This window comes from Acinonyx jubatus, chromosome A3 (assembly GCF_027475565.1).
Source record: "Acinonyx jubatus isolate Ajub_Pintada_27869175 chromosome A3, VMU_Ajub_asm_v1.0, whole genome shotgun sequence".
Classification (NCBI taxonomy): domain Eukaryota; kingdom Metazoa; phylum Chordata; class Mammalia; order Carnivora; family Felidae; genus Acinonyx; species Acinonyx jubatus.
In genome coordinates this window covers 16,232,963-16,348,007 of record NC_069388.1, presented here as the reverse complement: position 1 = coordinate 16,348,007, position 115,045 = coordinate 16,232,963, and the positions used below count along the sequence as shown (strand labels likewise).

General features: G+C 46.2%; 2 protein-coding genes, 1 long non-coding RNA gene and 1 other non-coding gene across 8 annotated transcripts; 3 read left to right on the top strand and 1 right to left on the bottom strand.

The window, feature by feature from the left end:
* The first annotated feature begins 7,611 nt into the window (after positions 1-7,611).
* Positions 7,612-43,724, top strand: MYBL2 (MYB proto-oncogene like 2). 3 transcript variants are annotated; one of them, XM_027070142.2, is made up of 14 exons: positions 7,612-7,839; positions 11,275-11,368; positions 15,616-15,687; positions 16,536-16,628; positions 16,831-17,051; positions 19,887-20,049; positions 26,945-27,232; positions 30,405-30,824; positions 33,039-33,178; positions 37,941-38,040; positions 39,437-39,550; positions 40,957-41,049; positions 42,429-42,578; positions 43,194-43,724. In XM_027070142.2, exons 1-14 carry the CDS (start codon positions 7,820-7,822, stop codon positions 43,320-43,322), a joined length of 2,097 nt encoding a protein of 698 aa, XP_026925943.1. In that variant the 5' UTR covers positions 7,612-7,819; the 3' UTR covers positions 43,323-43,724. The 3 variants fall into 3 exon arrangements, with proteins under 3 accessions (XP_026925943.1, XP_026925942.1, XP_026925944.1); XM_027070141.2 differs by having other exon boundaries at positions 7,613-7,839; positions 40,957-41,061; XM_027070143.2 differs by lacking the exons at positions 7,612-7,839; positions 11,275-11,368 and having other exon boundaries at positions 15,673-15,687; positions 16,817-17,051; positions 40,957-41,061.
* Positions 43,725-43,999: 275 nt separating this feature from the next.
* Positions 44,000-114,501, top strand: LOC113602601 (uncharacterized). Of its 3 annotated transcripts, XR_008289088.1 has the most exons (7): positions 44,000-45,972; positions 61,798-61,919; positions 83,080-83,259; positions 87,448-87,657; positions 102,586-102,642; positions 111,065-111,148; positions 113,506-114,501. It is a non-coding gene; the product is annotated as an uncharacterized LOC113602601 (long non-coding RNA). The 3 variants fall into 3 exon arrangements; XR_008289087.1 differs by lacking the exon at positions 102,586-102,642; XR_003424087.2 differs by lacking the exons at positions 83,080-83,259; positions 102,586-102,642.
* On the top strand, positions 55,500-55,624 carry LOC113602633 (small nucleolar RNA SNORA28). Its single transcript, XR_003424113.1, has one exon. It is a non-coding gene; the product is annotated as a small nucleolar RNA SNORA28 (small nucleolar RNA).
* Positions 57,144-58,345, bottom strand: GTSF1L (gametocyte specific factor 1 like). Its single transcript, XM_015065504.3, has one exon. It carries the CDS (start codon positions 58,003-58,005, stop codon positions 57,535-57,537), a length of 471 nt encoding a protein of 156 aa, XP_014920990.1. The 5' UTR covers positions 58,006-58,345; the 3' UTR covers positions 57,144-57,534.
* Positions 114,502-115,045: the final 544 nt, after the last annotated feature.

The window sequence follows — 115,045 nt, the reverse complement described above, 5'->3', positions numbered from 1 at the left end:
TTGTTATGTAGAAATAGATGATTAGAACATATACCTACAATTTTAGCAAGAACTTTTTGGATCTATCTGAATTTAATCCAACTTTACTTCCCAAAGGGGACACAGAGGCCTAGAGAGACCTAGGGGCAGAGGAGCACTGACAGCCTGCCTACTAACCTAGAGCTGTTCCCATTACATGGACTTGAAAAGGTGCCTTGGAGGGGGCAAGGCCTGTCCTGTCATGGGTCATGTGGCTTTTTCCCTTGTGGCAAGGATGTTTTTTCCCAACTTTTTGAAAAATTTGAAACATCTAGAAAAGTGGAAAGAATAGTAAACACCAATACCTACCACCTTTTAAAAATTAACACATTACCATATATACTTTATATATGTGTGTATATTTTTCTGAATGCTTAATATTAAACTTCAGACATTATATACTTCATTATATAACTACAGTATACCATTATCATTTCTGATATTCATGCTTAGTCAGATGTTCCCCAGTTGTCCCCAAAATGTTTTATAGATGTTTTTTCAAGCCAGAATCCAGTCAAGTTTCACACATTGGATTTGATCGTCTCTGATCTGTTTTAAGTCCAAAACACAGTTCCCTGTGTTTCTTTCCCTCCTCCTCCTTCCCTTCCTCCTCCTCCTCCTCCCCCCCACCCCCTCTTCCTTCTTCTTCTTCTTTCTTTTTTTTTAATGATATTGATTTTTTTTGAGGAGACTAAATTATATGTCCCACATTCTGGATTTTTCTGATGGTGTGTATTGTCCCATTATCTCCTTTACTGCAAAGTGGAAGTTAAGTTTAAAGGCTTGACTATCTTTGAATTAAACATTTTTGGCAAGAATAGCTCATAGCTGATGCTGTGTATATCACAGTCCTCTATTAGAGAAATTAAGTTCAATCCACTGGTTAAGGTAGTGAGCAGGGGTGCTTTTAAATTCAAACATGAGCTACAAGAATGCTTTTATCCCAGTTGCTGTTCACCTATATTCTCGAACTTCTGGTATGCAAGCCTCTCGAAATGAAAAAGTTAATGGAACTGAACAAGTATTTCAACTTCACTCTTAAAACATACATGCAAACTGGGGCACTTGGGTGGCTCATTTGCTCAGGTCATGATCTCGCGGTTTGTCAATTTGAGCCCCATGTCTGTGCTGACAGACAGCCTGCTTCAGATCCTCTGTCCGTCTCCCTCCCTCCCTCTCTCTCTCTCTCTCTCTCATGCATGCACAAAAATAAACGTTTAAAAACTCCTTAAAAAAATGCAAACACAAAAACAACAAAAAGTGATAGTATCAGTCTTAGTGGGTAACAGCATAAAAATAACTGTTGGAGATCTTATTTGTTGAACTCAAATACATCTCTGCTCAGAGAAACTTGAGTGTCAAAAGAAGAGGAGATATAATGAGAAAGGGGAGATAACATGTTGGGGACAAAGGTCTCTCCTCTCCCCAAGAGCAGGAAGGAAAATTTGGAGTATCTTATTCACAGATCTACCTACAGTCTGGCTTTTGCTAACTTATTTATTTATAAAACCAAATATGAGAGGTTTTATTCAAACTGTACCCTAAAAGGTTCTAGAGTGTTACGTGTGCCCTAATGAAACTTAATTTAAAAAATTAGGTAATACCTATGCATGGAACTGGAGGATTTGAAGAGAAAGAATTTCAACCTCCTCAGCCATTCAGTTCCCTATTCTGCAACTAATGTCATCAATTTCTTCCCCTGCCTTCAAGAGACAGAAATATTTATTAAAAAAAATTTTTTTTAACATTTATTTATTTTTGAGAGACAAAAAGAGACAGAGCATGAGCAGGGGAGGGGAGGGGGAGAGAGGGGGAGGCACAGAATCCGAACCAGTCTCCAGGCTCTGAGCTATTCATTAGCACAGAGCCCGATATGGGGCTCGAACTCAGGAAGTGAGAGACCATGACCTGTGCTAAAGTCTGACACTCAACCGACTGAGCCACCCAGGTGCCCCAAGAAGTATTTACTTTAAAAAGAATAAGAAATTTTGCGTATACCAAATTTTACCACGAAGCCTACCACCGTTTACACTAGCGTTCTGCTTCTGCAGCTCACAATCTAACTGGGGAGAGAAATTAACTTCGTAGAGTCGCAAATGGTTACGCGCAATGGTAGCATGAAGGAAACTGCAGTGTCAGGAGCCTGTGCCGGGTTGCTGAAATACACGGGGAGTCAGGGCCGGGTGGAGGCAGAGCGGTCAACAGGGCTCTGGGCCCGAGCGACCACTGGACGCCAATTCCCGTGACCGCCACGAGGTCGGAGCCGACCACCTCCATAACCCCTGGTCCTTTTTTTCACCCGTCCTCCGCACGACCCGAAATGGCAGGCGTCGGGAGAAGCCTCCCAGCTACTACAGCTTCGAGGGATCACGCGCCAGGCAGCAGCCGGAAGAGGCAAAGCTGTCAGGGCTCCACACCTCGCAGCCCGGCTCCCAGGGGACCCCGAGCGCAGGCGCCCCCGAGTGACGTCAGGAGGCGCGACTCCCGCGATGCTTCGCGCCGCGCCTGAGACAGAACGCGCGCCCGGCAGTCCGACTGCTCGGGCCTTCGTGTGTCCCCGTTTACCAGAGGGGCGATTTGAAACAGGTCACGTCACTCCCTCCGGAGCACAGCGGGCGGCGACAGACTGCCACGTGGACTTCAAAACCCGATTTTCCTTTTATCTTCCCAGGTGTGGGTGGTGATGCGGCCCTGGGCCATGGGTGGCCCCGGGGCATGGCCAGGCTGTGGAAGTGGTTTCCACCGCCGCCAGAGGAGGCTTTGGTGTCCCTCGACGGTTCCATCCCTGACTTTGTGCCGGAACTCCCTAACCTGTGAATCCTTCCCTGCTTGGTTGCTGGACAAGTGGACACATTGCAAAAGAAAGAACTCAGTTTGCGAAAGCCGATGCCCAGAAAGCCCAGGGTAGAGGTCGGGGCTGTAGGCTGAACATTGTGTATAAAGCAGCCCAGGGCCCTGGCAGCTGTATCGGAGTCTCCTCTTCCTTACAAGAACGCCAGAAGTTTGGGTTAAATGGTTTCTAAAAGACCAAATTCTCATTCTGTGCAGTTGTGAAAATCAGGACACAGCAGGGGCCGGCATGATCTGGACAAACCCAGCAGAGTTGTTTCCCTTGTTCTGTGGTCAGTGACCCCACACTTCTCCCAGTGATTGAATAGGCACCCCTAGAGTTATGCAAATGGAACATATAAGTCACTGCCCCAAATTCCTTCTGTCCCTTTGTAATCCCTTCTCTGCAACCATGGTCACTTTGATTGGTTCTGTTATGCAATTTCTACAGTTGTATGTAAATGATATACAATATCCACTTTCTGGCTTTTTCAGCATAATTATTTTTGAGATTCATATTGTATCAATAATTCCTTTTTATTATTGGATAGCATTTTACTGTATGGATATATTTATTTTAACGTTTATTTATTTATTTTTTTTTGATAGAACATAAGTGGGGTCGGGGCAGAGAGAGAGGGAGACACAGAATCCGAAGCAGGCTCCAGGCTCTGAGCTGTCAGCACAGAGCCTGATGCGGGGCTCGAACCCACGAACCATGAGATCATGACCTGAGCTGAAGTTGGACACTTACCCGACTGAGCCACCCAGGCACCCCTGGATATATTTATTTTATATCTATTATTTGTTTACCCAGTCATCTGTTGATGGACATTTGGGTTGTTTCCAGTTTGGGGCTGTTGCAAACAAAGCTATGTAAAAATCTCTGTGTGGACATACGCACTCTTTTTTCTTGTCTCCATATGGCTGGGTGGTTTTAATTCGCATTTCCCATATATTTTGAAGGTAGAGTTTGAGGGTAGAGCCAATAGGATTTGCAAATGAATCAGATAAGTAATGTGAGAGAAGAGTCAAAAATGACTTCAACTCTGGCCAATCCCTGAGTACTTTTTAATATTTCTTCTCCCTGGCATGCACTGGCTGCTCCCTCTGCCTGAAGTGCTATTCCCCACATTAGCTACCTTGCAAATTCCTAAACCACCAAGGTCTGAAGAGCCTTCAGTGACCCTTTTGGGTGGCACCCACAGCCCCTGAAGTTTATCTTCACCCTTACAGTTCTACTTTTCTGTTTACTCATTGTCTATCCTATTAGCTGATGAGTTTCTGGAGAGTATGGATGGTTAGATTACCTCACAATGACTAGCCCCTGCCTGCAGCCCAGTCTCAATCATTTCAGTGTATTTTCACAAACAGTATCCATTATATTTACATTTCAAATTATGGGTGCTTTATGTCAAGCTACGAGCCCTCTAGCAGTATGATTATGGCAACTTTTCTAACTTGAATATTTTGCCTTTTTTTTTTCCTGGAACTCACAGATAGGTGCTTTACAAATAGTTACTCATAAAATCTCAATCTTTTGAGAAGTGAGTAGGAAAATTTTTCTGTAGAGGTCAGATTCCCTGCAGCAGGTAATTGAATTGCTTTCCCTGCATTGGGGAATCCACCCTGTTGTAGTAACTGTGCCATTTCCAGTCCTGGTGCTGGCCTCTCAGGTCTGTCTTCACCCTTCACCACTTACCTGCTACCATGACTGTCCTCTACACTGAGACCCTTGAGCGTGGGGCAAAAGTATCTGAAAAACTTGCCTTTGTTTCAAAATCTCTTGATGTCCCATATCTTACTAAATACAATTCAGACTCTAGCGTGGCACGTCCTCTCAGTTTTGGTCTATGCCTTACTAATCCTCTAGCCCAAATATTAGTGTTATATTTCATTCATTCAATTTAAAAAAGTGTAAAATCCCTTCTGTGAGTACCTACTAGGAGCCAAACATTATGGTAGAGATCTGAAGCTAAAAATGTGAATGTGGAACTGTCCGGGCTCTTGAGAGAACAATGAAATTGTGGGCGCAGGAGGTATGATAGGAGAATGATGTTAAGGAAGGTGTTCTGTAGGTGGAGAGGAAGCCAGGCAGAAGGGCCATGTGATCCTACTTATCATTTACCTGTCTTCAATCTGTTTGTTTTGTGTCCAGCCTGGTGCTGGGCCCCGAGCATTTAATAAGTAGATTTCATTCTGTGTTCCCAAGACCGAGGCAGGCCCTGAGTTTGGAGCCTGGGGTGGGGAATATTGTGGAATAACCAAATGACTGCAGCTTCCCTGTCCAAGATGGGCATGTCCAGGAAAGTTTTCCCAGACAGCAGTGTGTAATCAATCCTGGCCCCAGGGACCACTCCCAGGTGTGGCTGTACTCAGTATACTTGGAGTCCTGTCTCCAGAGGGTATCTGTTGATATGATGGTAGCTGGAGGAAACACAGTCATGGAGATTACCAGATTCCATCCCGCACCAGGGTGATCTCCCTGCTCCCTGACTCACTGCACTGACCCTAGGCTTCTTAGGCTCTAGTGTATTGGTCAGGTCAGCCCCAGTTCCAGGTTCCTCGTGGGCTCTCCAGCTGCTCCCTGTCTCTTGCCTTGGACAAATACCTTGCCTGAGCTGCCAGGTTCTCTTTCTCCTGAAACACAACTAGTAATCCGTGTGAGAACGTGTGCAAAGCAGCTTCCTGGACTTCAAAGAACAAGCATGAGGGCAGCTGAAGAGTCATCATCATCATCACCATCATCATCATCACCATCACAATAACAATAACAAAAACTAAAAGTGAAGTAATATTTACTAAGGGCCAAGGATTATTCTCAGTGGTTTGTACATATTAATTTGTTTAGTCCTACAACCTTCCTACAAAGTAGGTACCGGTGTGGTGATTAAAAGCATAGACTCTAGGGACGCCTGGGTGGCTCAGTGGGTTAAGTGTTTGACTCTTTGTTTTGGCTCAGGTCACAATCTTGCAGTTCTGTGGGACTGAGCTCCGGGTTGGGCTCTGCACTGGCAGTGAGGCATCTGCTTGGGATTCTCTGTCTCCCTCTCTCTCTCCCCCTCTCCTGCTCTCTCTCTCTCTCTCTCTCTCAAAATAAATAAATAAACATTGGGGAAAAAAAAGAGCATAGACTCTAGACTAGATAACCCAAGTTTGAATCCCTGCTTTGCCATTTACCAACAGTATGGGGATGAGGGGGACAGCCGTGTTTCAGTTTCCCCATCTGCCAAAAGAGGATCATTCTAATACTATCTCATAGCATTGTTATGAGGATTAAATGAATTAAAATTTATAAAGCATACAGAACAGTGGCTGGCACATTGTAAAAGCTAAGTTTTTGATAAATCTAATTATTACATATGAGAAAACAGGCATAAAGGAGTTAAGTAATTTGCCTAAGATCACACAACTAGTAAATGATGGGGCTGGGAATCAAACCCCAGGAAGTCTGGCTTCAGAGCCTGCCCTCTTAAATATCATTCGCTAGCAATGAAGAGGGATGTCCGCATGAATTACTTTATGAAGGAAGTGGGTGGGGAAGACCTGAATTAATTGATGTGGAAGCTTCTGGTACTTAAGATGTCAGTGTTCCTTCTGCTGTGGTAAATGAAGTTTGCAGCAGCTGGCTAGTTTGGCCTCAGGTGCCCAGTAAGGTGGCCTTTTCCTCAGATTTCAGGAAGAGGAACCTGAGACATAGCAGGAGCTAAGAGCTGGGGTTCAGCCAGATTTCCCCAGTCTCCCGTCGCATAGTTCATTTACCTTGCTCTCAGCATTCCTCCCAGGGAGCCCGGTGTGACGTGCCTCTTGGGAGGTACTTGGCATAAATGGCAACTTAAAATGGAAAATCCTTGCTAAGCCTCTTAGTAGTTTAAGCACTTGTACAATTCTGGGCCCTGGGGATACTGCGGTGAATTGAGAGGCCACTTGGACCTCAGCGTGCGCATAGTTCGGAGGGAAAAATGCACTAGTCGACGAGCAGATGGTGGGCAGGGAACCCAAAGCATAGATTGGAATTCGGTGCGAGCCGCGGGAAGTGTTCCCGGCCAGACAATGGCCCCACGCAAAGGCAAAAGGCCAGGAGGCTAGCTAGTTTTCCTTTGACTAGGGGCAGGGTGGTGATTTGGCAGAATCCTATAAACCTGATTAGGGAATATTTTACCCTGAGGGAGGGGAGAGAGGTTTTCTGTTCCGGAGAGGAAAGATCGATTTTGCATTTTAGGAAGCTCACTCAGACTGCCGGGAGTTGGACCGAGCGAGAGCCATCGAATTCGAGGCTGGAGAGGAAGCAGGGAGACAATTCGAAGGCACAGACCCTGCCTAGGTAGGGGTGAGGGGACGGAGGAGCGCCCTGGGAGTAGCGCTTAGGGTTCTGCACAGGCTGTCTCCCTAGCCTGACTCTCCCATCCTTATGCCTCACTACTTTTCCTCAGTCTCCTGGATGGGCAACTTCTGGGCCGCCCGGGACCCACCACATTTGGCCTGGGTCCGGCCTCAGTCAAATGGCGGCCGGTTCGGGACCGCAAATCCCAAGACCCGCGGCACTCAAACCCGGCCTTCCCGGCCCCACCCCGACGCTCGCGGGACGCTCCCCGACCCGCGCTCCGGGCCTTGAGGCTTCAGAGCTCTGGGAGGGTGCGGCGCTCCCCTGTCCGCAGGCCCCGCCCCTGCGTCCGCCCCTCCGGTTCCACCCCCGCGCAGCCCTCAGACTCCGCCCCGCGCACGCCGCCCGCCCGCGCGCCAGGCCCGGGCGGCGCCGACGCGCTTGGCGGGAGATAGAAAAGTGCTTCTGTGCGCGCCGGCGGCGGCCGAAGTGCCTGCGAGCGGCGGCGGGACCTGCGTACAGGCTGACGGCTCCCAGCACGGCCCGGGGGCCCGGAGCGGCCCGAACAGCCGCGCCTGACCCCGGCCCGGCTCCCGCTCCGGGCTCAGCCGGCGGGCGGGCGAGCGCGGCGCGGCCCGGGCCGGGGGGATGTCTCGGCGGACGCGCGGGTGAGCGGAGCCGGGCGGCAGAGGGCTCCCCCCACCTTCCCTTCCACCCCGACTCTTGCCCCCACCCCCCACCCTCGCTGTGGCCCCTCCGGGCGGGGCGGGGCTTCCCCGGGAATTGCCGCGTACCCGGTAGCCCGAGGCAGGGGGGCCCGCGGGAAGCCGGGGGGCTCTTGGGGGCCCCTCGCTCTGCTCCCCGGGCGTGCTGGGCCTCGGAGCCGGGGCGGGCGGGGCTCATGGGACCCGGGCCAAGCCCTGCATGATGTCATTTTGTCTCCCGCCTAATTGCGGGGTGGGGGTGGGACGGCGGTGTCAGCTGCTAGGGCCTTTATCGGGGAGGGAGGCGACCCCTGGGGTGGGAATGTGTTTCTCCCTCCAAGTCGCAGCGAGGGGGAAGCCCAAGCCTGGAGGACTTTTGGTTCAAGCCTATTTGGATTCGTTTCTGGCGGAGGGCGTTTCTTAACATTAGGGGAAGTACAGAGCACCCCCAACTCTCTCTCCGGCCTGAGAAGGGGGCCGGGGGGAGGGGACTCTTGTGTGTCCCCCACTCCCGCCCGTCCCAACCTGGGTGTCGAGCTGGAGCTCGGTTTAGTTTCAGAGATCTGTGCTCCTTTTCCACATGAGGAGTTTGGAGCAGCTGGGGTAGAAGGTGAGGGGAAGAGAGACCGATGCGTATCACGACCGCTCTGGGGCCAAGCAGGAACTGCGGTCTCCATTTTACTTATTCCCCCAGAGAATAAGTGGCAGCGCGGGGCCTGGAACCTCGTGTGTGGGTTCCAGGTCTCTGTCTACACCTGTGTGCCTGGGGCCTGACTTCTGGGCTTTTCATCAGTCTGGGAAGTCCGAGGACAAAGGGGGCCTGCCTGCCCTGTTCCCTCCGTGGAATGGCGCAGCCCCCTTGACCTTAACCCCCTCTTCCCATGGTGTTTGCCCCCTCCCGAGGAGGGTGTAGACTTGAGAAACACTCACTGCTGGCCTTCCCCAGAGTTCCTCTCAGCGGGGAAGCCTCTGATCCCTGGGCAGTGGTGAGGGTGCCAGCACGGGTTCTGTCTCTCAGGCCACCATTTCCCAGGGCAGCTCCAGTTCCCAGGAGTTTTCTGGTCAGGCACCTGTGGGACCCTGTCCTGATAGGTGGTGCTGGAACTGTTACTCCGGGGAATGACCGAAGCCCCAGAAAACCCCCAGGTCCTCTGCCACTGCTCCCTTAGGGCTCAGTGGAGGACTCCTGTCCCATGTGAGGGGTGATTTCTGCGTCCTGGCACCCCACAGCCCCTCAGTTCGATTCTTGGCCGATTGATGTAACTCTCCTCTGCACCAGTGCCCCCACTTCCTGCTCAGCTTCTGACTCACCTGGCCTGGAGCAGAGCCCAGAACATCGAAGGGCATAGAAAGGGTGTGTTGGACCTACAGGTGGTTGCCACCACCGGCTTGGTGTCTGCTTTTTCAGCTGGCATTGCAGGGTGAGGGCTTGAAGATGCAGGTGTGCAGTCTGGCTCCGTGGACTTGGCAAGTGGCATAATCCCCATCAGCCTTGATTTCCACATCTGTTAAATGGAGATACTGGGAATGCTAGTGAAGTAGTCGGTTAGCTTCATGTTGATGATAGAAGCAAATTTTGTATACTATCTCACAGAATTCTCCCAGCTGAGTTGCTTGTCTCCATTAAAGTATTGGAGCACCAGGGAGTGTCCACACGTTTCATCCTTGAGGGAACGTTTACTGAGCTGCTATTAGAAGCTGGGTGCTGGAGAACCAAAGATGGTTTCTGTTAGAAGTCTGGATGCAGTTGATTTTAAAGACAGCTTTATTCTGTTAGTATCTTGTGGAGTTTTTGCCTCCTACTTTGTGTTGGAGGAAGACACCATAAATGGGGTCAGGGAAGACCGGACAAGGCTCAATTCTAGCTCCTTCTGTGACCGATGTATTCCTGGGTTTAGACATTGTCCATTCCTTCTTTTTCTACTTTGAAAAGATTTACTTTAACATTTCTTGTCAACGAGTAGACTTCATGTTTAGTTATTAATTTGAGGACCTGGTCATTCCCTTAGCAAACATTTCTTAAGGTCTTTGGTGGCAACCCCCAAAGGGAGTCTCATTCTGAGACAGGAGGATTTCCAGGGTGTGGGAGCACAAGAGTGACTCTAGGAAGATGCTGAGCTCTTCCTAGAAGGGGAAGGAAGATGGACATGCAAGGAAGTCCTTGTCCTTTTGGAACAAGGCTTGTGCTGTCTTGCTTGTTTGGAAATGGCTTTTCCCACCTACAGACACCTGACTTAGGAATGTGCCTAACAGATGACCTGAGGCAGTCCCACTGACCGGAGTTGGGAGCTTACTAACCTTACCCTGCCTTCACCCCCAGCACCAACATTCCTGGAGGTGGATAGTGTGATTTCCACTTTTGTAATCATTAAACCAGATAAATATGAAGACTTTAGAGGAACTTGAAAAACTACCTCTTAGAACATAAGAACATCCAGAAGTCCAGGTTGCTTGTACTTTGATTTTCTTTTCCATAAACCATGCCTGTGTGTAGGCAAGGATTGGAAAATGGACATAGTCACTGAGGATATGTATTTAAAACGTTATTCTCAGATAACCAATATTTCTTGAAATCCTGGTACTTGGTGATTGCATATATCATCGGATTTAATACTTAAAATAATCCATAAAATTTTAAAAAGTTCTGTCCAAAAGAAAATATTAAAAAATTTTTTTTAATGTTTAATGTTTAAATTTTTTTTGAATGTTTATTTAGTTTTGAGAGAGAAGAGACAGAGCATGAGCGGGGGAGGGGCAGAGAGAGAGGGAGGCACAGAATCCGAAGCAGGCTCCAGGCTCTGAGCTGTCAGCACAGAGCCCCATGCGGGGCTCCAACTCACGAACCATGAGATCATGACCCAAGCCAAAGCCGGACACTCAACCGACTGAGCCACCCAGGCACCCCAAATGTTTATTTTTGAGAGAGGGAGACACGGAGTGCGAGCAGGGGAGGGACAGAGAGAGAGGGAGACACAGAATCCAAAGCAGGTTCCAGGCTCTGAGCTGTAAGCACAGCGCCCTACGTGGGGCTCACAAACTGTGAGATCATGACTTGAGCTGAAGTCGGACACTTAACCGACTGAGCCACCCAGGTGCCCCTGTGCAAAAGAAAATATTAAATGGGTGTCTGGTTTCAAATATTACAATATTCTTGGTGAAATCTTTTTTTCTTGAAGCTTTTTAGATCATTAGGGTGTTTGTGAAAATAGAAAAACAAAGAAGAAAATAAAAATTGCCCATAACGCTAATTCATTAAAGAATTAAAAAAAGAGGAGGTGGACATATCAAAAGTAGAGCCTAAAAGGCTGCCTCCCCCAAGCCTTTACCTAGAGATCACTGTCCATCCATCACACAGCAGTGTGACACATGGCCTTGACCCTTAGCTTGCTCTCCCTGCAGCGAGGAGCTGGATGAGCTGCACTACCAGGATACAGATTCAGACGTGCCAGAGCAGAGGGACAGCAAGTGCAAGGTCAAATGGACCCACGAGGAGGTGAGTGACACTGAGGGACATTTTAGGGAGGGAGGCTGATGGCAGCTGAGGGGCTGGTCAGAGAACTGAGCCTGGGGTGTGTCTGCCTGATGCCCCGTTGGGTATGATGAAGAGCCAGCGGAAGAGGTGGAGGGGTCCTCTGGTTCTCCACAATGCCTCTTCTCAGCCCTCCACATGGAGGACTCTCGGGAGAATGTCTCTCAGACCTCAGGGCCAGCAGTTGCTGTTCTTTCTCTTGGAAGCCGGCCTGTACTGCATCATGGGCGTTAATTGTGCTTCTTGTCCTTTAACTGCTAAATCTGCAACCTCCTCTTTATTATTTTTGAAAATTGTCTTCAGACATCCAGCTCTGAATTGATTCTCTTTTTAATCAGCTTCCCAGAAGTATAATTTATATATAATCGAATGCACCTTTTAATGGTGAATAGTTCAGCAGTTCTGACAAGTATGTATAAGTTAAGTACTTACTTACATAAGTAAGCACCACCTCCATTATCCCAGAAAGTCCCCTTTGAGGTCCATCTTCCCTGGCTCCAGGCAATGGCTAATGTGATGTCTCTTAGTTTGAGTTGTTTTGCCTGTTCTTGAATGTCCTATAAGTGAAATCATAAGGCTGTATTCTTTTCTATCTGGCTTCTTTTGCTTAACAAAATAGTTGCTTGATTCAGCAATTTTTTCGTTTTTGTTACTGAATAGCATTCCACTGTATGGGTCTACCACAATATGTTTCACTTGTTGATGGGCATTTGGGCTGGTTCCAGTTTTTGGCTATTGTGGATAGAGCTCCTGGGAGGATTCTTGCCTAAATCTTTTTTGAGGATTGTATTTTCATTTCTTTAGGGGAGATAACTTAAGTATGGTCCTGGGGTAGATATAGGTTTAGTTTCATAGAAACTGCCAGACCTTTTCTAAGGTCTAGTCTCCTGTTCCATCCTAGACTCCTGCTGGCCTTATCTTTTTATTCTGCCTCCTTTTTCCTAGGTATGTTTAATTTAGGGCTCCCCACTCCTCCCCAGCTTTGTGTATGAGTTGTAAAACCTTTTAAAATCATGTTTCTTCAGAGGAGCGCTAAGCCAGCCTTTTCTGTTCATCCCACTGTGGGTCAGGAACTATATTCAGCTCTTGTAGGCCTAGAAGAACAAATAAATTGGGGCCCCCAGCCCAGAACCGCTCTCCGCTTGAGGTGGAGAGAGAAGACTGCATGGGCCTGTGGATGTGCTTTGGTGATCCCTGGTGCTGGCAGGATCAGTGTGTGCTCAGCGTTGTATCTCTCCTTCCCGTGCTAAGGCTCCTAGCACGTAGGAGGGGTAATTGTTGAAATACCTTTAGGAGAGGTTAATGTTGCCCGAAGAGCTCAGGGAAAGTTTCATGGATAAGGATTTGGAAATCCAGTCAGGGAAGAGTGCAAAGCAGTGGGTATGTAAGAATAGGAAATGGGCAATAGGTGGAGAAAGGCAAGAAGAGGGGCCCTGGTTTGGCTAAAGGGAAGAGTCCTTGAATGGAATGGATTGAATGGATGAAAGATAAGGACGAAAAGATTGACTGAGGCCAAATCCTGAAAGGCCTTGAATGTCAGGCTCAGTGTGTAGGATTGTTGAGCTAGCAGGGTGGAGCCATTGAAGGTTTTTAAAGCAGAGGAGTGACCTGAACATAGCTGGGCTTAAGGGGAACTAATCTGTGTGTAGGATGGATAAGAGATTGGGGGGGCAATCTGGGGCCTGGAGACTGGTGCCCAGCTGTGGAGACACTAGGACACTAGGATGGAAGTGATAGCGGGAGGAGGTCCCTGGATCCGGGAGGAGATGGAGGTGAAACAGCAAAGTGTCCTTGCCAGTTGTCGGGACAGCAGTGCTAGAGATGGATATGAGGACATGGGAAGAAGGGGAGTGTTGGCCTGACCAGGCCAGGTGGCAGAGGAGGGCAGGGTGTTTGGGGCTGGCTCAGCTACAGGATTTTTGGGGACTTTGCCCAGGTGGTGCTGGATTGCACTTGAGGGTCTGGATTTCTGTAGTGGCTTTTTTTTTCTGTCCAGGAGTATGTGTGTGTTAAACATGGAACGTTAACTTTATCATCATAGCCATTTTTAAGTATACAGGTCAGTAGTGTTAAATATATTCCCATTGTGCAACAGATCTTTAGAACTTCTTTATCTTGCAAAATTGAATTTCTTCTTTTTTTTTAAATTTTTTTAATGTTTTTATTTATTTTTGAAGGAGAGAGAGAGAGCAGTAGCAGGGGAGGAGCAGAGAGAGAGAGGGAGACGCAGAATCAGAAGCAGGCTCCAGGCTCTAAGCTGTCAGCACAGAGCCCAATGCGGGGCTCAAACCCACAAACTGTGAGATCATGACCTGAGCTGAAGCCAGACGCTCAACCGACTGAGCCACCCAGGCACCCCGCAAAATTGAATTTCTATACCCATGGAACACAAATTCCTTTCACCCTTTCCCCAACTCTTGGCAACCATTTTTCTACTTTTTGTTTCTATGATTTTGACTTATTTTATTTACTTAAAATATTTATTTATTTAAGTGATCTCTATACCCAGTGTGGGGCTTGAACTTACTACCCTGATATCAAGAATTGCATGGTCCTCCAACTGATCCAGCTAGGCACCCCAATTTTGATTACTTTAAATATATATTTTTTTTAGTGTTTATTTATTTTTGAGAGAGAGAGAGAGAGAGAGAGAGAGAGAGGAGAGGGATCAGGGGAGGGGCAGAGAGAGAGAGAGAGAGAGGGGACACCGAATCTGAAGCAGGCTTCAGGCTCTGAGCTGTCAGCACAGAGCCTGACACGGGGCTCGAACCTGCAAGCTGTGAGATCTTGCCCTGAGCCGAAGTTGGACGCTTAAGCGACTGAGCCACCCAGGTGCCCCAAGAATTGATTACTTTAGATACTTCACATGAGTGGAATCCTATAGTATTTGTCCTTTTCTGACTGGCTAATTTCACCTGTGTCCTCCTCGTTCATCTGTGTTGTAGCTTCTAACAGAATTTCCTTATGTTTTAAGGTTGAATAACATTCCACTGTATGGATATACACCATATTTTCCTTTTTTTGTTTTAAATTTTTTTTTAACATTTATTCATTTTTGAGAATGAAAGAGACAGAGCATGAGTCGGGGAGGGGCAGAGAGAAAGGGAGACATAGAATCTAAAGCAGGCTCCAGGCTCTGAGCGTCAGCACAGGGCTGGACACAGGGCTCGAACTCACGGACTGCGAGATCATGACCTGAGCTGAAGTTGTACACTCAGCTGACTGAGCCATCCAGGCGCCCCTACACCATATTTTCTTTATACATATGTGTATAAAATACAAAAAATAATTTGAGGAATACTTTCCATACTGAACTGCAACCATTTAAGGTACAATTCAGTGAATTTCAACAGATGTATTACTGTGAAACTGCCTGCACCATCACATTATAGGACATTTCCATTAACTTCTAAACATTCCTTGCTCCCCTCTGATCTCAGACAACCACTGACTACCTTTAGATTAGTTGACATTTTCCAAAATGTCATATGCATAGAATCATGCGGTGTGTACTCTCTTATATCTGGCTTTTCTCATGCGTCATCATGATCCTGAGATTTCATGTTGGGAGAGTCAGTAGTGTATTTTCAGGAAACTATTTTAACATCTACTGTCTGCCTTCTAACTACCTGTGGTTCTGCCCAAGATTCCCCATCTCTAGTGCTGCATTGCTGTCATCTCTGGCCTGGGGGCCTCTAATGGCCTCCCTTCCTCCATTCTGCCCTCTTACAACCCCTTTCCCTGAAGCTGCCGAGGTAAACTTCATAATAAGCACATCAGACTGCTCAAATACATCAGTGGCTTTGTGTGACACAGAGGCTCAAATCGATCTCGTGTGGGTCTGGCCCCTGTTGTGCCCCCCCAGAATCATTTTGCATGCCCCTCTCACTTGCTTCCTGCATCCTATCTGCATTAGACTTCCTTTGAGCCTGTTCCTTGGTCTCCCTCAAAAGGCAGTCACCCTGTACCTGTCCATTGGCCCCGAGCCAGCCACAGGGTGGCTTTACTTTTGTTTGTGAGAGCCTTTGATTAGCTCCCTCTGGACTGTAATTCCCACAAGGTCAGGCAGCTCTGTTGCTGCCTGTTGCTGTGTCTGTATACCTGGCACAGCGTTGGCACTCCCTACATGACTGGCCTTTGGGCTGCCTCCATCATGAACGGCTGCTTTCTGCACGTGTACAAGCTGAGCCTTCTCTTTCTGGCGTTGGCAGGATGAGCAGCTGAGGACCCTGGTAAGGCAGTTCGGACAACAAGACTGGAAGTTCCTGGCCAGCCACTTTCCTGTGAGTGCAGCCCCTCGGTGGCCCCCTCCGTCAGAGATAAGGGTTCTGGGTGACCAGACAGTGTGCCTGGGACAGACTTTCTGTCAAGGAGAAGAGGGTATTTCTTACCAAGCTACCCCTGCTCCCCCTATAAAATAAAACAAGCTTTCTAGAGCCTTTCTTCCCAAGCCAGAATTTGAGAGCCCCTGTCATAAGCATCTCCACACAGCAGCCTTTGCAGGCCCAATGGTCTTTAGGCTCTCTGTGGTCTGCAGTATGTGACCAGTGGCACATTTGCATTTCTTCATTCAAGAAGTGCAAAGTCTCAACAGTGAGACTGAAACTGAAGGGAAGTGATACTTTCGTCAGGCTTCCTGGCGAGCATCTCCCCCTGCAAACAGCTAGAACCTCGTGGGGATGCGGGTCCCCCATATCCCCACCCCTAAGACTGCAGGTGTCATAGGCAGGGGATGTGGCAGGAGCTACTGAGTGGCTTATTTCCTGAGTTACTTGGCAGCTCACGGACCAAGTCAGCAGACCCTTTCTACCCCAGTCCTCGCCTTCCCTACTTCCATGAGGTCTAAAACCTTTAGGGGACTAATGCTTTCTCAGAAGCAAAACCCCTGGCATATACCACCAGCTTCTATAGGAATTTATGGCTCATGATGGCAGCCTCCTTGTGTTGGGGGATGGGAGGTAACTTTGTACAGGGAAACCCTGTGTGTGGCATGGGGGAGTGCAGTGAATGGTGGGTGAAGGGAACAAGACAGAACCTGTCTGAGGTAGGCATGGCCCCTTAAACCCAGTGCTCAGCCAGGGTCCAAGGCTGCTGTCCTAGGAACCCTCACAGGTTCCTGTTCTCTTCCCAGAACCGCACTGACCAGCAATGCCAGTACCGGTGGCTGAGGGTCTTGAATCCAGACCTGGTCAAGGGGCCATGGACCAAAGAGGAGGACCAAAAGGTAACTATTGGGACAGTGCCTTGCACACAGTGGGCCTTCACCAGAGGATCAAGGGATGATGAGTCTGTCCTGGGGGTCGGCTGGGGTGTCTGACTGGCCCCTCTCAGGGCCGTGGTAAGGTGAGGCTCACATGGAGGGAAGGTGCTGTGGTGGGCGTGAGGGAGGGCCATGTCTCCCTGACTTCACAGGGGACTTTTCCAAGGTCATCGAGCTGGTCAAGAAGTACGGCACAAAGCAGTGGACGCTGATCGCCAAGCACCTAAAGGGCCGGCTGGGGAAGCAGTGCCGTGAGCGCTGGCACAACCACCTCAACCCTGAGGTGAAGAAGTCCTGCTGGACTGAGGAGGAGGACCGCATCATCTGTGAGGCCCACAAGGTGCTGGGCAACCGCTGGGCCGAGATCGCCAAGATGCTGCCGGGGAGGTGAGCCGCTGGGGGCCGGGGGCCAGAGCAGGCAGGGATGTTCCCGGGAAGGGAAGGCGTCCTCTGGCCTTTTGGGGGGATGTACCAAGAGCCAGTCTGATTATTCTGTGGTTGTTCACTTTTCCCAGAAATGAATGAATTCTTCAGATTCTTGCCGGGGGGTGCCCGGGCCTGGCTGTAGACAGTTCTGGAATAGGGCAGGGAGAAGGAGCCTGGGGACCTCCCATTCTGTGTACACATTTCTCATTTGGTCCCTGTTGGAGCTCTGTGCACCATCCCTGCCCTCTGCCAGGGTTTTGAGGTCTTTTTTCTAGAGAATAAACCTCTCTCTTCCTGCCTGTGTGGTCAGGACCAGGACCTAGACGTCAGAATCACTGCTCAGTTTTCTATTCCTTGCTGGACCTGATCCCTTCAAGAGGCTCTTGGGTTTCTGGGGAAGCATTGGGAAGACTTGGCTTCATTCTTGCCAGAATCTTCCTCCAGGGTCAACTCCCAGTCTCCTAAGTTGCTTATTGATCCCCTAACTGCTTTCCATCTTCTGGAAACAGAAAAATCTCTTATTTGCAGCTGTGTTCTATCCTGGTCTCTGTGTCCTTGTGCATTTCCCCCATATTCAGTTCTTAATCCTTTGTCTGTTATGGCATTGTGGTCCTGGGAAGGAGAGAAGATAAAATGCCAGATGGTGTATTTCCCCTGAAGTCTGGAATGGTCTAGTTTCAAAATTCAAACCCAGTGTGTTACTCTTCTGATGCTTCTAACACTTGGGTTGAAGACCCGGTCTCTTTCCCAGTGTGGCCTGCTTGTCCTGGCTCATGCCACCAGCCTGGCCTTGATGCACTGTCACCCTGCCTTACCTGTTGGGCTGTAGCCGCTCTGCCCTCCTCTCAGCCCTGCAGCCATGGCAAGCTCCTTCTGAGGAGCTCCTTGTGGTCCTATGTCGTCCTGGAACACACTCAGCGTGTGCCCCTTGTATAGCCAACACAGTCTTCTCCTTCAGTCCCTGGTGGGGGATGTTATTTTCTCAGAGAAGGTTTCTCTCTTTCCAGACTGTGTTCGTTTCCCCAGCGACCTCCCCTTAGCGCCCACACCCCTGTGTGGTCAGTGCTCTGTCCTGACAGCCTCAGTGGGAGTGTTTGGAGACACAGACCCTCCTCTTTTTTTAAAAAAAAAGTGTTGGTTTTTTTTGATGTTTATTTATTTTTGACAGAGAGAGACAGAACATGAGTGTGGGAGGGGCAGAGAAAGAGGGAGACACGGAATCTGAAGCAGGTTCCAGGCTCCGAGCTGTCAGCACAGAGTCCAATGCGGGGCTCGAACTCATGGACCGTGAGATCATGACCTGAGCCAAAGTCGGACGCTCAACTGACTGAGCCACCCAGGCCCCCCAGGCCCCCCTCTTTGACTGGTTGTTCAGTCCGGCTGTTTGTGTCTGTGCACAATTCAGGGGAAGAGCTAACTGTTCACAGTTAGAAGAGCACTCTGCTTGGACCTCTGAGGAAGGAAGCGCCTACTATGTGCCTGCATTTCTGTAATTCTGGTTATGATGTGCTGTACTGCTGAGCTGCTTCGTGCTGCTTAGCACTGCACTGCTGGGGGCTTCCGTGGTGCTGCTCTAGTCCGTGCTTCTGTACTGCGGCTGCACTGCAGGGGGCTTCCGTGGTGCTGTATCACCCAGTACCTCTGCATGGCGCCACCGCCGTGTGCACTTCTGTAGTGCTGTTGTATTCTGTGCTTCTGTACTGATCTACTGCCATGCACTGCTGCAGCTGTACTGCTGTGGGCTTCTCTCCTGCGATACTATTTTATACTTATGTACTGCTGTACTGCCCTGTGCTCTACTACTCTGCTGCCATGTGCTGCTTCCTGCTTTTCTGCTGGATGCTACCATAGTCCTGTGCTACTCCATACTTCTAAACTACCACATGCTTTATTACACTTTGTCTGCTGTACTGTTCTAGATTTCCGTGCCACGTGCACTTTTCTACTGCTCTGCTATTCTTTCTGTACCAATCTGCCCTTTTGTCACTGTAATTCCCATACTTCCATACTGCCCTTTTTTTTTTTCATGTTTGTATATTTCTGAGAGAGGGACAGAGTGTAAGTGGGGGAGGGGCAGAGAGAGAGGGAGACACAGACTCTGAAGCAGGCTCTAGGCTGTGAGCTGTCAGCACAGAGCCCGATGTAGGGCTAGAACCTACAAACTGTGAGATCATGACCTGAGCCAAAGTTGGACACTTAACCAACTGAGCCACCTGGGTGGCTCCGTATACTCCTGTATTACTCTGTGCTTCTGTAGCATTGTGCTGCTCTGTGCTTTCTACTATTATGTATGTGTGTCCTCGTGTAGTCTTCAGTAAGTGGTGGAGTGTGAAGTAGTCTCCTGATTCTCCAGAGAAAGTAGCTGAAATTCAGATGACCCGTGTTAGACCCTCTGTGTCATTTAGCTCTGCCCTCTGTGGCCATTTTGTAGTCTGGGAGGTGAACCAGGGCTTGTATTCAAGGTCACTGTGAGCCTCAAAGCGGAGGTCAGCAACCAGGGGTTTGTTTCTAGTTTCTACAGGTGCAAGGTGCACAGAGAAGGGAATGAGAGCTTCAGAAATATTTCAGTGGTGTGATTTTCCCATAGGCCCAATAAAACCTTTGCTTATTTTGTTGAGGTTAGTGGAAATCTGTAAATTGTTGAGGGCTAGAAACACGTGTAATTTTATCTTAGAGCTAAGAGACCTCAGAGTCATCAGGCTGAACGCTTGTTTACCGAAGTGGGAACTCAGGTTAGTGACATGCCTGGTGGCACATGGCCTGCAGAGTTCAAAGGCCCCCTGTTGGCCCCTGCAGGACAGACAATGCTGTGAAGAATCACTGGAACTCCACCATCAAAAGGAAGGTGGACACAGGTGGCTTCCTGAGTGAGTCCAAAGACTGCAAGCCCCCTGTGTACTTGCTGCTGGAGCTTGAGGACAAAGACGGCTGCCAGAGTGCCCGCCCCGTGGAAGACCAGGTGAGACAGCGGCCTGAGGCCACTCAGCCGCAGGGCTTGGCTCTGGGTTTGTCAGGTGGCATATTCCTCCAAGACCATCTCATTTAATGCCTCTTCTTTCCTTTCCATCTTACTTAGCCACAGCTGTCCATTAGCTCCTACCACGGGATCTCATGTGGGCTACGCCTCTCATCAAGACCTTCCCTTGTCTCATAATTCTGTGCATACCTGACACCTATTTGTACGCAGGTGAATTACGACAGAACAAGCTGACATATGAAATGGAGGATTGGGTTGAAGAGATCCTAAACCTCCTTCTGTCCTCCCCAGCAGCTGCCTTCCTACCTGTGCCCTTTCCAGATTTTTCATACTAAAAGCATGTTTGCAATTTAAAAAATCAGATTTATTGAGGTATAATTCTCATACAGTAAAATCTGTGTTTAGTGTACAGTTCTTTTTTTATTTTATTTTTTATTTTTAAGTTTATTTATTTATTAGAGCATGAAAGTGAGGAAGGAGCAGAGAGAGAGACTCCCAAGCAGACCTCACACCACCCGTGTAGAGACTGATGTGGGGCTCGAACCCACAAACCATGAGATATGACCTGAGCCCAAGTCAGACGCTTAACCGACTGAGCCAACCAGGCAACCCCGTGCAGTTCTTTTTTTTAAGTTTTACTTTCTCTTTCCTAATATTTTTTTCTTTTTTTTTTAATTTTATTTTTTATTTTTTAAAATTTACATCCAAATGAGTTACCATATAGTGCAACAATGATTTCAGGAGTAGATTCCTTAGTGCCCCTGACCCATTTAGCCCCCACCCCCCGCCACAACCCCTCCAGCAACCCTCAGTTTGTTTTCCATATTTATGAGTCTCTTCTGTTTTGTCCCCCTCCCTGTTTTTATATTATTTTTGTTTCCCTTCCCTTATGTTCCTCTGTTTTGTCTCTTAAAGTCCTCATATGAGTGAAGTCATATGATTTTTGTCTTTCTCTAATTTCACTTAGCATAATACCCTCTGGTTCTATCCATGCAGTTGCGAATGGCAATATTTCATTCATTTTGATTGCCAAGTAGTACTCCATTGTGTGTGTGTGTGTGTGTGTGTGTGTGTGTGTGTGTGTGTGTATGTATATATATATATATGTGTGTGTGTATATATATATATACATCATCTTTATATATACACTACATCACTTTTATATATACACTACATCATCTTTATCCACTCATCCATCGATGGACATTTGGGCTCTTTCCATACTTTGGCTATTGTTGATAGTGCTGCTATAAACATGGGGGTGCATGTGTCCCTTCGAAACAGCACACCTGTATCCTGTGGATAAATGCCTACTAGTGCAATTGCTGGGTCGTAAGGTAGTTCTATTTTTAGTTTTTTGAGGAACCTCCATACTGTTTTCCAGAGTGGCTGCACCAGCTTACATTCCCATCTTTCCTAACTTTTTTAAGTTTATTTATTTATTTTTGAGGGAGAGTGATTGGAGGAGGGACAGAGAGCAAGGGAGACAAAAAATCCCAAGCAGGCTCTATGCTGTCAGTGCACAAATATATTACATATGCAGTTGTAGAAATGTAACCAGTGTGCAGATGTTTACATCCTAAACTGCATTCTGGAGCAAACTTTATTGATGTTTTTAAGCTATGTCTCTAATGATTTGTTCTTTTTTTTCCCTTTTATTTATTTGTTTTCTCCCCTTTTAAAAATGTGTATTTATTTATTTTTGAGAGAGAGAGACAGAGAATCCCAAGCAGGCCCTGCACTGTCCATGCAGAGCCCCATTTGGGGCTCGAACTCACAAACCATGAGATCATGACCTGAACCAAAATCAAGAGTCAGATGCTTAACTGACTGAGCCACCCAGGTGTCCCTCTAATGATTTATTTATTATTTTTAAAAAATGTTTATATTTTTGAGAGAGAAAGTGCGTGTCTGTGAGGTTGGGGGAGGGTCAGAGAAGGAGGGAGACAAAAAGTCTGAAGCAGGCTCCAGGTTCTGAGCTGTCAGCACAGAGCCTGATGGCGGGGCTTGAACTCAAAAACCATGAGATCATGACCTGAGCCGAAGTTGGACACTTAACCAGCTGAGCTACCCAAGTGCCCCTCTAATGATTTATTCTTGAAAAATAAAGATTTGGGGCACCTGACTGACTCACTCTGAAGAGCATGTGACTCTTGATCTCAAGGCTGTGAGTTCAAGCCCCACGTTGTATATAGAGATTATACACATTTAGAGATTACATACACAAAAAAAATAAACTTAAAAAATTTTGAAACAAATGTGTCAAAGAATGGAGATTCGACAATGCTGAGTACATGGTAGGTAACGCTCTGTACTCTGTTCTAGTTTCTTCTGTGATGGTGAACGAGTGAATAATCCTTTTTTTTAGAGAGGAGAGCATGAGTGGTGGAGGGCCAGAGGGAGAGGGAGAGAGAATTTTAAGCAGGTGCCATGCTCAGTGTAAGGCCTGACTCAGGTCCTAACATGGGCTTGATCTCACAACTGTGAGATTGTGACCTGAATCGAAATCAAGAGTCGTACACTTAACCCACTGAGCCACCCAGGTGCCCCATGAATAATCTTCCTTTCCTTCCCTTCCCTTCCTTCTTCCTTCTTCCTTCTTCCTTCTTCCTTCTTCCTTCTTCCTTCTTCCTTCTTTCTTCTTTCCCGCTCCCCCTTCCCTTTTCCTTCCCGTTAGGTAGAACTGTGTACCGCTCCAGTTCTACAATGCCCTACTGGAGCATTACATAATGTTTTTGCTTCTGTCTCTTGATTTTTCAACTTGAGAGAGAGAATATCGCTTAATTTCCTGGTACAAATGCTCATATGGAGTAACAGTAGGGAAAGATACAGAATGAAAAGTAAATCAACTTCCAGTCTCGACTCCTCACACACCCCTAACCAGAGGAGGTTACTCACACTTTCTGGTGTATCTAAGTAATATTCACAAACTAAGTAATATGTTTTCAAGCCTTTTACTTCTTATTGGAGAGGCATATGTTCCCACAAAGAGAAAACAGGCATCAGCACACACCAGGCTGCCTTTCAGGGTAGGGAAAGTGGACAGACCTTCCTCAGTCTCTGAAAATCCTACTTGGTTGAAAGTCTGTTTATTGGCTAGGTTTTTGCCCCTGGCACTTTGTGTCTTGTTTCTGGAGCACTGGTCATGCTGGGCCAGAATGAGCCCAGATCATGACCCTGAGTACCGGAGGTCATCTCCATCATTTTCATGGTTCTGTTGTGCTATTTATTTAATTATGGTTATATCTAATTTTTAAAATTAGAAACAAAATTTTAATGACCATCCTTGTAGCTAAAATCACTGCTCATGTGCTCAATTATTTTAGAAATTCCTAGAGATGGGTTGAGACACATTCTTGAAAAACTTCTAATATATTTTGCTAGATTATCTGCCAGAAAAGGTTTGCCTATTAATGTGTGTATGGGACTATGTCCTGTTCTCCCCACTCACTAGTCAGTGCTTGCAGTGATAATTCTCGTTCTTGTCCTTTGAAAGCAATGCATGATCATTGTAAAGAGTTACAAACTTTATAGAATTCAGTATTATGGAAGGTGAGCCTGCTAATCTCAGCTGCCACAAGGAACCAATATATTGTTTAATGTGTTTGCCAACATTTTTTACTAAGGGCAATAAGGTTAAAATGAGATTATGTTCTATCTTACTGCCTTACAGGTTTCTTCTTAAATCTTTCCACATCATTGTGTATATACAGATCTCTATACCATTCTTGACTCTGTCACCTCTTATAACCTATTGATGAACATGTGTCACCATTTGTTAATATGCTGCAACGAACATCACTGTTCAAGTTCTTTGTACATTTACCTATTTATATGGGTTAATTTTACAGATGTGGCATGACTGGGTCAAGTGGTACGGACATTTGAGATTTTCATAGGCATCACCAAATTGCCATTCAAGTGGTGGCACCATTTTTCCTGTCAGCAGCACATGGCATTGCCTGTTTTCCCACACTGTGTCACCAGTGGCTGTGATTCTATAAGACTATCTTTGCCAGTTTTATGAGCAACAGTGGAGTATTTGGTTTTGATTTTACTACTGGTGAAGTTGACCGTTTTTCTTTAATGATTTGCTTTTCCCTTCTTTTTTTGTCTTTTTAATCATTCACAAACTTTTATTTCTATATCAAGAATATTACGGGGCGCCTGGGTGGCTCAGTCGGTTAAGCATCCGACTTCGGCTCAGTTCATAATCTCATAGTTTGTGTGTTCAAGCCCCGCATCGGGCTCTGTGCTTACAGCTCAGAGCCTGGAGCCTGCTTCGGGTTCTGTGTCTCCCCCTCTCTCTGCCCCTCATGCTCATGCTCTGTCTTTCTTTGTCTCTCAATAGTAAATAAACGTTAAAAAAAAAAAAAATATTACCCTTTCATCATGTAGTAGCTCCGTTTTTCCGGTTTGGGAAACTTGGAGCTTCCTCATCCCTTCACTTTATAAAAGGGTAGTTTATAGACAGTAAAATTCACCCTTTTAGTGACAGTTCTGTGAGTTTTGACAAATGTAACCAACACTACAGTGAAGGTGGAGGGCATTTCATCACCCCCTAAAATTCCCAAGTCCCCAGCCCTTGGCAACTACTTACCTGTTTTCTGTCTCGATATAGTTTTATCTTAGTAAGGATGTCATATAAATGGAATTGTACAGTCTGTACTCTTCTGTGACTGCATCTGTCAGTGATTTGTTCCTTTTTATTGCTGAGTGATAATCTGTCATATGCAGGTACCATCTACTCTTTATTTACCAGCTGAGGGACATTGTTTCTGGCTAGTGTTTATAAATAAAGCTGTTATGAACATCTGTATACAGGATTTTGTGTGAACATAAATTTTTATTTCTCTTGGGTAAATATCTAGGATTGGGATTGCTGGGTCATATGTTAAGTGTTTTCTGCATTCTATGTGTAATTGCCAAGCCATTTTCAATGTGGCTATTTTCTGAAGTGGGATGCCCACATTCGAACCTTTAAATGGTGTTTATGGCCTTCCTCCTCTTTCTACAATTGTAGCAGGTATAAGTTTTTAATCAAATCTGCTTTTTTTTTTTTAAGTTTATTTTGAGAAAGAGCACACCGCGCTTGTGAGTGGGGAGGGGCAGAGAAGGAGGGGGAGAGAATTTCAAGCAGGTTCTGTGCTGTCAGCGTGGAGCCCAACGTGGGGCTCAATGTTCCAAAATGTGAGATCATGACCTGAGCAGAATCAGGAGTCAGATGCTTAACCAACTGAGCCACCCAGACGCCCCAATCAAATTATCTCCTTTTCTTCCTTTGCTTGTATCCCAAACCATTTCCATCCTGTTCACTTGACACCAATAGTGATAATAGCCACTGTTTAGGTTGGGTGCTTTTCACATCATTGCTGATCTTTGTAATGTCCCTGCATGGTAAACCCTAGTGTCTTCATTTTACAGGCAAGAAAACTGAATCGCAGACAGGTCACACAGCTTGCCCACGGTCAGCTAGCAAAAAATGTCCAAGCTCTGGTTGAATCCAGAGCCCATGTCCTCTCCCTGACGCCATTGTGCCCCTCCCATTGACACAGGATCCCACTCCTTGCCCTCTAGAAGGCCTTGTTAATCACATGTGCTGTTTTCAAGGCTACACTGTGATCTGTTAGGTTAACGTGTCAGCCTTAGTTCCAAGGTTCTTCCAGGAAAGCTATTGCCACAAATGATTTTCCTCTATTTCTTTTCTTTTTTTGGTCACAAAATTAGTATACACCCATTTTCCAAACACTTATTTCAAAGTAATATTAAGCATACAGAAAAGTTACAAGAATAGTACAAGGAACTCCCATAATACTCTTTACTAGATTCATTAGTTGTAGTTTTATTTTTTTAAGAATTTTTTTTTTTAAAGTAATCTCTAGACCCAACGTGGGGCTCAAACTTACAACTGCGAGGTCAAGAGTCACATGCTCCACTGATTGATCCAGCCAGGCGCCCCTAGATTCAATTAGTTTTTAGCATTTGCCAGACTTGCTTTATCTTTCTGTATACACATACTGCTTTGTTGTCTGAGCCATTTGAGAACCCATTACATGCATTTGCCTCTCTATCCCCTAATATACTGAATCTTACATGCATTTGCCCCTTTATCCCTTAATATACTGAATCTTAGAATAAGGGCATTTGCTTACATACTCACAGTAGGCTTCTATTTAGTTGGGGGATTTTAACACTGAGTCAGGATATTAACTGATCTACAGTCTATATTCCATTTTCCTGTCCATAATCCAGTCCAGGATGAGACTTTAATTAGTTGTCGTAAATGTTTTGTCTACTTTTTTTTTTTTAATTTTTTTTTTTTTAACATTTATTTATTTTTGAGACAGAGAGACAGAGCATGAACGGGGGAGGGGCAGAGAGAGAGGGAGACACAGAATCCGAAGCAGGCTCCAGGCTCTGAGCCATCAGCCCAGAGCCTGACGCGGGGCTCGAACTCACGGACTGCGAGATCGTGACCTGGCTGAAGTCAGACGCTTAACCGACTGAGCCACCCAGGCGCCCCTGTTTTGTCTACTTTTATCTGGAATAGTTCATCAGCCTTTCTTAACCTTTCGTGATGTTGATACCTTTGAAGTGTATGATGTAATTTTGTAGGCTATGTCTCAATTTAGATTCCTGTGAGTTTCCTTGTTAGATTCAGATTGTATGTTTTTTTAAAAATGTTGTTAAAAACTTTTTTTCATAAGTAACCTCTACACCCAATGAGGGGCTCAAACTCGACCCCAAGATCAAGAGTCCCACACTCTACCGACTGAGCCAGCCAGGTGCCCCGAGTTGTGTGATTTTAGGTGGAATGCTACATGGTGTATATCTCATAACCAGAAGTCCACGAACAGTGTGCCCTTGTGTCCAACAGGGAAGTCTTGTGACCAACTGGCCCCCAGCGCTTCCTGCCATGAAGGAAGAGGAAAGCAGTGAGGAGGAGGCCACGGCAGCCACCACTTCTAAGGAGCAGGGAGCTGTGCCTGCGGACCTGGATGGAGTGCGAACACCAGAGCCCTTGGAGGACTTCCCCAAGCGTGAAGACCAGGAGGGCTCCTTGCCAGAAACCAGCCTGCCCTACAAGTGGGTGGTGGAGGCCGCAAACCTCCTCATCCCTGCTGTGGGGTCCAGCTTCTCGGAAGCCCTGGACTTGATCGAGTCGGTAATGTTGGTCACAGCACTTCACAGTGGGCCTAGAGCACCTGCCAGCTGGGAGTGCTTCTCTCGTGGGCAGGCATCCTTCTTTCTGTTCACTCCATCATCCTGCCAACATTTCCTGAGTTGATGCTGAGTGCCTGGCTGGGAGCCAGAGCTTGGGGACACAGATAGTTGCTGTGCAGTCCCTGCCTTCAGGGAGCTCCTGACTCATGCTATATATGGTGCAGGTGGGGTGGGAGGGCTCCCCGGTGGAGGTGGCACTGCACTGAGACCTCTAGGATGAAAAGGGGTGGGCGTTTGAGGTCCATAACCCAGCACAGGAGAGCACAGTGCTTGAGGCACCATGTATGGGGCTGGGGCTGGAGTGCCAAGGGGTTTCTGGTAACTCAGGCCACACTGGCTGTGGATCGTACCTCTTGGGAGGGAGTTACTTGGCGGGGGCTGAACCTCTTGATGTGACATCCTAGCTCCTAGCTGTGTCAGCCAGGCCTGCTGTGTAGAGCGGGTTTCAGGAGGTGATGGGTGAGAGGCCTGGCAACCAGGAGCAGCGTTCAGTGCGAGGCACCCCCCATTCAGCTTCCCACTTGGGCTTTCCCATCCTTGCTAAGAATAATGATGCTCTTTATGGAATATGTACCAAATGCCAGGCTCTGACTTTAATGTATAATCCACACAGCATCCTGTAAGGTATGTCCTTTTTCTGTGTTTTGTAGATGAGGCTGAGGCTCAGAGAGGTCAAGTAGTATCTGTACAGTCACACAGCGAGTAAGCATGGTGGTCTTCACTGTCTTGACCACCTCTTGTCTCCAGTGGCTGGGACTGGACCTAGCTGCAGGGTCCAGCTGTGGTGTCCCCTCTACTCCAAGAAATTTCAGAGTGGTATGAGAAGCAGGTCTGATGTGTTCATCAATATGTTCAATAAATAGCTCTGAGGCTGCCATATGTAGTCCCTGATTCAGGCCCTAAGGGGAGAATTAGAAGATGAGAGTTGGACCTACTCCATGCCTGGCACGGTTGGCATTTCACAGTGTTCCCTGCCTTCATCCTCAGACTGTTCTGCATCCTCTTCCACTTGAGAGGGGAGCTCAGTTTTACTGAGCACCCACAGTATGCCAGACCAAATGCTTCATTAGTAACTGGTAGCTAACATTTGAGTGTCCGCTATGTGCCATGCTCGTTACTTGCTACCTAACATACATGCTCTGTTATAGCATTTGTGGAAACACTGCTTGCTGACTGTTCCTGCAGGCAGTCCTTGTGGAATATGCTTCTGGTCCATTAGACACCATCAGTCTGGGGCCTCCTCAAGGTTGGGATTTGCTGCTGGGAGTGTGGGCCTGAAGTCACTGCTGGCCCTGAGCTGACTTCCACCCTTAGGAATAACTGCCCAGGGTCCTGAGAGTCCCAAGGACCAGCAGTCACCACAGAGGCCTGGGTCTACTCAGGGCCAGACCTCCAGGGACCAAAGTGGAAGCTTCGGTCTCCCAACAGCCCTGTGGCTGGGTTGTACTTTACTGGGCAAAGGAAGAAAGACCTGGGTATGACTCTCAGAATGCTTCCAGAAACTTAGTGACTTCAGCAGGTTGCACAACTCTCTGGCTTGGAAGGGAGGAAGGTAATGCTTGCCTGGCAAGATTGTTGTGGGATTAGAGACAATTTAGGTGAAGTGGCCAAGGAGGCAGCCGTGATGGACAGGTGCATGGAGCACAGCGGAGCACATTCTCCAGGAATGTAGCTGTGCAGGTCAAGACCCTTAAACCCAGTCACACAGCCTCGGGACCAAGACTTCACTTGTAGGAGTCTCTATCAAGGAAGTCACCAAAAATGCAGGAGAAGATCTGTATCCAAGATGTTCCTGAAGGTGTTAGTTTTAATTTTTAAAAAATTGGGGCACCTGGGTGGCTCGGTCAGTTAAGCGTCTGACTTTTGGTTTTGGCTCAGGTCATGATCTCACACTTCGTGAGTTCAAGCCCTGCATCGGGCTCCAGACTGACAATGCGGAACCTGCTTGGGATTCTCTGTCTCCCTCTGTCTCTCTACCTCTCCCCCACTTGCTCTCTATCTTTCTCTCAAAATAAGTAGACATTTAAAAAAAAAAATAGGGGGAAAATGTCCAACAGAAGACGGGGGAATTAAGTAACTGATATATTCATATGATGGAATATTTTACAGTCATAAAAACTTGTAAAAGTTGAAAATATTTTACATAACTGATATTTATTAATAGTAAACATCTAACTCGTAGATAATAGAGTTAAGTATTATTATTACTGTAATTTTAAATGGAAAAAATGCAGGATACGGAAGTGATTTATTCTAAGGCTAAAAATATGCAAAAACCTAGCTGTCATTTAGGGAGCTTTGTAAGTGGTGAAATGATAAAGAAATGTGTGAGGATGGTAAATAGTTCAGGCAGAGGATGTGAACAAGGGAGGTGGGCCTGGGGCTTCAGTGATTTGGTTTTATTTCCTAGACTTCTTGATGGGTATCTGAGTTTTCTTTTTTTGTGCTTTTTGTATACCTTATGTATTGATTTTTTTAAATTGTTCATTTTTTTTAAACTTTGGTTCTTTTACTAGGCATATTTTATTAAGCATTTTTTTTTTAAATGTTTATTTTGAGGGAGAGAGAGTGTGTGAGCAGGGCAAGGGCAGGGAGAGGGAGAGAGAGAATCCCAAGCAGGATCTGCGCTGTCAGTGCAGAGCCTGTGAGTGGGGCTTGATCTCACGAACTGTGAGATCATAACCCAAGCTGAAATCAAGAGCTTAACCAACTGAGCAACCGAGGTGCCCGTGCATTGCTTTTTAAAAATAACAGGGGCGCCTGGGTGGCTCAGTCAGTTAAGCATCCGATTTCAGCTCAGGTCATGATCTCGTGGTTTGTGGGTTTGAACCCCACATCAGGCTCTGCTGACAGCTCAGAGCCTGGAACCTGCTTTACTTTATGTGTTTATGTCTTCACTTTATGTCTTTCTTTGCTGTGCTTGTGCTCTGACTCTCTCTCTCAAAAATAAATAACGTTAAAAAAAAAAGAAGAAGAAAGAAAAAAAATAACAGCAAGCAGCCATGTGCACAATATGACTTCAGGTATGTTTGCAAGTAGAGATATACAGACGTAGAGGAATCCATTGGGAAAGCAGAGTATTGCAGTTATTCCTAACCCCCCTCTCTGGGCAGGACCCTGATGCTTGGTGTGACCTGAGTAAATTTGACCTGCCCGAGGAGCCGTCTGCAGAGGGCAGCATCAGCAACAGTCCAGTGCAGCCACAGCCAACGCAGCATCAGCAGCAACAGGCACTGCCGCCCCGCCAGCCGGCCGCCCCGGTGCCCAGTGTGACCGAATATCGTCTGGACGGCCACACCATCTCAGACCTGAGCCGGAGCAGCCGGGGCGAGCTGATCCCCATTTCCCCCAGCACTGAAGTGGGAGGCTTGGGCATCGGCACGCCGCCTTCGGTGCTCAAGCGGCAGAAGAAGCGGCGCGTCGCCTTGTCCCCTGTCACGGAGAACAGCGCCAGCCTGTCCTTCATGGACTCCTGTAACAGCCTCACCCCCAAGAGCACACCCGTCAAGACCCTGCCCTTCTCGCCCTCCCAGGTGTGTGGACCCCCACCCTGACTGCTCACTGGGTTCGGTGTGCAGACTCCCGGTTCCAGTACAGGGCCTGGCACGCAGGCAGACGTCATTCAGCACGTCTTCACTGAGCACCTGCTGTGTGCAAGGTCCTGTGCTAGGTGCTGTGGGTGTAGAGTGAGCAAAAACAGGCCTGGCCCTGCCCTCATGAAGCTTGTGCTCTGGTGGGAAGACCATTTAGCAGGAAAGATGCAAATAAATGTGACATTTGGTGTGAAGGAGAAGGCTTATAGGTTTGTGAGGGCATTTAGTCTGGGGGGAAGGGGTCATCCTGGAGGGTTTGCTATGAGGAGGAGGGATTGCTTGGCCAGCAGGTGGTAACTGAGCAAAGAAGGGAATGGACTCAGTATTTGCTCAAAGAATCTCTTTATTGTGCACTTGCTCATAGCAGATTTGCCAGCCCTGGGGTGCAAATGTGAGTGTGGCGTAGCCCTGCCCTTGACGAGGATGGTGAATATTGAGAGCAGCTTTGTAATTACTTGAATAGAATGGGGTGTGGGAAGTGCTGTGGTCATTGAGAGCTTATTGTGTCCTGGGTGCTGCTTCCCGGGACTCAGTAATGAAAGTACTGTTGGGGAGAGCTGAGGAGGGATCCTGTCTCCCCTACAGATCTGGAAGGCATTTAGAGCTTCTGAGAGAGATGTTTGGGCAGGGTTTTGTCAGCTTGAACAAAGACATGGAGATGAGGGAGCAGAGTCTGTGGTGTGAAGTCCAGAGCCAGGAGGGATGGGGAGGCTGGGGATGGATGGGGGCTTTGGAGAGCCTTAGGTGTCATTGAGGGGGATGCACTGTTGGGGGCTGAGAGGGTGGTGGGGATCTGGGAGGGTGGACTGGAAGAGCTGGCGAGAGGTAGACTGTGGAGGTCCCATGTCTCTAGACTGGAAGAGGGTAGGCGGAGGCTTTGGATCTCACTGTGTCTGGTCCCTGAGGACATGGGAGAGAGCTAGGCCTAGATGTGGCACATTTTAGGAGGCTACTTAATCATTTGTTCAAGGCTCGAGGCCAGGCCAGTGTTGGGGGTGAGTAGTGGTATCTTTCTGCAAGAGGCCCTGTGTTCATCACTATGGGTTTCCTAACAAAGTACCACAGATCAGGGGGCTTAAACAACAGAAATTCATCTTCTCGTAGTTCTGGAGGCCGAGATTAAGCGTGGGCCATTTCAGTTTTTTTGGAGGCCTTTCTGGGTGTAGATGGCTGTCTCTTCCCTGTGTCTTCACATGGTCTCCCTTTGTGTCTGTGTCTGTGTCTGTGTCTGCGTCCTGATCTGTTTTCTCTTATAATCTTTTACCTCCTTCTCATAGAATCTTACAAGGGCACCAGTTATGTTGGATGAGGGCCTTCCCTATGACCTTGTTTTCCCTTAATCATGTCTTTGAATGCTCTGTCTCCAAATGTAGTCACATTCTGAGGTCCTGTGGGTCAGAGCTTCAACATAGGAATTTGGGGCAACAATACACTGTTCAGCCCATAGCAGGCCTCAAGTAAGGGCAGCTGATGAGAGAAGGAAGACGGTGAGCCCTGAGCTGCCCAACAAACAGCCCAGGGTGATGGGGACCCTGCACATGGCCCTGGGTTTCCAGGGGCACCTTCAGGGCAGGGGGGGGAGGGTAGTGCCGCAGACTTGGCTCAGATCTGGTTTGAGTCCTGTCTCTAGCACTCCGTGCAAGAACCTTTACCTCTGTAAGGCTCAGCCTTCTTATTTGTAAAATGGGGTGTCATGATATCACTACGTCACAGAAGATGGCTAAAACTATAAGAAATTCTTGGTATGAATGCTTAGCCCTGGTGTGAGGAGGTGCTCCCATCACCACAACCATTGTCACCATCCCCTGTCCACAGGTCGTGTAAGAGCTAGTCTTACTTCTGAAAAGGAGCTGCTCTGTCAGCTTTCTTGGTCCTGACTGCACGGTCATCAGTGCTGTGAGCACAGGCAGGGGGAGGGACCTCCCCCAGCATCACGAAAGCAAAGGCTGGGGGCAGTGACAATCCCAGGGGCCTGTGCAATCCTAGCTGGTGGGTCCTGTCAAGCTATCTTGGTGTTTATTCTCTGTTGCCTGATGGGGGAGTGCTCCCAGGTCAGGAGGAACACTCCGTCAGAGAACAGGGGGTGGGGGTCAGGGTCTCACTCCCTCCCTGCAGGTTGTCACTTTGTCTTGTTTCCATCCTCTTCCCTGGCAGTTTCTGAACTTCTGGAACAAACAGGACACACTGGAGCTGGAGAGCCCCTCACTGACGTCCACCCCGGTGTGCAGCCAGAAGGTGGTGGTCACCACTCCCCTGCACCGGGATAAGACGCCCCTGCACCAGAAGCACGCTGCGTGAGTGCTGTACCTGCCCACTCCTGCTGGCCCCTCCCTCCCAAGCCAGGATCAGGACCACCTTTAGAGAAACTCCTGAGACTGTTTCAAGAAGGCAGCCTCCTTCTGGCTACCATGCCTCTTCGTTTTTGTCAGGATAGCCTGGTGCTTCATCTTTGTTCTTCCTCATTTTTGTTTTTTAATTTGATGGTTTTCTAATCTCCAGACTAGCGTCCAGATAGCTATGAAAAAAGTCTTCTAATCTAGTGTGACTTTTCCGTGCAAATCCACTGTGCTTGAGTAGCCTTATGTGAAGGACAGAAGTGCCTGGTTCTCCATCTCTCCATGGTGCCCAGTCAGGAGGAGGTCAGGCTGTGAGCCTAGAAAGCTCAGTGTTTCACCTATACAGGTTGCTTAACCGTGTGCTTTTATGGAGGTGTTTTCATATAAGTGTACTTCCTGTGTCATCCTGACTCTGAATTCCAGGTAGAGACAGTTGCTATGTGCTTCTGCTTATTACCTTTGCTGCAAGAGAAGCATTGCCTAATTATCTCCTTAGGAAGCTGTATAATTCAGGAATCAGCTCAGAAATTTTAGCCCTTGTAATGATACACAATGTCAGGAAAGATTTATGAATCCTCTGGTCGGAAATTGGTCTTAGCAGTTGACCGAGTTTAACTGACATGTTGGATGCAGAGTGCTTCTCTGTTCAAGCCAAAATTTTAAAAATCTAAGCCTTTAAGTGGATATGCTGGTGCCACAAAAGGCACTGATAATTCTCTTTCTCCTTTTTCTTTTCATCTGGTTCCTAGTTTGCTGCTGCTGCTCTCGCTTTTCTGTTTTCCTCCACGTGAAGAAGCATTTCCACTACTATTCATTCCTCTATAAATCCGTATTTCCATCTGGGAATGTTCTTCTCTCTGAAAGTCATCTCTTAATGTTGCAGTTTGGTGAATCTGCAAAGTTCGTGTGTCTGAAAAGTTGCCTTAATGTTTGAAAGGTAGTTTTGCTGGGTACAGAACCCTAGGCTGACAGGTTTTTCTTGTGAGTTTTGTTTTTATTTATTATTTTTTCCTTTGAGTTTTAAAGATGTTCTCCTGTCATCTGGCCTGTACTGTTTTATTGTTTGTTTGTTTGTTTGTTTGTGTTTTTGAGAGAGCTTGCAAGAGTGTGAGCTGGAGAAGGGCAGAGAGAAATCCCAAGCAGGCTCCATGCCCAGTGCTGAGCCCAACGTGGGGCTCAATCCCACAACCCTGGGAACATGACTTGAGCCAAAATCAAGAGTCGGACACTTAACCAACTGAACCACCCAGGTGCCCCTCCCTCTGATATTTTTGCATCATTCTGCCTGCTCTCAGGTGGTCTCCTCAGATGTGTACACTGATTAGCGCCCTGCGGAATATTCAGGGAGGCCCATCTGCAGATGTCCGTGCAGCCCTCTCCTCTCCAGTGATGCTGTGTTGTGCACATCTCTTCGACTCAGGGTCCTGCCAGGTTCCCCTGTGCTCCCCTCCCTGAGCTTTGCCCAGGAACTGTCCTCATCTGTCTCCCGTCTCTCGTGTCCCTGTCCTCGGTCATCTGGTGCCTGGGGTCTTGAAGCCTATTGTGTCATCCACAGTGTGTTGTTGCTCTGTTCTTTCAGGCAGGAGAGTAAATCTGGCCCCAATGTCCTATTTGGGCCACAAGTGGAGACCTGCTACTTCATCTTTAAATCCAGATTCTTATCACAAAAGACTGTTTTGGTTTTCCTCTTGTCTCTTTCAGAAGTTATTTTTGACATCTGCAAGGTGGTATAATAGGCAATGGTTGTTTGGACTTCATTCCAAATTTGACTAGTTTCCCTGCCCACTGATTTTTATATCCCACCTTTCCCAATTTTCCCCCCATAGAAGTTATGAAAGGACAGCTCTTTAACAAATAAATAAAACATGCTCAGTATATGGTATTTCCAATGGTGATAGAAACCGTGAGCGGGGTTATACAGGCCTGGGGAGCACAGAGTAACGGAGAGGGGTTTCTAACTTAGAAGGACATCAGGGATGGCCCTGTAGGGAGGGGGAGCCATGCAGAATTTTGAGAGAGGAATTCCAGGTAGGTTGAACTGCAAATGCAAAGGCTCCCAGACAGAAACAGGCTTTTTGTGTTTTAAAGAACAAAGATAAGGCCAGTAGGTTTGGAGCGAATCTGGTGTAGAGAATGGTAGGTGAGAAGTCAGGGGTCACCAGGTCTGTGTGTTAGTGGGGCTGGGCTGTGTTGAGCAGATCTTACTGGTTCATAAAGCACAAGCCTTCCCCACTCTTAAAATTTGGTTATTTTCTGGGTTAGTGCTTTTTTTGAGTTCTTCCCAGAGAGGAGGCTGTGAGCAGGGAGGGTATGAGGTCTGTGCCATCTGATGTCTGGGCTGTCTGTGTACTGTTTTTCCACCACAGGAGCTGGATCTAGAAGTCTTGAGGGAGAAGAGCTGTGACCCCATACCGCAGGCTCTGCTTTGTTTTTATGTTGCGGAGAAATCTGACACCCAACCTGCTGTTATTCCTTTGTAGCAAATCTTTTCTTTCTCCCTGGATCCCTGTAGAGCTTTGGTTTGGTTTGCTTTTAGTTTTGTGTGTGTGTGGGGGGTGTGTGTGTGTGTGTGTGTGTTTGTGTGTGTGTGTGTGTGTAGTTTATTCCTGAAATGTGCCAGGCATGTAGGTGTGCTGTCTCTTTATAAATCGCCCCCTCTTCCCCCCACCCTGATTTTCAAACTCAGGACTCAAACTTTGAGCTAAGAAAATGTGCTTTTTTTTTTTTTTTTCTTTCTTTTTTAATTGTTTCTCTGGTGGTCTGCCCCTTTCCTTCCACTTCAGGGCCTCCTTCCTACACAGTCTTTTTGGTTGTTTGCCGTGTCTCTGTCTACCCTCACGTTCCTGTTCATTGTCCTAAGCCATCCAGAATTCTGAGGGAGCATGGTGGGACTGTCTTCTGATTCACCAGTTTGCTCCTGCAGTCTCCCACCTGCTGAGGCCTCTGGCTCACAGAGTGGAATTATTTTCATCTCAAGTAATCCTCTGTCTTTCCTTTTCAAGTCGGTCTTCCTTGGTGTTCTAACATGCATGTATTACTACTTCTTGCTGATACTGTGAATTGGAGAGGTTCTAGAGTTTTCTCATATTTGTTGCAAAAATATGCAACATGGGGCACGCACTCTCTGGAGAGGGCTTGGGGAAGGGACTTGGTCTTTCTGGATTATTGCCTCACTCCCCTGACCTCTCATGGGCAAAAGCTCCATGTCCCACAGAGACTTGGAGTCATCCCTTTGAACTGCAGTTTGAACCGTGAGATGTTTACATTTGACTGTCACTTACTGTCTTTCCTCATCTTTACGGGGTGGGCAGGGTGTCTGTGTGTCCTGTGTGGGAGATAACAAGGACTTGGGAAGAGATTGAGTGGATCCCTATCTAACCCCCACCCTGAGGCAGGAAGTAAAGATTGCTTTACCCTTGTTCCAGCCTTTTATCTCCCTGTGGAATGGCTGGCAGGCTGGGGGAGGTGGCCAGAGCAGCAGCCCCAGTAATGGTGTCCATGTTGGCCTCTGCTCCTGAGTTCCTGACTACCTTGATATTTCTCCCATCCTCTGATGGCCCCAGTAAGGCCTGGGAGTCCACTGTGGCAGTACCTCTAGCTGACTGGGGTCACACAGCCTCATGCAGGTGGAGAGCTAAAGTTGGCCAGCTGGTGGGCCCGTGCCTGCAGCGTGGTGTGGGCCTGTGAGGGATCTCTTCTGGGCCCTCCCCAGTAGGCTTCTCCTTCATTGGCAGATATTGCATGCTGCCAGGGTCAGGGCTGATAGAAGTTTTTTAGTATCTCTGCTTGTGGACCAGACCCTTCCCAGGTTTCTGTCTGCTAAAACTTTCCCTCCCCATTTGTGTCCCCACTGTGATCATTTTGAGGGGACTTGGGAAGAGGGTACGCTAAGCATGTGCGTTGGCTTCACCATCTCGCATCACATGTCTTCCTTTAATAATGCTGCTGCCACATGCTCTCCATGGGGCACGTACTCTCTGGAGAGGGGTTGGTGAAGGGACTTGGTCTTCCTGGATTATTGCCTCGCTCCCCTGACCTTCTCTCACTGGGCCTGCATGCAGTATGGCTACAGGCTTGCCTTGTTTATGAAAAGTCTTCACTCCCTCTCTCTCTGACCCTCCTTCATTCATGCTCTGTCTCTTTCTGTCTCAAAAATAAATAAACATTAAAAAAATTAAAAAAAAAGGGGGGGGGGCGCCTGGGTGGCTCAGTAGGTTAAGCGTCCGACTTCAGCTCAGGTCGTGATCTCACGGTCTGTGAGTTCGAGCCCCGCGTCGGGCTCTGTGCTGACAGCTCAGAGCCTGGAGCCTGCTTTGGATTGTGTGTCTCCCTCTCTCTCTGACCCTCCCTCATTCATGCTCTGTCTCTGTCTCAAAAATAAACAAACATTAAAAAAATTAAAAAAAAAAAAGTCCTCATTTATCGGCTAATGTTGGAGCAACAGTCTCAACCATTCTTCTGCCTGGCTGGGGCTCCAGGGCCCTCTTAGACTATGTCCTGTTCTTTCCTGTTTCTGAGGCTGGCGCTTCCTCTAAGCGCCTGATGAAGACCCTTGGGTGGAAAGGTGCCATGGGAAGAGACCATGTGCCTGGGACTTGCTCCCTGCTGCCAAGGCCAAAGGTCAGGTGGAGGGATGGTGGTTGTCATGGGCAGCCTGTGGCGGTGTGGCTGGTGTCTGTCCCCCACCCGGTCGCTAAGCCTCCTTCTCTGGCCCTGGCAGGTTTGTAACCCCAGATCAGAAGTACTCCATGGACAACACTCCTCACACGCCGACCCCATTCAAGAATGCCCTGGAGAAGTATGGACCACTAAAGCCCCTGGTATGTGGTGTAGCCAGGCGGGTATGCACGGTGGGGTTGCTTGGGTCCATGCAGCCATGTACGGCTCACAGAGCTCTTCCCCTCTGAGATCTCATTAGACTCTGCCAACCTCTCAGAGGTTGCAAATACCCTGATGTTATAAATGGGGGATCTGAGGCTGAGCTACTTACCAATTCATCAGATATTATCCAAGCACCTGCAGTGTGCTGAGTGGGCACTGGCTGGTGCTGGAGACACAGTCGCACCCTGGTGAATCTCGGTATCGGGGGTGGGGGCAACATCAAACACACGAATAACTCAGTACTCCCAGTGCATTATCGGTGCTGGGGAGAAGATGGGCAGGGGCTGGAATGGAGGACGGGCTTGAGTGCTGGGGCGAATTGCCCCTCACACTGAAGCCTTTGACTAACTGCCAGTTCTTTATAAAACATGTGCAAGCCACTTGTGGGCAGGCACAAGGGGCCGGTTAGGCACCTTCCTGGCCGTGGACAAACTGCCCTTCTACCCCCTCCTCCCAGTGGGATGCTCATGCTTTCCCTGGTGAAAACAGAAAACTGGCACCGTGGGCTTTCTGAAACAGAGGCAGGTGTTCTAGAAATGAATTGAAGGTGAGAGAAAGGTTGTAGAAAAGCATTTGGCCTGTGAACAGGGTCTGTGGTGTGCCCCCGACCCCCATTGTGTGGGATTCTCGTGCTGTGGTCTCTTCGGCTCTGGGATGGAGCTGATGAAGTTAATGGGCCCAGTGAAGCACTAGTTAGCACTGCCCTCTCTAGTTCAGGTGGGGATACAGTTTCCAGACCCTGAGACATCGGCCTGCTCTCTAGACAGGCTTGATAAGGCACATCTGACCTTGGCAACCAAAATTAGAGCATGTAGGGGCTTTTAGAATGACTTCTCAGGGTTGCCATCCCCTACACTTGCTGCTCTCTTTTTCTGTTTGCTGCCGCCTGAGGCCACAGTGGTCGTCTGGAAGCCCATAGGCCCAAGAAAGGGAAATGGAACCAAGAATCCCCGTTAGTGTGGAACAAAGGGGTAAAGGAGTTTGGGCTCGAGCATGTCCAGGTTCTAATTTCATAGCTATGTGATCTTGGGCCAGGCACTTGATCTCTGAACCTCCCATTTCTACCTTGTGGAAGATGACAGCTGTTGCACTGAGTTTTGTGAGGGTCACATTGGTGATGTGTAGGTGCACTTCTGGCTCATGACGGTCCTCGGTGAGTTGAGGTTAATGTCTACTTGTCCAAGGCAGGACAGTTAATGGTCACAAATGAGTGTGAGGCCAGCATCCTGGCCCCAGGCCTCCTTGCATTGCCTAGGATAGCCAAGGCGCGTCTGGGTGCTGTATCCTAGAGCCTGGGTGTGGAACCTCACATGGGCTGCCCTGTCCCGCCCCCAGCCCCAGACCCCGCACCTGGAGGAGGACTTGAAGGAGGTGCTGCGCTCTGAGGCCGGCATCGAGCTCATCATTGAGGATGAAGTGAGGCCTGAGAAGCAGAAGAGGAAGACTGGGGTGAGTGGCCGGTGGGGTGGGAAATGCCCTTACTGCCTGCCTGGGCAGCTCGGGCCAAGGAAGCCATGGGGAGGTGAGGGGAGAGAGTGGGGGGTGGGGGGGGGTGGGGGGGAGTCTGGGGACAGCTGGTAAAAGGAGGGTACTGGGGAAATGTAGAGCTGCAGCCCCATGCCCTTTGTTCCCCAGAGTGGTTATCAATGAAACTGACCAAGGTGAGGCTCTAGTGCTCAGGACCCTTGCCTCTTCCCCACTGAACTAGCCCCTTACTCATGTAGCATTGTGTTCGGACCCTTCTAAGGTGGGCTCTGGGCTCGGAGCAGTAGATTAGAATGGTGATGTAGACCCAGATGTGGTCACTCCCTCCTAGAGCTCAGGGGGCGGAGGCAGACACTAGACAAACGCATCACGACCATCTCAATACATGGTATTAAGGGAGTAGAAAGGGACACAAAAAGGATTCCAAGGGATTCCAAGGATTCCTCAGATGGAGTCAGCCACGCATCTGGGCTGTGGGAGCCAGGTGGGAGACAGTTGGTTCGGGTGAGGTGGAGAGCTGGCAAGGACACCTGGGTACAGAGAACAGGGCAGGGGCTGCCCTGGGCCAGCCCAGAAGCCACACCTCTGCTGCACCATGTGTGTGGGTTTCCTGAAAGCAGATGGATTCGGTGTTCCCCCTTTTTGTAGATGCTTTCTTCTGGGAGAGGGGGGAAGATGGGAATGTGCCAGAGAGGTTTGTAGGGAAGGTGGATAGTCAGTCTGGGAGTGGCCCACTGGGTGGGGGCCCCTAGGTTCAGAGAACTTGACCTCTCTATGTCAGATGGTGGTTCTGAGACATGCCGGCACCTGTTTAGGGTACACTGCTGGGTTAGGGGGTGAGTCATTCCCAGAGCTCCTCCCTGATATTGGAGCTGACCTTTGACCAGCTTATTGGGGGTGCAGGCATGGGGCTGCGGCATTCCTGTAACAAGCCTGTGTCCCTCGGGTTTTACGTGTCTGTATTCCTTGTTTGCAGGTGAGTATTTGAGGTGTAATTTGGATGATTCTCTCCCAGGCCTGTTTAGGGTGTGTTTAGTGTGGTAGAGGCTTGGGAGCTATGCGTGGTCCATCGAGGGATGAGGAGCAGGTGTCAGGATGGAGGCATTTGTGTCCTTGCTTCCTGTGGTTGCATCTGGCAGGATGGTCTGCCCTAGGTGCTGAAATGATGGGGCCAGGGTCTCCCAATCCACCTGTACACCCCACACCCTGCCCCATTCTTGCCAACCAGGGGCCTGGCTTGAAGGCCCCACTGCATCATGGCGTGAGTCTGTGATCAGGGCAGATGGGGCAGGCGTACCCAAGGTTCTGGTGGTGACTCAGGAGGAATCCCAAATGTCTGCCCTAATTGTCTCCCTCCTCCCCACCCCCAGCTGCGGCGGAGCCCCATCAAGAAGGTCCGCAAGTCCCTGGCTCTTGACATTGTGGATGAGGATGTGAAGCTGGTGATGTCCACACTGCCCAAGGTGCTGTCCTTGGTAAGGGGTCTGAGAGAGAAACGCCCCTCCACCCCCGCCCCCGGCCGCCTCACCTGCTCCCCTGCCCAGAACTACAGAGGGCTCCTCTGTCCCACGGAGGATGGAGTCTCGCTGGAGACCCTCTGCCTTTGGAACCCTTTGGCTGTGGGGGAACCCTGGCAGCAAAGTGGCCCAGTGGTTCTCAGACCAGGCTTCTGGATATCAGGCTCTGCAGTGAGGGGCTGATGGAGAAGGTGGGGCTGGGCACCCACCCCCAGATTCAGTCAAGATAGCTCTGCATGTGTCTTTCACAGATAAAGGTTTATTTGGCAAGAGTTACATTGCTAGAACATGTTTGAAAACCATGGATCTGGGTCCTTAGCACCTTCCATTATATTCTACTCATGGTGGTGATGTGCAGAGGGTCAATGGTAGGCTTAAGGCACAGCCAGGTGGTTGGGGCACATCAGCCCTGGGATGGGTGCTCTCCAGGTCCCATTGCTGAGCTCAGGAATGGGGCTGTTGCCTATGCAGAGCCTGCCCCCGGAAAGCTTGCCAAACTGTTGATCCCTCTCAGCTGACAGTTGGATGAGTTTCCCAGTGTGAGGCAGTGAGAAGTGTGGCAGGAGTCATGAGACAAAGGATTGCCTGATCAGATCCTGCAGATATGGGGACTTAGGACTGCTGTAGCCATAGCCCTTGCGGAGAAGCATCACTGGGTGAGGAGCCCCACCAGGTTGGGGACTTAGTGCCGTGCATCCAGACCTGTAACAGGCATCACCGTGGGCATGTAAAATAATTCTCAAACGGTAAAGAAGTATAGCAAGTAGCTAAGAGCATGGGATTTGGGGTGGGGTGGATCTGATGGAGTCCTGGCACTGGTGACACTGGCTCTTGCTCTCTGGGATCTCTTAGGTTCCCCGAGCCTGACTCTTGCCTGTCATAAGAGCACCTAGCCCAGCAGACTGTTAGGAGGGTAAAGGAGAAGTGCTGGGAGACTGGAGGGCCTGGAGGTGTTTTGTGCAGCTGTGTGTATGTGCTGGTTGATGCTGCCATCTCTGACTGCCCGCCTGTGGATGTTTCTGATCCCAGGAGAAACTAGAGCACACCCCCCCCCCCCCCCCCCGCCCCTGCCTGAGGCTGTGGGGGAGGAACCAGCTCCATGTAAAAGGGACCAGCACTGTTGGGCATTTATTAGGTGAAGGCTCTGAAACAGGCACTTTACAGAGAAGTCCCCATCTGGAAGAGGATACTGAGGCTTAGAGAAGTTAATGTCCTGCCCAAGATCCAACAGCCCAGAGGTAGTGCTGCTGGGTTATGACTAGCTTTCTTCCTTCCCACCATGCTTGTGGCAGAAGGGTGAGTCTTTGGCTTGGTTTTGATTTCAGCCGACAAATGTCCTATCGAGCTCCTCCAGCCTCTCTGTGCCAGGCATCAAAGAGGACAACAGCCTACTTAATGAGGGCTTCCTGCAGGCTAAGCCCGAGAAGCCCATGGCGGTGCAGAAGTCCCGAAGCCACTTTCCAACACCTGCCCCTGTGAGTGCTGGCCACGAATGTGGTATTCCCCTTGGGGATTTTGCATAGACTGTTGCCTCTGCCTGAATGCCCTTCTGAGGCTCTGTTTGCTGGATTAACTTACACTTCAGATCTCAGTCTGGACATCACACCCTCAGGGAGCCCATGTGCTGGAGACCTGCACCCCCTTCCTGCCCCCCCAGCCCTTTTATGGTGTGGTCTCGTAACTAGGTCATCGTCTCTGTATTTAGTTGCTTAGCACATGTCTGTCCTCAAAGGCAGATGTCTATCTTGATGTCTGCTGTGGCTGCTCGCACCTCAGTGTCTGTATGTATGAATCTCTTGCTGTTCCTTCCCACCAACCTGCTTGGCTGTATCTTTGCCTCGTGAGGAGGCTGGTGCCCACAGCCAGGGGCACAGACATGTTGCCTGGTGCAGCCTCCTTGCTTTACATCTGAGGAAGCCCAGAGACAGGACCGACTTCTCCAGGGCCACCAGGAAGGTGGAGGGAACACAAGAATACTTGTGGCTTCAAAAGGGAGGGTCATAGAAATGTCCCCCATCCCTCTGGACAGGCTCACAGCATTCACTGAGAGCATGCTGTCCCTAGATGGTAACTCACTTGCCTCCTCCCAGATGACCAGCGCCTGGAAGACGGTGGCCTGCGGGGGGACCAGGGACCAGCTCTTCATGCAAGAAAAAGCCCGGCAGCTCCTGGGCCGCTTGAAGCCCAGCCACACGTCTCGGACCCTCATCTTGTCCTGAGGGGCTTGGTGCTCATTCTTATGTTTACAGGGGGTTGGGGGGACCAAGGTTGGTCTGTGAATTTGAGAATCACACTCAGATGACCGCCTGCAGGGAGCCTTCTGCCGCCAGCCCCTCTCCAGACTGCTCAGGTGGAGGCAGAGCAGGGCCACCCACTGTCCTGTCTCCAAGTCCAGCTGTGGCTGTGGGCGGTTCCTGGTGCTAGCAGAACAAAGTCCCACCCCTGGGCCTGCCTGGTCCTCTCCCCAGTGTCACAGGGAGTCCCTTTAGCTTCTCCCAAGCCCTCGTCAGGCCTGGCCTCATCTCAGACCCCTGATTAGGACGGGGGACGTGGCCAGCATGCTCATTCCCTCAACCTGTTAGTACATTTTCTTGAAAGAATAAAATTGCCTTTTTCTTTGTGCTGTTGTCTACTCTGTCTTCCTCCTGCACGCTGCTTGTGCTTTCCCAGTCACTGTGGTTCCCTGGTGACTGTTGGGGTCTTGAGGGATGTGGAGACCTAGGTCCTCATTCTCAGAGCATTGCCTTGTCTGCACATCTGGACATTCTTCCCCCGAGGGGCCCAGTGTCTTGGGGGCAGTTTCATCTGTGGGCGTCTCAAAGCTCTGAGGATTCTTGGCTGTTGGCGGGGAGGGGAGGGTGCATTAGCATCCTGCTTGGCCTTTGGCATGGCCCTGCCCCCAGGTGAGACCAGTAAAGAAGTGAATGGCAGCTGGACAGAACCTTCTGGCACAGTAGTCTTAACTTGGCAAGGCCATGGCAGCAGTTGGAGCTTGGGCTGTGGTCCACCCTGATCATGGTGCAGTGGGATGACTGGCACTTGGCTGGAATCTGGGGATTCAAGAGGGGTGGGTGCCAGGTCTGAGAAGGTCTAGACTGGGGAGTGAGGTATTATTCATTAGTAGGGTTCATGGGATTTGGCATGTGGCCATCCTTGGGGGCTGAGGTCTCAGTTCACCACAGGACGGGCATCTGCCTGGGACAGACCCATCTCTACACTCTGCTTCAGTGCCTCTGTTTGCCAAGGGAGACTTGAAGACCAATCCTCTTGCCTGGGGCCCTGTCCTGTAAAGAGGAGGACTGGGAGTTAGTCTGACTCTGACACACCCCTGTCCTGTTGAATTTGTACATGGGGTCTTGTCGCTTAGCATGGCAGAGCCCTCCTCAGGTGACCCCCGGTTTGAGCCTGGCTAAGTCCTTCCTGCACCTCCTGTGGCCAAGCCAGATGCTCCAGCCAGTTCTATGGCAGGGCCACATCTGCCACATGCCCGTGCCTTTGTTGATTTCCTGGCCTGGACCCCTTCCCCCGCCCCCCACCAACTCCTTCCCCCAGGGACCTGTAGATCCTAGGCTTCATCACTGAATGGTCCCCGCAGGGCTATCAGCATTGACAGGTGACCCCAGTGAGGGACTAAGGGACCTTCATATCTAGGGTTCACTGTGACTCGGTAGGACACCTACATCAAAATCGGATGCAACAAGCCTTTGAGACCACCTGCCCTCCAGTCCTCCCACCCTAGATTTATCATAGGCTCCCAGAGAGCTGTTGTTAGGCAGGTGCTCAGTGGCTGCACCTCAGTGAGCTGGCCTACAACCCACCAGGGGCTTTCTGACCGTGCCTGCTCCCGGCTGCCTCGTCCACCTATGCCCCGGGCCTGTCCTGAGGCTCCCTGCTAATTGCAAACATGTTAACTTGCCACCTCTGGCAAACTCTGCACTGGAGCTGTTCTCTGCTTCATGCAGTAAGTGAACAGGCATCGAGGGTCCCCCGTGTGCCTGGTGCTGAGGATACAAGAATAAACGCCAAGACGCTTCCAAACAACCTTATTCTCACAGAGCTTAGATTCTAGAGAGGGCATAAGCCAACATCTGTACACAAGCCAGAGGGGCTTTGAAGAAAGAAAGCAGGGGAAACATGAATGGCATGGGGGCCAGGCTGCCTGCTAGGAGGAAAGGGAGGCTTGGGTGAGGAGGCCAGATGCAGCCCCTGGCCACCGTGGGGTCACCACGTGGGCCGCGGGGACTTGTTTACCAGGGTCGGTGCTGTGGGCGCCTTGCGGTTTGATTGGAAGTGTGGGAGCACACATTGCTCCAGTGGGGTCTGCAGCCCCTGGCTGGCCTGGGGAACTTGGTCAACCGGGTTGATCCAGGGCCCATTGTTTCCTAGGCCAGTGCGACAAGCAAGAGGGAGTAATGATGAGATGCTGAGGTGCCGGGTACCTGACTTCAGGGACGGAGTAGGGCAGAAGACAGGTGGGAGGGAAAGGCGGGATTCAATTAGGATGGCAGAGGCTGAGTGTCCTGACAAGATCCAGATGGTGGCTCAGTATCTGCTGGCTCACATGGCCTGGAGGTGAAGGAGACAGGGTCAGAGGAACAGAGGCTGTGGGAGAGGATTCTGGCAACTGCCCTCTAAAAATTACTGCTTCTGGCAGCCACGCCCCTACACGGGTCACGTGACTTACGAAGCCCAATGGGAAGCCCCTGATTGCCGCGTGAGGGATTGTGGGAAAGTCTGCTGAGAGAGGCGGGAATGACCAGGTGACTCCAGGCGCGTGAGCGAGCACATCCTAAGCCATCCAGCCTCACCTGATCTGGCCCAGTCCGGAACTGCTCGGCTGACCACGGACTCTTGAGAAATAGGAAATCGGTATTGTTTTAAGTGCCACTAAATTTGGGGGTGGTTTGTTGATACGGGCGCTGTTGCACAGTCAGCAGACGTTGGTCAGGTGTCCTGGCCCTCACGGAGCGGGAGGCCACAGCCGAGAGTTCAAGCCCCGGCTGGACCAGCACCAGGGTGGAAGAGCAAGGCGTGGCAGTGAGCAGCCCGTATGGCAGTCACGAAGAACTCCGAATGCGAAAATGGTGTTCTCAGCTCGAGGTTGCTGCTGGGGTTCGGGAGCAGGCTAGGCGCCCCCTGGGAGGAGAGGGGCAGGTGGACATTGCGGGACGCCGTGGGGACTTACGTTTAGCTACAGGGCGTCTGTATGATGTTTGAGATATGTCGTGCAACATTTATTTGCATTTTATATCTCCCCTTTAATAAAGGGAATTGTCTTCTAAGATGTTTTAATACATTTTTGCCTATTTTTTATTTTTAAAAGCCTCACATGAAATTCAAGTGACATAGAAGTGTATAAACTAGAATGCAGAAGTTCCCTCTCATCGATACACCCTCATTTTCCTCAGAGGTGACCACCACTAACGGTATAATGAAATGCTTCCCAGATTCTGCCATGCACCTGAATCACAGTAGGATCCTGTTAAAAGGCAGACTTTGGTCCAGGAGGCTTTTCAGGCAGGGCTTGGGTTTCTAATGAGTTTCCAGGTGATGCTGAGTTGGGGACTGCACTTTGGGTAGTAGGGATTAATGGTACTAATCATTCAGTTGATCAAAATCAGTGAGATATCTGGGGCCATTGCTATCTTGTCTTCTTCTGGGTCTCTACAACATCTCCTAGAGTTTCGCTCACTCTAAGAACTCAGTCTTGGCAGATTCAGGCCAGCCCTGGCCATGTGGTTTCCAGGGTGATAGCTCCCTGGACCCCTTCCACCTGCCCCTGATTCTCAGGCAGTGGGACATCCTCTTGGGAAGGGCCTGTCTAGTAGCAGTTACACTTGTATTGTACTGGCTTATTGTACATTATTGACTCTCCCATTTGCATGTAATATCCAAGGGAGCAGGGATGATACCAGCCATGTTCACGGCTTTATCCCCAGCACTGATTAGTGACTGGCACATAGTAGGTGCTCAACAAATATTTGTTGAATGACTATGAAAACCAGGAGGGATCAGTGATGCTGTGGCCATTGTTGGGCATTCATGAGCTAAGGATCTCATGTTGGACTACTTGAGGTGGGGTTGTCCTCTTGCCAAGACCAACGAAAGATCTGACTTTCTGCTATGTGACCATAGGGCCTGACCAAAAAGTGTCTGTGTCTGAGAGTTGTATGTGTATCTTGAGAGTCCCCCACTTCTTCCATTCCAGCCACCAGAGGTCCTTCCCAGAGTCATACCCCACCTTTTCCCAGATGCAGGCTTCCCTGTCCCAGGCTGGACCATGTCCTCCATCGTCACCTGTGCTGGAGTGCCCAGAGATTAAACTGACTCTGAAGGCCTGATACACAGTCTCTGCTCATGACTGATAATCACAGATCCCTTCTACGTGCCAGACTCAGTTTTGTTCCCTTTTTATTGTGGTTTAAAACATAACAAAGTTTACCATCTTAACCTTTCCTAAGTATACAGTTCAACCATGTTAACTACATGCACATTGTCATGCAACAGATATCTAGAATTTTTTCAGCTTCTGAAATTGAAACTGGACCCATTAACTCCTCATTTCCCCCTCCCCCAGTCTCTGGAAACCACCATTCTACCTTCCATTTCTATGAATTTGACTACTCTTAAGTATCTTGTATAAAGTAGAATCATATTGTTTTGTGATAGCTGATTTAACTTCACATAATATCAAGGTTCATCCCTGTTGTGGTTTGTATCAGAATTTCCTTCCTTTTTAAAAAATTCTTTTTAAGTTTATTATTTTTTTGAGAGAGAGAGCACACTTGGGGAAGGGGCAGGGAGAGAGAGGGAGAGAAAGAATCCTAGGCAGGCTCCGCACCACCAGTGCTTGGACTCACGAACCAGACTCAAAATCATGACCTGAGCCGAAGTTGGATGCCTAGCCAACTGAGCCACAGAGGCACCCCAGAATTTTCCTTTTTAAGGCTGAATAGTATTCTGCTGCATGTATAGACCACATTTTACTTACCCATTCTTCTTTCTGTGAATGGACACAAGGTTGCTTCCACCTCTTGTCAGTTGTGAATAAGGCTGTCAACATGGGTGTGCAGATATCTCGAGATCCTGTTTTCAGTCCTTTTGGCTATATACCCAGAAGTGGGATTGATGGATCATATGGTAATTCTTTTTTTTTTTTAATTACAATTTTTTTTAGTGTTTATTTATTTTTGAGAGAGAGAGAGAGAGGGAGCACGAGCAGGGGAGGGGCAGAGAGAGAGGAAGACCTAGGATCCAAAGCAGACTCCAGGCTCTGAGTTGTGAGCACAGAACCCGATGTGGGGTTCAAACTCATGAACCGCAAGATCATGACCTGAGCTGAAGTCAGACACTTAACTGACTGAGCCACCCAGGCTGCCCTAATTTTTTTTTTAATGTTTATTTATTTTTGAGAGACAAAGTGCAAGCAGGGGAGAGGCAGAGAGAGGGAGACAGAATCTGATGCAGGCTCTAGGGCTCTGAACTGTCAGCACAGAGCCCGTTGTGGGGCTTGAACTTGCTAAGCATGAGATCATGACCTGAGCCGAAGTTGGACGCTTAATCAACTGAGCTGCCCAGGTGCCTTGGTAATCCTATTTTTAATTTTAGTTGTTTATATTTTGTTTCACTTAGGTTTTTGGTACTTCCAGGAAAAGCTGTGTGCTGGGCTCTTAGAGCTTTTGCAATGATGGTGTGACTCTGTCACCACCTGGTGACCATTAGTGTTTTTGCAGCAGCAGGTAAAGTGGGCCAAAGAAGTTTTTTTAGGTCTTGGAAAAGTCCTTGAAGCATTTTTCTGTTTTTCAGGCCTTCTCTCCAGCATCCTCATCAAGCAGTTGTCTGACCTTTGCTTGAACACCTCCACTGATTGGGAGAGGTGGTTTTATTATCAGCCAGCTCCATTGTTGGACACCAATTGTGAAGAAAAGGATTCTTTAGAGAAAAAATCCTCCCCCTTAGTAATATCAAATAGGAATAACTAAGGTGCATTGGGAGCTGGTTTGTGGGGAAATTGGAGACCCAGGAAAGGTATTTGATAGGCCAGGATGAGCTTGAGAGCCTGACTGCCAGAATTAGCCATTTTCTCAGCAGACCCTAGCATGAATCAATCTGTCCTGTTTCCATAGGTCACCAAGTCTCTGATTTAGAAATGACAGTGATTCAGCCTCCCCTAAAGATGGAGTTTATGTTTCCACCTTAGGCCATATGTGTTTTAAAATGATTAAAGCTGATTGGGGCACCTGGGTGGCTTAGATGGTTAAGCATCTGACTCTTCATCCCAGCTCAGATCTTCATTTCATGGTTGTGAGTTCAAGCCTTGCAATGGGCTCCATGCTGGGTGTGGAGCCTACTTAATAATAAGTTAATAAAGTAATTAAAGCTGAGTTTCAATCTGGGCTAAGAATGAAACTTTTCACTGATGTAGACCAGTGGTCTCAGCTGGTCAGGATGAAGGTGTTTTACGTGTATGTTAATTAAGGCTGCCCTATAGGTATCTAGGTTAAAGTATGCACCAAATGGAACAGTCTGACAAGGACTGGTGTAAAGCCTGAGTCGCAAGTGCATCTTCAGAAAGGCACAATTGAGAACATGTTTGTCCCCTCTCTGGGAAAGAGTCCCTGCCCCCTGCCCAGTGAGCAGCCTGGCCTGGTATCCAGTAGGTGCTCAGTAAATGTCTCATTCTGCCATGAAGTGATGTGGCAGTGAGAAAGGCCTTCGGAAGCTGGGACCAAAGGGGTAGGGGAAGCTTTGTCATTTTTTTAGTGTTGATTTCTATCTTAATTGTCCTGTGGTCAGAGAACATAGTCTCTGTGGTTTCAAGTCTTTGAGATTTGTTGAAACTTACTTTATGATCAAGCATACAATCAATTTTGTAAGTGTTCCTCATGAGTCTGAAAAGAATGTATAGTCTTCAGGCATTGAGGGCAGTGTCCCATTTTTGACACATGCTAATCCTATTGTTTACATGTCCAATATCCTGGTTTTTTGTCTGCTTTTTGTAAACCTAGATTAGTCAACCTCCAAATGATGCATGGTAAGAATGTTGTTTCAAGCAGCTGAATGTTGGGGTGGTTTGTTACTCAGAATCATTATATAACAACTAGCTGATACACAAGGTAGACTTGTGTTCACTAGAAAGCCCTAGAAAATAGTGCACCCGGGGCGCAGCTGGGTGGAGGAGGAACTTAGGAGACCTGGAGTTCCCAGAACTGGACTGGAAATGAGTGGGATGAAGGGTTCTAGAAGCCAGAGCCATGTGACTGTGCCTATGTCTTGATTATTCCCTAGGACATGGGGCAAGCTTTCCAGGGCTCTTCTGACTTTGGATCAGACAGACCTAGATGTGAATCCCAGCCTGGCTGTTACTGGCTATGTTTCTTTCCTGCTCTGAGCCTTGGCGTCCTCGTGATAAAATGGGGAGAATCCTTAACCTTTCACATTGTTGAAGGGGCTGGAGAGAATACTGGCACACATCTGGGGCTTAGAAAATACGGGCTCTTAGCGATGCTACTACAAAATGCTTTCTCATTCCTTTCTCATGCTTAAGAAACCGTGCAGAGGAGGAGTTCGTATCCATGCTTCAGTGGAGTGCTCCAAGGGGAAGTTACCAGCTAGGGCCTGGGGCATGACTTGAGCCACTCTTCACTTGCAGGCTCACACTTCAGTGTGCCCTGTTCTGTGTCATCACTTGTTTCATAGTTATCAGCCAGAGAAGCAGTGTGGTGCAGGAGAGCATTAGGTATGGGTTCAGTTTTTAAAGACTTTCCATAAAAGTTCAACAGACAGACAAGTACACAAATCCCAAGTCTACAGCTGGATGAATCTTCACAAAGTAAACACAGTCATGTAACCAGCACCCACATCGAGAGATAGAACGTGACCAGCACCCCAGAAACTCCCCTTTCCCTCCTGCCAAGGGTAACCATCACCCTGACCTTAAGCACCATAGATTATTTTGCCTTTTTAAAAAATGTTTTATTTTTATATTTTTGAGAGAGCAAGTGTGCCTAAGTGGGGGAGAAGCACAGAGAGAGGGGGACAGAGGATCCGAAATCAGCTCTGTGCTAATGGACTGCTAAACTGACTGAGCCAGCCAGGTGCCCTTGTTTTATCTTAAAAATTTTTTTAATGTTTTTATTTTATTTTATTTTTTATTTTTTTAACACTTATCTATTATTGAGAGACAGAGGGAGACAGAGCATGAGCAGGGGAGGGGCTGAGAGACGGGGAGACACAGAATCTGAAGCAGGCTCCAGGCTCTGAGCTGTCAGCACAGAGCCCGACATGGGGCTCGAACTCACAAACCATGAGATCATGACCTGAGCCGAAGTCAGACACTTAACTGACCGAGCCACCCAGACGCCCCTGTTTTTATTTTTGAGAGAGAGAGACAGAGTGTGAGTGGGGAAGGGGCAGAGAGAGGGGGAGACACAGAATGTGAAGCAGGGTTCAGGCTCTGAACTGTTGGCACAGAGCCTGACATGGGGCGGGGCTCAAACTCACAGATGGTGAGATCATGACCTGAGCTGAAGTTGGGTGCTTAACCTGCTGAGCCAGCTAAGTGCTCTCTGTTTTGCCTTTTTAATATTTTATTTTTATTTATTTTTAAATATTTTATTTTTAAGTAATCTCTACCCCCAATATGGGGCTCAAACGTACAACCCCAAGATCAAGAGTCAAATGCTGTACAGACTGAGCCAGCCAGTTGACCCTGTTTTGTCTCTTGAAGCTTTTATTTTTACTTTACTTTTATTATTATTATTATTTTTTATTTGAGAGAGAGAGGTATGAGCGGGGGAGAGGGACAGAAGGAGAGAGAGAATCTAAAGCAGGCTCCAATCTCAGCATGGAGCTCAATGTGGGGCATGACCTCAACTTCTGCTGAAATGAAGAGCTGCCATTCAACTGACTGAACCACCCAGGTGCCGCTTGCCTTTTTTTTTTGTTGTTGTTGTTAAACATTGTATGAACCAAATTTCCTATTACAAAATATTTACCCATGTTGATTTGGGTAGTTACAATTTGTTTACTCTCATGACTATATAGTGTTCCATTATAGGGCTTCTGCACAATTTCCTCATTCTTGTGAAAGGCATGGGGAAAGTCTCCGGATTGGCTATTATAAATAGAACTGTTATGAACAGCTTGTCCTAACCTTTTGGTGAGCTCATGTACACATTTCTGGTTTATGCCTTTCTAGGAGTGGAATTGCTGGGGATGGGTTTAAATTCATCAGGTCACTTACAAGCTTTGTGAACCAGTGCAGGTTATTTAGCTTCTCTGAGACTCCTTTCTCACGTCTGTATATTGGAAATAGAAATAGTTACCCATCTGTGTTGTGGCCAGGCCTGAATAAAACAATATCTACAAGGTGCCTGGCTCCAATGTAGCTCCCCTTTCTTTCCTCCTCCCTCTGCCATGCCAGAGCCCCCTCTGCCCTAGGACACGGCTCTGCTGCTAGGCTCCCCATTTGCCAGGAATCCTCTACACGAACCTGGGAAGCTTGTCTACTGCCCAGGGCTCGTGAGTGCTTTTCCCCAGCCATGGGCTCTCCTCCCTGATTCAGCCACAGGTCCAGCCCAGCACTAGCTTGCTATGGTCACCATCACTGCTAACAAATGTTTTTATGATGGTCTCAGTAAAAGTGTGCTTTGTAGCCAGTGTTCTCTGGAGACTGGCCCAGTAGAGGCAAGGAATGAGGACTGAGGGGAGGGAACAGCTAGCTGGCTGAGATCCAGCCCAGGAATTTAGAACAGACATACCTTTCTTGCCTGGTCTTTCTTCCCTGATGTCCAGGCAGGAGTTTTTCTTAAGCCCTTGTATTCCTTACTTTCCTGAAACACTTCAAGTCAGGCCATGAGGGTCACTGGCCAGCTGGGGAATTGCCTACAGGGAGCTCTGTTAAGATAGAGCTGACTTCTGTCCTCTGTGTAATGGCAGCCTGGAGCGTTGTGTTGGGAAAGATTCTGATGGTATTGTCCAGGCTCAGGAAAATGTGCTCTGATTGGTTAGTTATGTCTGTTATATGTATGGGGAGTGGTGATAGCAGCATACATTTCACGTATTTGCCTCTATCTTTGGCTTAAAGGTATTGGTTAGTGCTGCTCAGAATAGACATGTATTTGATTTAGAGAAGTAAATGGAATGTTTTTAAATAGGTGGGCTAAGTCTGTTTTCATTTATATGATTATTGACATATCTGGGTTGATTTCTACCATTATATTTTGTGTTTTCACTATTGTTTCCCCCTTTTCTTTTTTTCTATTTTAAGTTTATTTTTATTTATTTTGAGAGAGAGAAGTAAGCAGGAGAGGGGCAGAGAGAGAGGGAGACAGAATCTCAAGTAGATTCGGCACTGTCAGTGCAGAGCCCAATGTGGGGCTCGAAATCATGAACTGTGACATCATGACCTGAGCCAAAATCAAGCCTCAGATGCTCAACCGACTGAGTCACCCAGGCACCTCCTCCCCTTTCTTTTCTCTGTTGGATTTGTAAGTTTTTTTAAAGTTTTTTTTTGAAATAGAGTGCACATGAGAGCAGAGGAAGAGCAGAGAAAATGTGAGACAGAGGATCCGAAGCAGGCTCAGTGCTGTCAGTGCAGAACCTGATGTGGGGCTCAAACTCTCAAACCATGAGATCAGGACCTACACCATAGTTGGATGCTTTACTGACTGAGCCACCCAAGCACCCCAAATTTATAAAGTTTTCTGTAATATCCTGGTCTGTTTTCTTCTCTTGCCTGGTTTGAATCATATAAAAAAAATTTCTCCTATTTTAGAGGCTATTAAAAAATTTTAATATGCATATCTGTTATTGCTTCTGTCCTGAACAATGTCCTTTTCTGGCCTATTTTTTTTTCTTCTTTTTATAAAAAAGTTTTAATGTTTATTTATTTTTGAGAGAGAGAGAGACAGAATGGAGCAGACGAGGGGTAGAGAGAGGGACGCACACACAGAATCTGAAGCAGGCTCCAGGCTCCGAGCACAGAGCCCGATTCAGGGCTTGAACCCACGAACTGTGAGATCATGACCTGAGCTAAAGTCTGACGCTTAACTGACTGAGCCAACCAGGTGCCACTTTCCTGACCTATTTTCATTGAGAAGTTTTGTTTTATCATTTTAAATGCAAAGTTGATGATTTTCTCAGTTGATTAACTTTGTGTACGTATTTTATAAGTTTCCTTACTCATCTTGTTTCTCTTAGCCCATTACATATTCTTTTTGCTGAATAATACCACCATTTCTGCTACTAGTAGGTAGCATTAGTCAGGAGCTTTCTACGTGCTAGACACTGTCCTGATAATCCTGCATGTCATCCTTTAATCTTCCCCACAGTCCCAGGAGTTTGTCATCCCTACCTTGCGGATGAGGAAACAGAATCCCAGAAAGGGTAGGGTATCCCTGAGGCCTAACATTAGTAAGAAGTGTGGCTGGGCTTCAGTCCTGGCTATTGTGTTGCTCTTTGCTCAGTGTATTTACATTTTTTGTTTTGAAATCATTTTAGATTTACAGAAAATTTGCAAAGACAGTACAAAGAATTCACATATATTCTCCACCAGCTTTCCCTAGTGTTAACATCTTAACGAGAGCATGTGGTACATTTAGCAAAACTAAGAAATTCACATTAGTACAATACTAGTAACTACAGACTTTATTTGGATTTTACCAGTTTTTCCACTCATGTCTTTTTCTTTTCTAGGATCCAATCTGGGATCCCACATTGCATTTTAGTATATGTATGTGTATTTAAAAATATTTTTAGTATGGAAGACTTCAAATTTATATCAAATGGAGAGAATAGTAAAATTTATCTATCACTCGGCATCAAGAATGATTAATTCATGACCAATTTGTTTCATTCACACCCAAACCAAATTACTTTTTTCTTTTTCTTGGTCCTGGTGGCCAGTAGTTTACAGATATATGCCCTACACATGACCTTCTTATTTCATCTGTTTTCTGTATGTCCATTCTCTAATTCATGCACTTTACAGACTTTCTAGGGGCAACAACTAGAACAACTTCTTCTTTCTTCTTCTCTCTCCTCCTCCTCCTCCTCCTCCTCCTCCTCCTCCTCCTCCTCCTTCTTCTTCTTCTTCTTCTTCTTCCTCTTCCTCTTCCTCTTCTTCCCCTTCCCCTTCCCCTTCCCCTTCTTCTTCTTCTTCTTCTTCTTTTTGCAAGAAGAAATCTTTATTTCCCACTTTGTAGAAAGAATTGAGAGGCCCAGGGTTGGCAAAGTTATGATTACTTAGAAATAACTTAGCAGTTAAGATTTCCTCCTGAAAAACTTTCAAAAGACTTAAGTCTTTCACTGTTTTAAAAAATGTGTATTTTAATTTTTACCAGATAGTATATTCACATGTATTCACATGTAAAAGGCACTGAAGGGTTGGTTGCAGGCAGTGCTCCATGGCAGATGATTGAAATTGTCTAACACAATATGAACTTGGTATAGCAAGAAGGTTTAACCTATTCAGGTGTTTTCTCCCCATGAGATCAGCTGTTGCATATACTTAAACAGTGTTGCAGCTGTCGCTAAAGTGCACTTGAGATACGCCCTTGTACAGACTCATGAGGGAGGAAAAAGAGGGTCGGGAGTACCCACCTTCACAAACTACATGGTCTTCTGAGGCATCCCACTTCATTTCAATCTTCCCTAACATTTAATACCTCTACTGTTTGGGGACATTCCTTTTTTTTTTTTTTTTTTTTTTTTAAGTTACTTATTTATTTTGAGAGAGATAGAGAGTGCAAGTGGGGCAGGGGCAGAGGGGGTGAGTACAGAGGGACAGAGGATCCTAAGCAGGCTCTGTGCTGACAGTAGAGAGCCTGATGTAGGGCTTGAGCTCATGAACTATGAGATGATGACCTGAGCTGAAGTCTGACACTTAATCAGCTAGGCCACCCAGGCGCCCCTGGGACATTCCATTCTTAGCATGAATTTCTTACATATGAAATAACAGTAGATGAATTTGATCTGTGAATCCTCTTAGAATTGGAGGTAGCATTGGGTTAGTGTATGGTTTTCTGAGGGGAGGGTTCCAAAGCAAAAGGGGACAGGGTTTTAAATGTTCATGAGACACAATGAGGTGTAATATAAACCACAGAATTAAACTTTTACTTCCTTTTTTTTTTCTATGTAGAAAAAAAAAATAAAAGGTACTAAAGTGTCTGTAGACTAAAGTCTCTCTCCCCTGACTTTCCATCACCTAGTTGCCTTCCCTGGAGAGAGCTGATCATTTTCTTTCTTTTTTTTTTAAAGATTTTTTTAAGTGTATTTATTTATTTTGAGAGACAGAGAGTGCGAGTCAGGGAGGAGAGAGGAGAAAGAGAACACCAAGCAGGCTCTGTGCTATGAGCACAGGGCCTCACATGGGGCTTGATCTCACAGACAGTGAGATCATGACCTGAGCAGAGATCAGGAGTCAGACACTTAACCAAATGAGCCCCCAGCTGCCCCGAGAGCTGGTAAGTTTCTAGGGAGGAGACTAACAAGCTTTTTCTGTGAGGGATCAGTTAGACATTGTATGCTTTGTAGGTGGACCGCTGTTCTAGTGTATCCTTGAGAGAAATGTTATGCAAATATAAGCCCATACATGCATATGTTCTTTCCCACAACTGGGCAAAAATGGTAGCATAATATACAGAATGTTCTGGACTTGGTTTTTATCAGTTAAACCAGGAGTTGGCAAACTATGTCCCACAGGCCAAATCTAGCCTGTTACGAGTTTCTATAAATAGCTTTATTGGAACCTATATTTATTTGTTTACATATTGTTTGTGGCTGCTTCCATGCCACTAAGGCAGAGCTGAATAGCTGTGACAGAGAACATGTGGTTTATAAAGCCTCTGGCCTTTTTTGTTTGCTCTCTGGCCTTTTAGAGAAAATGCTTGCTGGTGTCTGAGTTAAACACTATGTTTCAGCCTTTCTAAGCCAGTATTGAAAGTGCTGCCTCACCCTTTCTCATGGCAGCATACTATTTCTGTATATGGCTGCACCTTAATTCATTTAATCAAACCCTCTCGCAAGAGGTATTTGGATCATTTCTGACTGACCTTTACTGCTACAAATAACATGGCAGTGGGTAGGTAACCTTGCACTCACTTCTTCTTCTGCAAGTGTGAATATATTTACAGGATGCATTCCTGGAAGTAGAATCGTGCCATCGAAGCAGAGCACACTGGTCATTTTGACAGCTTCTGTCAAATTGCCCTCCGCAGAGATTTATCAGCTTACCTTCTCACCAATGTTACGAAAGTGCCTGTTTGCCCCATCTTTGCCAGCAGAATGTCCTGCCAGCCTTTAGATCTTTACCAACTGCTTCATGAAAAACGAGGTGTCCCAGGTGGCTCACTTCGCACTTTTATTCTGGGGAGTTGCATCTCCTTTCCGGCATTTAAGAGGCAAGCGCTCCTTTCTGCTGCTGGTGGTTTATCCTCCTGGTCTGAGAGTCTTCTGGGGGGTGGTCAGTCTTGGGGAATGGGCCTCTCTCTCTCTCTCTGACTCTCTTATGTCACTTTCGCAAACAAGCTTTTGGGGAACAAAAGTTTTAAGGACAAATGTGGGATGGCAGTTAGTGCTGTCGACATTCCAGACATCAGAACTGGGGAGCCAGGGGCGCTCTGGAGGGATATTTCCACTCTGCTCTGAACTTGGAAGGCTAACTTTCACGGGGCACAGGCTGTCCTCTTCCTCCATTGTGCTTCTGCTGACACAGGCAGCCTCGTGCTCCTCCAGCTTTTTGATGGGGACCACGTGGCAGGCGTTGTATTTGCAGCTGGCCATCTTTTTGGCTTTCTTGGGGTTCTTTCTCCTGCAGGATGCCAGGTGGTACTGAAATCTGCTGAGTGGGACTCGGTGGTGTGGGTTGTAAGGGCAAATTTCTAAGGCTTCTGGCTCCATGAGAAACTGTTCTTGAGGCAGAGTAGCTCACTTCCCAGATTCAAAATGAAACGTCCCTGTTGGAAGAGCCCTTGGTAAGGAGGATGGAGCTGTCCTCTGCCCAGAGTTGGCCCTTAGAACTCTGTTGGCCAAGGTCTTAACAACTCATTGTTTCCGGTGCTCTGCAACCACAAGTGGTGGGTTAGGAAAGGGACAAGGAACTGTCGGGGGCAGCTGCACAGAGAGCAGAGTTACACAGAAGAACCGTATAAAGCACATGCGAGAGCCAGAACACCACAGCAGCCCCACAGGAAGGTGAAGAGGGTACATGCCAGCTCTGCTTGATTCCTAGAGGTACACTGTGTGATGTCAGGGAGCAGTCGTGAATGGTCACAATGGGCAGCTGGAGTCATCAGTGAAAGGCCACTTGTCCATCGCTTTCAAGAGGTGGAGTAGCTTTGGGGAAAGCTGCCATTCACAATTGCTGGTGACGTGTCTTTTGTCATTTAACTGTTTCTAAACTTGTATGTTTAATGTAATTCCTGATATATTTGAGTTTAAATCTATTATATTGTGCTTCCTGACCTATTCTTTGGTTGATTTTTTTCTCTCTTCCTCCCTAATTTTAGATAGACAGTTTAAAAAAATTCTTTCCATTTCCCCCACAGTTTTGTAAGTTACACATTCTCTAATCATTTGTAGTTACTTTACAGATTGAAACATTCATAAATAACTTACCAAGGTTTAAAGTTCATAAAAGTCTCATCCTCTTTCCAAGTAGTACAGAACTTTCTCTACATACACTTTCCTCTTGACTTATTATGTTATTATTTTAAGCCTAATTTTAAAAAGTTGCCCAGACAGCATTGCTACTGTCATTCCACACGGTCCAGGTTTGTTGCCACTTGTCCTCATGTTGACTTCTCTCTGCTGCTTGTATTTCAGACCTGCCACGTGGGATCACTTGGTTTCCGTTAGAGGTTTACCTTTTAGAGTGTTCTCCTGATGAACTCTTTTGGTTTTGTTTGTCTGAAATCGTCTTTATCTTATCCTCCTTCTTGAAGAATAACTTTGTGGAGTATAGTTGTGCTATTTTCCTTTCTTCACTGAAGCGGAGTTCAGTTTCTTCCAGCTTCCACTAGGGTTGAGAATTCAGAATTCTACCACTACCTAACTTCTTGTGAAGGTAATCTGTTTCTTTTCATGTCTCTTTTAAAGAACTTTTCTTTCTCTTTAGTTTTTCTGTAGTTTCACTATCATGTTGACATGTGGGTCTCTTTTTTATTTATTCTTTGTTTTTACTTTTAGACCTCTGGAATCTGTGGATTAGTGTCTTTCATTAGTTTTGGGAAATGTTCAGCCATTGTCTCTTCAAATATTGCTTCTACCTTATTCTCGTACTTCCACTGAAATGATACATGTCACTTCCGCCGACATTTCATTGTCCTGAGTGAGCCTTCTGGCCACACTACACTCTTGGTCAAAGAGGTACAGTCTTATTGTGTACCCAGAAGGAGGAGAACAGGAACGTTGTCAAGAGTCCTAAAAGGTACCTGGCTGGCTCAGTCTGTGGAGTGTGTGACTCTTGATCTCAGGGTTGTGGGCTCGAGCCCCATGTTGCATGTAGAGATTACTTAAAAATAAAATCTTAAAAAAAAAAGTCCTAAGAACGTCCTGTGTCTCCTTGTCACCAATATTTGTTTCCCTTTTCTCCACACACACATAACATACTCCCTCCATCTCCAAGGGAGAAAACCCAAAGTCCTAACTTAGAGTGGGGGATAAACACCTTGGTCAGTGCTCACTGGGGGCTGCTTGCATTCTGGCAGGAACTTACTCTAGAATGCTGGGCATTCTAGTGCTTCCAACCAACCTGTTGCTGTGAGGAATGAGGGGCTCACGGAGTTGTGCTCACTGTACCCCCTTTACTCCCCATCCCCCTAGGGATAGCTCCTGGTATACTTTGTTGAGAAGGTGTCCTTGGTAAACTGTAACTTCCATTCCATTTATGGGATAGAGTGCCCATTTTCTGTAACCCTGCAACCCAGTATTGGAGGAGGTATGACACTGGCCCTGCTGGGAGTTAACATGTGGTTTGGTATCTGCTCTTCCATTCCCCCAAAGCCTGGCACAGTTTGTGGGCGATGCTTACAATGCTTTTTCAGTTCCTAGTCCCGTAGCCTTTTTCATGCTTATGACCAGGGCTGACCCAGACACTGAGTAATTCAGGCATGTGTAAGTCTGCAAATGGAGATGATAATGAAAGCACTTCACCCGTCATTGAAATCCACATAATAAGGAATGGGGCATTAGCTATTGCAGGCTTCTTTGTGGCCAAGTACCCATTAGTGTGGCAGGCCAGCATTTAGTCCATTATGGAGAGAGGGAAGACTGGACTTGATAATGCTTCTAATGGACATCTTGAATGGTCTGCAAGCCTGCAGTCTTCTCCCAGCATCTGTTCTGAGCCTGGGACCTGACAGGTTGCTCACCATGGAAACTTGAAGGGAGCGAGGGCTGCAGACACACCTATCTGAGCGGCACTTTCTGGGCCTGTCTGCACCTACATGACCAATAATGCAAGTGAGGTCAGATTCTGCTCATTACCCTCCCGCACTTACCATCTTGAGAGGTGCTACTGACAGATGGTAATGCAGGCATGGAGAGAGAAGGTCGTGGAGCATGCAGGAATAATGTTTTCTGAAAATGAACAGTTGTGTGTCTTGGCCAGCCAAGTCATCACTTGTCATTATGGGGAGGGATGGAGCCATTAGAGGATTAGAGTCACAAGCTTGGGAGGACATCTTACATCAAGACTGGCTTCTCTCCCAGGGCTGGCATCCCTTCTGGAACATCCCTGGAGGATGGTCATATGGTGACAGGGAGCTCCCTACTCCCTAGAGAGTTTTGCTGTGGGTTTCTTACACTGAGCTGAGCCAAGCAGCCTCCTCATACCCCTTAGCATGTCAGTGTGAACTCTGTGCCCTCTGCTCTGGGAACATCCTTCAGTATGTAAGGATATCCCAAACATACCAAACTCATGTCATGTGTATGTGGCGCTGGGGTGTGTTGTCCACTCCATTTCTGGCTCCCAGTGTCTCCCTGCATGTCCAGCAGACAGGTGTGGACAGCCTAGATATCTCCCCTGAGAATTCGAATTCTGGCCTGGGATTTCCTCTACGCTGTCCTCTGCCGGCTGCTCTTTGCTCAAGGCTGCCCTGGTCTCAGCCCACTGGGCTCCTGCTAGCCCCTTTGACTTGAGGACTTTATTTTGAAAACCCTCCCTGTTGCGTGGTACAGTGCTGCTCAAACTGTAACATGCATACGAATCGCCTGGGATCTTGTTAAGATGCCAGGCTGGGTGAAGTTTTTGGTTATCTCTGTCAGGTTTATGTATCATGGCTGTGCTAGATTTGTAGATGAGTTGGAGCACATTTTATCTTTTTCTGCTTTCTGGGTAGTTAAACAGCCTAGGAACATTGTTGGAAAGTTTTAAAGAACTTGTCTACTAAACACTCGGACTCCTAACACTTTTGAGAAATAGTTCTATGTCAATGTTCACCTTGGTTCCATGGTTTTCTGCTTCTCTTGGCAATTCTCACTTATCTAGAAAAGTATGCTGTTAGGGACTGAGTTGTGTCCCCCTGCCCCCCCCAATTCATGTGTGGAGGCCCTATCTTCAATGCGATGGTATTTGTAGGGGCCTTTAGGGAAGTAATTAAAGTTAAATGAGATATAAGGGTGGGGCCCTCATCCAGTAGAGCTGGTGTCCTTATAAGAAAAGAATGAGACTGCAGAGATATCTCTCCACAGGAGCACAGAGGAGAGGCCATATGAGGACATGGTGAAGTGGCCATCTGCAAGCCGGGAAGAGAGATCCCACCAGACACCAACCCTGCCAGCACTGTGATCTTGAACTTCCAGCCTCCAGAATTGTGAGAAAATGAACTTTTGTAGTTTAAGCTACCCAATCAGTGGTATTTTGTTATGCAGCCTGAGCAGACTGATATACAGGCATTCCCCACTGAACATTCTAGATAAACTAGGATACTGTGTGTATTGTTTATCTCTTATAATTTGAAAACTCTTCTCTGCATCTTTGGTTAAATTTCCTTTACTTTTCTAATTTTTATTTATTTTTTTGTACTCTCTGTCTTTCATGCTTCCTGCCCTCTCTCTTTATTGGGATTTTACAAGTCTAGGTATCTTACAGCTCTTTACTAGGAGCAGAGTCTTTGATTTACCAGTTCTGATTTTTATGTTTTCTAGTTCATTAACTTTTACCTTAACTTTTAATTCTTTCCCTGAGTTTATCTTGTTGCTTATTTTCCAGCTTCTTGAGTTGGATGCTTCATTTACTTTCAGTCTTCCTTATTTTATAACAAAAACATTTAGAGCTACAGGCAGTGTTTAGTTACATTCCATGAGTTTTGCTATGCAGAGATCCAATTGTCATTATGTTCTGAATGGCCTATGATTGCAGTTTTGTTCCCTTCCTTGACTTGAGTTATTTAGGAATAAATTTCCAAGTGATTTAATTTTTTTCATTTATCCTTTGGTTTTTAATCTCTGTTTTTATTGCATTGTGGTCAGATAATGTGACCAAAGAGGATTGCTCATTAGTATCTCTGAAGTTTCCTTGTGGCCTTGAATGTCATCAGTTTTAGTCACTTCCTTACAGATGTTTGAATTAAATGCCTTTTCTGTTTGTATGTATTTATTACGTGAAGCTGGAACATGAGTCCTACAGGGAGCTGGAATATTATATCCCTTTCCTGGGGAATTGCCGTGTCTGTCCACATGATCCAGGAAGTTCTAGGTAAAACAGACTGTGTACCTTCATTTAGCTCAGTGTTTCTGAGCCTCAGTTTCTCTTATCGCCTCATAGTGTCTTGAACAGCCAGTTTTCCATGGAAAGTATTTCAGAGAATTTTGTTTTAAGGTCTACTCTTATTCCTTGAGGGACAACTATTTATGAAAGGTCCTAGTACTCAGGCCCCTCCTTTGGACCTCTGAGCCCATTCTTGAGTTCCTGTTGCTTCTCTGTTCATTTTACAGAAGGGGGCACTGCAGTGGAGGATGTCTGTGTATCTCTGTAGGAAGCTGTACCAGTCTCAGCGCAGATAGGATTTGCTGTCCTTTTGTTTTGTTACCTTGGAGGCTGAATTGTCTGAAGCACCCAGCCAAGGGTTAACATCAACACCAAGCATTGGTCCCCTACAGCTGCTCTGAAGCATTAGCTTTCCTACTCCTTATTGCTTTGAGCTTGTCCATTGCATGGAGTCCTGCTGGAGATGTAGCTCTGTTTTCACCTGGGTTTCCCCAGAAGCAGAGTCTGAGATAAGGATTCAGACTCAAGTAGTGTCTTCAGGTAAGTCTCTAGAGAGCGGGGAAGTGAGATATATCTGTATACGTATATAAATATTTTAAAAGAATGAGACAAACACTGTCATGGTATGTCTTCTGTACTTTCTAAAGCTTTCAATGCACATATTTTTCCATAATAAGAAAACCAAGCAAAAATTGTATTCAGAAAAATATATATGGAAACTAGCAAAGGCTGGCAAAGATTAAAGTGTGAGTGGTTAATCCAGCCACCTCGGTGGGCATCTGAAGGCCTTTGGGGAAATAATGAGGAATGGTACAAAACACAACCTGGAATTGCCCCACCCAAGGGGTCAGGGAGCTGGAACACGTATACCCCAACTTCCATAAGACTCATCTGTTGACAGCTATGTCAGGGAGTTTATAAGCTCCTTGGCCCTTCTGACCTTCGAAGCATGGGCAGTCTTGGTACTACAAATAGATGTGGAGACTGGAGGTTAGGCAGAACATACCGGACCTTCCATATGGGAGGGGAACCCATGCATGGGACCATGCATATGGGAGGGGCGCTGACTGCCTCTGCTTCAGGGTCCCTTCAGCTTACTCACACATCTATTTCTTCTTATTTGGTGATTTACGGCACAGCCAGTCCAACAAATGTTTAATGACCAGTTCTTTAAAAAAAAAAAAAAAAAAAGTCCCCAACCTATCGCATCTGCTGATTTCCATGGTATGAACTCTCCCACTGTAGCTACCAGTGGTTTCACAAGGAGCTGGCAAGATCCAGCTCTCCCAGCACACCACTAGCCAGCGCTTCACTGGGTGGGCTTTCCTAGCATTATGTCTCACTTGAAGGATTCTAGCATGTGGTCTGGGCTCCTCCCTGGTTTATATACTAATACAGATTTTTCTGTGTTTTTCCTTTGACCATTTCGGCAGGCATCTGGCAAAAAAGCAGTTAAGAGTACACCACTGTCAGTCATCTGGAAATCCTTTCACTTTTAACCTTTCCGTGGTATTTCACTGCATGTGGGCTTTTCGTAAACAGCACTTATGTGAGTACGGGGAGGGGAAGCCACTGCCCTTTGCTTGCTCTGACATCTCCCCGGGAGGAGCTGCTGACCGCGCTGGCCAGATTGCAGATTGATAAATCCACTCTTCCTCATCTTCCACATCCCCCCTGCCGTGTGGCAGGGTGGGGGTTGTGTGCCAGCTTCCCCTTCCTCGGCTCTCATTTTCTGATTCACCTGCTATGGTGTGCTGGGTAGCTATATACAATACAGAACACCGAGTTAAACTTGAATTCCAGATAAACAGTGACACTTTTTTAGTGCAAGTATGTTCTAAATATTGCATGGGATATGTTTATGCTAAGAAATTACTTGGTGTGTGTCTGAAATTTGCATTTAAATGGGAATCCAGTATTTTTACTTGCTATATGTGGCAATCTAGGTACTGGTGACTTTGTTCTAGGGGTCCACTAGAATAGCTGGCTGTCAGATTTGGATTTGGGTTTTCATGGAACCTGTGGTTAGGGCTCACGCCCAATCATAATAATGTGGAAACTTGTTTACCATTTTCCTTTGTTTCTGGAGAGTCTGTGCCTTGGGCACTTTGTAAGGAAGAGTGGATGGCAGGGTGGGATTTAGTGTTCCTGGGTCCTCTAGCACGCTACCGTGGAACACCGGGAAAATCTCACTTTTTGGTTAAAAATTTGGATTTTGGTTTTGGGTCCATCCTGAGTCTTGAATTTAATCTATGCACATTTATTGTGGCACCTATTATGTTCGGTCTTACTTTTGTCATTTTGTTAGTGCTGTTGTTTTTAATGAGCCATGTTTTCTTGAGTCAGTTTTATTTGTGGGTTAGAAGTCCTGCCTCTTGTATTAATTGTACCCAAGGTTACAAAAATCTTGGATTGCCCATCAAATGCTTTTCCTGCCTCTCACATATCTCATGTCTTTGAAACAATTTGGGATAAAGAACCGCATGACTATGATCATGGTTATTCATAATAATTGACTACTGCTCAAAATGAGACCCAAAGAAGGAAGGTGGCAGGGAGGAAACACCCCTACTTCTCTCTTGCCTTCCAGCCTCCACTACCAGAAGCCAGCCAACAAGGGTGTCCACAGAGCCAACCTTCAGGACACAGAGCAGGGTAGGAAAATGGGTGGGTGGAGACTGGGGATGAAGAGCTGGCACACCCTTCTAACTGAACAGATGAGGAGATGGAGGCCTAGACAGGGGAAGGACTTGCCAAAAGTCTCTTAGCAATTGAAGGACAAAATGAGGGCTTTACCCCCAGACCTCTTCATTCCCATATTTGATCTCAAAACTATACTGCTTTCGGGCGCCTGGATGGCTCAGCTGGTTAAGTGGCCGACTTTGGCTCAGGACACAAGTTCAAGCCCTGCGTCAGGCTCTGTGTTGACAGCTCAGGGCCTGGAGCCTGCTGCAGATTCTGTGTGTCTCTTTGCCCCTCCCCTGCTCACGCTCTGTCTCTCTCTTTCTCTCAAAAACAAATAAAAAAGCATAAAAAAATTTTAAAAACAAAACACAAAAAACTGTACTGCTTTACTTCCTTGACACGTGACTGTATTTTCTCATTTTCAAACCTTATTATAAAAACAAATCAGAAAATGCAAAAGTATATGAAGAAGAAAATAGCATGTAGCGCATATCCTTCCAAATTGCTTAGCGATGCATGAACACACACATTTAATTAAACTGGGAGTGGGCTTCAGTTGGTAGGAGGTTTCAGGGTGTGGTGGAGGGGCTGCTGCCTGGAGCTGGACCACGGGGAGGCCTCTCGTTGATCAGCCGGTTTATGGGGCTCCTGGCCCTGCCTTGCTGTCTCTTCCAGGCCCAGGGCCACTGCTAACATCCCAGAGCTCAGCTTCACCTCCCTTATTTTCACCTGCGCATTTGTAAATTACTTGTATTTCACTGCTTGTTTTTTATTTCTATAGTACTTTATATTGTGGGATAAAAATACAGAAAAAAACAAGGGCGCCTGTGTGGCTTAGTCGATTGAGTGGCCGACTTTTGATTTCAGCTCAGGTCGTGATCCCAGGGTTATGGGATTGAGCCCTGTGTTGGGCTCCATGCTGTGTGTGGAACCTGCTTAAGATTCTTTCTCTCTCTGTCTTTCTCTCTCCTTCCCTCCCTCCCTCTGTCCCTCTCCCCTACTCGCATGCATGTGCTCTCTCTCTAAATAAATAAATAATACAGAAAAAACATAACAGCCCATATGTACAGGTTAACATATGATTATAACTACTTCCCAGATTAAGGAAAATTGGGTTTCCCAGAAACATCCCCCCCCCATTACAGTCTTCCCCCTTCACCCGGAAATAACCCCTATCCTGACTTTTATGATAATCTCTGTGCTGTTCTTTATGGTTTTACCACCTGGGCAAGCCATTTATTTTTGGTTATAAAATGCTAATATTTTTATTTAAAAACATTTGGTAATTCTTGGCTTTTTTTTTCACTCTTTCACATCTTCCCCACCCTCTCCCCAGCCCCTATTTATTGTAAGTGGAACTATTTTTTTTTCTATCTATTGTGGACTTGCTCCTTTATTTATCTATCCATCTATCTATCTATCTATTTGATTTTTTAAATGTTTATTCAGTTTTGACAGACAGAGTGTGAATGGGGAGGGACAGAGAGAGGGGGAGACACAGAATCTGAAGCAGGCTTCAGACTCTGAGCTGTCAGCGCAGAGCCTGATGCGGGGCTCAAACTCATGGACCTTGAGATCATGACCTGAGCTGAAGTCGGCCACTTAACCGACTGAGCCACCCAGGCGACCCCGGAGTTCTCTTTTTAAATGAGTTATTTCACATACATACTTTTTTTTTTTTTTCCAACTTTTATTTATTTTTCGGACAGAGAGAGACAGAGCATGAACGGGGGAGGGGCAGAGAGAGAGGGAGACACAGAATCGGAAACAGGCTCCAGGCTCTGAGCCAACAGCCCAGAGCCTGACGCGGGGCTCGAACTCCCGGACCGCGAGATCGTGACCTGGCTGAAGTCGGATGCTTAACCAACTGCGCCACCCAGGCGCCCCTCACATACATACTTTTAAAGAAAAAATTAAGTAAAAGTAATTCAGGTAGCATATGAGATGGGCAAAATGCTGAAGGTGTTACCCAAAAAACCTGAAGTTTGGAAAACACTGTGCTTCATTTATGAAAAGAAAAAAGCCCTGGAGAAGTCTTTGAAGAGTCAGGGACCAGACGCAGGTGCTGTGTCCCCGGGCAGAGCTGGGCCCCAGACGTCAGCAGCTGTGGGGTGCACCAACAGCGAGTGCCCTCTGGGAAGCCCGGCAGCTCCGGTGCCACTATGACCGCCAGAGGGCAGTACGGCCCCAGTTTCTGCAGCAGCTTCGCCGGCAAGTTAGCAGCCTGGGGGGTGGAGGGTTAGGCGGCTCCTCTGCCTCCCAAATGCGGGTTCTTCTGGATTCACCCTAGTCTAGGGATCCTCAAACGGAGGTCTGGGACACGCTCCCTTCAGAATTACCTGGGTGCTTGCTAACCAGGTTTGGGGTCCTTCTTGGACCCGTGGATCAGCACCTCTGAAGCTCCAGGTGTGTGGGATGGGGGGTCCGGTTAGGACAGCAAGGTTAGGAGGCCTGGAGAGTTTTGAGAACCTTTGCTCCACTCATCAGTCTTCTAGGGTCAGGGTTTGGGGCTGGTGTGTGTGTGTGTGTGTGTGTGTGTGTGTGTGTGTGTGTGTGTTGGTTGGGGGTGGGGCGGGACAGAAGATTATCACACAGTGTAAGTAGGGTTGAGTGTTGGGGGGCTTGGGCTTGCATTTTAGCTTCATTACTTACCTGGATGGGTGACAAGGTTTTGGATTTTTTTGGTTTTTCTTGGGTTTTGTATAGTATTTCTCAACTGTTCATTGTCCATCATCTATCCAGTAATAGTAATTAAACTCATATTATGTGTACTTTCCAGGTGTGGGGGTATAGTGGTAGACAAGACAGACACTGTCCCTGCCTTTCTAGAGTTCATGCTTTTGTGGGGAGTTAGATAATAGCAAATAATCCTGCAAATATGAAACTACAAATTGTAATAGCTGCTTTGAAGGAAGAGGAACTTCCTCAGGGTGCTATGTGAATGAAGAAGAACTACAGGAGTATGGGGGAGGGTGTGAGGGATTCTTCCCTTAGGAAATTATGCTTGCATTGAGATCTGAAGGGTGACTAGGAGTTAAGAGGGGGGAAGAGTTTTTCAGGTAGGAGACTCTGCATGTGCAAAGGCCCTGAGATGAGAACCAGCTCGCTGCCTTTGAGGAACTTCAAGAAGGTGGCATGGCTGGAGTGCAGGGAGAAAGGGGGAGAGTGGCTGCATGTGGGGTTTGGGCAGTAGACAGGGACCAGTACCCTCAGGTTCTCAAATTTCTCATCTTCAGAGTGGGGCAGTAAAGTTTATCTTGCAAAGATGATTAAGTATAATGATGAGTGCCAAGTGTCTAGTCTAGTGCCTAGTACACAGGTGGTGTCAGAGATGTGAATGTGTGTGGAAGGAAGGCACCTGGGTGGGGGTTGGGGGGGGCACGGCCTGGTTAAAGAGTGAGCCATGGGGAAGTCCTGTGCAGGTGCAGGGACCAGAGCTGTCTCAGTTAACTGCAGGGACCAACTGAGAAGCATATTTTAACCACGGTGAAAATTACCGTTGGCATCACTCTCTTGTTAAAAACAAAGTAAAATTGGAGAACATACTGTTGTCTTTAACTAAGCCAAGATGACTAATTATTAGACTCATTTTCTAAAGCTTACCATATACAGACATGTGATAAGCTGGAGAGAGGAGAGTTTGGAAACTCTGGATTCATTCTGAAACCCCGTAGATGAGGCTCGTGTGAGGTTTCTGTGCATAATGACTGTGAACATTCAGTTTAACTCAGCTGTCACCACAGGTGTGATACAAAACAAAATGTTTTGCAAGAGCTCTAAAGAGCATCTTGGGGCAGCTCACGGCAGCGTCCAGGGGATCTCTGCCAAATTGTAAAGGGTAGGAAAGTGGGAGCTGGTGTTAGGTTGGGAGGGAGGACCAGACCCTGAGTCCTAGCTATGGTTTTGACCCTTGGTGACCACATGGTCCTGACTAACTTCCTCCTTTCTTTGGGGCTTAGTGTCCCCATCTGGAAAAAGAAGGGCCAGACCAGATGATCATTAAGGATCTTTCTACTTTGTTGTTGTATGATATTTACTGATGGTGTGATCATGGAAACTTTGCTCTGGGACCTTGCTCTGCTCACTGTTACATCCTCAGGGCCAGGACCAGTGCCTGGGCCCTGATAGGACATCAGTAATAATGGTTGAATTGAATGAAGGACTTTTAAAAAAGATTTTATTTTTAAGTAATCTCTACTCGTAACATGGGTCTCAAACTCACAATCCATAGATCACGAGTCACGTGTTCTCAGTTCTCACCTGACTGAGCTAGCCAGGTGCCCCCAAATGAAGGACTGAATGAAGGAATGAACTGAGCTTTCATTTGATAAGCATTTTTGGCCATGACAGGAGCACTTGCTAAAAGTTTCATAAGTCACATTTTCTGGCTTCCTTGGTGAGTATGTATTGAAGTCATTCACATGACAGATTCAAACTGCAGTATAATATGATGTTCCTTTTCAGTGTGGAGTCTACCTCACTTTCCTGGATGCCTTCACTTCCTCTTCACTTCCATTACCGACATAAGCAATTGAATTTATTTTCAGTGCCATTTTTACACAAAAACAGAGTTTCATCACTTCTTGGGAGTGGCTGGGGACTCCTAAGGACCAAGAAAGAACAATAGAGCCCTGTTGAGATGCATTGGGTGGTGGACTTGGCTCATTCATTGGCTAAGGGATTCATCTTCAATACCTTGTATACCCAGTTCCACAGGACACATAATTTGAATTCATTCCTCAGTGAATAACAATAACAATAACAATCACAATAACAAGTGATCTTGTGTCCTGGTGTTTGAGAATGGCTTACAAATGATTATTGTTGACTTCCATCAATGCCAAGGAGTCTATGGGGTTTATTAGTCTCTGCTTGAGAGACCTTAGTGTCTTCCAGGCTTCCGTGGCCCATCCCATCCTAAGTTCTCTTTGTTTATTCATAGTTCTAGAATCCCAACCACCAGGTTTCTTACCCAGGCTCATTCTGTCACTAGGAGGAGAGACATTTCACTAGATGTTAGGTAGTCAGATGGCTGTGTCTCCTCCCCTAGTGTTCTTGTGAGCTAAGCTTTTAGCCATGTTGCCTCTTGCCCTTAATTTCTCCCTCATGTTGTAGGAAAGTAGACAATGGGAAACTATCACCTGAGGTCAGGATTGAAAACAGTTTTTGGTACTTTTCACACTTAGGAAGGATTTCTCCTCCAGCTTTATCTGTGGTCTCCTCTGTTCTGGCGGCCTGCATTGAGCCTTACTGTGTGGACCATGGCCCGTCATGGGATACTGGAATGAGCAAGGCAGAACTCTTGCCCCTCATGACTGTGCAGTCCGGAAGGGAGGTGGGACAGGCATGACAACACTTCCAGAGTAAAGAGAGTGACATGTATGCCAGGAGAGAGAAGAGAGGGAGCTGTGATTGCCGCTAGGGTGGGGTCAGGGAATGACATACAGTGTTCGTAAAAATGAACACGCATTAATATGTAAAAAAATATAGAAGTTACAATAAAAAAGACCCACCCTCACTCCCTTAAAAAAAAAAAAAAGAAAGAAACCCACCATTCAAGAGCACCTGGTGGCTTAGTCGGTTAATCATCCGACTCTTGGTTTCGGCCCAGGTCATGAACTCACAGTTCGTGAATTCAAACCCCACATCGGGCTCTGTGTTGAGAGAGACTGCTTGGGATTTCTCTCTCCCTCTCTCTCTGCTCCTTGTCTGCTTTCATATACTCTCTCTCTCTCAAAATAAATAAATATTTAAAAAAACCCCACCATTCAAACTGTTTCTATGTGAATGGGGTGCCTGGGTAGCTCAATCAGTTAAGTGTCCAACTCTTGGTTTTGGCTCAGGTCATGATCTCATGGTTTGTGAGGTGGAGTCCCATGTCAGGATTCTCTCTCTCTGCCCCTACCCCCACACATGCACCGTCCCTCAAAATAAATAAATAAATAAGAAAAAACCCACAACTATTTCTATGTGGGGTTTCTAGACGGAGAGGTAGATAGAAATACTTTTATAAAATGGGGTACTTTTGAAAACAAAAGTCATTAAATGTAATTTTATTTGATATTAACAGAAGAAAAGGAAACCAGTGAAACCAAAGGAATTTTTGAACTTTGAGTAAGTATTTCATCACCAGTGTAATTGTTTCCTAAAAGATCCCACTGGATGCCTGGGTGACTCAGTCGGTTGAACAGCCTACTCTTGATTTTGGCATAGGTCATGATCTCACGATTTGTGAGATTGGGCCCTGAGTCAGGATTCTCTCTCTCCTTCTCTCTCTGCCCCTCCCTGCTTGCATGTGCATGATTTCTCTCAAAATAAATAAACTTTAAAAAATACATATATTTTATCATAAGCACATTTAGCAATGGTATTCTTCTAAGATAAAATACTTCAATTAATCCAATGATAGAATTTTTGAGAGACCAACATAAAATTGTCCATTAAATCAGAAGACATGGGCAGATTCTGTGAAAAGTCTGTGACTAACTTTTCCATTCCTTCCCTAATCCATTTTTCACAGAGCAGCATACAGTCCGTTCTGTGAGCTTTGACAAATGCACAGTCACGTAATCACCCTACAGTCAAGATGCAGAAATCCCCCTCCCCCCTGGCAAATCTCTGTGTCCCTTTGCAGTCAACTCCTCCTTCCACACCTGGACCTTGGCAAACACTAATCTGTTTTCTATACCTACAGTGTCACCTTTTCCAGAAAATCACAAAACTCATACAGGAGATAGCTTTTTGACTTTTTTTGTCACTTAGCATAATGCATTTGAGATTAACCATGTTGTGTGTTACAGTAATTCACTCCTTTTATTGCTAAGTCCATTGTACCACAGTTGGTTGATCTGCTCACCAGTTAAAGGACATTTGGGTTCTTTCCAGTTTCAGTCAATTTGAGTAAAGCTGCTCTAAACAATTGCATACAGGGTTTTCTGTGGCCACAACCTTTCCTTTGTCTCAGGCAAGTACGGCTGGGAATGGGATTGTCTGGTTGAATGGTAAGTGTTTGACTGTATAGGAAACTGCCAAACTGTTTTCCTAGGGAACATTTTGCATCTCCACCAGTAATGTAGGAGAGGTCCAGTTGCTCTGTGTCCTTTCCAGCACTTGGCTTTGTCAATTTACAGTCTGTTCATTCTAGTAGATATGTAGCAACATTTCATTGTGCTTTTAATTTGCATTTTCCCCAAAAGAACCATGTGTTCTTAAAATCTTCTGATCTGTGGTCAGATGCATTATCTACTGTGCCCCTGGCCACGTACTGAGAATCATGCATCCCTAAATGACATGTGTACCTGTTAATATGGATAGATGGGTGGACTCCTTGTTTTATAAAGAATAGGACACTAACCTTCTCCTGCTTCCTTTCCCTTCATCCTTCATCTCTGTATTATTCTATATTGCTAAGTTTTAAAACATTTGTATTTCTTTGAAATCATATCTGAACATTGGTATAAACCCTAATTTTAAATGGATTCATTGCTCGTGCTCAGTCCTTTGCCATGATGTCTTCCTCTCCCTCCCTCAGTTTCTACTTTTTATTTATCTTTTCATTTGCTGGATTTTACTATCAAGTAGTTTTCACAAGAGAGATTCATAACAGTCTGAGTTAGCTAATATTTGCGAGTGTCTGCCTGTTGCCTTTATACTTGAACGACATCTATGCAGGACAGAATGATCTTGGCTCACAACACCTCTTTTAATCGAAAATACCCATTTTCCCAATATCTTCTGGCTTTGACTAGCACCTAATAGAAGCCTGAATCCAGCCTGATGCTTCTTCTCCTTTGCAGATACTTTGCTTTTTCTGCCAGAATGCCTAAAGATTTATTACTCAAAGTTTGTTTTTCTTTTTCTAAAAATATTTTCTATTTTTAAAAAAGAATAAATGCACATAGATTAAAAAGTCAAATTGTACTTCCCAGGAAAATCAACTCTTTCCTCTTGCCTTTCTTCATTCTTGCCAACTTTTTCCAACTCTTGAAGCTGTTTCTTTTAGTTTTACATCTGTATTTCTAAATAACAGGGTTACATTCTATAAGCCCTGGGTGAGTTTGGGGAGAGGGGTTTGCTGGTTGGTGGGCTTCACTCTGGGGTAAAGGGGCAGGGGACAAGGTGTGCCACCAGGAGACCTCAAATATGGATATCTCCAAGTCTTTTCCATCTAGCTGGTTTCTTCCGGGCTAGAGGAGTTGCTTGCTCCCCTGTACAAGGGCACCAGCCTATTCTGAGGCTGAGTGGGGAAAGGACTTCTCTGTGTTGCATTGTTCAGTGCGCACAGTTGGCACTTCATTCTGGTGATTCTGGCACAGCACCTCATACCCTCCGCTAGCAGTGACCGATGTTTATTTTTGAGCCTCTGGTTTCAACCTCCCAAGGGAGTAAACTCCCCACCTTTTTTTCCTGAGTAAGAGGCATCATCTCCTAGCTTTGCAGAGTCAGGAAAGGAGTCTGGCGTTCTAGATGCTTGTCGTACTGACTCTTGGGCACTCCTGTTTCAGCATCTCTTGTACCTCAGCCTTCAGGGGTATTCTGGTTGATTCAGAATTCTGTGGCTCAAGTCCATTTTCTCTTTGCTGGTTTCCCCACCCTGCAGACCCCACAAATAGGTCTCAGTTTTTTCTTTTCCTGGGTTAGTCACCACTCATCCATTTATGTTTTATCTTCCAAATTTTGATGACATCTGTCCTCTGCTATCATCTCTTCTCTTACATTTGGTCTTGAGAATTTATGCCCTTAAAATATTTGTATTATTATATAGTTTTGTAGCAGAGAGCACTTATGTGAAATTTTCTTCTGGATTTGGGGTTGTGTTTTCTTCTAGACTGGATTCTTTGCCTTTGGGTGATTCTTTTTTTGGGGTATCGGTTGATATGTTTGCATAGTTGGCATCTGTTTCTTGTGCTCAGGCATTTCTGTCCACGTATTCTCTTTGCTGTTATGTAGTGTGATTTTGGACTCATCTCAGCATTATCCGAGGCAGGTTTGTGTACAGTCTTTGGAAAAAAAAAATACCTGGGGCTGTTTTCTCTCTCACCTCTGAGATTTTGTTAGTACATTATGCTAGGGTACACTTCCTTGGGGAAAAGGATTTTCTTTTCTTTGAAATGTAGGATGGTTAATACTCACTACTCACAGCTTTGCTGGGGGAGAGGTAGCAATAAAAGTCACTCCCAACACCCTGAAATTAATAAATGAAGGTGGTAGGGAGCTCCCTGTGGGGCAGCTGATGGCTGAGTCAGGTTGGTGTGATGAAGGGAGAGGATGAGGTCCCCTAAGCCCATCCCTGGTCCCTAAACGGCCATCATGAGAGTGAGTAGGTAGGATGGGAGTGGGGTGGCCCAGTCTGGAAATGCTGGCAGGGGATGAGTGGCCTCGTGGCTCTTTCTGGAATGTATGCCAGGATCAGGATCCTGCAACTGAGAATCTGGCAGGCTCTGACTGGTGGCCAAAGAGTCCAACTCCAATCTGAGGTCAAGTCACCAGGGATCATTTATTGATGTTTCTGGGGAGAAATGAGAAGGAATACATCAATTGAATAAGATGATGTTCATTTATTACATCCATGATGTCTTTCAAGGCTTTGAAAAACACCCTCTTTTGTCTAATTAGTCATTGTGACCATGTCTCCATGGAAACCATTATGTTTGTACTCACAATAGACACGTGTGCATCCATTAAAGGGACACAGTTGCCAAATGTGAGCTATGGGCTCAGGGCGGAGTGGCTTTGTACCGCACAACCATCAGGGCTGCTGCAAAAAGTGTCAGAAAACAAGCAAATGGCTGTTCTATCCGTGAAGGGAGACGCTCTTCGGTGTCAGGCCTAGGATTTAGGGGAGCGTGAAACCAGGAAAATGGAGTGCTCATGCTCAGGGTGAAAGCCTAAAGGGACAGAATTCTTTTTTCTTTTTTAACCCATGTCAAGGATTTTTTTTTAACCCATTAATTACTGAAGGAACCAGGAAGATATTAAAAACTGGTTCAGAAAAAAATCCAGAGCTCAGATGTGAACTTTCCAGGGAAATGGAAATGAATTGGTTAATAGGTGCAAACTTGGCTTCTCCCAAGAGGGCTAAGGCAAGCAGTAAAGTTTAGTTTTTTTGTTAAAAATATACTGAGAGCTAATAAGTGCCTGGTGGAGGTAAGTGAGTGCTCTGACGGAGGGTAGACAGGCTGGGGTGGGAACTAGAGCAGGGCCCTGCTACCCAGGCCTGGGCGGTTTGGAGGGCTGGGCACAGGGGAGCTGCCAGGGGAAGAGGCTGCCTGGGTCCCATCCTGCTTGTGTTAGTGTTCCTAGCACCCAGTGCAAGCCCAGCATCAGGTAGGTGTACCGCTCACCTTGGAGCATGAGGGGAAGGGAGGGAGCCCTTCAGGAGGGTGGAGTCAGAGTCACCTGGGAAATCCCAAGATAACAGGACCCCAGCTCTGCCATGGCGCCGGGCATGGAGGGAAACCGTTCCCTCCCAGGTATCACTGCCTCAGCTCTGAGAGCTGTGAAAGGCTTTGTTTCTCCTGGTTCCTTTGTCTTGTGGGGTTTCAGGACTACAATAAACCTGAGCTAGCTTGTCAGGTACTGACCATCAGCACAAGCTACAGGAACATGATGAAAATGAAGCCCTCAGGCCCCAACCAAAGACTTTTTACTGAAGCAGTCAAAAGGGGGAAAAACTATTAGAGTGGCACTTAGAGATCTAGAAACTTTATGTCTGTGGGCCTAGGGAGCAAACAAGTGCAGTTATCACAGATATCGTATCACAATACAGATACATCTGTAAACTCACTCACTGGCAAGTCCACGTTCATAACCATTATCTCTTGTTTTGCACACAATTCTAGTAGCCCTAATATTTTTGGCTTCCTGGTCGTGGTGGATTAGAAATAACAGAAGAGCCATTGGTGCGACCTGTTGGCAAGCACATTCGTACCAGCAAGTGGGAACGGCTGAGAGCTGGACAGGTCAGGAACTAGAGACACATAAAAACAGTCACGAGAGGCTGGGACATAGCATGCTGGGCCATTCGGCATGGGAGCAAAAAGCTCCCTGCTCGCTCCTGGCCGAGCCCACTATTGACCGTGCTTCTCTTAGCAATAGCCTTGAGTCATCCAGGAAAGAGGTTCCTGCCAACAGCAGGAATTTGGGACCGTAAAGTTTTGGGTTCGATACTCCACTCACTGTTTGTGGGCCTCCGGGCAAATCACTCAAAATAAAGCCTTCATCTTAGAATGTTGGGACGATCACAGGACCTTGTGAGGTACATAATAAATGCTCATTAAAAATTAATTAGTAGTAGGGGCACCTGGGTGGCTCAGTTGGTTAAGCGTCTGACTTCAGCTCAGGTCGTGATCTCCCGGTGTGTGAGTTTGAGCCCTGCATCGGGCTCTCTGCTGCCGGCCTGGAGGCACTTCAGTTCCTCCGTCTCCTTCTCTCTCTGCCCATCCCCCACTCGTGTGTGCTCGCTGTCTCGCTCTCTCAAAAATAAATAAACATTAAAAATACGTATATTAAAAAAAACAAATGAGCTGCTATTAGCAGAGTGGTGAATGATGGTCATATATAGGCCACAACATGGCGAATCTTAAAAACCTCGTGATGAAGGAGAGAAGCCAGGCACAAAAGAGGACCCGCTATATGGCTCCATCTGCAGAAGTCACAAAAACAGGCAAAACTAATCAATGATATTAGACGTCACGATAGTGGCCATGAGGTGTAGTGCCTTTTCTGTTGTAAAGTAGATGCAGAAATTCCCATAAAACAAACATGCAGCAACTTAGTGGATTGTGATGAGGCCACCTGAGAAGCTACTGTCAAAGTCTCATTCCTCCTGCCAGACGTTTTGCTTCTCGATCTAGATGTTGGTTCCTCAGGGGTGTTCAGTTTATGAAACGGGGAGATGTGTGCTCCAGATGGATGCCCTTTTCTGTATGCATATTATGCTTCCATAGAAAGTGTAAAGTGCCAGCTGTAATTATGACTCTTCATATTACTATTGTACTAACTTCTTTGGACCTCCCGCTCCTCATCTGTACAATGGGGATAATAATCCCTTCTTTGCAGGATTGTTATAAGATGTAGTGTTCACAGCACGTTCATTCATTAGTCCATTCAAAACACATTTACTGAGTGCCTGTGGGCCCAGGACTGCTCTGGGGGCCGGTGATAAGCTGTGAGCCAAACAGACAATAATCATGGGGCTTATGTGTTAGTGACGGGGGAGACACATGCTAGGCATTCACTTGAAGGGACCTATTACATTCTGATAGTGCCCTCTGGTTTAGAAAACCAAATCCTGGAACACCTCTCCATCCCAAATGGTTGAGATTTTTTGTTGGTTTGGTTTGTTTGGTTTTGATTTGGATCTTTTAATTAGCTTCACTTGTTATGAAATCTTGGTTTGAACCAAGCCCCACCAACGAAGGTGTATATATGCTACACTGAGAATTTCTGCCTTTTCTGGAATTTCTGGGTACAGTTGAATTGTGAATTAGAGCAAACCATCCTTCATGAACCTACAGTGTTGGGGGCTGAGGGAAGGCTATCCCGGTAAAGAAATGCCTTCTCCTTCCTGCTTTGAGGAACTTAGGTTTCTAGGCCCTGAACCCTGCAGGCAGGAAAGCGTTAAGAAAGAAATGTGCATTTCCACTGAACAAGAAAATCAACTTAGAAAAGAAATGTGTATTGGAAAATATCTATTTGCCTGCAAAATAATGTAAAAATAATGAGCTCCTATTCCCCTTTGATGTGCAGCGCACGCTTTTAAGGAAAGATTCTGCATTTCTGAGATACTGGGCCTGGCGTGTAATGAAGTGGTTGTTATGGCAACAACTTTCAAAAGCAAGTATTTTCTGAGAGATGTGCTCCACACAGCCAGCGTGAGAGAGGAAAACATGAAAACAGAGACAGGGAGATGAGCTCAACAGAAAGCATGAGATGCCAAGAGCTGCATTCTGTGCCTGAGGGGGAGGGAAGTGCTCCCCTCATCACCACCCTGGCCTGGCTTTGCAAACTGCAGGGGAAGCCAGGCCCCTGCCCTGGAAGGGGTCCCCATGAGGAATGGGGGTGGGAGACAGGGTTTGAGGCTGAGGCGTCGTCTCTTACCTGGAGATGCAGCCTCAGTCTGGGGGCTGCGTGACCAACTGCTCTCCACGATCCCCTCCAAGCCGGCCTCCCAGCCTCATCCCCTGCCACCCTTCTGTCAGCTCCCTCCTGGCCTCCATGCTCCAGGGTACCAAAGGCCCCCATTTATTCCAGAGGTCAGTCTTCCCACTGACACTCGGTTGAAGGGACCTCCCACTCACTCTACTCCCTTTGCGTCCCTGGGGGCCCTGCCAACCCAGTGCCCAGTGTGTGCAGACATGATGCCGAGAGCTGGTATTCATCGTCTCTTCTGTCTTCACGGCAAGCCCCAGTGCCTAGAACAGTGCCTGGCACAGAGAGGCTGCTCAGTCTCTGTTGTTGAGGAATGGATGGTCCTTCTCTGGTGCTACAGCTATTGTCCCCATTCTACAGATGAGGAATTGAAGCTCAGAGATGTTAAGTGACTTGCCCAAGCCCTGAAGACCGTGAGCAGAGGAGCTGGGCCGCCCACACTCCTCCATGGCACTATCTCTCAGTACCCCCCCACTTATCAGCCTCCCTGTCTTTGTTCATGTTGTGTTTCTGCCTGGTAACCCCTTCTTGTGTCCTGCAAGGCCTAGCTCAAAGACCACCTTGACCGTGATGTTTTGAGAAAGCCACCTCTAAACTAGATCCTTGGGTGTGTCAAAGCCCAAAGATCGGACCCTCACAACTTGCTGTTGAGTCTGGGCAGAGCTGCTTTTGGGCTCGGTGTCTGTCTGTTCACCACTCTCCCCACAATGCCTGGCGTAGGGAAGGTATTTGGCAGCCTTTAGTTGAATAAAAGAAACTTTAGAACCCAGATAGTCCTGGAAGTCCTGTTGGGTCAGTTGCCAGGTTTCTGAGATCCTGGGAGCTCCCCTGGCCAAAGCTGAATCCTGCTCCCATCCACCCCAGCTCACATTTGTGTGTGTGTGTGTGTGTGTGTGTGTGTGTGTGTGTGTGCGCCCATTCATCTGCAAATGCATGTGTGCATGGCCTCTTTGAGGGGGATTTGCTCTAAAAGGGTCTGGGGCTACATGTGTGTGTGCTTATGCACTGGGCTGAGGGAGAAGGGGGTGTGCACAAGGCTTTGAGGGTATCTCTTCTCTAGAGGGGCGTGTGTCTAGATGGGTGTGTGTGTTTCATATGCATGTGTGAGACTGTGCGTCAGTGTGTGCACTCCTGGTCTTGATGTAGGATGTGTGTGTGCACGCGTGCGTGTGTGATATGAAGGAGTGTGCTGCAGGGAGATGTGGTATAAATATGTGTGTAAGGCATGTGGCTGGGGATGTATGGGTGGATGCATGGGGAGAGGGGTGTATGCATTCAGGGGCTGCTGCATTTACCAGGCAGAGGCAGAAGGAGCCCACAGAAGATGGGTTGTATTTTCAGTTCAAGGCTTCTGGCTAACCTGCAACCACAGAGAGAAGACTCTGCCATCAGACTGTCTTCTGGATCATAAAATGGGAGAGAGCTGGAAACAGCTTTGGAAGTCACCTTGTTCTATCCCTTCTGTTGTACCTCATGAAAAACAGAGAGGGGAAGCAACCTCCGGAGGTCACACAGCGTACTCAGGATGAAGCTGGAACTTGGACTTGTATCTGGGTCTGGGCTCCCTCATGCCCCCAGGCTGCTGCCAGGTCCCTGGGGAGGAGGGAGAGGGTTAACCACAGAGTAATTAATATCAGGCACCAGAGTATTCTACAATTCCATTCCCACTTTAATTAGGGGAACTTTTTTTTTTTTAATAGAAGTCTTTGTTGTGTCAATTAGTTGATTGACTATCACTGGTTTCTAGGTTAGGGAAACTTGATCTGCAGTGAATGAATTTGTTTATCAGGGAAAAGGAGCCAGGGGATGGAAAAAGAAATTCAATTAAGTGTCAGGCTGCTGAGTGACAGGTTGCATTTGATAGGACTTTTAGCTTAATTGCTTGTATTTCATTAAGAGATTTATTTATCAAGAGAATTCTTCATGTTAAAATCTCAGGCACTGTCTGAGTGGCTTCTGGCTATTTTTCTGCATTGATTGAGGACGCGAAAATGTGGACCTGAAGAATTACCTGGGGCCTCAGAAACATTCTTGTGTCTAAGACCCTCTGAGCCTGGCTGCTGGGGCTGGCAGTCCCCTCATCCTTCGCGTCCCAAAGTTACATTCAGAGTTTGGAAAGGGTCTGCATTTCTCTGAGGAAAACTATGCATATTTCTCTTAGATTTTCAAAGGGATATGAGTCCCAAAGAAAGTAACACCCAATAGGTTGACAACCTTTTGTTCTTTGCTGCTTCCCCCCACAAACCAGGTTTTATTTCACCCACATTTGTAAAATGGTACATGAAGGCAGTTCTAGAAACTAAATATTACTAAGTAGTAAATGACTTTCAAAATAAGTATTGTTAAGAATAAAGTCATCCCTATAAGCTTTAATTTAGTTAGAGAAATGATTACTACCAGTTGTTTTCAGAATGTCAGAAAGGCCCCCCAAAATGGATGCATTCTAAATCAAATGGGTCTTGCTGTCCTAGAAGTAAATAAATCATATGTGATGTGACTCATGCAAGCGGTTTTTCCCGAAGTCCTCCTGCTCCTGCTCCTGAGAATTGCCCAATGTGTAATTTATAATAGTTGTAGGGAGTGATCACATTGTATTATAAATGAGAAAACCAAGGCTCAGAGAACGCAAAAGGTTTTTCTAAGGACGCAGAGCCAGCCAGGGGCAGAACCAAGATGAGTACATGTTCCTCTTGCTGTTTTTCCAACAATCTGGCTTTCTGTAGGGCTAGATTGCTGGGCTCAAGGCGGGGCTTAAGGCCCGCAGGGGACAGTTCAGCTGGTCGCTCCTTCTTTTCCTTCTGCTGTATCAAGGCAAGAGAGCAGAGTGGTTAGGACTGAGATCACCTGGACCTCCTGCTTACTAGGTGACCTTGGATACCTGCCTCCTCCCTTCTGATAAACTGATGATAATAAGATTATCTGTCTCACTGGTTTGTTGGGAGGATTCAATGGGGCATTCCATGCAAGGTGCTTGGACTGTATTCATTACACAGTAAATGCTTAATAAATATTAGCCTTAATTATTGTGTTTTCCAGGTAAGATTTCGTGTGGAAAGAAAAAGTTTTCTAATTCTTAAAAATAATTGAGGACTACTGTTCTGCATTATGTGAACCCCACCCCACCCCACACCCCCATCCTTAAAAAGAAATAATTTACTCCAGCAAATGGGTGGATTCAGTCCTAGTCCATGATGACTGATGACTGGTGGTGAACCCAGGTCTCCTGCTCCTCAGGCTTTACTCTCTCTGGCATTGCCTGGTTCCTGAGTATTTTTATTTTCTTCTCTAGGTGCACATTTATTTATGGTTCTCCTTCCCTCCTTCTTTCCTTCTTTCCTTCCCTTTTATTTCTCTCCATCTTCTTTCCCTCCCTCCCTCCCTCCCTCCCTCCCTGCCCCCCTCCTTCCTTCCATCCATCCATCCATTCATCCATCCAGTGGAGCACAGGAGCTGCTCGTAGACTTGTATGCACCAATTTGGCCCATGTCTTTCCAACTCTGTGTTCAGTGATGTCATCTTGGTAGCTTGAAATCAGCCATGATGGGAGTATTTACAGTATGGAAATTGGAGGACAGTACAAGTGAGGGCTTTTTTTGCTTTTTTTGGTTTTTTTGATAGCTATTTTCTAGCACACCATTGCATCCATCCATCCCTCTTTCATTCATCCATCTCTTTGTATGTTCAGACATGGACCCACCAAGCCATTGCCCATCCAACCATCCAACCATCCAGCAAGTATTACACTTCTTGTGGGCCAGGCCCTGCACAAGATCCACTGGGAGGGCAGAATTGGTCAGAGCCTCTTCCCTTCCCTTGAAGAATTGACATTTTAGTGGAACAGACACTTTACATCTGTCTCACATTCAAGGATTGTCCTGGACATCATTTCATTTGATGACCATGGGGTTGGTATTGTTATCTCAGTGTAACAGTTGAGGAGATTAAGGCTCAGAGAGGTTAAGTGAATTGCTTGAGGTCACACAGCTGGCTGTACATTCATTTGTTTATTCCTATGACAGGGCATGATATTCCCCTTACCAACTCAGATCCAGCCAGAAAGTCAAGGTGAAAACAGATTTTCAAACCTGTCCTTCAGAAATAAGCCTTCTTTAAAAAAAATAGAAAGAAAAGGAAAGAATAGGGAAAGTTATTTTTCCATCTTGCTTAGATGGGGACAGTTTTGAATTTATTTTTTCAGATTGAACAATCGTTCCTCAAATGGATAGTGATAGGTGATCTAAAAAATAATCTTTAAAAACGTCGCCGAGTTGGGCATTTCCTCCAGGTGACATAACTCACTGTGACAGAATGCATTTAAATTCACGGAAAAGAAATTGAAAGGGGTGCAGCGTGGAAGGTGTTTGTGTGGACTGCCAGGCTCTTAACCCTCTCCTTTTACCTTCCCCACCCTCTCCCCATTGCTGCAGGCCGGTGGGAGCTCCTGTCGCTGTCCCCCTCTCGCCTTCCACTTGGGTCCACAGGCACAAGCCCCGAAAGCACTTCCTTTGTGGATGGCAGGTCCCAGAACAGGGCCAGCCAGTAGGCCTGGGGAGAGGGTGTGGATTTCCTGATGGGCCAGAGAAAGAGGTGTTCGGACCTGTCAGAAGGTGATGCTCTCTCTTTCTCTCTGGTTCTTATCTGTTCGCATTGCATGTCTGTTCCCCCACATGGTTAATGTAGTAACAAGGAGTGGGCTTTGCTTTGGGAAGGCCAGGATGAGGCCAGATGGGGTCTGGGTCAAGGCCTTGCTGCTGAACTCAGAGCACTTGTCCACGAAATCTCCCTGGTTTGGTGGGTGGCCTCCCTCCAAGAAGCAGAGCTCCAGGGCCATGCTAGGGTTGCTGGCAACAGTTTTGACAGACAACATGGTGCTCAAGACCCTGAAGGGTCTTTGTGTGATATTTTCATTGCACTTCCCAAAGCATGTTCTGTTAGCTGTACACTGATTTCTCTTTTCCTGCCTCCTGTTTGCCATTATGGCTCTGGCAAAAGAAGGTGGAAGGTGCCATCTTGAGAAAGAAGAGGTGGATCTGGTGCAAGGCAGTGTGTTAGGCCAGGTGTTCTAGAATCAGAACCTGAGATGGGGCCTCTGGTAAGAGCGATTTATGGCAGGGTGTTCTTGGGAGGGAAGGAGTGAGGCCAGCCTCAGCCTAACCCCACGAAGGGCTCTGGAACATGAACTGTATCACTGAGTTGGTCCCCACTTGAGACAAGGGGGCTGGCATTTGTACCCCATGCCATTTAGTCAGTGGCCACTGGATGTCACTGACTGGGGAGGAGAAGTAATCTCGAAGGTGAGGTAGATCCCGCCAGAGGCAAGTCTCCAAGAAAGGGGATGCTGTTAGCCTTAGCAGCCAACACTCACAAGATCTGGGGATTGGGGATCCTGGTCCAGCAAAGGAGATACAGCTTGGGAACCCTTGGCTTCTATCAGAGGGAGAGCCCAACAAGACAGGAAAAGGAAGGGAGGGACTGTTGTACTTCCTGGCCCAGTAGCTTGTGGGATGGAGATGAGAAACAGAGGACAAGCAAGTATGGAGGCCCATGCGTCATGCAGGACCTGCCCTCCTTGGCCTGGAGGTAGGCTGGAGAGGCCTCCTGTAGGAGGCCTCTGCTCAGCTTCCTGTCTGGGGTGCCAGGAGGACATAGCTATGTAGAAAGGCCCTTGAAGGGTGAAGAGAGCAGCAAGGTGAGGCCGAGGGTTCAAGCCAAAAGCCTGTCACAAGACAGCTGTGGTGAGAGGTTGGGGCTCTGTAGCAAAGGCTTCTGCCAGGGGATGTCTGGGGCCATATGGTGCTGCAATGCTGATACCAGTTAAGGAGGGGCTAGAGATACTCTGAGAAGACACCAGCTCCGATGTCTGATGGAGGCCAGATGACAGGCTTAGTAACTGCTAACAGAGTGTCTGGGACCAGGCTGTGTGATAGCCACCGCTGGTGTTGCACCTACCAGTCATTCACGCTCCCCCCTCCCACTGTGTGGAGTTACTGCCAGGAGGTGGCAGCCCACATAGGGACTATATTTCCCAGTTAACCTTGCGTCTGTGTCTGGCTGGTGACAAGTCCTCACCAACAGAATGTGAGTGGAAGTCATGTGTGTCACTCCTGAGTGGTAGATTTTAAGAAGTGGATGGGAACTTCTCTCTATTCTTCCAGTGGCTAGAAGAAGACTCTGGTGGTCTAAGAGGCTGGCAGAGCCAAAACCGGGAGGAGCCTGGGTCCTTGAATCATTACATGGAGGAAAGGTCCATAGACCTTGGGAAAGGTCCCATAGACTAGGAATTGCCTCGTTGGACTACTCTGTGAGCAATATGGGGAGAGTTGAAGCCATTGAAATTTGGGGGCTTATTTGTTACAGAAACTAGTGTTGTCCTGACCATGACAGGCCTGACCAGGCATCTCCAGCAGACCACATGATGCCTATGTCAGCACTGGCGCAGGAGCGGCTCCTCACTCACTTCCACCCTCCACTGCCACTCTCCAGGGGCAAAAGTTCACATAGAGCTCCCTTTCAATACTCAAGTGCCATCTTGGAAAGGAGGAGGTGAGGGAAGAGATCAGAAAGACTTACTCATTAAAGAGAAACTGAGGGGTGCCTGGGTGGCTCAGTCAGTTAGGCGTCCGACTTCGGCTCAGGTCATGACCTCGCAATTCATGAGTTCGAGCCCCATGTTGGGCTCTGTGCTGACAGCTCAGAGCCTGGAGCCTTGTTGGGATTCTGTGTCTCCCTCTTTTTGCCCCTCCCCCACTCGTGCTCGGCCTCTCTCTCAAAAATAAGTAAAAATTTAAAAAAGAGAGAAAACTGAGGTGAGAGATTGGTTAAATATTTGCTGCTCAAAGTGGTGTCCCTGGATAAGCAGTGTCAGCATCACTGGAACATATCAGAAATGCAGACTTTCAGGTCCTACTTGGGCCTCCTGAATCAGAATCTGCATTTTAAAAAGACCCCCAGGTCATTTGCGTGCACATTACAAGCTTGAGAAGCTCTCCTCAGAGAAAGGTATTACGTCTGAAAATGTGCCTCTTGGCTGGACAGACAGCTGAAGAGCAGACAGGGTATTCATTCATTTATTCTTATATTTATTAGTTTGTTTGTTCTTTCAATCTGTTACTATTTATTGAACATCTACTATTTTCCAGGCAATTTCCTGGAGAATCAAGGCAGATACAGACTCTACCCTCTAGGAGCTTGTCTGTTGGGAAGTAGGGAGGGGACAGACATTAAACATCATATTATATGAGTAAATATGACTATGAGAAGTAGTACAAAGAAAATGTTCAGGTGACAAAGCATAAAGTGACATGCTTCCTGACTTGGTCTGGGGGCTCAGAGAAAGCTTCTGACAAAGCAACAATTAAAGAGATCTGAAGGAGAAGTCAACCAGGTGAAGAACGGGGTCAGCCGTGTTCTAGGCAGAAGAAACAGTATGCACAAAGGCCCTGATCTCTAAGGAAGAACCTTAGAGATCTTGAATAGTTAAAAACAACAGCGACAACCCAGTCCTTGTTTTGAACTTGAGTAAGAGAGAGGAGGGCGAGATGGGATGGAAAGGTAGAGGTAGGGGGGAGACCCTATAGGCCTTGTAGGCCAGGAGAAGGATTTTGGACTTTATCCTAAGAACACAAGGGAATTTATTTATTTATTTATTTATTTATTTATTTATTTATTTATTCATTCATTCATTCATTCATTCATTCATTCATTTAAAAGTAGGCTCCATACCCAGTATAGAGCCCAATGTGGAGCTCGAACTCATGACCCTGAGATCAAGACCTGAGCTGAGATCAGGAGTTGGATGTTTAGCCGACTGAGCCACCCAGGCACCCCAAAACCACAAGGGAATTTAAATCCTGGCTCAGCCACTTACTAACTAGCTGTGAGATGGTGGGCAAGTTACTGAACCCCCAGCACTCCAATTTTCTCATCTGTAAAAGGAGAACAACACAGTGCCTATTTCATATCAGAGGGTAGTTTTTAGGATTAAATGAGTCAATATATGTAAAGGGCTTATACAGTGAATGGCAGATAAGAATTTGCAATTACCGTTGAAGAGTTTTAATCAGGAGAGTCATGTGATGAGGTTTATGCTTCAAGAAATCCCTCGCTACTGCATGAGGGAAAACTAGGCTGCAGAGGGGAAAGGCTGAAGGCAGAGGGCCAGTGAGAAGACTGTGTCACCCAGGAGTGAGATGATGGCTATCTCGACCAGGCTGGAAGCAATGGAGACAGGACGCATGACTAGGAATTGGTGACTTGAGGACTGTGTGCAGGGAGGGCTGAGGTGGCTGGGATAGGAGTCAGGGATGAATGCCAGGGTGCTAAGTGGGATGGGAGTTGGTGGGTGGGAGTGCCAGGCTTTTACTGGAAGCCGATGAGTTAAATTTTGGACATGCTGAGTCTGAGATGCCCATGAGACATGAAGATGGAGATCTTGAACAAGGAGACCAGATGCTGGGGCTGCAGAAACTATTTGGGAGCTGAACATATGGATGGCAGTTAAACCACTGGGAAGAGATGGAAGTACTCAGAAAGAGCATGTAGCGTTTGAAGAGTTTAGATTAAAATCTCCAGCAGCTGTATGGTTTAGGGAGCGTTACTTAGCATCTCTGAGACCCAGTGTCAGCTCTGAAAAGTGAGGCTGATGATACCTGCACCAAAGAGTTGTGTGGGATGCAAATGAGATAATGTATGAGACACCTAGCACTCAGCTCAATCAGTATTAATCCCTTCTCTCGGTCTAGCCCCCCTCCTCACTCATCACACACATTCTTTTCCTACCTTGGCTTCTGAAGCAGCCTGCGCCCAGGGCGCACTGCTGGCCTGCTTGTACCTGCTGCCCAAGGGCTGAGCCCAGAGTGGTTAGTGTCCAGATGGGAGCATTGTGGACCAGCGGAGACCATCACACATGCACAGAGTGAATCCTGCTGTGACATGAACACTGGCCTCTGAGCCGGTGGGACTTGATTCAAGTGTCATCTCTGCCTCCCACTTTCTTGAGGCCTCAGGTAAGTCCTTGCGCCTTCCAGAGCATCAGGCACTTCATCTGCAAGGTGAGGAGTTAGGTGATCCTGCTCTGTGTTAGTTTGCTAGGGCTGCTGTAACGAAGTGCCACAAACCAGGTGGCTTCAAATGACTGATATCTGCTCACAGTTCTGGGGGCTGGAAGCCTAAAATCAAGGTGTCAGCAGGGCCATGATCCTCTGATACTCTGTGTAAACTCTTTCCTTGAGTCTTTTTAGCTCCCGGTCCTTGGTGTCCCTGGCTTATGGCTGCATGACTCTGATCTCTGCCTCTGTCCTCACAGTGGCCTTCTCCTCTGTGTGTATCTCTGTGTCTCTTCTTATAAGGACACTAGCTACCCTACTCCAGTATGCCTTCATCTTAACTAACTATATCTACAGTAACCCTGCTTCTGAACAACATCACATTTTCAATTACTGGGTTAGGACTTCACCATATCTTTTTGGTGGGATACGTTTCAACCCCATAATACATTCCTAGTCTTTGTAGAATTTCCTCTGAATTTGTAGAAAGTGAGGAGGAAAAAAATCTCCATGGAGGAGAAAGCTGGGGAATGTTAATTATATTTTTACTTGTTAGAAAACAGTTTTCTGATGGCTAGAAATACACATTCTCTCTGTTAATTATGTCTCCTTGTGGCAGGTAATCATTGCAGGTAAAAGGGCCTTTTATTGAGAGAACAAACAGAAAGGCAAGTGCTAGACCCTGCTACCCCTGGGAAGAAAATGTTTGTGCTTAATTGGAAAAGGCAAACTTTTTCTGCCCTCTGTTCTGTCTGTCACATTCTGTCTAGCATGGGGGCAGGGCTGGGGGCAGGGTTGGGGGGACTTGTCTTTCTCCTCGCCCCTGTTAAACTGGACCACTAGACATCATTCGCCTTCTCCTGTAGAGGCAGCCATTCGCCTTTGCTGTCCTGCTTCAGGGAAAAACCACCTTTGACTGTGGGAGGCTCTGGTGACCTCACGGCCCGTACAGCACCCTACTGGTCCACTCCATTGACAAGGTCATGTTATTGACCGTGGAGAGTGATGAGAGGCCCATATTCTAGGGCTCTTGTTGAGCCTCAAAAATTCATGGGCCAGTTGTGCTCCTTAGTATTGTACCCAATGACTTGAAAAGTTATGTCCACATAAAAATTGTGCACAAATGGTTATGGCAGTTTTATTCTTAATTGCCAAAACTCAGAAGCAACCAAAATGCTCTTTAGTGGCTGAGTAGATAGACAACCTGTGGTACATATATCTGCTCAATGAAATGTTATTCAGCAATTAATTCAGTGATTAAAAAAAAGAGTTATCAAGCCATAAAAAGACATGAAGAAACCTAAGGCATGTTGGTAAGTTAAAGGAGTCAGTCTGGAAAGGCTACATATTGTGTGATTCCAGCTACATGACAGCCTGGAAAGGACCAAACTATGGAGACAGGAAAAGATCAGTGATTCCCAGGGATTGGGAGGAGTGGAGGAAAGGGGGCATTTTCAGGGCAGTGAAACTATTTTGTATAACACTGTAGTGGTGGGTATGTGACATCATGTGTTCGTCAAAACGCATAGAATCTTCAACACAAAGAGTGAACCCTAATTAAACTATGGAGTTTAGTCATTAATAATGCATCAGTATTGGTTTGTCAATTTTAATAAATATGCTACTCCGTGCAGCATGTTAATAGTAGGGGCCCTGTGTGGAGGAGCGAAGGGGGTTTATGGAGCCTGTGTACTTTCTGCCCACTTTTCCTGTAAACCTACAACTGCTCTAAAAAATAGTGTTTGTTAATTAAAAAACAAACCTTGTGGCCATTCACTTTCGGGACGCTCCTGGGGCTACAGGTGTGGGGCCTCTTGCAATTTCTTCTGTGAAGCAAGAGGCACCCGTGCCCAATGTGGCTCTTCACATCTGGGTGGCCTGTTTCAGTCAGTGAGTGTGCTGTCCTGCTACCAGCCGTGCCTGGCACCGCAGGCAAGAGGAGGCCCCGCAGTGGGACCAGACAGCTGTGTGAGCGACCCTGCCTCTTGACGGTCTGGCAGCACATCAGGATGCTGTTCGCAGCTGGTGGAAAGTTTTGAGAGTTCCCTCAGGGTCAGGGAGGGACTGGGGCATGGCAGGTAGGACAGTTGCCTTGGGCACAAAATTTAAGGGGATGTCCCCCAAAACTCAGTAGTCAATATGGATAATATTTTTGACTCTGTGTTTTAGGAAAAGAAAAATGAAGGTAGAAATATCCTTATCAGAATGTCAGAACTGTAAGTAAAGACAGGGTTTGACCCTGTGCTCGCGTGACTTGGCCTCATTTGCCTCTCCCTTACCTTGGCCCTGTCAGATCTTGTCTTTATTTAATGTTCTGACATTTGATTTATCACAGAGTATTTTATACGAATTTTTATTTTAAAAATCATTTCAACAAAGTATTTCTTGTCTCACTTGTTGAGATTTTGGGCACTTCCCTTCAGTTTTGTGCCCAGGACAAGTATCCCATGCCTCTCAGTTGTCAGGTTAATATATTCACTCAGAACATATTTATTAAGTATCTACTATGTGCCATTTACCAGTGGGTGAGATAACTTGCCCCATGGCTGTGGGCCTTCTTCCTTCCTGGGCAAACTGCCATTGCTCAGGGAGATCATGGCCAAGTGGCCACAACAGGCTGCATGTACCCCACACCCAGACTTCCTGGACTGCCTCCATTGCTCAGTGCTCAGTGCTTCAGCAGCAGATGTCCAATCCCAGCCCTCGATGGGGTATCAGACCTCATTGAGGGGACCTGGTGGCAGAATGGTTAATAGGCCCTCATTTGCATTGGAGGGGAAGCAACTGGTCTTAATGGAATAGACACTTACTCTGGATTTCCTTTCCATCAGGTCCTGGCAGCATCCCCATACACAAACTTGTTAAATGCAGCCATAGCTACAGTATTCCCTCTGGCCACAGTAAGGAGTGAGGTGCTCATGGGATTTGCTATTTTTACCGTGTAGATGCAGAAGCAGCCAGCCTAGTGGAAAGGGAAGTGGCCTGTTGAAGACTTAGCTCTGCCAACTTGAAGGCTGGGCTGCTGTTCTACAGGACACGGTATATGCTATGAAGTAGCAACTGGTATCTAATGTTTTGTCTTCCTTGGCCAGAATATGCAAGTTCTTCCCCTTGACCCTGGAATCATTTTTTTAATGTTTTTTTTTTTTTCTTCAAGAGAGAGAGAGAGCATGCACACACAAGCTGGGAAGGGGCAGAGAGAGAGGGGGACAGACAATCCCAAGTGGGCTCTGCAATGACAGCAGAGAGCCCAATGTGGGGCTCGAACTCGTGAACACTTCACCAACAGAGCCACCCAGGTACCCAGACTCTGGAGTCATTTTATGCAGAGACCTGGAGTTGGAGCTGAAACTTGCCCAAGTCACTTCCCTACCCAGCAGTCCAGCCCCTTAACCTGTGTCCCTGTGTTGGCATCTACGATTTTTCACCATCTTCCTCTTGCAGCCGGGGTTGGCCCACAGACTTTTGGGAGCAGCCTAGATTCTAGTTCTAAACTGGAGGACCCCAGAACCAGGACATTTTGCTAGCTTCATGGTGCTCATGCTCTCCAACTAGAAAACTAACATCCAGATCCTCTATGGTCCCACAGTTTGCCCTCAGCACAGGGTTGCTATGTACAGGAGTATAGGTTGTGTGCTGTACAAGCCCAGAGGGCACCATTCAGATGGAATAGGATGAGAGTGATGCCCTGGGAATTGTGCAGTGCAGCAGCCTTGTCTGAGCAGTTAGGCATGAAGTGACCACACCCTTAGGGCACTTGTACCAATGCATTGAGGGAGAGGGATATGGCAGGCTGACTCTGGTGCCTGAGATCAAGGTAGTGATCATAACAATAACAAAAATCCTCATGACGACCTTGTTGGGTGATATTAATGATCTTAATATCATCCTCATTTTACAGATGGGGAAACTGAGACTCTGTGAGTTTGGGTAATTTGCCAAGGACGCACGGCTGAAAAGTGGTAGAGCCCCGGTTTGAACCCAGGTAGTCTTCCTCCCCAGCCTGTGCTCTGAGGTAGTGGTGGATCAGCACTGTTGTGTCCCTGGATTCTTCATTTCAAGACTGAGAACTGGATCTGCCTCAGAAAAACCTTGCCAGATCCTAAACATACTGCAGGGGAAGATTTGAAACCAGACAATCTAGGTCAAAGCCATACTCTACTACATACCAACGTGATTTTGGCTCCATCCCAAAGTCTCTCTGGGCCTCCGTTATTTATTCAAATGCACCTTTGATGGTGAGCCGGTCTCGTACACTTACTGGATGCCAAGCACTGCTAAGACTTCAACTGCATGACTTCAGCCCTCATGCAGGTCTTCCTGGGGCCCTTGCTGCATGGGACCCTGGCCTGGCGTGGTGTCCAGATAAGGTGTGTGTGGAAGGGCTTTTGAAGCGTCCGTGTTCGTGCACACACATTCGTTGGCAAGAGTGGTGATTGCTTGTGGCCCTCTGCTAGGTGACTCACATGCGGCTCTCATTTACTCCTACAAGGCAGGCACTGCTGTCATGTCCACTTTCAGATGAGGACACTGATGCTCAAAGATGAGAAATCCCTTTCTCTGCGACACACAGCTAATGGGTGGTGGATCTGGTTTCTCAACCCAGGCAGGCTGACTGCAGATTCTATTCTTGACTTTAAGTGACCACGCCCAATGGACTCTCCAGATGGCCCTTTTTCACAGGCCCCTGCACACCACCTACCTTTGGCTAGAACACGGGGAGGGGAGAGGTAGAGAAACTCAAGGGAAAGAAATAGCTAATTATCGTGACAGCTGCAGCCTAGAGCATCTGTGATTGGTCCACAGTTTCTCCAAAGGGTGAGTTTTGTTGTTCCCCATGATCCAGAAAATTGGGAACACAGTGGGTGCCAGGGAGGCCAAATCTGCCTTCTATTGAAAGAAGTTAGGCACAAGGAGAAGGCCCTTGGAAGGATGAGTTTTCTCCTTTACTGTTGCCAAGGGCTCCTCTCTGTATTTCATCTTCATTTGGGGCCATTGAGAGGGAAGAATGAAGTTATAAAAAGACTTGCTTCCAAGGCATGTTATTAAGGCGCCTCTTTGTTTGCTGGCTTCTGCTGGGTCTTTACTAGCAGCATTTGCAACGTTGGGGGACTTGTACTCGAGCTCTGAGAGAGGAGGTACCCACATGGCCCCGCAATGCCCTGGATGACCCTCTCACACACCTTGACAGTGGGAAGCTGAGATTCATAGATGTGTGACAGGATCTGGCATAAAGAGAGGAGCAGACTGGCCACTCAGGGAGTGGGCACAGGTGCATTGGGCAGTGTTGTTGGTCACACCTTGGGAGATTTCTCTCAAACTGGAAAGATGTTTGGATGGAGGGGAGTCAAAAACCAACAAAGATGCACTATCCAGGGATGAGACATGACCTTCAGTCCTGACTTGGCTTATAGGAGACATGAGAGCAGCAGGGGTGGGGATCACCATGGGGTGAGGGACATTGGGGTGAGTTCTGCTTTAAGCATCTGCTTCCTGGACCATGGTTGTGCTCTGCACCTATTCACCATGTAACCCCAGGAGGTCTCTCAGTCTTTGCCTTGGTGTCCTCATCTGCTATCAGGACAGTGAAACTGTTAGAGCCTGTGGTGTTGCTACTTTGGTCAGTGTTTGCCTGCCCAGCCTCCTCCCCACCTCCCTTCGGGCTCATTTCCCTACTCTACATGGTGTTCATGGCACTTCCATCTCAGCTCTGCTAGTGCCCAGCACAGGGCCCGTCTCGGAGCAGTTGCTGATGATGTAAACCAAATTAACAAATTCATGAAGAAATGAGTGCTGGTAAATAGACTGCCTGCATGGAAATAAGCTGGAAGGAGATATGTGGGCTCCACAGAAATGGACAAAAGCCCTTTGGGAGATCCATCATTCCATCTATCTTGGAATTTTCATCTTTTAATCAGTCAATCAATCAATCAATTTGTTTATTGAGAGCAAGAGAGCATGAGCACGCACAAGCTGGGGAAAGGTGGAGAGAGAGAGGGGGAGAGAGAATCTTAAGCAGGCTCCATGCTGAGCCCAGTGCAGGGCTCAATCTCATGACCCTGGAGTCATGATCTGAGCCAAAATCAAGAGTCAGAAGCTTAACCAACTGAACCACCCAGGTGCCCTGGAATTTTCATCTTGATGTATTTCGCATGCTGAGTGATGCTTTGCTTTGAGAAATTGTAGCCCTCAATAGAAATGGCCATGCAAATGTTATACATTTATATGAAAAAGTAAAGAATTTTTGTTGCTTGGATAACTCAAATTTATTTGTAAACATTTATTCTGAACATTTATTCTAAATTTATTCTGAACATTTATTCTGAACATTTTATTCTAAATGTATGTTCTGATTGGGTAGTGCAGAGCTGCCAGATGGATAACTTCTTATATCTGGTCACTAAGACTCTAAGCTATATGGGATGCAGGGAGAGCTGGATCAAGGGGACATCTTGAGAGAGTTGTATTGCTGATTCTGCACATCTTCAGGAATTCACTTTCTAAGCCTCAGTTTGTTCTTTTGTAGAATAGAAGTGTTGATTTCTTCTAATAAATACAATATGAAGAGGACAATACGTCATCCCCACTTTTTTTTTTTTTTTGAGAGAGGGAGAGCGAGAGAGTGCAACCACTAGAATCTCAGTGGTTATAAATTGTCAGAGGCACTAGGGCAGTATCTTCTGTATTTCAGCACACCCTTGCTAAAGTAGAAGCTAATCCTTCTGGCGCTGGCATTCTGCAATATTGGGTTTTATGATTATGGAGCCTCACTTAGGTTTAGGTGAGAAAAGTAGCCAGATCCTATATGGTCTTTCTTTTGGGTTCCTGGACCAATTCCAATGTGTTTGGAAGGGGCAGGGTTCTCCTACTCCTCCAATAAACAATTCTTAGACACCAGAAAGGTCTTCAAGAATTCAACTCAATTCTAACACTGTCTACTTGGAAACACCATCAGATTCCACAGGTTAAGGGTTCAGTCTTACAAGACTGTCCTACCCTCCCTTCAGATACAAGGCACAAGCCCAGGCTGTTACCTGTCCTTCTGACTGACCAGCTGTAGATGGAGGTTTCCATGACCTCTTCCTTGGACTTCAGATGCCAGCTGCAAGTGCACATTGTTACCTTTACTTCTGGTCAACTGGAAATAAGTTAGCAGTTACTACGATCTCTTCTTCTTGTTTGATTAATTTGCTACAGCACTCACAATTCAGATAAACATTGTACTTACTAGATCACCAGTTTGCTATAGAGGGATATAACTCAGGAATAGTCAGATGGAAGAGGCACACAGGGCGAAGCATATGGGGGGAGAGCAGAGCTTCCCTGCTCCTTCTGAGTGTGCCTCTCTCCTCCAATCTGCACATCTTCACCAGCCTGGAAACTCTCTCAGCCCCGTCTTCTTGGGTTTTTACGGAAACAGTTATCTGAATGACTGAATATTTTTCTTATAAGCCACAATTTCACAGTCTTACAGACTCTTACATGGCTTTGCTTTTCTCTGAGAAGGAACCAGGGGAGGGTTTTGAACGAAGAGTGGTCTGATTTGACTCAGGCTACGAAAAGGATCCTTCTGGCAGCTGTATGAGGATAATGTGGAAGACAGCACAGGCAGAGGCAGAGCAAGGAAAGAGGCTATTGCAGTGGTCTGTGTAAGGAATGATGGTGGCTCAGACCAGAGTGTTGGTGATAGGGGTGGTGACAAAGAGTTGCATTCTGCAACTACTTTAAAGTGCAATGCCCCAGGATTTGATGTCAGTAAAAGACAGATGTCAGGGATGACAGGAAGGTTTTGGGTCTGAGCAATAGTAAGGGTGAGTTACCTTTTCCTGAGATGGAGGCGACAATAGGAGGAACAGCTTTGAGGCACAGAAAGGCAGTAGGAATCAGAAGCTTGGTGTTAGACGTGTTTTTTTGAGGCACCAGTTAGAGACCCTTGGGGGCAATGTTGGGTGGGAGGCTGTTGGATATGCGCCTGTAGAATTCAAGGGCAAGTTCTGGGCTGGAGGTATAAACGGTAACTCTCAGGTATATATTAGCCTTTTTAATGCCTTTGAAAATAGTTATCAAATTCCTTTTCAGAAATGTTCATAAATTAATACTATCTCTAGAGGATATGGAAATTCCCAAACGCTGGCTATTACTTTAAAAAATTCATGCCAATTCAATAGGAGAAAGATGATGTCTCAATATTTTAATTTTCATGATGTGAATTTCCAGTGAGATTAACTTCTTAATGTTTTTTGGCCATTTCTCCTTTATCTCTTGTGAATTGCATGGTTGTCTCCTTTTGTCCATTTAAAAAGTGGGGGTGGGGGCACCTGGTCGATTGGGTGTCCAACTCTTTTTAAAAATTTTTTTTAATGTTGATTTATTTTTAAGAGACAGAAACAGATCACAAGTGGGGGAGGGACAGAGAGAGAGAAGGAGACACAGAATCCTAAGTAGGCTCCAGGCTCTGAGCTGTCAGCACAGAGCCTGACGCAGGGCTTGAACTCACAAAGCACAAGATCATGACTTGAGCCAAAGTCAGATGCTTAACCAACTGAGCCACCCAGGTGCCCCGGTGTCCAACTCTTGATTGCAGCTCAGGCCATGCTCCCAGGGTCGTGGGATCGAGCCCCACGTCGGGCTCCATAATGAGCATAGAGCCTGTTTAAGATTCTCTCTCTCTCTTTCTCTCTCTCTCTCTCTCTCTCTCTCTCTCTCTCTCTCAGAAAAAAGTGGGAATGACATATTGTCCTTTTCATATTGTATTTAGTAGAAGTCAATATAACTTGTTAGGTGACAGTTTTTCTGAATTTTATTTTGTTTATAGTGCTTGCTGATGTATGGGAAGGTTGGCATATTCATGTAGTCAAGTATATTATCTTTCCTTTTTGAGTTCTTTGTTTTGTTTGGAAAACCTTTCTTCTAATATCAGAAAAATATTAATCTATATTTTATTCTAGATTTTTATATTTTAATTAAAGTAATAACTTGCTGATTCATGAAATTTATTTTGATGTATGATGCCAGGCCTTGAATTTTTTCCTGCCCCAAATGGTTAATGAATTGTTCTTGCATCATTTATTGGGCATTCTGCTACATTTCTCATGAATTTAAGCATCACTTTAATTGATACTAAATTCCTGCATAGACTCAGGCCTGTTTCCAGGCTTTTAATTTTTTCACAGCTATGTCTACTTTTCTACACTGTTTTAATTTTTATAATTTACAACTCACCTAATATCTGGTAGATCAGAACCATTATTTATTTTTTTGAAAATTTTCTTTATTATTCAACCTCTTTTTTTCCTTTGCAACTTTAGACTTAACTTGAGAAAGAGACAGAGAAAGTGAGCAGGGGAGGGGCCAGAGGGAGAGAGAGAATCTTTTTTTTTTTTTTAAATGTTTTGAGAGAGAGAGAGACCACATGCATGAATGATGGAAGGGCAGACAGAGAAGGAGAGGCTCCACTCAGTGTGGAGCCCGACTTGGGGCTTGATCCCATGACCCTGGGATCGTGACTTGAGCCGAAATCAAGAGTCAGATGATCATCCCAACTGAGCCACCCAAGCGCCCCTAGACTTCACATTTTCAAGTTCTAGAAAGTTTCTAGCCAAATTTTAATTATAGTTCTCTGAAGCTTACACATTAGTTTGACAGGATCAATAGATTGATAATATGTTTTCTCACCCTTGAATATGGTGTGCTCCCTAACCATGCAGGCTTTCCTTCATGTCCTCAGTATTCTTTTGTTGCTTCTTCATGTACTAATGCACATATCTGGATGATTTTATTCCCAAGTAAAACAAAACAAACCAAACCAACAAAAACCCCAAACTCCCCTCCACCCCTCTGCCTAATCTGTCCTCTCTGTCACAGTGGTTCTGAACAAGAGTGATTTTGTTCCCTGGGGAACATTTGGCAACGTCTGGAAATATTTTTAGTTGTCACAGCTGGGGACCCAGTACTGGCGTCTAGTGGGGAGAAGCCAGGGATGCTGCTAAACACCCTGTTACACCCAGGACAGTCCCCACAACAAAGAATTGTCTAGCCCCAAAAGTCAGTAGTGCTGAGGTTGAGAAACCCTCATGTATCTGTGTGGTGACTGGAATCTTTCTCCATGGGTTGTCCTCCTGGTGGCATTTTGATCGGTGACAGAGGTGAGTCTGTTAAGTGTCACAAGGGGTACCTGTCCTCCGGGTGTCTGCTTCGTGCCTTGAGGTGAGTAGCCTCCTGTGAGAGGCTGTACCCCTGACTTGCATGGTGGCCGGAAGCGCTGAGTTGCATATCCTTCAAATCTTAGTCTGTCAAGTGTCTGTTCTGGACTCTTGGTGTCCTTCCTAAAGGAGGCCAGTTTTTCAGAAGGAGACCAAGGAAGATCTGAAAGGAAACCAATGGTTGCATTTAAATTTCAGTAACTGGCAAAACTCACCTCAGATGGCATAAATCAGAAGTGTTTGCCAGGAGTGAGGGTGGAGGACTGGTAGGGCCACGAGGGAACTCTCTGGGGATTATTTCTGGCATACTGGGTCTGGTGGTCAGATGGAGAGCTTTCTCCAGGTCTTTTTATTCCTGAAAAAAGAGGTACAACCGTAGTGGAAGCCCCTTTGTATCCCTCCCACTCTCATTCCCCTTCCTCTCTTCCCAGAGGTGGCCAGTGTATGGAAGTTGGTATCTTTTACTTCTATTTTTTTGTATTTTTCCAAACAGTATAGTTTAGTCTGTTTTTATTTTATTTTATTTTGTTTTATTTTATTTTTTCTTCTTATTATTTTATTAAGTAGGCTTCACACCCAGTGCAGAACCTACCATAGAGCCCAGTACAGGTCTTGAACTCACAACCCTGAGATTAGGACTCAGACACTTAACTGGACTGAGCCACCCAGGCGCTTCAGTCTGTTTTTAAGCATTAAAGTATCACACTGTATATATAATCCTGCATTTTCTTTTCCACTTAATATTTTTATATCTACTTAATTCATCTTAACTGCTACATAGCATTCTATCGTGTGTGTATACTTCCAGCTTACTTCCAGTAAACTTACCCAGTTTCCTACTGTTGGACATTTAGGTGGTTTCCAGTTGTTCTTTATCATAATGCTTCAGTGAGCATCCCTACCGTGCCTTTGTATTTATTTTGTAACCAGTCAGAGTATTGTTTTTCAATTGGCCCTCTTGAGTTCTCTAGAAAGACAATATTATCATGGGCTAAAAATTATACTTCTGTTTCTTTCTCTCATAATTATGATTCATATCTATTTCTGGTCCTTTTACATGGCTTAGAAACTTTAGAACAATAGTAAATATCAGTGGGAACAATGGCCATCCTTGTTTTGTTCTTGACATTAATGAGGTGGCCTCTTGAGTTTCACTGTTAAGGATGATTTGGGCTTTCAGTTTAAGATAGATATTATTTATCAATCATGCTGAGGTATTATCTTTTTTTAACCTGAGCTTATCAGGAATTAAAATCATGAATAAATGAATTTTGTAGACTAATTTCAATATTATTATGAAATGCTTTTTCTTATTTGGATTAGTATAGTAATAAACTTATAATATTGAAACAATCATGCAGTTTTTTGATGTATTATTCTTCTAATCTATTGCAGGATTACATTTGCCAACATTTTGTTTACTACTTTTGCATATATAACATATTAAGTGTGATTAGCCTGTTATGTTACATTATTTATTCATTAATTCATTCATTTATTTTGGCTGTCTTTTAAGTCATGGTCACCAGGTTTTTTTCCTAAGAGTACATTTTTAAGGTATGATTTACACACAGCACAATGTGCAAACCTTAAGTGTACAACTTGATGAATTTTGACAAATATAAATATCCCAGTAGCCATCGACCAGATCAAGATATGGAGCATTCTCATGGCCCCAGAAAGTTCCCTTGTGGTTCCTTCCAGGCAGTCCTCCACCCCCACCTCTAGCAACCATTTCTGTACTTTCTGTCATCACACATTAGTATTGTCTGGCCTTGAGCTTCATATAATTGGGATCATATAATTTGTACTTTGTGTCTGGCTTCTTTCATTCACCATAATGTTTTTGAGATTCATCCAAAACCTTATGTCAATAGTTTAGCTTTGTAAAATGAACTGATATGATTTACATCTTTTTTCATGCCCTGAAGGGGTTTATGTTACATGGAAATTATTTGTTCTGTGAAAGGCTGAAGTACTGCACCCATGAAATCCTCTGAGGCGGGAAGCCATTTTAGAAGGCAGTACTTGACAACTTTCTTTACATTTTTTTCCTTTATTATCAGTCTTTTCAGGTAGTCTAATTTTTCTCGAGGCAATTTTGGTATGTTATGCTTTCCCAGAAAATAATCCATTTCACTGAGGTTTTGAAAGTATTAGCATATAATTATTCATAGAATCCTCTTATAATTTTAAAATCTGTGTTTTCCCTTTTTTCATTTATAATATTTATTTATGACTCTTTCAGTGGTGGAAACAAGGCTATATCATGAACCAGCTCTAAAACTTCTCTATCAACTTTACAGTTTTTCTGTTAAGTTTACTAATCAATAGTGTTTGCTTTAACTATATTTTCTAGATTTCTTTCTATGTTTTTTTTTAATCTTTTATAAAAACCAAATTATTTAAATGGATGTTTATTTTACCCACTTTCATCCTTTTCTGATTAACCATAAGGGTGTTTAAGGTTATCAATTTGCCTGTGAATCAGCTTTGCCTCATCCCATAAGATTTCCTATATGATTTTATCTTTTTCATTGTTTTTGAATTGCCTACTTACAGTTTTGATTTTTCTTCTTTAGCCCAAATGTTAACCAGGAGAACACTTAAAAACGTCTAAGTGATTGGATTTTTTGGTTTGTGCACTAGGGAAGCGTGTTATTTTTAATTTGCCACTGCCTTCTAGGTAGGATGGTTTCTGTGCCTTTAGGGTTTTTTGTCTGATACATAGATAAGAAAGGTAAGAGATCTTACCCAAAGATAAGAAAATTAGAGAAACAGACCAAGAGATCCAACATCCAAATAATAAGAGTTCAAGAATGAGAAAACAGACAATGAAAGGGAAGACATTATTAAAGAAATAATTCAAGAAAAATTGCTAAAATTGAAGGATATTGATAGGGCCCCTCAAATGCTCAAGAAAATAGACTCACACCTTTGAAAAAATACATATTTTAAAAGGATGGTGCATCTTAAGTTTCTGGTTGACTTAGAAGATAATTGAAGTCACATTTGGGGAATGCAAATTAACTTAGGACTTGCATGTGGCCAGAGTGTATACAAAAGGACCTCTGGCATCTGATAACATAATGGATTGGTAACAGGGTGCCTGGATGGCTCAGTCGGTTAAGTATCTGACTCTTGGTCTTGGCTCAGGTCATGATCTCACAGTTGGTGATTTTGGGTCCCATGTCAGGTTCCACAACAGGTGGTGCAGAGCCTGCTTGGAATTCTCTCACTCCCTCTTTCTTTGCCCCTCCCCCACTCACTCTGTATCTCTCTCAAAATAAATAAATAAACTTAAAAAAAATAATAGATTGATATCATGTCAAGGAAATAGGTATTCCTATTATGAAAGAATGTCCTATAGAAATATGACATTCTAACTTCTGAAGTATTTTAGATTTAAGTGGGGAGGAAAACCTGTCATAAAACAGGGAGGGAGGCAAACAAACAAATAATCTAGTACTTTTGAAGAGCTATATGATTTAAAAAGCACTGCACCTGTGTTTGATCAAATATTTCAGTCAATCCTAATAGTATCACAAGTGAGGCATCATGACTCCCATTTGGTAGACCAGAGTGTGGCTCAGAGAGGTTAAAATGAACGGTCTAAATTCATAGAATTTGCAGGTAATAGAGCTGGGATTTAAATAGAGGTCTCTAATTCCCTTGGCCTGTCCCATATGGACACCTCAAGGACACAAGATGGTTGAAGAAGGAAGAAGAAAGGGTAAAAAAACAAAGGATGAAAAAGGACATGTGCCAGCTAAGTCCACTTAGCTGAGTAGGTTGCCACTGAGTAGGCAAACATGAGTTTCGTGGAAGCCAGGAGCAGAAGCAGCCAGTATGTTCCTTCCTTTGGCTACCTAGAAATTGTTTACATGGATGAATGAGGTTGTTTTTTGTTGTTGTTGTTGGTTTTTTTTTTTTTTTCTTGGCTTTGGATAATGTGGATTATTTTCATGGAATGGAATCAAGTTTTCAGTGTAGTGCATACATTTAATATTTAAATACAAGTTGGCTGGCTTTTTCTCTCTTCGTGACAAGATTATTATGATGATCCCAAATCCTGTGAAGATTTAATGTTGAGTTGTTCTAATAAAAATAAAGTGACAGCATTTAGTATTTTAAATACACAGAAAGTGCTTGCCTATTATTTTCTAGCTTTCCTTTCTCTGCCGTCTTTCCCAGGACTACTTCCTCTCTACCCTCTCCCCACTTCCCATTCTTCTCCATCAATTCAACTGCTGTTACCTCTTACTGAATCTTCACCTCATAGAATTCCAGAGAGAACCTCTAGTTCAACCAACTCATGTTGTAGGTGGAGAAACTGAGGCCCAAAGAGTCAGGAAGATCTCTGACAAGGACTAAGGTCCCCTGTCTCTGCCTAACCTTCTTGAAGGAAGATCACTAATCCTTATTCCCAGCAGGGAATTTGGAAAGTGAAGGCTCTGAGGTGGGAAAGAGATTGGGGGCATTTGAGAAACCAAAAGGAAGATGGTGTGCCTTGGGCACAGGGAATGAAGAAGTGAGTGGGTAGAAGGGTTAGCAAGGACCATGGTAAGCCAAGCTATGTAAACCATGGTGAAGATATGGGGTTTATAAACTAGTGAAGAGTTGTCATCAGGGTGGTATGATTTAGCTTCAAATCTCAAAAGATCCTTAATCTGCTTTGTGGAAACAGATTGGAGAGAACAAGAAAGCCGAAAGAGAACAGTGAGGAGCTACTACAATCCTTCAGGTGAGAAGTGATGAAGGCAGTTGGGTTGGAGAGAAGCAGACAGAAGGTAATATTGATTGTCAGGGTTTGGTGACAGATTTATATATTGGGGTATGAGAGAGGGAGGGGGCAAGGACGAATCCTAGGTTTCTGTCTTGTGCAGACAGGTAGATGGAAGAGCCCCTATCGAGGCTGAGCATTGGAGGAGGAGCATATTTGAACGGAAGATCCAAAATTTACTTTTGCATGGCAGTTTCTGTGATACATTCTCATGAAGATGGATATATATCGTGAACCATATTTTTAAAATTCTGTTTCTAACTGGCTATTGTTAGTATATAAAACAATTGTTTCATACAAATTTATTTTGTATTTGACCAGTTTACTGACCTTTTTCATTAGTTTGAATCGATTTTCTGTGATTTCAAAAAAATGGTTGTTTTGAGAGAATGTGCATGTGAGTGGGGGGAGGGGCAAAGATAGAGGGGGAAAGAGAATCTTAAGCAGGCTTCATGCTGTCAGCATGGAGCTCAGTGCTGGGCTCGATCTCACAAACCATGAAATCATGACCTGAGAGAAAACCAAGAGTCAGATGCTTAACTGACAGAGCCACCCAGGTGCCCCTTTCTGTGTTTTTTTATTGTTATTGTTTTCCGATATATGATTAAATTGTCTGTAAATAATGGTAAGTCTGCTTCTTCTTTCCCAGTGGTTTTTACCTCTTTTTTTTCTTGTCTTATCACCATGGCTATAGCAGAAGTTCTTCTATAGTTACCTTTATTTTTGTAAATGTTTGTTTATTTATTAGAGGTGGGGGGGAGAGAGAGTAGGGGAGGGGCAGAGAGAGAATCCCAAGCTCTGTCAGCCCAGAGCCCACCTTGGGGCTCAATCCCACAAACCATGACATCATGACTTGAGCCAAAATCAAGAGTTGGATGCTTAATGGACTGAACCACCCAAGCGTCCCTATAGTTACTTTTAAAGGAAAAATGACATCAATATTTGAGCAGCCAAGGGGAAGATGATTTGGAGACAAGAGGAAGCTAGAGGCATAGTAAACAGCTAAGAAATTATGGCAGTAGTTGAGGGGTGGTATGATCATGTCTTTGAATAGGGTGGTAACAGAAGACATAGAAAGAAAAGGATAGCAATACCAAGCCTCTTCCCCCAACACTCACAAAGAATTGTCTGGCCATACAAAATGATCACAAAGCCTCAAAACTAAAGCATGGTAGTCAAACTGACAGGAAGTAAAAAATATTGGGTATTAAACTGGGTAGTGAATATTAAAATTGGGTAGTGTATGTTCATCCGAAAAAGAGAACAGAAAGGAAATTTACAAAAATTCTGTTTGTTGAACAGTTATAAGAAGGTAGAATCAAAAGATATTAACAGATATGTTTTTTTCTGATTTATCTCCATGGTTAAAGCTTAATCCATCTTCTTCCAAAATGTCTCATAACAACTACAATTTATGTAACACAAGTGTGCATATAACATCATTTGGTTCCCCAATACCTCTGTGATGTGGAGAGTAATTCATATTTATCTAGGACTTGACATTTTCTACCATGCTTAGATTACCTCATTTGATGCTTATAGTCCCAGGGCTCACTCCCTTGCAACTCAGGCTCGAATAAAAATCAATCTATTTTCAGTTCTTTGAACACAAAGTCTTGTGTTCCCTTTACTAAGCCTTGTGGTTTACCTTGTGCATACCTGTTTCTCCTTTAAAACCCAGTTCAGACCCAAGGAAAGGTCTTTGTTTCATTGCAGGAAGGGAGAGGTAGAGGTGGGTGTAGACAGCAAGGTCCCTAAAAAAAAATCCCAGCCAGGGGGCACAGCACAAAGTCAGATATCCCACAGATACAATATTACCTGCTGGCCTGAGTTTTGCTGAGCTCCCTTACTTCTGGAAAGAAAAGAAAAAATCCTTCCTCCTTTAGCCAAATGCATTTCCTTTGCACATTAGACTGTTCTCTGGCTTATCTTTACCAGCCACCCCTCTGTTTGGGGTAGATGTCAAACCATGTGTTTTGTGGTGCAAGAGACTCATGGGGGTGATGTGACATTGGGGGCTGGGCACTGTCCCCACAGGGAATGCCCCAAAGCTCCAGAGTCTGGATAATCTGAGGCCTTCTTGCTGGGTGAATAGAGTCTTGGGAAAGGTGGAATATGCTTTGCTGGACCTGAAACTTTTTGCAGTTAGGCTGGTTGGATGGGATGGAGCCTTGGATGGTCTTCAAGCCTTGGGGACCCCAAACCAAAGACCCTAAAGGATCTGTTTCTGGAACCTTTTCTATACATACCCCAAGCTGTTCCTCTGTCAAGCTGGGAGACTGATAGAGATATGGATAGAGTCTATTCCATTTCTCTCAACTATAGTGCCCAGTCTGGTGCCTGGAACACAGAGCACCACAGAGGATTTGGGTAGAATTCAAGCCACAGTCAGGCTTTTCTCTCTTCGCTTTGCCTTCTGCCCCAGCTTCTCAGCCATTGCTCCATAACCTGTCACGTAGCTGCCTACAAAAGAAGATAAAGGTAAAGTCCCAAGTGACTTTATGGATTGAAGAGGTTTCAAAGCTCTTGCTTTAGAAGCTCAAGCAGAAGTTTTACCCTGTGTTGACGGGATAAAGCATTCTGCCAGCAAGCCTGGGCTTGTCTGCGACTAGGGGGCAGGGGAGAAGGGAGAGCAATGTTGTCACTTTAATTGCATTGGCATAAATATTTGATATTCAATAAATTAGATCTGGAGCAAGGAAAACATTCTTGCAAATGGATTTTTTACCTGGAGCCCAGCCGCATTAGCAGAGGAGTGGAGGGCAGCCTGCCCCAGGGCCGGTAATTAACTCAAGTGGAGCAGAACTAAGCATTTTTGACAGCCTTCCTGGTCTGGAATTAACTGTCATCTCAGAGGAAAAAAGAAACTGCACTGTCACATTACGGTTTACAAGAGGCTCCCAGTGCTGCCAGTGAGTGAGTTTAGTTATGTCTCCCCCTCATGCCCTGCAATGTTTTTTCATCATTAAAGACAAGCTTAAAAGCAACTAATGATGTATTTTATATCCACATACCTGAATCACAGATTTCACCAAAAGAGAAGACATTAGCATGGTAATTCAATTTTTTTTTCCTTTTTGGCCGTTGGAATGCAACAAGATACAGTGGGTGCTGTTATAAGTCACAACACTGTGATATTTGAAGATAGTGCAAACTGTATTTTTTTTCTTCTTTCTATATCAGGACTTGGCTATAATGAGCAAGAGCGTAGCCACTGTCTGTCTGTGCCGCCTCCCTCTGCCCCCACCCAGTGTGGATGAAAGCAGTAGTTGCTTCTCAGAAAAGGCAAAACCATTAGAGCCTGAAGCTCTTTCTAGAAGCCACTGTTTTCTCGTTCTGTGGAAACGGATACAGTGGAAATTGGTGCTGTGTCGGGCCTCATCTTGCCAGTGTTGTGTGCAAGCAAATTTTTATAAGGTTGGAGATCTGTTAGCCAGACTTAGCATGCACGTGTCTATATGCAATCTACTGTGATGGACTACTGGCTTCAGCAAGGAAGGGCTGAGTGTGTGTGTATGTGCTTGTGTGCATGTGTGTTTTTGTGTATGTGTTGGGTGGGGGGATGAGTTGTGCCACAAAGTATACACAGATCACACTTACTTCTCAGATTTTCCACCTGCTTCAGTAGTAGTGGAATCACAGCTCACCTTTCTTATCACTGACCCACACTGTTTCCCTTGTGTCCTGCAGTCAATGGGAACCCCAGTCTATTGACTTTATCCCCTTTCTGCCATCCTGTTCACTCTTGGCTTCTGTCTGGCCTCACTTCTGATACAGTGTTAGATCTGAAGATGGGACTGTGTCCCTTTGTGGTTGGAAATCTTTCTGACTTTCCACTTGATGCTCCAGCAGGGGTCCCTGACCTTAGATGTCCTCAGAATCTGAGGGATCTAGATTGCCTGGACTAGAGTCTACAGAGTTGGGCCCCAGGCAGTTTGAATGTTCTGTTGGGCTGACAGCCCCTGGCTTACAAGATCAAGCCCTAAAATCTTAGCCTAAAATCTTAGCCTGGACCTACACCTCCCCTTTGGGCCCCAGAAAGTGTAAGCCTTCAGCACACCCTTAGACCTTCCCTCCTCCCACTCTTCTGTTGGTTAACTTCCACTCATCCTTCAAAACCCAGTGAAATGCCGCCTTCTCCATGAAGAAGCCTTCCTTATTCTCCCAGGTCATTCGCTCATTCATTTACTTATTCATTCAACAGATGCTCAGTGATTGCAGGTGCCAGGCTTTGAGCTGGGTTCTGTAGATGACTTAGCAGTGTATATAACAGAAGTAAGGAGTCCCTGGCTAGTGGAGAAGTTAGGAGAGACGTGGGCTGGGCAAGGGGGGGTCAGTGAGGGCTTCCTGGTGGAAGTGACAGTTCAGGGTGATCTGAAGGATGTTTAGAAGTTAGTCACAAGGAAGGGCAGCTGGGTGGCTCAGTCAGTTAAGCATCCAACTTCAGCTCAGGTCGTGATCTCGTGGTTCATGGGTTCAAGCCCTGCATCGGGCTCTGTGCTGACAACTCAGAGCCTGGAGCCTGCTTTGGATTCTGTGTCTCCCTCTCTCTCTCTGCCCCTCCCCCAATCATTGTCTGTCTGTCTGTCTGTCTGTCTCTCTCTCCACGCCCCCCCCCACCTCAAAAGTAAATAAACACTGTGGGGTGCCTGGGTGGCTCAGTCGGTTAAGCGTCTGACTTTAGCTCAGGTCATGATCTCACGGTTTTTGAGTTAGAGCCCCGAGTTGGGCTCTGTGCTGACAGCTCGGAGCCTGGAGCCTGCTTCAGATTCTGTGTCTCCTTCTCTCTCTGCCCCTTCGCAACTTGTGCTCTGTCTCTCTATGCCTCTCAAAACAAACAAACACTAAAAAAAAAAAAAAGTCACAAGGTGTGAGGGGTAGGGGAAGAAAAGAAAGTCCTTCCATATGGAAAGAGTGTGCTGGCGGACCTGAGAGGTGAGATCTAAGCTGTAAACAGAGGCCGGATTCTGGCCTGGTTCACTGTTTGGCGTGTCCCCCCAATGGAAGAGGGCTCACTAGGTATTTGTGGGTGAAAGGAAAGGCCTTATCCTGGAGGATTGGGTCTCCTAGTTTAGAGAGCTAGTGGGAGTGCGGGGTAGAAGATATTGAAGTGGAGCTCCAATGTCAGGAAACACAGGATGTAATCCCCAGGATTATAGAGATAGAGAGGTGGTGGGTCCTTACACTTTAAAGATCAATATGTAAAAAATTTAGGGCTCTGTAAGGAATCGTTATTCCTATTTCACCTGTAGGTTTGGAGTGCTTAGGAGTTAACTAACATGTCCACAGGCATTCAGCTGGTAGGTAGAGCTAGGATTCGAACCCCCAGCCTGGCTTTGGAGTCCGTGCTTTTAATGGCTCTCTTGGGCAGACTTGGCCTGACCCACCTTCTCACCGGAGCTGTTGGTTTTTCTTTCACCTCCTGCAAGCAGCCCCACACCTGGCCCAGGGCAGACTCCTGAGGGTGACTGGAGATGGAGAGGCCTCAGCGGCCACCTCTCTCACTGAATGCTGAGATCCGTATCACATCCCTGGACTGGAATTTTCAACAACAACATTTAAGAAGGAAAATGGATTTTTGAAAATATGTTCAGATCCCTTGGAGAGAATGATATGTGGCCCACTGTGGCTGATGTGTTGCTGCCCTGTGCTGGGGAGAGGCAGGAGGTTTCGGAGGGCAAGTCAGCAGCCCTTTCCCGGGACCCGGTTCTGTCACTAGTGTTGCTGGCTGGGCTCCCGAAGGCTGCAGCTGGGCAGTGAGCTGGCTGGGTCAGGGAGCATGTTATGTGCTTCTGTCTCCGCCCCGCCCCCCAGATATTTTATTAAGAGCTAATTTACACAGTAAAATGACAAGTCTAAATATTCAGTCGGACGCCTGACTGACTGAGCCACCCAGGTGCCCCTCAATGACTTTTTAAAAATAATCTTTTTACTTTTGAATAATTTTATCATCAGAAAAAAACTGTGAAGATAGTACAGAATTCCTAAATACTTTACACTGAGTTTTACCTAATGTCAGCATTATCACAATACAGTTGTTGCAACTAAGAAACCAGGGTTGGTATGCTACTATGAATAAAGCTCCGATTTCATATGGATTTCACCCACCTTCTTCATTAATGCCCTCTTTCTGTTCTAGGATCCCATGCAGGATACCACGTCTCTTCAGGTCTCTCTGGTCTCTGATGGTTTCCTTGTTTTTCACAAGCTTGACAGTTTTGAGGAATACTGCTGTTTTGTAGATGGATCCTTAGTTTGAGTTTCTGTGATGATTTGCTCACGCTTGCACTGGAGTTGGGAATTTGGGGGAAGTTCCCTTCTCATGACTTCCTATCAGGGGCACATGTCCTCTCATTGATTTATCCGTGGTGCCACTGACTTTTTTACAGATCTAGATCTAGAACATTTCCAGCTTTCCAGAATGTCACTTCCTGCCCCTTTCCAGTCCATCTCTGCCTCCTGCCCCAAAGGTAACCACTGTCACCTTGGGATACCACTGTTGGGATTTCTGTCACTACCAATTAAATGAAGGGTGCCAGTGCTTAGATTTGTACTAGTGGAATCATCAGAATCCTCTCTTCTTTGTCTGACTTTTTTTTTTTTTTTGCAAAACATAATGTTTTTGAGATGCATTCCATTTTGCTTTTTCACTGTTTCTGAGTATTCCATAGTAGGAATACACACAATCTATTTGTCCATTCGACTATTGAGCCACGTGTGGGTTGTTTCCAGTTTGGGGCTATTATGGGAAAGCTGCCATGGACATTCTCATGTGGTTCTCTTTGGGGATGTGCCGTGCTTCAATTGAGAGAGTCCAGGTTGGGGGTGGGGAGGCTTTAACCTCATCTCTTCATCTCTCACTCTTGACGACTTTCTGAAAATGCCCTCATTTGTTCTCTCTACAAATAGATTACAGAAGAATGAAGCCTCTAAAAGGAACAGAGAAATTTGTGCTAGGAGGTGTACATTCAGTGTGTTAGCAAATCTCATCAGCTCTGGCCCTAAAATATTTCTTCAATACGCCCACTTCACTGTTTTCCCAGCTCCCACCAGAGATGAAGCCACCTCTGTCTCTCCCCTCCTCACTGATCTGGCCTCCTCAATTCTGTACCCCCTAGCCTCCAGTCCACGAGAGCACCACCAACCAATCCTCCACCCTTTACGCCCCATTAAGGCCCCAGAAGCTTCCCTTTGTCTTAGGAGACCCTTCCACCTCCCTCTCCTGCACTTCAGACTCTGTGGCCTCTAGTTCTGCCTCATCTCCCTCCCCAGCAAGCTCTTTGCCCATGGTCTCTGCAGTGGCTCTTCTCTCCGCCTGGAACGCACTTCCCAAGGACACCTGCCTGCCACCTTCCTTTCCTTCAGTTAGGACTGTTTCACTACCACCTCCACAGAGAGGCCTCCCCTGACTACCCGTTCATCCAGTCTGTCTTTTGACTGGGTAATTTAATCCACTTACTTTAAAAATAATTGTTGGTTGGTAAAGACATAGACTGTTTTCATGTAAAAAACTCTTTTCTGCCTGTTTTGTAATTCCTTACTTCCTCTGGTTGTTTTCCTTTGTGACTTGATGACTTTTTTATAGTGTTATGTTTTGATTCTTTTCTCCATATCTTTTGTGTTTCTACTACAGGTTTCTTCTTTGTGATTACCACGAAGCTCACATAAAACATCTTCTAGTTATGACAGTTCATTTTAAGCTGATAACTTAATTTCCATCACATACAAAAACTCCACACTTTTACCCCTTCTGCCCCATGTTATCGATGTCACTATTTACATCCTTTTATGATATGTACCAATGAGCAGGTTATTTAGCTATAGTTATTTTAAGTACTTGAGTCTTTTAACTTTTTTGAAATTTTTGATGTTTATTTATTTTTGAGAGAGAGACAGAGAGTGAGCAGAGGAGGGACAGAGAGAGAGGGAGACACAGAATCTGAAGCAGGCTCCAGGCTCTGAGCTGTCAGCACAGAGCCTGATGCGGGTCTCAAACTCATGGACCTTGGGATCATGACCTGAGCAGAAGTCGGCTGCTTAATTGACTGACCCACCCAGGTGCCCTGAGTCTTTTAACTTTTATGCTGGCATTAGGAGTGATTTATGCCCCACCATTACAGAATTAGGGTATTCTGAATTTTACCGTGTGCTTACCTTCACCAGAGAGTCCTCTACTTTCATATGTTTTCATGTTCCACGTGGTATCCCTACCTTTCAACGTGAGGAACTCCTTCTAGCATTTCTCATAAGACAGGTCTGGTTGTGATGAACTCCCTCAGCTTTTGTTTGCCTAGGAAAGTCTTTTTCTCTCCATTTCTGAAGGACAGCTTTGTCGGGTAAGGTATTCTTTGTTGACAGTTCTGTTTTGTTTTTTTCCTTTCAGCACTTTGAGTGTATCCTCTGTCCTGACCTTCATGGGTTTGCTGGGAAATCCTCTCACAGTCTCACGGGGGCTCCCTTGTATGTGGTGAGTAGCTTTTCTCTTGCCGCTTTCAAAATTCTGTCTTTGACTTTGAACAATTTGATTTTAATATGTCTAATAGAAGATTTTCTGATATTCAGCCTACTCTTGGTTCTTTGGATGTTATGGATCTGGGTGTTCATCTCTTCCCCTGGAGACTTGGGAAGTCATCTGTCCTGAAGTCAGTGTTTGTGGGGGTGTGGAGGCTGGGCTCTCCTGGTCCGCCATCTTGCTGCCAACACTCCAGGCATCTCCCTCTTTGCTGCTTTAGACATGGTTTCCTTTGGTTCTTTGAACATACTTAAAAGAGCTGATTTAAAGATTTTGTCTAGTAAGTCCAACACCTGTGCTTCCTCAGGGACTGTTTGCATGGGCATTTTTGTGAGTGTGTGTGTATGGGCCATACTTTCTTTTTTATTTGCGTATCTTATGTCTTATTGTTGGAAATTGGGCATTCTAAATAACATGACGTGACAACTCTGGAAATCAGATTGTCCCTCCTTCCCAGGGTTTGTTGTTTTGCTGTTTCTGTTACTGCTGTTGTTATTTATTTGCTTAGTGACTCTACCGTGCTAACTCTATAAAGTCTCTGTATTTTTTATTGTTTGTGGCCACTGAAGTCTCTTCTCAGCCTCGTGGTCAGCCATTGATTGGATAGAGATTTCCTTAAGTCCCTGGAACCAGAAAGTCTCCCAGGCTTTGTCAAGGGGTTCTGTATGTGGGGCGCACTTTCACCACGCAGCCTAGCATCTACAGCACTGGCTTGGTCTCTACTTCCTGCTCACAGGAGGCCCCAAGATGAGCCAGCGGTGATAGCTTACTGCCTTCTCCTACCTTTCCTGATCATGCACGCAGCCCTAGGCATGTGCACAGCTTTCTGTGTGTGCATGGCCTCCTTTTCCACACCTTCTATGGAATTCTCATTTTCCAGCTTTTCCTTTTAAGTTTTTTGGTTATTAGCTCATTGTTTGCCCAAACTTATTTCTCCTTCAGGCAGCTAAAATGTTATATAATTGGTACTTACTGTTTTTGACAAAAGCTCCTGGGGGAGGAAATAAAAGACTGTTTACACTGGCTGAGCTCTGAGCCAGGTCAACTAAGGATGAGCCTTACAAGTGGGGTTTTCCAGGGGACTGCCAGACAGATCAAGTGATGATGATGACGCTCTGACATTGGGGCTCTGAAAAGCTCCACTCTGTTCTGACTCCATCAGTGGCAGCTGGGCTGCTGGGCTGTCGGTTTTCCCAGTGATTTGCTAGTGATTATGGGTCGTTAGTTCTCAAGGTTATTGTGGGCTGGAGAGCAGGGGGCGGGACTAGGGCAAGTTAAAATGTCACAAAGCTCTAGGTTCTTATCAAGATTCATTGTTTTCCTTGAAAAAGCACCCCATCCCTGATCGCTACAAACTTTTGGTTAATTTCTAACATTCTAAAGCAGTAGATTCTGACAATTTTTGCCAGTGATCCCATTGCTTTTATGGTCAAGAGGGTTTCTGGAGATTCTTATTCTGACAGTTTTTGATAATGTCACTCTTATGTAGACAAACTTAGGCCTTTTCTTCTTTGTGATACTTCCTATGGCTTTTATGCTACTGTTATTTTCTCCAGCTAAATGCCACCGTGGATATACCTGTAGTTGAACAAAGTTGGGTTTATTGACTCTTTGCAACACAGAAGCCATACATTATGGGAGAACTGTGAGGCACCTCATCAGGAGTATTACAAAGGACTTACAGGATCTGCACCTGGATCAAGTAGTTTTGAGAAGGTTTTAAGGAAATAAGGCTTTTCTTTGAACTGGACACTTTCTGGAGGTGAAGGCAAGTCTGTGATTGCATATTCTAATAAATCTGATTTAGAAAGTGCTAGGAATGAAGTGAGATTAAAGCTATAATTGACAAAGAAGTAGCAGTCACCCTCATTAGCTAGGGCCGGGGGTAGAGTAGTCTGAATAATGGCTGCCACAGTCATCAGATCATAATCCCTGGAGGCTGCGAATATTTCCTTAGGTGGAAAACTTGTCTTTTCAGCTGGGACTAAGTTAAGGATCTTGAGATGGGGAGATTATCCTGCGTTATTCAGGTGAGCCCTAAATATATTCCCAAATGTTTATGTAAAAGGGAGGCATGGGGCGCCTGGGTGGCTCAGTTGGTTGAGCGTCTGACTTCAGCTCAGGTCATGATCTTGTGGTTTGTGAGTTTGGGCCCTGCACCAACAGTGCAGAACTGCTTGGGATTCTCCCCCCCGCCACTTGTGCGTACGTGTGCTCTCTCTCAAAAATGAATAAATAAACTTAAAAAAAAAAAGGAGAGGCAGAAGTTCACACATACCTGCTCTCTGTGTCTGTCTCTCTCTCTCTCTCAGGAGAAGACAGTGTAAAGATAGAGCTGAGAGATTTGAGGATGCTGACATTAAAGCCTGGAGGGATGTGTCCACAAGCCAAGGAATGCCTACAGCCACCAGAACCTGAAAGAGGCAAGGGATGGATTCTTTCCTAGAGCCTCTGGAGGAGGCACTGCACTGACTATACCTTGATTTCAGCCCAGTGAGACTGATTTCATACTTTTGTCCTCCAGAACTGTAAGATGATACATTTCTGTTGTTTTAAGGCACTAAACGTGTAGTAATTTGTTACAGCAGCCCCAAGAAACATACAGGGGATGTCTGATCATTTTTATGGTTTGGACAATGTCCTTGTTTTTGTCCAAGTTCATGGGTTATGGGTTGAATTGTCTACTCCTCAAGTTCATATGTTAAAGTTCTAACCCCCAGTACTGTAGAATATGACCTTATTTAGAAATGGCCAGTAGCGTGGGCCCCTAAACCAATATGACTGGTGTCCTTACAAAAAAGGGAAATGTAGACAGAGATGCACTACAGGGGGAGCACCAGGTGGAAATCGGAGTTCTGTTGCCATAAGCCCAGGAACCACCAGAAGTTAGGAGAGAGGCCTGGAACCTCTCCTTCCCTTGCACCTTCAGAGAAAGTGTGGTCTTGCAGACACCTTGATCACAGGCTTCCAGTCTCCAGAACTGCCAGACCTTACGTGTTATCTAATCCACGTAGTTTGTGGTACTTTGTTACGGCTTCCTGGCCAATGAGTACAGTTCAGAGATGATTACAGAGTGGTCTTGCTTTTGTCTTGCCTGTGACCTTGTCTGACGTTGACATTGTATGAAATTGTTTATGTTCGACAGGAAAACTCCAGCGCCTAGCTGTGAGGGCCGGGCCAGCTCTCCCAAATGTCAGGGACTGCTTTTCTCTTTCTTATCACAGAATCTTTACTCATCTGATAAATGTTCACTTTATGTTGTCTTTAAGCATTGTAAATAATTCTTTCTAAAAAATATTTAAACCTTCGATCCATTTGGCATTTATTCTGGAGGGGAGATGGGGCAGAGGTATATGGCCTCAAGTAGAGGCCGTGATCAAAGGGGCTTGAGGTCCAGACTTGCTGAGGTCTTTATGAACCTGAGTTCAAAGCTGTCTTAGACCAATCCCCTCAAACTGCTTCGATTACTAGGAGTAATCTCAGAACAGTCCTTTAGAGCATTTAGGGAGTAGTTTCTTTCTCTCTTCCTTGTCATTCTTGATCGAAGGAAAGGCGTCAGCCCCCTTTAGTTACAACAGGTCATGGCTGTGAGTGCTTCTCACTACAGCCATTAATTCGGAGGATAGGCTCATCAGCAGAAAACCCTCCCAGAGCCCCACGTGCCCTGGGCATCTCCTCTGTCTATTTGGATAAGTGCAGTGCGGGATCAATTATGGATGAGGCTCGATGGGAGATGAGTAAGTGGGCTGTTGTCTACTTTGAAAAATTAATGGGATCTGATTAACACAAGAGCACACTCCCTCTTCCTCAAGCCAGAGAGGCTCAGATCTCCACAGAAGCTCAGGGGAGGGG

What these genes read in the sequence shown, in the direction of transcription:
- GTSF1L (XM_015065504.3), bottom strand. Translation starts at nt 58,005, where the DNA reads ATGGAGCCAGAAGCCTTAGAAATTTGCCCTTACAACCCACACCACCGA.
- MYBL2 (XM_027070141.2), top strand. Translation starts at nt 7,820, where the DNA reads ATGTCTCGGCGGACGCGCGG. An exon ending in CCCTGGACTTGATCGAGTCG is followed by an intron (nt 27,233 to 30,404) that starts GTAATGTTGGTC and finishes CTCTCTGGGCAG; the next exon opens with GACCCTGATGCTTGGTGTGA. An exon ending in TGCCCTTCTCGCCCTCCCAG is followed by an intron (nt 30,825 to 33,038) that starts GTGTGTGGACCC and finishes CTTCCCTGGCAG; the next exon opens with TTTCTGAACTTCTGGAACAA.